We start from the raw sequence: 128,082 nt of genomic DNA, 5'->3' as shown, positions 1-128,082 counted from the left end.
ACAGTGTAATGTTGTCTTGTACAGCTAAAGGACCCTTTGATGGTTGTGTCAATGTCTTCCCAACCTGACAAGATATCCAGCTGGAAGAGGTTGGTTGTTACGTAGGCTGTCCTGTCGTCTCCAAAGTTCATTAGCGGTAACCTTAGTGTAATTTTTAGGTTGTGTCAAGGTCTTCCCAACCTGACCAGATAACCAGCTGGCAGAGGGTAGTTGTTTCGCGTCAGAGTTTTTATGTTGTGTCAAGGCCTTCACAATCTGAATAGATAAGCAGCTGGCAGAGGTTGATTGTTTCCACATCCCACAGACCATGCAGACAGAAAGATATTGGGATTTCACCAATCGCAATTGCCGTTGCCTGTACCATGACAGAAGACGGACAATAGTGCGATGGGCTTCATGATTTTGCTTGGGTTGGGGAGTTTCTGGGCTGATAAGGGCAGACATACATTGGGTCAGGTCAAGTATTGGGGTTGAGAAAGTGTTAGGTGTTGGTGTAGGGGGCCTACCCTAAGGATAAAATAATGTGTCTCAATTTCACCATGGCAATCTGACAGCACTTCACCATAGTGAATTGGGACGGTGAAATATTTTACCATGGTGAGCATGGTAAATTCTACATTCATGGTGAGCATGGTAAACTTTGAATTCACCATGGTGAACGCTGCTGCATTCACCATGGTGAGCATGGTCAACTCCGATTTTACCATGGTGAATCTGAGATTTTTTTCTTAAGGGTCATCTCCATCCAAACCAATTCACCGACTTAACGTTGCAAGGCAACAAAATAATGAAAACAGATGCAAAGACAGGAGACTAAAGAAGACGGAATACAATGTACAGAACACAGCCTTGTTATTCATGAAACATAGACTCTTGTCGACAACAAACAGTCAACAGAATTTTGGCAGGATTTTTCAAAATAACAATGATGTGAAGTGAAAAAAAAATAAAAAAATATAGCAATAAGGCCAGAGTCCTCTATTAAAACATGTGTACATTACGTGTACATTATTGTGCATAGGTTTTGGTAAAAAAAGTACTCATTGGACCAATCAATCTGCACAAAATTTTATATGTGTCAAGAAGAACCCTTTGCCAATAGCATAATAAAGTTTTAAAAAATTCCAATACCGATTGCCTGAGAAAAAGAGATTTCCGTACACCATATCAATCAAAACGTCACTGGCGCATTGATATGGCCCTGTCAAAGTACAAGTTCTAAACTGACCAGTGAGACCACATTTTCTTAAATATATTATCAAAAAGCATATTTCTGTGATGGCCTGACTCTGTAGATTAAGAATCAACCACAGATTGAGAATTAATTCCACTTTGGTCCATCCCAGCCATGTATTTACCACAACTTGACATTTTGATAAGCTCTATTTTGATAAGCTCTATGTGACTGTTCCACACTTCCGGTCGTGGATGAATACAGGTCTCTGCCCATAAAAGTAAGTCACTCTATTGCAAATTACTTCCCACTAACAAGTTGAGGTGTGCCCACAAGTTGCTCGGCAATCAAAATGGATTGATACGACGAACACCAGAGTTCAAAGGCGAGAAAGGATTCACTTTTTGCCCACATCAACGCATCATTCATTGAAATCGCTGTTGATCGAGGAGCGACACGTGGCCATCGGAGTGACTAGGGAGATGAGAGCTGGCGATTCAGTCCATGCCTGTTCGAACAGGCCACCATTCCTCTCCTACACTGCTTTGGAGTCTTTGGTAAACTTGGATGAGATCATCAGTGGGTGGCGACTTCTTCCTAGATTTTCTGAAGACAGAAAATAGAATTCAATTCAATACAGTACATGATTGTGGCAGAGCAAGGGACAAGGATGTGACGTGACAAGATCGAAGAGCAAGACCAGCGTGAATCTACACGACACACTATGGACTAGTGGCTCAGATTCTCAACTAGAGGTCAAGAGGTCCCTGGTTCGAATCCTACAGTCGGTGAGAGACTCAGGCAGGTCTCTTAGACACTTGCCTCACTACCCAGATGTATAAATGGGTTCTGGCGCTGGGCATATGGACAAATGGGACAGCATTTTTTCCTTCTTTTTTTGTTACTAACAGGATTGTGTGAAGCCCAGGCTTCAATCTCTTCATCTATCTGGGCCCTCGACGATGGCACCTTTGGTCCTTCCTTTTCCAACAAGCGTCTGAAACAGTGAAAACAAAAACACGGTGGAAATCATTGACGGCGTTGTAGGTTAGACACTGCTGCTCAAATGATTTGAAATATTCTCCTCACAACCCAAAGAAGAAAACCTAGGTGGCTTTTTCGTTATGCATTTCTTTGCAGTGAATTAACGAGTAAACATCGTCTCTCAGACACTTGGGAAACGCATCTGAGAGCATCTCAGTTTCAAAATTTTCCTGCTGGAGACCCCCAGACCTCCCTTCGTGGGTGAGCGCCTACTGCGCTTTCATGTGATTGTGAGGGCGAGCCCTCACCATATTCAGGCTTCGCCCTCAACGGGGCCCCCTCTATCCAGCTGTGCTGGATCCACTCCCTTATTTGATGGTGACCTACCATTGTGGTCCAGCCACCAGTCAGACAAGGATCCCCTTTTGCGATTTGTTGCTACTTCTGGCTGTACCAGGGCTACTTTTTGCTGGGTCACTGGATGTACCAAGTCATGCCCGCTGAAACGACGAGTGATCATATCAACATTGTTGTGGCGATACTCTACACCATCCCTTCGCAATTCCCACAGCCCGTGATCACTGTTCACTAAAAGATTTGAGAAACAGGTTGTCACAATTCCGTTGGCGTCATGCAATTTGAATTGCAGCAGACGTCGCGGTTTAACATAAGTTGTGTACCGGTGCTACCGAATACGCTGCATGACACAAGGGCCTTAACATCACAGTAGAAAAGAATCATATTGAATTTGGCTAAATCACAGGGCTCAGCCAGGCCTCTGAATCTGATATCATGATGGGGGGCGGGCGAGGGGGTTGGTCCAGCAGCGGCTGGCAGCGGACATTTGTCTTCATGACTCTTGCTTAGCGCTGCTACAGCTTAAAGTGCTGTGGTACAGTCTAGAAGCAGTGTCATCATTGGCGAAATGGACCAAAGTTTGTGAGGGGCTGAGTTTCGTCCAAAAATAGATCTGTTTACACACTACGGCAATGGCGTATTGCAGGTACACGTCAACGGGTCATTGATTGTCGGACGTCAGTTCGCCAAGAAAACCAAAGGAATCGAAGGATTCATTGAACTCATCAACACATCATTAGTTTTCAGTGAAGTGCAACTGTATTCCTAGGTAAATCACTTTGGTATATAGAGAGTAAGATTACAATTAACTCACGTTAAAGTTTGAGTTCCGGGGAGGTAGCGTTGTCAGTACGTTGGTTTAGGGGCGCAATAACCTAGCTTATAGCGAGCAATTAGTACACTAAGATTTCAGTGATTAACATAATAGTTGCAAGTATTTGGCATTTTAGACTCATAATTCGTGCTATAATAACTACGTTGTAAACATAATGCTCAAAATTGATTCATGAAAAAGTTGTTAGGGCAATATCAAGCAAGCAGTAATGGAAAAAAGTGTAATTCCATTAACTGAATATTGTTTTTAGACACTATAACATTTTAGGCCTACTTTTCCGTAAACCACGAGAACAATGTATGTGAAAAAAACAACACATATAAGTGAGGCGCCGAGTATACAGTAATTGTAAGGTAAAGAAAAGCTCGGTCTCTAAAGTCTGGAGGTCCGGAGTCCGTAAATGTGACGGTCACGAGAGTGATTTGTTCTTACGGATAGATCGAGAGGGCGGTTTGGGGTTCCGCCGACGGTGCTCGCATGCATTAGTCGTATCCCCGAAACCTTTACAACGCGAACAAAGCTCGTGGCATCCATGACGGTATAGGAATTGACGGTGAGGTAACAAAAAAACTCGTGGCATATCGGATGCGCATCCGATGACGGTAAAGAAATTGACGGTAAAGGATCTCGTGGCATATCGGATGCGCATCCGAAGACGGTAAGGGAATTGACGGTGAAGGATCTCGTGGCATATCGGATGCGCATCCGATGACGGTAAAGAAATTGACGGTAAAGGATCTCGTGGCATATCGGATGCGCATCCGAAGACGGTAAGGGAATTGACGGTGAAGGATCTCGTGGCGTATCGGATCCGAAGACGGTAAGGGAATTGACGGTGAAGGATCTCGTGGCATATCGGATGCGCATCCGAAGACGGTAAGGGAATTGACGGTAAAGGATCTCGTGGCATATCGGATGCGCATCCGATGACGGTTTTATATACATATATATTATATAAATTTTAGTTTTACACTATTATGTAAGTGCAAGCTCTAGTGAGCTCACACAACTGTTTGACAGTCCTGGCTCCTCCATCGTGCTGACAACATGATGAGAGAGATGAGACAGTCACAGCCATTGGCTGCTCTGCCAAGTTGTCAACATGGTGAGAGAGATGAGGAAGTCACAGCCAGGCCGAATCAGTCCTGGCTGCTCCACCGTGTTGACAACATGATGAGAGAGATGAGGAAGTCACAACCAGGCCGAATCAGTCCTGGCTGCTCCACCGCGTTGACAACATGATGCGAGTGATGAGACAGTCACAGCCAGGCCGCATCAATCTTCGCCGCACTGCCTAGTTGTTAATAAGGCGAGAGAGATGGGACAGTCAGAGCCAGGCCGAATCAGTTCTGGCTGCTCCACCGTGTTGACAATAATTATGGTGAGAGAGATGAGACAGTCACAGCCAGGCCAAATCAGTCTTGGCTGCTCTGCCAAGTTGTCAACATGGTGAAAGAGATGAGGCAGTCACAGCCAGGCCGAATCAGTCCTGGCTGCTCCACCGTGTTGACATAATGATGAGAGAGATGAAGAAGTCACAACCAGGCCGAATCAGTCCTGGCTGCTCCACCGTGTTGACAACATGATGAGAGTGATGAGACAGTCACAGCCAGGCCGCATCAATCTTCGCCGCACTGCCTAGTTGTTAATATGGTGAGAGAGATGAGAGACAGTCACAGCCAGGCCAAATCAGTCTTGGCTGCTCTGCCAAGTTGTCTATATGGTGAGAGAGATGAGACAGTCACAGCCAGGCGGCATCAGTCTTCGCCGCACTGCCTATTTGTTAATATGGTGAGAGAGATGAGACAGTCACAGCCAGGCGAAATTAGTCTTGGCTGCTCTGCCAAGTTGTCAACATGGTGAGAGAGATGAGGAAGTCACAGCCAGGCCGAATCAGTCCTGGCTGCTCCACCGTGTTGACAACATGATGCGAGTGATGAGACACAGCCAGGCCGCATCAATCTTCGCCGCACTGCCTAGTTGTTAATAAGGCGAGAGAGATGAGACAGTCAGAGCCAGGCCGAATCAGTTCTGGCTGCTCCACCGTGTTGACAATAATTATGGTGAGAGAGATGAGACAGTCACAGCCAGGCCAAATCAGTCTTGGCTGCTCTGCCAAGTTGTCAACATGGTGAAAGAGATGAGGCAGTCACAGCCAGGCCGAATCAGTCCTGGCTGCTCCACCGTGTTGACAACATGATGAGAGAGATGAGGAAGTCACAGCCAGGCTGAATCAGTCCTGGCTGCTCCACCGTGTTGACAACATGATGAGAGAGATGAGGAAGTCACAGCCAGGCCGAATCAATCCTGGCTGTCCACCGTGCTGACAACATGATGAGAGAGGCGAGGAAGTCACAGCCAGGCCGAATCAATCCTGGCTGCTCCACCGTACTGACAACGTGATGCGAGTGATGAGACAGTCACAGCCAGGCCACATCAATCTTCGCCGCACTGTCTAGTTGTTAATATGGCGAGAGAGATGAGACAATCACAGCCAGGCCAAATCAGTCTCGGCTGCTCTGCCAAGTTGTCTACATGGTGAGAGAGATGAGAGACAGTCACAGCCAGGCCAAATCAGTCTTGGCTGCTCTGCCAAGTTGTCTATATGGTGAGAGAGATGATACAGTCACAGCCAGGCGGCATCAGTCTTCGCCGCACTGCCTATTTGTTAATATGGTGAGAGAGATGAGACAGTCACAGCCAGGCGAAATTAGTCTTGGCTGCTCTGCCAAGTTGTCAACATGGTGAGAGAGATGAGGAAGTCACAGCCAGGCCGAATCAGTCCTGGCTGCTCCACCGTGTTGACAACATGATCAGAGAGATGAGATAGTCACAGCCACAGTACTTCGATCGTTTCTCCTCCGCACGTGCGAGGACGTGTCTGTCGGAGCTGACAGCTATCTTCATGAGTAGGACCTCCTTTTCCTTCTCATAGAAGACGAACATGTCGGGGTGCCGGTGTTTTATAGCCGGGCCCGTGGGGACTAGCGAGTCCCAGAGCAATCTCAGCTTCTTTCCAGAGTAGTACGAGTGGTCATTGGAACCGGCTTCTCAAGACCACATACCGATGGTATCCATCAATACAGGGTGCTCACACAACTGTTTGATGTGGGGAATTTTCTGCCTGAACTGGTTAGACAGATCGAACTTGAAGATGTGTCCCCCCTTGCTGATGAACGCCGTGGTAATCACCATCTATTAATAGACTTCTGTCCCAGTGACGTATTTACGACAAATCCCAAAACGAGGCAGTACCACAGAATTGGGACTCAAGCGGGTTCATCGACAACTGCTGCCAGATGATTGACAGTCATCCGCGGTATCGGATATGAGAGGATATGAGAGGACGTGAGAGGCTCGCTAGTTTGTAAATAATGGACTTCTTTAACCGTGGGATGGGGAATAGTATTGTGCTAAGACAACCAAATAGGATGTTTATTATCTGATGGTAAGGTAGTTCGTTTCTAGCTATATTCCTTCTTCTCGAAAACAGGTTAGTTTGTGGCGATACTTGTATGTCGGTCGGTATGCTGCACGGACTGTGTGTATACACTGTACACATGCGCCTATATGCCAAGCATGGCGAGTGGGTGTAGGGGTTTTCTCAGAAGTCAGTTTTGATAAGTGACTACTTTGTTGCATATTTTTTTACATAAAGAGGTACACCATTCGTAATTACTTGTGGTCCAGTTAAATAGATATCCGCTAATACACAATGCCGTAGTGCAGTTATTTTGAATGAATTTGCTGAAATTTTGTATTTATAAATCATAGTTTAACTATGGAGATCCAGATTTACGGTGAAAAATAGTGCATGTCACCATGAAACCGAGTGCTACGTCTGATTTAATCTATACATATTACATGTACTAAATTGCGCATGCAGGCAAACTGCCAACACTAAGCCGTGCATATTCTCTTGTCATCACTATGGAATACCAACCAGAGATTTTTGTAATTGAAATGAAAAATTCATGTTATCACTACATGCAGATATTACTTTTTAATTTATCAGTAATCAAGTGACGTTATTGATTTTTATAAATAATGGTGTGTCTGGATTCATTCTATGTCATTGTATGTGAGGTGCCATCCTCGAAAATCCAGAGTCAGTCGAAACGGCCCCAGGTCAAAACGGTCCTGGGTAGTTTAGTGGTAGTTCGGGGTGGCCAGGGCCTTGAGCAGAGGGTAGTTGAGCAGAGGGTAGTTGAGCAGAGGGTAGTTTCTGTTCCTTCCTGTCACTGGGAGTTAAAGGGGTAGTTGACAGATACCCCACACCCTTCTGACAAAAAAACATGTCGTGTTCAGAGCACTGTATTTTGAACTGTAATTTGAACTGTAATTTGAACTATACTTGCTCTTGCTCTATAGACACTGCCATCAAAGACTTTAAAAGTATCTCTTGAAAAGATTTCCTCAGGATGGAATACTATCAGCTGACACCCTCAACTACCCTCTGCTCAAGGCCTTGGCGACCCCTAACTACCACTAAACTACCCAGGGCCATTTTGACTCAGGGCCGTTTTGACTCTATTAAAGCAGGGCCGTTTTGACCCGGGGCCGTTTTGACTCTATTAAAGCAGGGCAGTTTTGACCAGGGGCCGTTCTAACTCGTAAGCGGTAGGTTCACCACTGCCATGACTGCAAGGACATACCCAGTTCCAACCATGTTTTAAAATATGTTTGAAATGATTTCTCTTTGTAGGCACCATCCATGGATTACCGGCTTACCACAATGTCACGGGGACGGAAGTGCACGTGGACAGACAAGGTTGCCACCTGGTGGTTACTTGTTGTCATCGCCAGCACTCTCCTCCTCCCTGGCAATGGCGCCTCCACATCGGTCACCAAGGAAACATTCAAATTCACCCAAGATACATACAATGTGACAATACATGAAAACTTCCTGGCAAAAACTTATACGATGCCGGAATCATCGCGGATGGGTATCGTGGCGTATGACCCTAACTTAGAAATTCGCTTCCGGGTTATTTATGGCAATGAACATGCATTTTTTAAGGCCGAAGAAAAGCAGATTGGCGATTTCTGTTTTTTGCAAATTCGAACGCGGACAAATATCAACGATGTCTTGAATCGCGAAAGTAAAGACAAATTTCATCTAACAGTGAAAGCGATTGGTCGATTAAACTCAGGTGATGTTGAGCCGTTTGAAACCCGCGCTCAAGTCATTGTTAAAGTTTTAGATCGGAATGACTTGATGCCGTTATTTTATCCCACAGAATATAGTACGGAGATTGGTGAGGATAAACAGCTGCATAGTACGATCGTGCAAGTGACGGCATCTGATGCCGACGAGGGCATCAATGGCGACATCTACTATAGCTTTCATAAGAAAACAAACATGTTTGCTATTCATCCAACAAGTGGCACAATCACTCTGACACGCCCCCTGGATTACTCCGAGCAAAACTATTATGAACTTGACGTGTTAGCGAGAGACCGAGGTGCTAAAGTCTTCACTAGTGGAATCTCCTCAATGAGCATGGCGAAAGTGAAAATCCGTATTGTGCGTGTTAATAAGTATGCTCCAGAAATAAACGTGAAGCGCATGACATTGATTCCAGATGACATAAAGCCGGGCACGGTGTGTGCCGTTGTGACGGTTATTGATCGGGACACCGGGCAAAATGGCGAATTGAATGTCGTCCATATCATGCATGGTGACCCTGATGGACATTTCAATCTCATCCAAGTTCAGAGAGATCAGTTTAGCCTGGAAGTTGCTCGACCTCTTGAGAGGGAGGTGACACCCGTTTACAATCTAACAATCCAAGCGATTGATAAGGGGATGCCTCCTCAGACGGCTACTGTCAGTTTATTTGTCAATTTGAAAGAATCTCACCACTCAGTTCCAAAGTTTGATAGGAAATACACGATGAGTGTTGATGAAATTATTCCTGTGAATACTCCATTATTATTTGTGAACGCCTCTGGTCCGAACATCTTGAAGGAAGACGTAACATATGAAATCACAGGTGGGAATGTAAACAATTACTTCAAGATGAATATGAACACAGGTTTGATCTCTTGCGCAAATCCTTTAGATTATGAGATGGTCAAAAACATGACTTTACAAGTTACCGCGTGGGATAGGAGTAATCTGTTGCTACCAAAACATGCCATGACCAACGTAAGCATTGCTATCAAGGATTATAACGATAATACTCCAATTTTCAACTCTTCCAATGCTGTGGTGAGTTTTGAGGAAAATCGCCCAGTTGGTTCATTCGTGCATCAAGTGGCTGCATTTGACCTTGACGAAGGTGACAATGGCTACATCACCTACAGCATTGCCAACCTCAATCCAGTTCCATTTGAAATTGACTACTTCTCTGGTAAAATAATGTCCAAACAAGTCCTCGATTATGAGGTTGGGAAGCGAACATTTCAACTTGTTATCCGTGCATCTGATTGGGGGAAGCCGTTCCGGCGAGAAGCAGAGACAACAGTGACAATCAAAGTTAAGGACGTCAATGACCACAAGCCTCAGTTTGAGAAAGTCGACTGTCATGGCTACCTGTCACGTGAAGCACCGATTGGAACGGAACTTGTTGTGGCATCGGCCATTGATTTTGATACCGGAAGCATCATCAGTTATCGCATTGTTTCTGGTAACAATGGCGATTGCTTCAAAGTCAACTCAGCCACTGGATCCTTAAAGCTGAACTGTGATCTAAAAGATAACAAGGAGGAGATGCTACACATTCAGATCACAGCGACAGATCAAGTGAATGAGGCAGACCCTATCTTTGTCAATGTTACTCTCGTCAACAACAACCGCAACCACCAGTTGTCAAACAATGATGTTAACATCCAGTGTACGGAGACTCACGTGACAGAGGAGCTGAGTAAGCTGCTACAAGAATCATCCACTGTGAATGGTGATATACTCAAGGAGGTGGAAGAGAGGAAACACATGGACACCTCTGATCATTACAATACAAACAACAATGCCCCAGAGTTCCGTGCAGGGCTGCCAAACCTTGTTCAGATATTGGAAAATATACCGATCGGTGCATCAATCCTGACCCTGGAAGCTCATGACAAGGACCCAGGTTACAACGGCAAACTCATTTACGTCATTAACGCGGGAAACATCGATGGCTGTTTCAAAATTGACACATACACTGGCGAATTGAAAGTTTTTGCGAAAATTGACCGAGAAATTCAGGACAAGTATCACCTGAATGTGACTGTGTCTGATCTCGGTGAACCACAGCTGTCAACTGATAAAATGATCACGATTGAGATCGAGGATGTGAATGATTGCGCGCCGCAATTTACCATGAAGGAATATGAGGTGATTATTTCGGAGAACTCAGTGATTGGAACGACAGTTGTTCAGGTTTCAGCAGAGGACCAAGATCTTGGTGAGAACTCGATGATAATGTACATGTCGATGAATGATATGTCACAGTTCACCATCAGCACCATCAGCGGTATCATCACTGTGGCAGGGCCGCTTGATCGTGAACGCCAGGCTGTTCACGTCTTGCATATCAAAGCGTCCGATGGAGCACATGACAACCCACTCACAGCTATTGCTAAGGTCACTGTTACCTTGACGGATGTAAATGATAATGCACCGAAATTCACCCCGCCGAACTATCTTATCAAAGTTCGGGAAGATCTGCCCATTGGTGCTGTTGTAACGATCCTCAGCGCCCATGATCCGGATATGAATGAGGGCGGGTTACTCACCTACAAACTGCTCCGTGGTACGTTTGATAAGTTTGACATCGATCGCCAAACAGGAGTGATACGCATTGCTGACAAACTGGATTACGAAACGCAACAATTATACAACATCACTGGATTAGCCCGAGATCACGGCAAGCCATCGATGTCTGTCACGTGTCAGATCATTATTGAGGTGATTGATGTAAACGAGAACATGTATGCACCCAAGTTTCCGTACCAGGTGACCGAAGGCTCTGTCAAGGAGAACCTGCCCATCGGGAGCAGTGTGATGAAGGTGACCGCCAAGGATTACGACAAGGCCAAGCAAGACGGAGAGGTTGTCTACTCCATCCGTGATGGCACAGGTCTTGGTGTGTTCACCATCGATAACGAGGGTAAGTTCACGCTGAGCAACTGGCTTGTTGATCCTAGAAGTTACCCTAAAATGATGCCAGTACTAGCTTGGTACATGTCCTCTCACTCAGGGCAGAGTATGGAAGTTCACTCTGAGCAACTGGCTTGTTGATCCTAGAAGTTACCCTAAAATGATGCTAGTACTAGCTTGGTACATGTCCTCTAACTCAGGGCAGAGTATGGAAGTTCACTCTGAGCAACTGGCTTGTTGATCCTAGAAGTTACCCTAAAATGATGCTAGTACTAGCTTGGTACATGTCCTCTCACTCAGGGCAGAGTATGGAAGTTCACTCTGAGCAACTGGCTTGTTGATCCTAGAAGTTACCCTAAAATGATGCTAGTACTAGCTTGGTACATGTCCTCTCACTCAGGGCAGAGTATGGACATTAGTTTTGTAAATTGGTAAGTTTTGAAGAATTGTCATATGTCAGTGTTGACTCTCACACCAAATCAGAAGCAGCTACTCAGCATGCAATTGTCGGATCTTTTGCCACAGTCTTATTTTCTATCATTGCAGGCTACATAAAAACCAATGAAATCCTCGATCGCGAAACCACACCTTTCTATTGGCTGACGGTGTATGCACAAGATCGGGCCGCAGTGCCACAATCATCCTCAATCCAGGTTTATGTTGAAGTTGAGGATGAAAACGATAACATCCCACAAGCAGAACAGCCTGTCTACTACCCCTCAGTGTTCGAAAATAGTGACCCTGGGAGCACGGTTGTTCAAGTCCGGGCATACGATATGGATTATAACCCAAGTCAACGTCTCACCTACGAGATTACTGGTGGGAATCCACAGAGTTTCTTCAGTATCAATGGGAATACTGGTGAGTATTGTTTTTCTTCACTTGTTCTTGATGATGAAGTTGTCAATTGATGTAACATTATGCTCAATAAGTCAATATTTGTCACATACCCTCTTGCAATGGTTAATGGTTTTGAGCTAATCTTCCAACTCAGATAAGTCTGTGTCATATGTTTGTAATCCAAGGACATGGTAAGTTCTTACCCTGTGGGCAAAACATTAGCCAGAAGTCAAAACAGACCAAGGCAGTACAAGGAATTCACATGAATTCCTATTTCATTGTGGGACCGAAGACAATGAGAAGATGATTCAAAGGGAGACAATTGGCCTGGCAGTGGTGCCAGGGGTCTGGGGTATTAACCACAGGTTGTAATCTTACCCAATTTGGGTTTAAAGTTTAGCTTGGGTGATTCATGAACTTGATGAAGGGGGATTTGTCATGAAAAAAACACAGAATTGTTGCCCCCAGTTCATACCAGTTTACAAGGGCAAAGCTTCACCCATCTATAATTCCTTCTTGGTTTTTGGAGAGAGTAGGTCGGTTTTCTGTTAGATCATTTCCGCCTAGTACATTGGTCACCGGCTGTTATGATAATCATGAACTATTTGATCAAATTTGTCATATTGGTTTCGATCTGGCACAACTGAATTCCTAACAGCAATCACTATGCTTTGATCTCTTAGCGACCGGATCTTCATTGAGATTGATACCCCATCCCGACGTATCCCACAGCCCAGTTCATTCATCTCATCGAGTGTCCTCTCATTCCCGATCCATTCACAGAGAATTGACATAAGAATTCTCCCCATGTCCCAAGAAAGTAGTTCCACGATTTTCAATGAGTCATTGAAGTGCCTGTGGAAAATGAAATTTCACCCAAAGTATGACCAATTCTGCTGTACAGTCTACTATACATCAATTTACATGTCGTGGTGGACTTGTCAGGTTGAGCCAGATTATTCTGTGTAGGCCTCAATATGTAAATGAGGTACATGACATGAATGAGATTTTTTATGACTTTTGCAGCAGGCCTACCTGCACACTTCAGACATGTTGAGACCTTTTATAATTTTGAAGAGTGGACAACTCAGGTTTTCATGATCTTTTTTTGGCCATGAATCAATTCAAACTTCAAACTGTGCATATTGAGACTGCAGCATGAACGGCCAAGTTTCATCTTTCATTTTGTAAAGTTGGGGAGGGAACTTCCTTGGCAGCGTCACTAACAAAGGAGTTTATTGATCCAATGACCAAGTTTTATGAATGGGCAAACATTTCTTATGAGAAGGGTGTGATATATTGAGTATTTTAGCACTTACTGTGCAGGATATCAGTTTCAAATCTCGGCTAAGGGTTCCCTTCTGTTGAGGTTTGTTTGCCTACTACATGAACTAAGTGGGTTTGAAAACATAAAACTTGAAGTAGGCTCTTTCTCTCTATTCATGTCTGGGTGTATTTTGTGAATGAAGACATGTTGGATCATATCAGTATACGAGTTGTTCAGCAAATCAAAATGTTTGGGGTGTTGAAAGCGATTTTGTTTTTGTTTGGTTATGGGTCTCTCAACATCACTGATTCAACCAATCATGGAATCAGATCCCCTTCCCTGTTGAAGCTAAGCACTTCGGGCAACTTTTTTTCCTACGATACGCTGTGACTAAGAGGATTGTGATTGGAAGGTGGTCGCCAGCATTCCCTTGTCAAATTGACTGTGTTGCAGGTGGGAACGGGACAAATATCACTAGTTTGTGGAGTGCTTTTGGCTGCCTTTGTTGACAATATCATTAGGGAGAGGAAGCATTTAGGGTCCAAGATCAAAGTTCGACGAGATCTACTGGCATTGACTTTGCCAATGTCATCAAAATGTCCTTGTTTGTAGCCCAAGTTGTTGACAGCATACATTTCATAAGCTAGATGTACAGGTATATGTATCACATCCAGGAATCGCTTTATCTGTGCAATCGACCAGCTGGAGCAGTTCTATCCTGTCATAATCTGGACAGACCTGGCCAGTAGTAATCAACGCCAGTCATGCCTGATCTGGGTAAACTTTTCATTTTGATTGACCATGCACCAAATCAATCAACACTGACAACAGTGGCCTGATTCTTTGAAAGGAAACATGCAAGTAATATGCATGACATTATTTATTGCTGTCTTATTCAAAAAGGGACATGGGACATATTGTCCTGACCAGTCAGAGCATAGCCTGCGGTCACTATGAGTGAAAACATTTGGCTATGAAGTAACCAATTAATCAGAGGCAACCTGATTGGTAATTGGGCTAAACATGAGACCTTTAGAATTGTGCTGCCGTCGTCTGTGGCAGGAACATTGTCTAACCCATGAAACATATGAAAGGGACCGATGTCAATTTATTGGAGATATTCAATGATATTGGCCAAACATAGGTTGTAATCAAATCAATCAAGCCCAGCAGAATATCCTGTGTTGACATACTGATCGATGCACATTCCAGCAGAATAACATTTTCTCAATAAAGTGTGCTTTATACTTTGTAATATTTCTTTTTGATATATATTGAAAGGAACCGACCTCAGTGCGAGAAGTGTGTCAATGATTGTATGAAGGCATTGTGAATACCAATGTGACAATAAGACAAGGCATAATTGTATGAGATAACTGGTTTGTTCAAACTCTGCTGGAAGCGTGTTCAGTGTAAATCACCCATGATTTCATTCACACACAGTGCGCAATAACGCTTCATCGTAATGTTGATAAGTACATGAAGTATGGACAAATATCTGATGTTTGCTCTGACGAACCTTTTCCTTTGCACAAACAGTTTGAATTCCTGCTCTTGCCCATTGCTGAGAGCTGTTGGTGACAGTTGACCGTGTGTGATGAACTTTTCCCGAGGCACTCGGAATAGCTGATCATGGGATCAGTCTAATGTGTGGAAGGCTCAATACAAATATTTCACTTTCAGATCTAGTACTGTCAATCCGGTGCTAAATTTTTGGGGCATACTTGCGAGAAAAAAATTCAAGAAAAAAATATTGTATTATTGGAAGAAATATGTAGTCCTCCAAAATCATGTGAAGATCGAGATTGCACCTATTTGGGCTGAACAAAGTTGTCAGTGGCAGACAAACCTTCAAAAACCGACTGAGTTTTTGGTCGACTAATAAGACTTCATTCAACCCTCTGTGACCCAACCCTGGCCAGTAATTGCCTTGAATTATAGCTATTTTCACCTAATGATCGTCCACAAATCAATAAGGACACTGCATCCTTTGATTCCAGAGTATCTTAAACGTGCCCTATCATTTGGTATTGAGCAAAGTTCCTGGGCTAGGCAACTCAAAATAACCCCTCACCCCTCCTGCCCTTTTTTGTTTGGTAAAAATAACATGTTGGACATTGTGACTAACTTGGCTCACAGTAGGAACTCAAACAGCCCCCTCAAATTTGTTTTGTCGGAGGATTTCAGTTTTTCTGTAACATTACAGAAATCCAGGGCTGCTTTGCCGATTTAGACACCCAATACTTTGTGCAAAGATGACCATTAGAGGGTCAACATTATCTCAAGTGTAAGCAGTGGAAAATATGGTCAAATGTTGCCTTAGGCCAAGTCTGGTGACAGCCAGGTCCGTGTAAAGATCACCACTTGATTTGGCTTGACTGAAAGTGGTTTTCCATGTCAGGTCGAATCTCACCCAGTTCCTTCAAAGATTTATTTCACTAATTGTATGCTTTATGCAAAGTGGGTTGGGTTTGGGATGCACATGAGCTTGTTGAAATCCTCCCTGGTTAGATTTGAACAGGCTTGATTTATGAACATAACACTCTTAATTTTGAAAATATCAGATTTTAATAAACTTTTGAAAGATTACATATGTAGCTCTCGAGACAGCCTTGGATGACAATGTTGACAAAGTATGAATTTGGTATTGTCTGATGAACAGATATTCTCTGTACTTGTGTCTGCAACCTTTTTGTCTGGTTGTGTGTGAGTGTGCATAAATTCAGCTTATTATGACTCAGATGGACTACACACCCAAATGAGGAAAGCGCAGTGCATTCTCGTTAACGCGGGCCATGCTTAGAATTGGATGCTGGGTGCGGGATAGACTCACTGTACGATTGTGGTGCTAGACATTGTCAGAAACACAATCAGAATGTACCATCGTCTTTCAAACGGGCAAGTTGTCTTCACCATTGATATTAGGATGGGTGGTTTATGAATGAAGGGCTATAAAGTGGCCGCATTAAACCCCCCAGAGAGTACAAAATGTACACACTGAGTGAAGAGTTCATGACCTGTGCCAAGTCTGTGTGTAGATTTGGAGAAGATTTTAAAAGGTTTCTGATAAGTCTGGTTAGCCTTTGAGGTGTTACAATGATGGGTTCTTGAGACATTAGATCATAGGCACTTTAGCATTATTGCAATGTGCAGGAATGACTAAAGCCTTATTGACAGCTACCTTTTGGCTGTTTGAACCTCAATTGCTTGGCATAAATTTTCCTTTGAACTGTTAGTGACTGAGCATGTTGATAACTGGACATAAAAACTATTCCAAAAAAACCTAAAAAAGTCAGAAGTGAGGTTCTTGAAATAAGTTCTTGTCATGGTCGGTGATGTTTCTAATTGCTTCAATTAGAGTTATTGTTCCATTTCCTCTTTGTCTCCACTCATTCCTTCAACCTGGAGACCAACAAGACACCTGATTATAGTACCATGACTAGCACCATGTGTGAAGTCATTTTCTGGTTGGCTTGTTTTAAAAGGATTTTATGAGATGTCTGTCATTTCTGCCTGGAGTGTACAATGAGTGTACTTGGATAGACTTGACTAAGGTCCCTAATTAGTGTCCCAGCGGCAATTGGTAACCCTCTTTTGTTCAAACCCCATCTTTGATCATTGAAAAAGTGACATGGGACAAAGGAAATAGTTTGCTTGTCAGTGAGGCCTACATGTACATTGTACATGTACATTGTACATGTGGGCAATATGTACAGCACCAATGATAAGGAAAAGTCAATGTTATTCAAAAGTCTTTGGCAAGTGTTCAGAAGGGCTGTCATTGCACTGCTGTAGGCTTTTTAGAAGTCAATATGGAACCAAGGCAATGTATACGTTCTCACCTCAGGCTGTATGCCTGGGGATCATACACAAATTACTTGTTCATGTTATTTTGTGCATCAAGGAACAAGATTTGTTTGTGATTTTTCTGCAAAAGAGCAGCTAGGGTCATTTGTGGCCTTCTGCTCATTGAGCTAAGGAAATATAGGACTTTGGTGCTAAAGAAATTCAATATTGGTGTTTGCACCTGTGAGGGCTCGTGCCTGGAACTTAGTCCTCTCAAGCTTTTAGAAAATGTCTGAAGGCTAAAAGCTGACAGACCAGCGATATGATTGGCTACTAATGGCCAACAAGTCATGAGAAGTAGCTTTGTGGTCATTTTCAAAGTGGTTGCAGTAAATGAGATCCTGTTGATGATCAGGGCTGAAGAAAGTTACCCCAATGGCAATGCTTTTAGTTGGAGCGTTCTACAAAAGAGTAGAAACAAATCAAACTTCATTTTAGAGTCAGACACCTTGAAGGCTTGGCCGATTGATGGATGCCATTCTTTCCTTCATGAAGGATACTTTCATGTAGCATGCAGCTGGAATGTTTCGCTTGCATCTCTTGCATGCTCATCATCTTCTTGGAGTGCCTTACTTTCCTTGACTTGTGTTCAGGTTTCTTTTGACCTTGGTGATCAGAGTTTGTGAGTCAGGAGCAGCTCGAAACTTGAGGTGCTTTCATTTAGTTCACCTGGTGGCTACTCTCTCAAGTTCTGCTCTCATATTAGAGAAATAAGCCTGCCCAGTGGGGAGATATCAGTGGTCTTGAAGTTTGTCTTCCTGCTTCCCCAAGGCTAAGCAATCTGCTTCGCATGCTGGTAGCAAACTATGGCTCAGATGAGAGTATAGGGAGGCTCTTGGAATCTCATATTCTGAGCAGAAAGTTTTCGACTGGATGCCTATTAGCAAAGGTTTGAATACTATGTTGATTAAAGAAGCAGTTCCTCACTTGTGTCCAGACCTGGTGCGACCCTGTTGCTGCAAATTGGCGTTCACTGGGTTTAGCATAGGATTACCTCGTTGGTGGTCTACCCTCTGTGGGCTAACATGTATGGTCTACTGTCCAGTTCTTATCCCCTGTAAAGAAACGGGTCATTTGTCACCAAAGGAGCTTATTGTGTTGAAGAGTTAGTCTAATAAGGCACTCTGAGAGGATTACTAGTTTTACAGAGTAATTTGTTTCTTTGGTTTGTGTATTGTTATTTTGCCATTAAACCATATTTGCTATTAAACGTCCTGTGGAGGATAAACTTTAGCTTTGTTAGTGTGCGTTGAAACACTGGGTCCAGGATGTTGATAAATGGCTGTTTAAAAAGTGTTTCTTATAACCTTATTACTTGTAGTCATATCTCAGAACAAATAAGGGAATTACATGTCAACATGAAAAAATAACCCTTTTCAGTCCGCAAAGGCGACACGCACAGTTTCCTTTGATGGTACTCTGGTGGGATGTGATATCTGCTGACATACCATGTATAAAGTGGTGCTGTAATCACGATGGAGACACTTTGACATGACTTGGGTTGCTTACTCAAAGCTTCAAACTGATTGAACAGCTTGGATGCCTAATTCACTCTGAGGGATATGTGATTTTTGAAGATGATTTTGACAGATGTTGGTTGTGAGTTGAGTGAGCACTTTGACTCTTGGCTTAGTTTGGCCTATTCAGTCATGACAATGTAAGAATTTACTGGACAGGCAAAGTGTACCTTCCCATGGTACAGTGTATATGTTAAAAGGATTATAAAAGGTGTGCCAGCTGGTAATTAGCAAGTATACACAAAGTTCCCACACCAATTGACCCCTTTCTCTGCTACACACCTGAGCGCCTACAACAAAGAACCTGAACCACCACTTTGGGAGGTGTTATTGACTAACTATTGGAAAAACAATGGCATAGGTAATAGATCATATAAAAACAAGCTGATAAAGGCACAAATTACTCATAGTAAGAGAATAATCTATAATCCTTATTTTATTTACCTGGCCCACTTTTACACGGATGTAAATATATCAAGCAAAGTCATTATGGTTCAACATAGTAATAACGGCCATTAGAATTTCTGAATCATCCCACCAATCTCTATGAAACTTCAATTTGAGTTGGTAAATTTGCACTGAAAGTAAACACTGTTAGATTGTGGGGTCTGTGGGGCTGTGGAACTCAACCTTATCCCTCTCTCTCAATTACAAGCAACAGATAGCCAGGCAACGAGTTCATTATCGTGCCATTCTCCTGACAAAAACCCTATCACTGATTTGCTGCCAATGCTCGGCTTAGGAACTGCATCGCTTTCCCAAGATGTTCATGTTGTTGATTACTTTGGAATCGTAATGCTTGGCCTTGAGTGAATACTGAGGATGAATGAAGACTTGGTATGTCCGTTGATGTTGATGAGAGTTGCAAGCGATTGTACAACATTATTGACATGCCTCCGAAGCCAAGGTAGAGCAAGTTCATCTGCCCAGACATTCATATCATACGTTCTCAGTGTCAGTTGCATGGCTTGGGAACTGAATGCAGTATAGTCTTGGTATGTCGGTGCATGTTGATGGAGTTGCAAGCAATTGTACAAGATTGGTAGTTTGATTCCGAGGCCTAATGGCTTCACCTCCTTTGCCTTGATGAGAAAAGGAAGGTCCTCTGGACGGAGCTGATCCAGTGAAATAGCCACTGAGGGACGGGCAGGTGTTGGTTTGTATTGATTTGGCTGCAACCTTATTGGCTTTACAGTAGTTCATTAGGCTACCTTGTGTATACAAGAGAATAGGGGTATCAATTTATTACTGTGTTGCCAGCATGAATTCCCACCAATAGAAGAATGTCCACCTGGAATGTCACATTTCATCTCCACTACTCAACTGTATAACACATATGTAGAGTTCCATGAATAGTGTTTATGAGGTATTGGCATTCACTGTCACCAATTATAATCAATTACATACATGGGGGCACACATTCCACCACAATGATCTTCCATGTACATAATGTACAACTAATTGCTACCTGTACCTCATTGAACCATAAACCCTCATTATGATCATCTAATTGTTTGTGATAGTTCTGGAAAAACTTGTCATTTGTGTTAACAAAGTAACAACATTATAAAATTGATGCGGCTCTATTGTTTGTTCGATCACAGCAATTGCCAAAAATTGCAGTTTTGTTCGTTGTAAATAGAAAGAGGAAAGTGGTCGACGACATGATTGTGGAATACTGTCATGGTATGACTAAGTACATATTGAAACATCATTTGATTGTTTGAGTGCCCATCCTCAAAAAAAGTCGAAACGGCAAGGATATGGGGAGAAAGTGCCCAAAATATCATTTTTAGGGTTCAATATTGCCATACTACTAACATAACGCAATTACTCCACCCACACTAGTCAGTCATTCCTCCTGCAAAGCACACTTCCTTTGACTGTGGTCCAACTAAATTGCAGATATCTTCTTTGAGACACCAATTTTTGATTTTATTTTCGAGTAACCAAACAAACTTGACCATGTTTGGGTCAATACGCCCACACCAGCTTAAGTCAATACGGCCATGACAGCCTAATTTGGCGAAAAGGGGTCATCGATTTTGGCTGAAGCGGAAAACTGAAAGACCAGTCATGCTTTCTTTACACGCACCCTGGTATGACAATATAGTTCTGGTGATTAATTAGATGTCAGGAGATACCAGCGGAGCTGAACTTGTACGCCCTACAGTTTGTGGGCAGATGATAGCGTCAGATTGAACAAATTGATGACTTTCATCTTTCCGGCATACAAAAGCTGTGAAAGGCCACTCACTATAGATCAGGTTTATATGTTTCTTACTGGCAGCATAGAAACTGTCCGGGTAAGATAACTGAAAGGGTGAATGACAGTCTTATGCAGATATGATGGCATGATGATGTGAATCTGATGTGAATCTGAATAGAATCACAAAACTGCTCATTCAAAATGTAAATCTATTCTTCTTGACAGAAATAATTCGTAGCAATTATCATTGATAAAAAGTGAAAATGTCAAAAGGTGCTTTTCCTTGACATTTCATTGTTGGTCGAGTGGTTGAGAGATGGAGTCAAGGACCAATGGGAAGGGTGACTTCGTGTGAAGTGAAACCAGGTCACAACCACTTGCCATTCCAATCCTGATATTATTTTGGAGATGAAAATGGCATATCATGATATGGTGTCCCTCTAGCTAAATGGCGGCTCCACTCTTCCTGCAGTTCAAGTGCCATTAGTGAAGGTAACTTCAGTTGAAGGAAGAGAAAGTAAGTCATGAAATACTTGTATACAACACCAGATTTAAACCAGGCGCAATAGCTTTTTAGCATAGCATGACTTGTGTCATGAAAACATGTAACTGAGTGTTGAAGGAGCTGTAACAACATGATCAGGATTGTAATGGTTGCTTTCTTCTAGACCATAAACCACACGGGTGAAGTCTCCAGACAATGCCAGATGTTTTACCTGCAATGAAGGGTAAAAAGTTGTGCACTTGTCTTTATCTTTCCATACATCTCTCGCTAGAAGCAGTGGCTCTTTCCAGTATATCGTATAACCAATGGTTAGATACAAATAGCATCTTTCTGCAGGTCACATCTTCCTTTGCATGCTCCTGATAGGCCAATCTGAAAAATACATCACTCTCTCCAGTAGCGTGTTTGAGAATACTCCAGCCAAAACCAGCAGTTACTGCTGCTAAACTATTCCCATTCCGAAAACCACCAAACAAGCTTGCAGAGTCAAAGCCCACCACCAGCCAACGGCCATGTTTTGTGGCCTTGGTAAGCTGAGCTCCTGCCTCCATGGTAAGCTGATTCCGCTGCCTTTCCTATTCATTCTTGGCTACAGTTTTCAGGCAGTTTACCATTTACCCTGGCTTCTGGTGGTCATGAATGGCTGTTTATGGCAGAGCTTGCTCTCACACAAATGGAAGACGAGCTGTTCTCCTCTTATCTGAAATATTTGGAGGTTGCTTAAACCATTAGTCTTCTCTTCTAATGGAAGCATCACTGAAATTCCGTGGAAGATAACCATCGTGTTTCAGGTAACTGCTTTTTCTGCCGCATCATGATCTCTTGGCATAAATATCACAAAAAACTCATCTTAGATCACAATGTTGATGTTGGCCAGGCTGCTCTGCATTCGTTACAGTTTTTTCCCACTACAAATTCCTCACTTGCTTGCACGGTCATGGCGAGCTGGCTTTATCTTGATTAATCAGGACTCAAATGAAATTTCACTGGAGATTTGGTGATGGCATTTAGAGCTCCATATCTAAACTACATGATGTGCATTTGGTTACATTCGTTTGGAATAAGAATCTAGATATCAGTATACTATAAAAACGTCTGCTCACTGAACAGCAGTTGGTGGAAGTCTGGCTGCCTCGTCTAAATATTATGTTGAAAGTTGGCGCACAGGTGGGATATTGAAGTTCAATGAGTACACCTCCAGTTGGAAGCCATCCTTCTACTTGTGTGCACACACCAATCATTTCCATAATGTGTTGCTTTAATAGGCTTTCTAAATAGGCCCTAGACAAGCGGGCATAACTGGGCGCCTCTGCATTATTTGGTTACGCTCATTGGAACTAATGTTCAACTTGTGCCCCGAAACAAACTTTTTAGACTATTTCTTAGAAAATTTGATGCAATTTTGTGCAGGATTAAGATATTTTGTGACATTTATGGTGGTTTTTCCATGTTCAACTTGATGTCACGGGTTCAGATGTCTCCTGTTCATGTAACTTTGTGATGGGTGAATTTACATCAGATGTTGGTCATGAACTGATCATATGCTAGATAAACAACTTGCAAAATGAAAACATGGTGGTGTACAGGGATTCAGTTTGAGGTTCAGTCAACCGGCAGAGATCAAGTGACGTGAATGAAAAAGAAAAACTGTTTGAATGCCAGTTAAGCCGACAAAATATGATAACCTAGGTTTGAATAATATGATGTGAATGGATTTTTGAGAAATGTTGCTGACTTTGACAGCTTTTCTTCTGAGTGTACACTTTGTAACAATATTTTCATACGAAATTTGAAGTAGGCCTACTTATTGGATCGATTTATCATTGTTTGGTCATGTTGAAGTCACTGACAGAAAGTTTGTTGACATGCAGCCTGGTTAACTTGATGTTCTACCTCAGTGTTATCTCATATATCGAGGATTCCAATAGACATTTACAGTTCTAAACGTTTTGTTCTACTTGCTTAGGTTCGTTTGTTGTTGACAATGTGACTGGTAAGTTATATGCAAAGGTGTCTGTTAATCTTATAGTTAACCAGTTTAATATTTGATTGTTATAACTGAATTCAAATAACCATACATCATATTTGTTGTCTGTTCTGCTAAATCAGTTATTACATCAACACTTTCAAGATTTCGTTATCTTTATTTATTTGTTTCATTGTCTCATTGTGTTCTTGACAAATAAGTGACATTACATCGGTAGATGCATTATCATGAGTGATAATAACATGCCAGACTGGTGGTTCAGTTTTAAAATGTCATAATACTCAATCCTAACTGAAAAGTCCCAGGGACACGTAGCATGCATTTCGTTGAAACTCTTTTGGGCAACTTCTCCCATCATAATGCTCCCTTCCCTTGGGTGGTTTCCTCTGGGTGATCATGTCATCGGTGCAAGGTGGTGCAGTGTATAGTATGATAACATTATGAGCAATTTCATTATATCAGGGGGCATGGTGATACAGTGATTCAAACCTTTCGAGTCAAAAACCAGCCATGATGATAAGCTGCCAGAGCTCTTTTTGTATTTTCATCCCCTCAAATAAAACCATGGCCAGTGCTCCAGTATCCCAGGCGTCTTGTGATGCTCTCACGCTTATAGTCTATTATGAATTCAAATTGGACAAGATGGATTTGATCTATGTCGTTCATACTATTAGATGTGCCGCCATAATTGAATGAACATCTCCCAGTTCCATTGCTGGAAGCAGTTGGTGGAGATGGGGATTACCTGTTCTAGAAGTCACATTAACTGTATCAGGACTGATGCTCTTGAGAAGAAGCCTGATATATGTGACCCGCTCTACCAAAACTAGGCGCTTGTCGCATCTGAACTTGCCAGGTTGATACGGACTTGTTGTTCATTTCCCTATTGTAGACCTTTTGTTCTACCAAAACTAGGCGCTTGTCGCATCTGAACTTGCCAGGTTGATACGGACTTGTTGTTCATTTCCCTATTGTAGACCTTTTGTGAAATGTGACCAAATCAGTTTGTAATAGATTTCACAAAAGGTCTACAATAGGGAAATGAACAACAAGTCCGTATCAACCTGTCAAGTTCAGATGCGACAAGCGCCTGGTTTTGGTAGAGCGAGTCACATATACCATTTATCATAGAATAAGGTCATTACATGTATTTCCAAATGTTTAGCTTTCATTGGCATTGGTATGGACACCCAGTCAAGCCCCAATACTTGGAAAGCCATTCCCGATACCATTCCATGACAAATCTCTATTTGTAAGCGTGTGCACAGTGGAATGCTTGGCAATTTTGCAAATGAGTGGGTCTAGACCTATTATGTTCACCAGTGACCTTCTTCAAATAAAAAACTATGAAAAAAGTGTCCCCAATTAGATCATCTGTGTCAAGTATACGAGTAATGTGCTTTCCAAATGAAAATATTCTATAAATTGTTTTCTGTATGTATCGCAGACCTGGTATGTATAATGAGAGTAAATTGAAGGAGTTAACCCTCGCTTCTAGAACTCTCATCTAGATCTAGACACACAGTGGCTTGAACTGCTTGCAATGAAGGAACATTTCTTCTCATTTATGATGAGAGAGTATTCTAACACCAAAAGAAGACTATGTTAGAACAATTTTCAGCATTAATTAACCACCTGATACCACTACTTTAAGTGTAGTTGACATTCAAGTCAAAAGTTCACTTTAAATTACTTGAGGAGTTAGATATTTGGCTGTTACAAACGAACTGATTATACATGTAATTTGGCCCCTTGACCACTACCTGACCTGGAGGGCCAATTCAGCAGTAAAAAACTGTGCCATTGTGAAAAAATCCTGGGGGGATTCATGTCAATTTGAGATAGCTGTGATAAACTTATTGGCACTTGCTTTGATGTTGGGATGATTTGGCAGGTCATGTAGGGTCTGGTAAAAAGGGTGTGGTGATGTTTGTCAAACAAGTTGGTCATTAGTGTGGGTGGTCAATGTGAATGGGAAGGGATGTTACTACCACTTCGACTCACCTTTGGTTGCCATGCTTTACTGTCAATGCAGGCTAAGAGTGATAATAGCTATCTTGACGGAATTGTAGAATGACCAAAATTACAACTTTTCAGGGAAACTCTGAATGTAATAATCTAAAATTTAGTTAAATGAAACTGGATTGGACAAATTTCTTTTGGATAGCAAGATGTAAAAAATACTTTTACATCTTGCTATCCATAAAAAAAAATTTTGATGCGAAAAAAAAAATTAGCAAAATTTCTCCATTCCTTCCTCTACTGAAGTTGGTCCTCACTGCTCAGACCTTGTGCATTGTCAGCCCTCTGCTCTACCACTAGACCACAAGGGACTGCTTGTCAGGGCCCTGTCTTTTAGGGAATATAAGCTGAGAACACTGGCTCAGGGATTAGCTGTCTTTTGTCAGTCTCTACCATTGTTCTGAATGTTCAGTTAATCTGGCAGTGGTTCGTAGATACTGACAAACAATGCTGACAGTTTCGCATGGCAGCATCCAATTCAGGGCTGGTCCAAGGCCTTTCCCTTCTTCCCAATCTTTATTCCTAATTCCTATCTTTCCAGGAGTCGTATCAACTTTTACATCTTGCTATCCATAAAAAAAAATTTTGATGCGAAAAAAAAATTACCAAAATTTCTCCATTCCTTCCTCTACTGAAGTTGGTCCTGACTGCTCAGACCTTGTGCATTGTCAGCCCTCTGCTCTACCACTAGACCACGAGGGACTGCTTGTCAGGGCCCTGTCTTTTAGGGAATATAAGCTGAGAACAATGGCTCAGGGATTAGCTGTCTTTTGTCAGTCTCTACCATTGTTCTCAATGTTCAGTTAATCTGGCAGTGGTGCGTAGATACTGACAAACAATGCTGACAGTTTCGCATGGCAGCATCCAATTCAGGGCTGGTCCAAGGCCTTTCCCTTCTTCCCAATCTTTATTCCTAATTCTTATCTTTCCAGGAGTCGTATCAACAACAAGAAGGAGGTTGAACAGAGAAAGGCAGCAGGAGCACATTCTTGAGGTAGGTCAGTTCTAATATCAGTTATTGAGAAGAGCTTCTCTTCTGCAACTCTGGCTGTGAAGCCAGAATCATTACAGGTCCTCCCGATGATGTAACACTCATTTTGCCCAGCAGCACCCCTGGCCATGGAACATGGATCATACCTCCATCTCGATTATCCATAGGATCTCCTCTGGCAAACCAATCAACAGTCCCTGCACTGTAGCATCTCTAGGACCTATCTGGTGAGGGTTGTATGAAATAGCTCATCAGTCTTGTCACTCTTGTTGGCGTCAGATTAAAGTGTGGCCAGCGGCACCCCTGGCCATGGAGTAAGCGTCATTACACGGCCATCCTTAATTATCCATCATCTACCATCAGGAAAACGATCAACAATCTGACACGGCTCTCAATCTGTGTCTACTTGAGGCTGATATTGATGTGGATGGGGAGTGGACATTATCATGCTTGGGGTACACTAACTCAATGCTCTTATAGATAGTTGCTGGTTGGAAACATTAGAGGAAGAGGTAATGGGAATGGCTTTGCTTGTGTTCAGAATATCAGCTTGCTTCTCCCCATGGACATGGTTGCTTGTCCCATTCATTTGGTTGCAGAACACGAGCATTTGTATGCTTAGTGTATTAATCATCTCAAGGTGGTCAGGGTTAGAAACATTGGAGAGAGAGGAGGGCCTAGTTGTTGGAGATGTAGGAAGGAGAAGAGGAAATGATGAATCAGTAATGGCTTTGCTTATGTTAATAACACCAGATTACTTTACCCCATTGACTTTGCCACACTTCCAATTGAGTTTCTTCATGAACTCAGTAACTCTAGACATTGATCTGACTGTTTATGGTGTGTATGGTTACTGGCCTGCTATTGGTATAGACCTGGGCTATTGGATTGATGCAATGCAGAAACTTTCTCTTGGATACTGTTCAGACACTGCTGATACAATGGTTAGATATCTAGCGACAGAATTGATACTCCTTAACTTCTGCTGCTTCTAACCATCACAAGACGTGAATTGCTGCAGAGTTGCACCGCTTTGCCTGACTTTGCTCAATCTTCAGGTTGCTGCCAAACAACTTGTACGGTGTTATGGCAAGTTGGCCGGGAGCTATGTGAATAGAGGAAATACTTTTTCTAACCTTAAACAATCTGACGTGAAGAAAAGTAACATTATCATGATGCTCATCATCACGTTATCTTGGTTAATGAATGATTAGTTAGTGGAGTGCATTGGGAGATTCATCAAAGGATATCGTAGTGGTCTATCTCGGGGATGTCTTCAATCACTTTACCAGGTTGCAGTGCTCTATGTCTACAGCAATAAAAAACCTAAAGAACCTTCTAAGAATCTGACAGAAAGAAACAAACGTATTATCATGTCAGTTAGTTAGGGAGAAAGTTGGCTGGATCATCCACCCACAGCGAGCCTTTGTATCATGTTTGGTAGTGATATTAGCCCACATCAGTGCAGTCCAAAGCTTCATGTAATCACCATACTTATATATATTCTGTACATACACATGTGTGTAATAGCAGCAGTTGACCTAGATGTTGTTAAGAGAATAATCAGGTCATTGTCACTGCCCCTTGTGTAAAATGACCAGCAATTTCTAGGAAGTGGACCACTTTGTAATTTTTGTCAAGAGAGTGTGTATTTCGTACAAGCACACTGGGCACTCTGTAGAAGGCTAAAGCAGATATTTAACTTCCTTCAAAGAATCAATGTATGATCATGATGGAGATATTGAAGTACCAACTCATCCATTGATCCCACCTTGGTCAATCAGGGACTGACAGACTGGATGGAATGTCAGGAGACCACATCGATCTTAGAAAAAAGATTGGTCTTCTGATGGGTGAACGACATGAAGGCTTCACTGATAAACTCCTTCAGATCAATGATTGGCACAATTCCCAGTCACATATTGTGTGGACCTGGACCACAGACATTTACTATCATACCAGGAACGATTTAGGAAATGACCACTTCCATTGTCCCCGTAATCAGCTAATTAATGACCAGCTATAAATGATGCACTTGATGAGGCCCTTCACTTGATATTTCCTGTTTCTCATTGCCACTTCAGCTGACAAAGCCATCATGTTCAAGTCTATAAACTGACCTGAAACTGATCTGATGTCTACTTGGAAGCAATTGCGGAACTGTTCAGCCTATCTCTACCTATCCAGAAAAACCTAACAGACGAGTGATTTATTTCTCTTATCAGCTATGGAAGCAATATTTTGCCACAGTCGGCCTCCTATGAATTGACTGTGAAACATGCTCAATTCTGACCGTACTAAATCATGAGTTTGAAAAAACAAGTGTTGATTTGAATGCCATACTTTGGTTGCTGCTGTTACCGGAAATCTGGTAAGCTTGCTGCAGACCTCAGGCTGTCTGGTTCAACATGGTGCTCGAGCAATCTAATAGAGTTAGGGCGTGGTTGGACACATGAGAACAGAAGCATTAAATGGATTGATAAAAATTTCTCCACAATTTTCATATCTGTTTTTGCGATGATGCAAGATCTGTAAAGAAGTGGGAGATGCACTCAATCCATTATCAAGGCACAACCTACTGCTTCCCGAGGCTCCACAAGTATTGTGACCAGATTATTGATTGTGGGAAACAGGTAAGCGTGGGCAGGTGGCAAAGCGTGGGGAGTGTTTTTGTCAATCCCGCATTGGCTCATCAACATGAGCTGACTCTTGATGTACACAACATGATGGTATTGTACAGTCTGTCCACTTTGATATCACTACACCCTTTCATCTCTGTGTCTGCGATGTTGAAGGTGTCAGCCAACCATGTTAGGAGCATCTGCATCTCCACTGCCAATTTGATATCACGTGACAAAAAAGCTCCCTGATAGAGCTAAGTTAGAAGCAGCGAACTACCGTGAGAGCCAGGATGGGTGTCACAGGTGGTTGTTGCGTTCAACATCGTTCCATGATCCCTTGGAAACTGGCTTGAAGCAGAACAGCCAATACACGCACTGAATATAGATCCCGGTACCAATCCATTCACTGATTAAATCTTCCCACATCAAGAGCAGCAGTGTAGCACCTGTATAGGAAATAGATACCTCTGAAGGGAGAGGTGGATGCAATGCACTTTTATGCCATCATGGGGGCTTCTTCTTGTCAATTTCTACTCGGTAGTTTCCCTATGATATCAACACGAAGCACTCTGTTGATGGCATATAAAGCTTTCATGTATTCAGGTGCAGATCCAGGTGGTGGGCGGGGTTAGCATTCCCTACTTTGAGGTCAATCTTTAAAATTAGCTGTAAGATTTTGTAGAAAAGTCATTGGAATTGATTGTAAGTGTGGCTTCGTAGTGCCTTGCACTCCTGTAGAAACTCTAGATCCCGACACCAGCTTCAGGAAGCTTGGTGCTATGACTAACATTGCAAAGTCTGTTCTAAATGTCTGCAGGCTATTCAAGTTCCTTTGAAAGAAGCGATCGAGAAAAGGATGTGGATAGAAAAGAACAAAGCGCTGTATTCATGTAACAATCATGCTACAGGAACCAGCCGGCTCTATTGATTTTCCTTTACCCTGGGGATGGGGGCTCTGTAATAGCCAAACTTCCTTAATGTAGTACTGGTAACAGAAAACTTGACATTATGATATGAAGATGATCTGTAAATGATATATTGTCAGGATCTGAATATGCCAAACTAATCCCTCCATTTGATATTTTACACTGGATATGATAGAACAGGATTACTGGGAGTATTTGAAGGTGCATTGTCTGTTTCTGTTTTTGAGAAACCCGATATGTTCATAGAGTTGATTGTATTGTAAAACATTCTGTGAATATGTTACCTTTAAAGTCTCTTTCCTGAGACAACTGCTGCCACAGAAACATTCCAGACTGATTGGGATATGGAGTGCCTGTCTGTAACAAGCCTAGTTGATCCCAGACATTCAGGGAACAGTTCTGCATCAAAGGCAACCATCACTAATCTGAACATTCTAAATGTCAAGTCTTTGACATCGTGGTTTCTCTGGTTACAATAGTCAGTAATTGTCCTAACAAAGACTTGTATCCGCCAGACACCGCCTACGCATACAATGGCCACAAGGCACAGACAATCATGTGATAAGGAAAAGACGACACCAAGTCATTCACCCGTATTCGGGATTGCAGTTCCCTCCGACATTACAAATTGTTCATTCGTGCAGCATTTCACTGATCCTCGTTAATGTAGCAGTCGATATCTTGTCAATACTATCGTGTTTGTGTGGGTGCTGTCATCACTGTGGACATGACACCCTTGCAAAAGTTGTTTCATCAAAGGAATGTTGATAAATCTGGCCTCTTCTTTCTTTTCCCAGAGGGAGCAGTCCATCTAGAAATGGGATATCTTATATGCCTAACCTTTTGAAGCTGCCAGGGAGGAATTCGAATATGTGTGCCTGCCTACTGCGACATTGGCTGCCTAGCTTCTGTAGGCAATGTTTTAACAGGAACACTGGAGCAACACCCTGGGGGTGGGGATGTGCCACTGCATGGTTGGGACACTTGCCAGACTTACCACCTCAGAATCCACAACAGATCTCCTCTAATTTTCTGCCTCATGTGCCTTGTTAGCTCTGAGATCAGGTGTTTGGAGGCTGAGAGCTCATTGATAACGCTTAGTGGGAATTTAACAGAAAAACAGTCAAGAACATAAAATGAACAAAAAGTGGCCGAGAAAAACTGCCTTGCTTGCTATGTTTAACCTTTTTGCCGCTACCTATGTGAGTATTGTCAGGTTCTTTCTTGTTGATAACGTCATGGTGTGGGAGTATAAATAGCCATCGGGTCTTGCCTAACATTAAAATGAAAGTTTTTCTCAATTTCTAATAGTCGAGGCACGAGTTAGATTTCAAATGCGGAATTGTTCTGCAATTGAAGCAGAAAGAACATGTGTTTTGTTCATTGAATTGAAAACGAGTGTCATTCAGTTTATTGGCTGACTGGCTGATGAAGTAGGTAGAATGTGGAGCTAAAACCTATTCAATTTATCCTTCATTCATCTTCAGCAATTCCATCTAAACGACTGCCTATGCAACTAATGGATCAATTCATTTCACTTAATAAATCTCTTTAATCTTGCGATTTGACCCAACATGCAACAGTAGATGACTGCAAATCAAGCCAAACCCATGTTAGTCATCACAAGCTGGTCACAGTCTACACACCACTGTCGTCGTCTCTCTATATACTATTCCCCAAAGCTACCCAAGGGAGACCTGGCTTGCTTAGTCATGCTTTGGTTGTCATCCACGGCAAGGGTTCCGTTGTGAAGGAGGCTTCCTTCCTCATTGTTGGAAGTGCCCTCCAGTCTTACTCTAATGGGAAGAGGTCAAAACAGATAATGATTGGTATTGAAGAAGTGGATACTGTCTCTCCTGGAGGCGATGACTTTGAGGCGATGGCTTCCTACTGCTGTTTCTCTTCATCATTGTTGAACAGGTTTCATGTGGCTACCAAGGCAAGCCTTCAAAGCAAGGTCAGAATGAGATTGACTCCATGCCTAGTTTGACTCCATGCCTTGTTTGACTTGTGAAGATGTCACACACCCCATTTCAAGTACATTTGTCCTAAAAACGGTAACCTTTATGGACATGATGCAGTTATGACCCCAAGGCTTAGTCATCCATGATTAATAGCGGGTCCCCTTTCTAAACGACTGCAGACCCTTTCTTGGCAGAATTTGATTTAGTGATTTATTGATGTATTCTTGGTGATTATGTGTGGCATGTGATATGATTAGGGTGGTCCCTCAAGCAGCTATCATCTGAAACATGCTTCTATACAAACGTGCATCTCTGAGTGATCACTTAGAGCCATCAAAGAGTAAATGGAATCTAGCATCTGTGAAGAAATTGCTGTTAACCCTTTTATTGCAGAATCCTAGTCATCGGGATGGGTAAGATCAATTCCTTGAATTCAAATAAAAAGACAAAAAGAAGGCTCTGGTCTGGGGGTTACGTGGGAATGGCTTGAGTGTGATGCCATACACTATCAGGTAACCACTGGACAGGCCTCAGTGGACTCGACCAGAGTTTCCTGTGGCTAAATTGGTGCCCTGGTCACCTCTCAGTAATTTCAACAGCCAGCTTGACATCAATTGCTTGAATTTGTTTGTTAATTCTTTCCTTTCTTGGGAAATTTCATCAGATTGACCAATATAATTGCCAAAGTCTTCTCCCCATTGTTAGCTCTAATAGCCAATTTCAGAATGATTGGAGCTGATAGGACACGGTCAAGTGGCCCTTTGACCAATTCCCTCATGTTTGCTTGTATTATTGGCAGTACGATGCATGACCACCAACACGCCCCTGCCCTCTTCACCCCGTGAAGATTCATCGCAGATCAATCGAATTAGAACTGATGAATGATGGGAAATAATAAGAGTAGTATCGTATCTTGTTACAGTACAGCCAAGGTGGATGTTGTTGCACAAAAGTGATTGGTGTCAACTGCTCTTCTGCAAGGAGTCCAAATGGCCAATTCCTGTGTCTTGTCATCAGACTAAGTGGCCACTGCTGAAAAATGGCTTCTGCATGATCACTTTGGCAGAGAACTGCTGATAGTGACGAACTTGTTTACTAGCTGATTCTTTTTATTTTCTCTTGGATAGCAAGATGTGAAAAATACTTTTACATCTTGCTGTCCATTAAAAAAAAATTGATTTTGAAAAAAAAATTCAAAATGTTCTCCATGCGTTCCCCCACCCAAGTTGGTCCTCACTGCTCTGACCTTGTGCATTATCAGCCCCCTGCTCTGCCACTAGACCAGGAAGGACTGCTTGTCAGGGCCCTGTCTTTTAGGGAATATATACTGAGAACAATAGGTCAGGGATTAGTTGCCTATTGTCAGTCCATACCATTGTTCACTGTGGTGACTGATAGCTCCTGATTGAAGTTGCAAGAGGGTGGTTGTGTTTACCTTCATGGCTTTAGTTGTCTCTTTGCATCATCTCCAATCCTCTTCACAATGCTTTGCTCTACTTGTAAAGTCTAGTATTATTACTATATGAATGCATTCACTTCTTGAACTTGTTGTAATAGAAACCTGAAGGCTTTGTGTACCTTCTGCATCTGCCACATGTTCCTTGGAAGTGATACCATTATGATATACTGAAGAACAGACCTGATCAACTCTATAGAACACTGCTCTGTTGCTTCAAGATTCTTGAGAACGTATCGAAGCCAAGTCTAAAGGTTTACTAGTATTGGATAAGTACTCAGCCGCAGCTGATGATGTTGATTATAGTTTTTAACCAGTGAACATACCTTTGTTCTCTAGTTTACTGATGAGAAACCAGTCAAGATAACCAAGTCTGGCTTGGGAGATCATCAACTACAGGTACCTGACAGGTTGGCTATGTGTACTATCTTGAGAATTGATCAGGTGAGATGATAGGAGCATGAAATATATGAAAAATAAACAATGTTACAGGATCAGTCAAACTTCTTTTGGATAGCAAAATGTAAAAAGTAAAAGTACTTTTACATCTTGCTGTCCATTAAAAAAAAAATTGATTTTGAAAAAAAAAATTCAGAATTTTCTCCATTCCTTCCCCCACCCAAGTTGGTCCCCCCTGCTCAGACCTTGTGCATTGTCAGCCCCTGCTCTGCCACTAGACCAAGAGGGACTGCTTGTCAGGGCCCTGTCTTCTTGGCAATATATACTGAGAACAATAGCTCAGGGATTAGCTGCCTATTGTCAGTCCATACCATTGTTCTCTATCTTTTGTTAATCTGGCTTTGGTGCACAGTGTTTGGCAGTTACTTTAAAGCCAATAAGTTGCTCTCTTCATCAATATGTTGGCCAGGTACCATCATCACTCACAGCTACAGCTTTCACTGCTCAAAAGGATCTTTGACTGCAGTGCCAGTAGATAACAAGTGATCTGCTGTAGATATTTTGAGCTATTCAAACTATGGGAAAGAGGAAAATGCTGCTCATCAGTTAGAGCTGTGCCTATCTCAGTCTGATTATGTTTCATTATTGCTGAGACCATTGAGGCAGACAAATTGATCATAGACTACATACTATCACTATGAAATATTGAAGATACCCTATGCTAGAATTAGATAGGGGAAGGTTAGCCTGAGGGGTTTATGACATGGCCAGGAAGCTAACTGCACTTACAGGGACCTGTTGATGAAGATGAAATATGAAATATGAAATATAAATTAGCCAATTTCATATTACCACTAATGTAATTCTGAAGTGTGTACGACCTTTGACAAAATACTCCATGTTCATATAACAGCTGAATATAATTCTCAAGTGTGTACAACATTTGACAAAAATCCAACTTTGAGCTAACTATCAAGGGGGCTCTTTATCAGAATAATGTCATTTTGTATCCATGTATATACAGTTCTGTATGTGTTTTATTGATTTTAAAATGTTAAACCTGACCCATTATCCCGGCAGCGAAATGCTGTCGAGAATTGTCAATGATTGGTACAAGTTGGTGGTGTGGGTATCCTCAACCCACTGTGTCTATGGGCATCATACCTGCTCTCATGTTGATGGGAAGGAATTGCACTATGAATAATGCGTCACATTCTTTGCTTTAGGTTGTTGGGAAGGCTGAATCAAATCTGATGACCAAATCGAAAGATTGTGTTTTGTCATTTTCCTTGCCTTCTCATTTGCTCTGTTTGAGGGTTACTCCAGTGGCTCATATGGCCAGCAGGGAATCATTGCTGCCCAGTGCTATGTTATGAGACCTGCTAGTAATGGACCAGTAATGAAAGATGCATTTCTTGCCATTGCTGAGACAAAATGGCTGAAAGCTTGTTGGCATGGTAAACCACTGGTGTGTTGAGCCCAGTATCCTGTACTGAGAGCTGCTGGTAATGTTGTAAGCTTGGCGTTCCTCGATGAAAGCGGCCATTGATCGATAATTGTAGTCTAGACATGGCCGGGACTATGAACGCCTTAGCCATGTTCTATCATAGCGGTATGTGATAAACGCTTCTCAGAGGTGACACTGATGAGAAGATGAATTGGAATCCTTTCTTTGGGGCCCATTGCCTGGATTATATTGATGAGTTTGCAGAGAGCTATAAAGGTATTAGCTGTGTGAATTTTAGCTGTCTCAGTTGGTACTTCTGCTATATTGTGAGGAAAGAGCTGGTTTGCTTGACAACATCTTTGAATTTGATGCTTTGAAATAAGAGCTTATCTTATAATACCATGACTCGTGATGTCTCATGCCTTCTTTAGAAGCAGTTGGTAAAACTGTCAGCTCAGAAATGGCTCTGTTCATTCCAAATACTTATCTTGTTGGAACTATCTCAGTGTTGCTGATTGGTATTGTGTCCAGCACTGCCTTGTCAATACAAACCCTATCATGACTCAAAACACGATCATGAATCTATACACAGTGTCACCAAAACCTGTTGTATGGCTGCATGGCCCCCAATAAGGATCTGAGATGATGATGATGTAGTCAGGGTCAAGGTCACCTGGTACTGTGCCTGACGTTCAGCTTCAATAACACCAATGTTCTTGGCGACTTGAACCAGTAGCATAAATGTTCATATCGAATTGAGACAGGGCAACAGCATGTCATCTACTGTTATTTGTACAGGTTTATTGGTTTCTTCAGAAGGAAATTGCCAGGTCAATATCGCTGTTGCTTACATGGATTAAGTAGGCAGGTTATTGGGGTTGGTGCTATAAGGAGTGAGAGACGACTGTGATTATTGTTATAGGGAAATAGTATCATGTCAGAAGTTGTGTGAGAAGAGGTTGCTCATCCTGCTCTACATGGTTGCTGATCCCTCCTCAAGCACACAAAGAGCTACGTGGTTTATAGGCATAGTCTGCTATCATATTCTACACCAACTCTTCCATGTGTGAACAAGTGCATTGTTAGATGGTAAGAGACTGATTAAACATAACCCATCAGTGAAACTGTTATGGTTTCTCTCTGAGCTGATTCAGTGGTCAGGAACTCGAAATGTACCAATGCCATGCACACACCAGCTACTAGGAGTAGTCCATCAGTGTCAGTACAGGATGAACATCAACCAATCAATCAGTATAGCATGCAGACCTGTCAATCAAACAAATCATTGATCTGTGATCTCCCATGCAGTTGACCTTTGATTGACATCCTCTGATCATTCAACCCCCAACTACGCATGGATCTGTCAGTTTCCCTCAAAGTGCTCAATGTCAAGCTTTTTCCTTCAGCAGGATGGATGAGCTTGTGCTGTCCGTCTCTTTGTCTGTATGCAGTCACAAATACCTCACCTTAGCTCACACATTGCTTTCAAGCGTTACGTACGTGATTCACCTGCTCTTTGCAAAAATCTATTTCAACACATCAAAAAATCCATTTGACATTCGTTGATATTGATACCAACGAGTATCGGATATTGGTCAATTGATTCCCTACAATCGGTGGCAAAAACGTGATGTGGAGGAGTAATCACATGGTCGATGATGGTGTTTAATGACACACTTGGAATCCACTCTCAAAGTGCTGTCAGGAAAAACTCTTCAATGCTTCATTGATCATCAGTCGTGATATTTGCACCAATGGCGTGTAATCATTAGACGAGTTCGATACAATGGGTGTTTGATTCCAGCTTGGTTCATTGATGCTGGAATCTGTGTAGGATGTCTACTTCCTAGCAAGATGAACTCCTCTCTGCCAGATATGTTTTCTATATTGGAGGCTCGATATAAGATTTACATTGATTTTATGTGGGTATTAATTTTATGTTGGAAAGTGAGACTTTCAAAATTTATTTTTTTTCATTTTTGACCACCCAATTTTTTTTAAAGATTTTTTTTGAATTCAAAACATTTTTGTCAAAAATTAAAAAATTAAAAAATTAAAATTTTTAAAGATTTTTTCAAAAATTTTTTTTAACCCAAAATGTTACTTTGGAAGATTAAGACAAAAATTAATAAAACACTTTTTGCCAATTTTTATATTTTTTTAAAAGATGGAATTTTTTGGCATTCTTGAGGACAATATTTCACCGGGGATAGAATCTATTTTGTCCAACGTCATTATTGGCAATTTGTTGGTTACCTTGCTGAATCAACTTACAAAATAACTAGTTTTTCAAAATATCGGATAAGATTTTGTAAAAACCTATCATCAGCGTAGGCGTAACAGCTATAATGAGGTGAACTATTTTCATCTAAAGCCAATATCAAGTTATTTTATCGGTAATTTTTGCTTTGGGTTAAGGGTGTGTCTAGGGTGGCTTGCTTGGTTACATGGAATTGATCAATTATACCAAGAAGTAGATAAGTTGCAAATAAGTCATTTGTCAGTTGGAAGTTTCTTCAAGAAATTGCTCTTTCCTTTATAATAAAGGCCATCATGTGAAGACCAAAAGGTTCTTAGCTGTGTTTCCAAACGCCATGCACTCAACACCTAGCTAACCTGTCTGTGGAACAGCTGTGTTATGGCTCATAATCAAAGCCAGGTTCTATGAGTTGAGAATCCAGGATTTGTCAGCTTGTTTCACCTCCTCTGCACCAATGTTTCTCAACCTCTCCCCATTGATTGCAACCAGAAGCCAACATGTTGCATCTCTTACTGTATCCACCTGGTACTGAGGTTGAGATGCCAAGAGAGATTCCACTGTACAACAAGTTAGAATCTCTCATTCAGTCATTGACAAGTGTTATAATGCGTGTTCTTTATCTTTTTAGGTAAGTTCAAGTGTCAGTGAAGTACAAGGTGGTAAGTCAGAGCTGCTCGATCTTATGAGTGATTTATCTCATTTTACTATAATCCTTTGTCTGATGATTTGCCTCCCGAAATTACTTGTCCTGTTGGCGGGCATGCAAATATTGCAAGTAATGATACAAAAATGATAAATTGTTGCCATGAGTATTGTCTGCTTCACCCAATTACTAGTCATAACAAAAAAGTGAAACATTCCATCCATCATGTGCTATTGCATATAATCTTTGGTGATGTGGTATGACATTCTCGGAATACTGACTACATAGCCTACGTAACCGCTGCCAATTATGAATATGAAAAAACTCTTATTGTGTAATATTTCATCTTTTATGGCTACATCTCATCCACTCCTCCATACATTTATGATATCGCAGCCTCTAAATATCCCGCAGAACACGCCAATATATGAAATGGCAGCCATGACAAAAAATCGATTGGTATTCTGTTTACATCGGGGTGAATAATGGTATGAGGAGATGACATTCTTGTACGACTCCCTGCTGAGCTTTAGCCAACTTTGGCTGTCAATGGCCCATACTATCGGTGTGATCACAAATACCTAAGGGATGGTTAAGCTTTATTCCTGAAGGCTTCATGGCATTTCCAACTATTTTATTACATGTGATGTGGAAATTTAGACACATCATGTGGGTGTCCACAGAAATAGGCTGTCATCAGCAGAAACGTTTTGATTGTGTGATGTTTTTTATGACTTGTTGCTTAGTATATTTGTGTAAGAAATAAATTGAATGTAGTTCTTTGTTAGTTGGTTTGATTCTGATGGCCTTTTGTAAGAATAACAGTGTAATTTATGACATCAACATCGTTAACATCAAAGCTTTTGTCTTTTTGCACTTCAACTTGTATCAGAAAAAGATGGTGAAAGTTCCAACTGGAAGTAGAATGCTTTCATCATCAGAAAGTGCAAAATCCAATTTGAATTCAAAGGTTAATTAAGATGCATGGAACCTCGGAGATCAAATACGTCAATGTCATGTGGTGCAATCGACTATTACTTGGTTGTTGAAAGAGTTTATGAAAGATATATAGCCTGGGAAGAACAGGTAGAAAAATCGATAATTGCTTTCTGTGCTAGCTGATACAAACAATACTGTTATGTTATTGACAATCCTCTTGGTCCTATAAAGAACAAAATGGACCCAGTGAATGGTCATTTGTCCTTACCACTGCCGGATCAAAAGAAACCAAGCAATTATTGCTGAAAATACACAAAATCTATCCATGATGTGTTTCTGAAAATACCTTCACAGAACCTACATGAAGAAGCCCGCCTCTGGCATCATCTTGATGCATGTACCTCATCTTTATTCCTTTCCTTATTAAGATAAACTAGATGTGAAAATCATCGCCTATGACACGCAAACCTTGCCTAATGATAGCCACACAGAAACTGTAACTGAATGTGCTTCAAGCAAGATTCCCGCTATCTCAATGTATCCAGTAGTATATTAGCAGCATATCTTTGTTAACTCCTTCGCTAATTAGCCCAATGATAATCTTGTGAATGTATGTTGGCTTAGGCGATTACTAATGGTAATCGTTAATGCTGATGATAAGTATGCGGTAAAAGATTTGCTCAGGTGAGATACTGAAATCAACTCTATGCTTAATTGATGTTGCGAAATTCTCTTCTGCCCCAATTTGCGGCTGACTTTGCCTAACACACTGCAAACAATCCATGTCAAGTGTTTGTGGTGCATTGATGATTGAACCTACTTCATCCTGACTTCACGAGCTGAAGGCCACTGGTGATTGTTGCATCTTGGAAAAAGTAGGCCTATTTCCCAGTCTGAAATGGTTTATTGATGGCTTTGCTGGAATGATTGACACTTGCAAGAATTCAAGATGACACAAGTTTGCATTACAAGCCTAAAAAGTTGGCATTGGGCGGTACAGTAAACATTGGGTGCAGAGGCTTACATACAATATTATCATAATTCATACTAGTCTAACTTAATAATAGCACAATTAATGTTTTTCTGACCTTGTTTAATGATAATTGTGTGACCCCGCTCACTAGTTGTGGTACAAAAACAGTATCAATAGTGCTTATGCTGCCACTGAAAGTACTTGTAGAGATGCAGATCAGAACTTGATTGAGTCCTTCCATATCAACCACAAAAAGCATGGCCTATCTTCATCAAACTTTGATCCCAACGATCCTGGTTATTGTCTAACGCCTACTCTACTAGGATCTTGAAATTCACATGACCCTTAAAGCCCTTGGAGACTCTCTCAACACTATGAATGCAAAACAGACCAAGTCTCAAAAGCATCTTTAATTATACCGATTAGAACTTGCTATTAGTACATGAAATAACTGTAAAAGTGTACATGCTAGAATGATCATGAGAATCAAATGTTCACATGGGAGACGAGAAGCTGCTCAATTTGCCCCAATTTGCCCCATAGCAAATTGTGGGCAATTGTCTGCAAAGAATTCACAACGTAATGACTTTCTTATGTAATGTGGCGATGACAATTTCCTTTCACAACGACTGTGTGATAATGTCATTTACCCTTGGCTGCTGGTGCAAGCACATTGTGGCCAGTCTGGGTGTTGAAATAACATGCTAACCTTGAAGAAGTGGTCTAAGCACATTACACTCTCACCATCCAGCTTTTATAGATTTTGATACCAGAAACCCTGTACTACATGGAGGAGATTCTGAGAACATCAATACACTCCTTCATGGAGCCCTTGATTCATCAGGATTTCTTAGAATTTATAGATTGGTGTGGAGTAGGTTTCACACGGCATCCTTCGAACCCATGCATAGCTATCAGCTCGTGTGAGGGAGAATATACATTCATGTTCGCAGATGCGATGGGCATTAGTTATTGGCTGAACAACAATCGGGGTAGGAGGGAAGGCTTCGAAGCAGATGATGTTGATATTGTAGATACATTCTGCCATGGGCAGCATGCTTGTTTCCATGTCTGGATCATGTAGATCTGTATATCATGCTCTGATTTGCAGGTATATGCAGATCAAAATAGATTGTAGATCTTGTGACTTGAGGGACAATAATGTTCTATTTCCATGCCTTCATCCATTAGCCTCATCATTGGTATGCTACAACCACAATGTAGTGTGCCGTTATGGAGGAGAAGACTTCTATACTCAACACTAATCACCTTCATTATATCATAAACCTACGCTGGGTGTTGCCACTTGGAGTTGGTGCCTCTATGTATTTTCCAGTGTAAAGTATCATTATTCGTTCATAGAATAACGTAAAATAAAAAATTTGTTTGCCCATGTTGGTCTAACTTTAGGTGAATAAACAGTGTTAGCCACCGCAGCACAATGTACTTCAGAACATCAATTATTAATGGACCAAACTTGAGGGTGATAGTTATAAATAAATCAGTAAGTATAAATATGTTGGATGCAGTCCATCATGTCAATGGGGTAGAACAGTGGCTTATTCACGTCCAGCTGTCGGCTCACAGGATGGGGACAATGTATTCACAAGTCTCATCCACACAGATGATCAGGCATTCTCATAAGTCAACTCCACCTCAACTACAAGTTATACTGGTCTTTTTAGCCTGACTTCAACAGTTTAGGAATGAGGAAATGTTGATTTGATGTTAGTACTGGAATGCCTGCTGATGGATTACACTGGAAGTGGCTGTACATGGTATTCTGCTTCATTGATGTTTTCCCCTGATGAAGAATCTCCAACCCATGAAGAGCATGTCAACTGTTGCTACGCCCTCTGGGACATCTCTGCAGCAGCACCAGATATTACCTTCTGCAATACCTTCAGCAGCCCATTGTGTATCCTTATCCTTGAAAGAGGGTCTGTGTAAGGGAATGAGGAAATGTTGATTTGATGTTAGTACTGGAATGCCTGCTGATGGATTACACTGGAAGTGGCTGTACATGGTATTCTGCTTCATTGGATGTTTTCTCCTGATGAAGAATCTCCAACCCATGAAGAGCATGTCAACTGTGGCTACGCCCTCTGGGACATCTCTGCAGCAGCACCAGATATTACCTTCTGCAATACCTTCAGCAGCACATTGTGTATCATTATCCTTGAAAGAGGGTCTGTGTAAGGTACTCTGTTAACGGATGGTGTTGTACTGCCTGCTTCCTCCTCCAGGACGTCCCTTGTGTGTTTCATCACATATTGGTTTAATGAAGGGCTGAAGTCACTCAGTCTGCCTGTCACAAACAATAAGGGATGCTAATGATTGACAGGAATTGTCAAAGACTTGGAACTCATTGTTACAAAGCTTGGCTAATTAGTTAAAGTGCCCTGATGAACTCTTAACTCTGCCCGTGGTCATCAAGTGCAAAGTTTGCCGTGAGTCAATGCCATGTGTTGTCACAGTGTGGCGTCCATGGACCTGATGACCAGGCTGGTCAGTCCACCTTGAAGGACTGTGGCCCCAGGGAATTCATCCAGTTCTGCAGGGTTGCTGGGTTTCACATCAAAAGTTGTGTGATGGTAGTTCATGGTATACGGTGCCCCTCCCCTTGTTATTTTGGATGACAGTATGTGCCAAACAGGAAAAATGAAGCTAAGGGGACTTGCATTGCCCTTCAAAAAACATTGGTCAGTGACTCTTCACCCATTGAACTCTGAAGGGGTTTAGTTCATCCCGCATGTGGGCCATATTGATTTGTCCACGATCAATCAGGACCGTTGCATATACCTTCGGGTCACAATTGATGAGGTATCCCTTCATAATCAGCTGCCATCACACTTCATTTCCTAGGATTCATGGCTGAGAGGCAAAATGATTTTAGTCTCATGTTTGACAATGGTTTCATACTAGATCATGAGTATTCGAGTGAGTCTTTTTCCTCTGCAAGTGAGAATTTATGTGCCAAGGGTTGTTCGACAGCTTTGGAGTGAATAGGTTGGGATCCCTTTGTTTTCACAAGGGTTCAATGGCAATGACTGGCATATGCTTGAGGCAGAAGGGAAGTGTCAGTTTCTCCAAGCAAAAGCCTCAGGGTTTTCAACGAGTCATGAGATCCGAACACACACTCACAGATCCAGAAAAACCATAATGTTTTCATTGGATGAGCATGCGTCCATATGAATTTAAAACCACCCATAGAGGAAGATGATGATGATGAATCAATTGACCTCTGTCTGTGATTTTGGTCATAAACCAATCAAGAATTTGGAATGCCAGTTTATCGGTTCAAGTTCCACAGGCACTGTTCTGGACTTTGCTCCTAAGCTTTGGTGACAAATCCTGTGCCAAATGTAGAATTCCTGGACATCAAACAGCAGGCTGAATTCCAAGTCATGCTTGGTGAAATGATGTGGTATGGTCTGAGAAGTGATGTTCCATAACCGGCTGAACCACTCACTTTTAGATATAAGATCTGGGTCCTTCTGGGCTACTACCTCTGTCTGACTGGAAAACAAAAGCTGCAGGAGAAAAATAGAAGTGTGAACTCAATATATCTCATCATGATGTTCAGGTGATGGTGGATTAAGTCTGAAGCTGAAATGTTGATGTCGAGGTGCGAGCATAATTACCGCTACTGGCAAAATCATGAATAAATGGCATAAAAATCTCCTGTCTGATGGATGAGGCATTTATTTAAAACTGTGTGCTTTCATCCCAACGCATCCCATGGGTCTCGTTTGAATGATTTACCGCAGATGTTTGAGCTCGCTCAGATAGCAGAACAATTTCTGTGCCAGCCGAGTCTGGATTTTTTCCCCTGGTTATTGATTGGTTGAGAATTGTAAGGTTCAGTCTGGTTATTAGACGGCACAGTGCCAGAGATGGGGGAATAGGTTGTGTTCCGAAATTTCATCAACCCTCAACAGGGGTAGGGTTAGTAGAAAAAAAATCAACCTTGGTCCCTTGAGTGGTCGTGTTACCGGGGTTCCACTGTACTTGATAGACTTGAAAACAGGCTGCTGATGATATGGGGCAGTCCCACTACACGATGAGTGGGAGGTCCCACTACCATCATGAACACTGAGATGTTGCTTTCATCACTAAAATAGGATGAATACAAACACTGATAAAGACTATTGACTGTGGTCACACTAGTCTTGGTATGCCATGTCTGTTATTCTAACCGTCATTCATATTTGATTTATGCAGTAATTGTATTGACATACCGAGAATACAGCGGGGTGAACCATGGACCAGGACAAGTGACCATCCCAATGACATGCGACTGTCATCAAGCTGTGGTTGATCACCATTGTGTCTGGCGGCTGTAGTCTCTCCCTAGCCCTTACACTCACCCTCACCTTAACCTTTAAACTTTCCCTAATAATTACCCTCCCTTGATGTGGTAAAACATATATCTAGTGATGTCCAACAGCATAAACCAGCTTGATCAGATGATAAACATACTCCAGTTTCAATGATAAAAGAGCTCAATTAATCAATATCTATCGATCAAAAGCACAATTCACTGTAACATCTTTGACCTACTTATATCAGCAATGCTTCATGCAGTGTAACAAGGTTTCAGTGTTTTGTGTTGGAAGTTCTCTGTGTCCTTCCTTGGTGTTGCTGGAGCTCTCATGTCTACCTGTGAGTTGTGATGTGGGAGGTGTTTGGAACCCTCACAAACAACAAACATAACTGGCACTATGACCAGCACTTTCTGATGTCACATTACGATAGTCATCAGATCACAGGAATGCTGGGGTTGGCGGCATTTCCAGACACACCACACTGATCCATGGAGACAGACATCCATCCATACTATGGTAAATACTAGACCATCAGAAAGGAGACACAGCTAATGCCAATCGTTAGTCCTTAGGTCATTAAGGGGCAGAATGTGGCCATTGAAGCTTGTTCATGAGGCGGTTGACGAGCTATCCTGCAATACGATGAGAGCTTCATGGTCAATTTGTTTGGCGATTTCCTCAGACGGTTTTGGTTGTAGGTTGACTGTGGCATGTTCCTCCATGTGATGGCTCACAGCCTCAGTTCCTACCTTTGCTGTACAATGTATGTAAACCCTTCTGTGAAAGTCCACTTCAGTCAAGGAGGTGATGATCGCATGAGCTTGTATGTACATCAGTGTATAGGAAACGTCTTGTCAGTAGTTCGAGCTTCTTGTGGTGTTAGATTGCTTTGAGTATCTTTAGAATGCATACTCAGACATGATAGTGTTACTTTATCACTCTGTTGTATTGAGGAAACAATATCTGAAGATAATTTGTTTGTTTGCGGATCAGGCTTCTTGTTTTTTGTCAGTCTGACTTCTTCTGGGTTATGTATGACTGTGAGAAGCAAATCTGACTTCTTGGTAGTTCTATGTTCTCTAGTGTCCCAAAGATTCAAGTGTTTCATTAAGTTGAGTACACCCACACATATGACTATATTAGGCATACACACAACCTTATATGAAACTGCCTTGTTTAGAATACCAAACACTTTCAGCATCCTGATGTCACCAAATCCAATTTCCCCTTGGGAATCTCAAGGGAAATCAGAGTCTAACAGTGGTTATCTCTGTCGATTAACCATCATTACACCCCTGGTACAGAAATATAAGATGACCGAATCAAGTTTGACATTTTTACTTTATGATTGCTTCTGGGGAAAGTGCTATCAAATCAATCTTTATAGACTGCAGAGCTTGGAGAAGCTTTCATACACAGATAAGCCATGTTTAGAAAGTCAGCTGCAGCTTGATCAGTGTTTTGCTGTCGTTTCCAAGTCTTCTGGCCAGATGCGTAATATGTTTGCGAATGAAAATTGCTGTGAAAACCTCCAAACTCTTTTGTACACCCCAAGTTTCCAATTTTCATCAGGAATTTGTCAGGTAAGTGGCCTAAATTGCTAGGGATTCTTTCAAAACTATTTGCATGTTTGGTAGGCTTACTCTTAAAAATATGTGTGTGTATGTTAGGCTCCTCTGGACAGAATGGAATAGGGCAACAGACTACTTTCCTACTTCTTTTCAGAAGGTGTATAACATAAGACAAGCAGTTTTGGTGAATGAACTGTCTTCTCTGCTGAATTCTGGTCTCACGAGTGCCTCCGTCTTCTTCTTTCAGGTCACAATCAAGGACAATGGAACACCCCTCCTTACCTCAACCGCTCGCGTCGTTGTCAAGGTAGGCGATGTCAACGACAATGCACCAGAGTTCAATGAACCCGTCTACAGGTTCCGTGTACCTGAAATCGACAGCACACAGTTTGGAACTCCGCTAGGCCGGGTGATCGCCTTCGACAAGGATGCAGATAACAATGCCGAGATCGACTACATTGTGAGGGCCGGCCGCGGAAAGTTTACAGTTGGCACGAAGACAGGGATTATCTATGCAAAGAGAGAGCTGCGTGCTGGCAAGCCATTCAGTATCAATGTAAGGAGACAGTTTTTGACACCATCTTGCTAAAAAGTAGGATTATAATCTTACCTGGACACCTTTGGATGTTTCATTACATGATTTTAGACTAATAGTTTTGCCAGATGTGAAATCTTCAGCAGCCACGGTTGACATCATTCCATCTAAGCCACTTGCTATTCATTACTTTTGGAACTTGGGGATTCCTGCCCTGATGTCTACTTCCTATATCATCATACAAAGAGGTTATTTCATATTTCTTTCTATCTTTGATACTCATGCCTAACTATTGTCCTTAAGGTTCGCGCAAGTGACAATGGTCGTCCCCAGCGTAAGAGCTCAGTCACGGTCCTCATCGAGGTCCTGGAGCGCCCGTCGCAATCAGCAAGCCCGCCACTGTTTAAGACGAGAGCATTATCCTTCACCGTGATGGAGAATGACCCTGTTGGTCACCTGATCTGCATCTTGTCAGCGGAAGATAAGGATAGCAACCAGCTTTGGTTTGATATCACTGGTATGTTGATAAGTCTGTTTCAGTTCTTCCCCAGAGTTTCATATTTAGCCTCTTTCTTTACAAAGGACGGATAATCCCTTACATATGCTAGAAATACAGTTCTCATGACTTTATGACGCTGGCACTATGATACATGGCATTATCTCAAATTGTGCTTTAAAGGTAAATGTGTTGATAATGCACTGAACATTTCCTCTTTCTTTGCAGCTGGGAATGAGGATGACCATTTTGCTATCGACATGAACCGTGGGAACATCCTTGTTGCCAAACAACTTGACTGGGAAAAGAAGAACAAGTACAACCTGACGGTATCAGTGACTGATGGAGTCCATACAGCATACACTTGGGTGAGTTATCATCACTTATTGAAGATTTATCATTTGATTTAGCTACTGCTTATTTGCAAATCAGTAACATGTTGTTTTAAGTGTCAAAATCCAATTGAAACAATATCAGTATAGAGGCATTTTTACCCAGAGTAGCACTCTGATCAAAACTGATTTTGCCTCCGAATCTCATCCGCCCTCAAGAAGTCATATAGGTTGATGGCGTTACTGTACACATGAAGCTGACAGGTTCCAACATCACCACCCTAACATTATTAGGAGTCAGGTTATGATGGGCCAGAGGCTGGTTGCTGAGATGGGCCCCCTGGACTGTGCAGGCTTGAGCTCAAGCATCCAGGGCATGTAATAGCTGTAATTATTCACATAAGAATCAATATTAGGCTTTATAAAAGTGATACATATCTAATATTCATTTCGTCTGAGGCCCAGCGGAGGTCCAGATATGAAGTGCCACAGCTTGTCTCTTTTGTGAACTCACTTAGTTGCCTATCAAACTTCATTTGGGGAGATCCATCTGCCCATGCTTGAGCCGGGCCACTCAAAAAGGGTCTTGATGTCAAAAGGGCCACCTGACTGGAAATGGCTATTGTCCTGGGGTTTTTTTATTGTCGCACAAAAACAAGCCATATGAGTCATGGATAGCTAGGTTTTCTCGACAAGTACTTTTCTGGTCTGTATCAATCCTTAATGAGCTGCTTGAGACCTCGATAATGGATATAGTACCTTATAGAACCTCTTCAAACCTTTTGGGCCTAGAAGTTCTCATTGATGCACAGGCTTGGGACAATGATGATGTTCTTTTGGCCATGTTCTGCTTCAGGCGTTTGCGATGAGGATTACCTTTATTCTGTGTCACACGTCTGCTGTTGGGTAAAGAGTGTACACCTAAAGACCATGTTTGTTTGCTTTGGTGATCAAAGGGACAGCCTAATGACAGGGCAAACCTAAAGATCCGCTTGAAATGTTTGTCTGGAGTACTTCCTACAAATTGTAGAGATAATTATGGCTATTTTACAATCAATCTGAGTTTTTCCTGGTATAGTCTAGTCGTAAACCACAGCGGGTTTTAAGTGCTTTTAGGACTGATTGACATCCTAGTCTAAGTCAGGCCCAGACAACTTGGAGATATCTCATACCCACATCTGCTGCCAAGCACGCAGCACAGAATTAGGGCCTAAAGTATCTAGACATTTCTGAATGTATTGACAAGACCATTTGTGACCCGCTCTACCAAAACTAGGCGCTTGTCGCATCTGAACTTGACAGGTTGATACGGACTTGTTGTTCATTTCCCTATTGTTGACCTTTTGTGAAATCTATTACAAACTGATTTGGTCACATTCAACAAAAGGTCTACAATAGGGAAATGAACAACAAGTCCGTATCAACCTGTCAAGTTCAGATGCGACAAGCGCCTAGTTTTGGTAGAGCGGGTCACATTTGTCGAAAGCAGTTGATCAGCACTTTCTGATGATACCATTTGTGTGATTTATGTCCGTTTATCGTTGCCTGTTTCTCATCAGACTATACCCGCTTATTTTGGTTATGCAGGCCTTCATTTCAATTTCAGCCAAATTACCTCTATGTAAGTGGCATGGTGTTCTGTATGCTCAGCAGCATCCCTTTGTTTAAGTTGTGGATGATAAACTTACAAGCTCGATTCAGTCATGTTTCATTTTGCCTGATGAATTTCTGTTGTGATCTTTTCACTCTCGTGGTTGTCAAAGCAGCCAAGTATCAAACATTGCTCTTGCAACTCCAGGGCCTTTTCATGTGGCTCTCAAACCTTCTACTTCTTATTTGTCTGCATATATTGTTTTCCTTTTGATTATAGAAACTACTAATTTCCTGATGGCAGTCTTTTGATACCATTACTTACCTAGTGATTGTGTCTTTCAGTTTCAATAAGTTAACCTATTGGGCGTATCTCATTGAAACAACCAGAAACCTTTGAAGATGCTTCTTATGTATCAGTTTATTTTCACAGTGGTGATATTTTATGTATTTTTGGCTTTGACCTTTTGTTGGCATCTTGGCAGTTGCTTATATATATATTGAAGTAAATACAAAGTAGCTTTTTGGCTGGCTCTTTGATAATTGGCTGGGTTTGTAACAAATAAGATGCTATATGGTGCAACCCTTGCTGTTACGATCTGTTTGGCTTTCTTGACCTGAAACCTCCCTTCCTCGGTCGTTTCCCTTTAGCTAATGGGTGGCTAGCTTAAGTGTCTCCAATATGGTGCATTTATAACTTGGACATAATAATCAAGTAATGTGACTCCTCTTATCCCCAGATAAGGTCCTGTGCGAAAGTAATATTCAGAATAAAACCCATAAATATTGCTTAGTTCTGATGGTTTGCTTGTCCAAAACAATATCTGTTGCTAAAGCATATCCAATTACGCAGAGCACTCTTTGCTTCTGGAGTCCTCTATAGTCATATTTCATGGTCGTGTACAGCAACAAAATCATGCTCTTCAGAGATACCAATGCTTATGGTCACTACTTGTGTCATGCTGGCCAATGATAGATATGATCAAAATGTCTATTCCAAGCCATTATTGATGCCTGTAGCTTTTATCATGACCAAGCAGCTTACTACATAGGCTAGCATGCTAATGAACTAATGGTAAAATCTACAGCCCATGGCTAGCATGTAAGCAAGCTACTCGCCTTGCCATGTTTTGCTTCACGGTTTAAAAGCGATTGAGCTATTCTGATTTTCATTCAAAGTTTTTGTTTTGTATGACTTTGTTGAGAGCGTGGTCAGAAATCATTAGAAATCAGTTGAGAAAAGGCCAACTGAACTCACAACTGGAATCAGCTAGTTAATGCATACTGTATCTAGACACACTCACACAAATGCTTGTGAAGAAAAAAGAAAGAAGTATTTGATTTGAAGCCATGACTTCATGATCAGCATTGTGCTAATTTTGGGTCTGAACTTGTGGTGGTTAGCGATGGCCCAGAACACCCTTTGTTAAATGATGGGTGCATGCAGGCCTATTTACAGTAAGTCCTAATGCTAGTCAATCAAGGATCAACATAAGACTTTTAACTACCATGAAATGACCATTTAGTGAAACACCCTCATGTATGGAATGGATGCATTTGCCACTTTATTGCATTCAAATTACCATTAATGAGATATCAGTAGTAATCATAGTCTCCATTTTACAAGGTTGTTGGGTGCAGAGTTGTATTATTCATAATGAGATACATGACCTTCTGACCCGAGATGAAGAAAAGTGATGTTTCCTCTTTGCTTAGTTATCCCTGATGAATTTCAATACAGGCTGTTATTCTTAGCGGATGAAATGAACCAAAATTAAGATTCATCCCTGGGAAGTTTGTGACAAGTATAGAAAATATGTTTGTTTACCAGAATTACAATAGTTTTCTTTCAAACGTGATGCCTTAGGCATTACTTCAACTATTGATCGCAATTGGCAAATAAACAAGTAATTATCAAAAATAATAATGGATGGCAAACTGGTGAAAATATGAAAGGGAATATGATGAAAACACAGTCTTGTGTATGACAGGTTATTTATTAGTTGGAACAAAGTGTCATTTGAAGAATAAAATGACTAAAAATGCAATGAAATGTATTCATTTGAATTCTTTCCAAGGTTGGAAAGTTTTCTAAAGTAGTTATTCTTGGAGGCACTGTGTCAATACAATGGAGAGAAGACAAAATAGGATTATAGTAATACGATGGCCAAGCTCAGTGTTTATCTTGAGATGAGACCATTGTGCCAAAGATTGCTCTATGTCTCATCTTGTTGTCTCTAGGTGAAGAAACTCTTTGTGAGTATTGAAATGATACTTTCCTGTAGGCGGTTTGCGAGTAGGACCACTTATCTGTTTGCCCAACATGACCTTGGTGATGACCTCCCACTCAGCGAGTTATAGTTATACCAGTGGACAGTGTTAGGGCGCGGTGTTTTAGTCGTATGTTACCTTTCCCGACACTACTCACTTTGGATGGCTCAACCTCAAGGTACTCTGGTCCATTTTCCTTTATGATTTAACCTTGGTGGGTGTCATCCCATAGGGTGAGATGAGTCTAGAAAGCTTCCTGTTCTTTTGCATTCTAAACCACTAAAGGACCTGGTTACTTACTTCCCTTATCCCCTTGCGATCTGCTTCAGAAAGGTCAACCTTATGTCACTGGTCACACCATTTCATTGGAATGATTACTCATCCAGCCAAAAAACAATCTGATTCCCGGTTTCTTGCGCAGCTGAACCTGTGGTTGTGAGGGGTACATTTGACTTACCTCCTGGTTCAGAAATCTCAAGCATGATGTTCCCAACCCACTTATAAGGCGATCCTTTCCCTTGGTTGTGGTGCAAGTCTTAAGTTGTTTTGAATTACCCCATTTGGATCATGATTATTTTGTGTTAATTTTCAATTGCAAACTTTCTGCTGAATGCAAATTTCACACCGTTGAAATGGTTTAAAAAGAAGGAAATGAAATATCATTGGCTTTCCTATCTTGTGCCAATCTTAAATAGTTCTCAAGATGACTTGACGTATATCAACTCTGCTGCAATCTTTCATACAGTAGGAAGCAATCCATTAAACTATTGACCCAGAACTTCAGATAGCTACTTGGCTTTCCCTACAGAGTAATTAGGGCTGACATTGCTGCCATCATCTAATAAGAACGCATCAGAGTTCATTTTGTAATCAGATTTTTGAAATTATCGCAAGGAATTCAGTGCAGATTTCTATGACAAAGGAGCTGATAGACGGCACAGACCATTGTGATTATTTGTGGATGGGGGACCCTCTCAACTATCCAACTATAGAAGGGTGTAAAAATGACAGATATGATGACATGGTTTTGCTTTTTCAAGAGTGTTTACTGAGATTGAAGTATACCAAAAGCATCTGCATCCAAGTCAATGTCTGACGCTTGCTCCCCTAGCTCCGCCGGTGCAGTTAACCGAAGTATGACCCCACCAGAAACAGTAAATCAATGATCACGCTGTTAAGCATGATATATGGCTATATCGAGCTGGAATCTCAAATGGTGGTGATATTATTGTTTGACTAATTAAGTTTTTCACAAAACCATGTCTCTTGTGGGAGTCAGTTTGATTGAAAAGACGAATGCTGCCGTGATTTTTGTCTTTGGGGAGAATAGATAGGATTGAGGTCTGACTGAGATGCAGGGCATAGCTCAGGAGTCTGGCCTGTACAGTCCATGTGGCTTAATTCTCTCCGCAAGGAAAGAACTGGACTTTTCTCTTCTTGATTGAGTAGTTTAGTAAGACAATTTCGATGCAGTACCCTTATCATTTTCCTTTCCAATCATAGGTGGCAGTCACAGTCCTTGACATAAACGACAACCGTCCCGAGTTCGCACAGCAGTCCTACAAGGCTGAGATATCGGAGAACAGCAAGATTGGGACAAGTGTTCTTGTTGTATCTGCCATTGACCGTGATGAAGACAAGCGACTATTCTACACAATCCACACAGCGACTAATACAGCAAGTTTGAAGAAATTTGTCATCGACTCTGATACAGGTCAGTAACACCGCCTAGTGGAAATAATCAGAACCTCAGTGTTAAAACAACCCTCTTAATAGGCAGGCATCCTGTTTTTAAAGTTTTTTTGCTCAAATATTTTCCTTCTCTGATCATATTCCCTTCACTTCAATATTAACTATAAGCATATAGACCCTATACATGTCTTATCATCAGCCTCGTTTAAAGCAGCCCTTTTGGTGTTTCTCCTTTTTTTTCTGTAGCCAAAACCAACTTGTTCTTGCTCGCGTATTGATCCAATTTCAATGTCGTGGTATGGAATGTGAATTGGAATGGGTAGTGGTTGATATTCTCTGTTGAGTTTGGTTGGGAGCCTGCTACAGCATTAGAGACATTTCCATCAACATCTATTATCAGTGATCACTGTCATGGTCATTCTCATAACTGCATGGCGGTTACATTTTGCAAGTATTCAGTCAGTACCAATGCTTTTCCTACATGGACCTTTCATATCAACAAGTAAAGCAGAACATTTGAAACAAGACGTGGATTTTTTCCCCTTTTTGGTCAGAATATTTTTTGCATATTTTTTTTACAAACCATTTTCCCCTTTGTTCTGTTGCGTCTCCACAACTGGACTTGCTCTTTCAAATGTTACAGGAAACTAAAACCTACTGTTATCTCTATTCTTAGTTTACCAATATTAATTTCTTGCCGTTGTTTTCATTTGTAGCCAGTCCAACCGCAGGTAATGGAAAGTAGAAGATAACGTTTTAAATTTTACGCCGTCAGAGCTCATGATCATAATACGCCACAACTCTCTGCGCGTAAAGCTGACACTAGTAGTCTATGTCACCATTTAAGACTGAGGGTACATGTGCATTTCACATACTGTTTGGTTGATAATGTGCATGGAGAAATGTCTAGTAATACAACTTAGACAATGCTCTGTGTATGCATTGAACTGTACAGCATAGTAATGCTCGGTGAACCCAGTCTTCTAATGGTGGCACAGACTATAAAGAGAGTATCGATATCGCTTTTATCCTCCTTCTGCCATTTCCTCACTTTCTTTGGAAAATAATGTCTTTACGCAACACCATCTACCCCTATTAATGACCGTGAAAATACGAAATCTTAGTCTCAACTGGGTTGATTGCCATTGCTACCTTAGAGCTGGTTGGATAAACTATCATCCCACACTTTGCCAAATTGTCTCAATATTATAGTTTCATAAGAACTCTGACATGATGTGAAATCTTGCTGAAATTCTCATCCAGACTCATCTATTCACTACATGGTGTCAATCAGGTCTCCCCTCCCCCAAAAGAGACAAGATGGCACCTTCCGTGGTGTTGCGTAATCACGTTGTATTCCTCGTCCTTTCTCACTGTCAGCTGCTTGCATTGATTCATTCAGTTCAATTCAGTCGTCACCAGTAGTGTCAAATGGTCCTTTTTAAGTTGAAAGATGCATCCACCTCGAAACTTTGACATTGCCTTAAAATGCTTAAAATCTTGCTCTTAAACTTTTGAATAGAAATTCTTGCCAAAAAACCAATACCGGGTGTGATTGTCTGCTAGCAAAGGTTGATTACACACTTGCAGAGAACTGGGCTTGCTTAGTTAAGGTGAACTCTAACTCATGCTTGTACTCTGGATTGAGGATAAAGTCTAGTTCATCCTGATCTAACCTGGTAGACAGGTGCTGGTAATGCTTTGCTATAACACATTAAAGAAGCTTTTGCACTTGATTGATGTGCCGCCGGTGTGAATCCAATGGAGAATGATGTTCAGTTTCAGGAGAGACACATAGACTTAAGAAGTAAGGAGAGTGACATGCTGCGAACTCTGTCTGATTGAGATTCCTTCATTAAAGATCAGATCCACAACCATATCATTCATACTGCTTATCCCCCACTCTTGTCCCATTCAAACTCTCCTCCATGAACAACAAGTCCTTGGGCAAGGTCCTTAACTTCTATCATTGATGTAAATAAACCGTCAAATGTCTGAAAGAAACTGCTGATTGTTATCACATTTGCCTCAAGTGTTCTGTTGTGGGTGATTTTATCTTTCATTTGAAATTTTAGTTCAGCAGTTCAGTGTTTTTCATTCACTGTTGTCTGGTCATTCATTTAGTTCACATTTTCATTAATAAGATGGTAAATTTTGTTATCATTGATGATATTTGGTTCTGTGAATCGAATTCAGGGAGTACCAAATAACATAATGGAATGGAGTTGACGTCTCCACAACCCGAGTAAACTCACCAAACTCATTTCTGCTCCATGCCAGAGGTGATGAAGTCTCTAATACCCCCTGATTTTAGCCACAGTTCCTCTCAGCTTGCTGATGCTACATATTGCAAACACATGTTTTTAGCTTCATTTCTTTTCATTATATTGTCACAAAGTTGTCCACTTCCTGGCAGAGGAGGTTTTACTTTCTACAGTGTGTTTTACTATTGTGTCCAGTGACAAGTGCTCTGCTATTTCATCAGTTTAGCGATCGTCATTTCTATTTTAGTGTTGTGTGGTGAAAATTGACAATTAAATTTTTTAGACTGTTTTGTCATAACACATAAAAATGGTTCTAATTATGAATGACATAACAATTTGTTTGACACCCCCATAATCATAACCAACTCGTAATTGTAAGAAGAGTAGCCATATGACGTTAGAATTGATATACAGCGGAACCCCTGTCGGTGACCACCCCTGACTGAAAGTGGAAAAAATTTCTAAGTCCAAATTTTTTTTTTTCACTGGTTTTTTTTTCTGCTCAAAATGAACCAAAATCATCAGTCCCAAAACTTTTTTGACTTTGAAAATTTTTCAAAATTTTGAACTGATGAAAAATTCAAGTCTGAAGGATCGAAAAAATTTCTGAGTCAAAATATTTTTTTCACATTTTTTTTTCCTGCTCAAAATGAAGAAACATCATCAGTCCCAAAACTTTTTTGACTCTGAAAATTTTTCAAAAAAATTCTAGTCTTAAGGATTGGAAAAATTTCTGAGTACAAATATTTTTTTCACTTGTGAATAAGTTCGCAACAGTTTTGGTGGGAAAACCTAATCATGCATTTTGTCCCCGAACTTTCAACTTCACTAACGCGACCATTCAACCTCGGTCCCATAAGTGTTCGTGTCACTGGGGTTCCACTGTATACTAGTAAAGAAAGCCAACAAGCGATGAATGTCATAGGTTCCAATGTTACTTACTATCTAGCTAGAGTTATAGAAGACTATGTGTGTAGATTCCTTCTTAGAATATAGGACCCTCAGACAAAGGTCACTTCTCTATGTTAGCTAGATCTAAAAGTCTGGTCAGTAACAGAATATACCTTAGGGAATAGTGATTCCCCTTCCTCACAATGTTGAAGGGAATTAGCTTTGCAAATATCTATCATATCTGCCGGTGCATTCGACAACTTGGTCCTCCTTCATCTTTTAGCCGAGGAGCATGCAGCCGAGGCCTACGGACAAAAAGAGGCTAGCATGGAACTTTGATCGATGCACTTGTTATAAAAATATGCACCAGAATATGGCACTCTCACAAACTGTTATAGATATTTTCATGCACAATTTGTTCCATTAAGTATCAACAGTTCTTTTGATAATAAAGGAGTCATGTTTCAATGTCATATTTCACAGTTTTATTCATGAGTTTGCTTAGCGTCTTTCATTCATTATCATCGCTTTCTCAACGGACAATCACCATGTCACGTGTGTGTGTGTGTCTAATTGGGATGAATAAACTGATGTTGAAGAAGCTGGCAGCAATGACATGGATCTTCTCAGCAGCGGGATGTCCTGCCAATCAGACTTTCGTGAATTAACTTGGTATGTTGGTACATTAGCCATGAACAACAAATGTGTTTTGATGGACACAGAAATCTCCTTCAATGATATCCAGGTGATGGTAAAGCAGTAGAAGGTGGCTACCTCATCTGTCAAAAAGTAACTCAGGTCATTTGTTCCAGGTTTGATCACCACACGAGAGTTGCTCGACCGTGAGGCCATCCACCACCATGAGTTGGTCATCATGGCACGCGATCAGGGCACACCCAGCAAGCGCAACTTTGTACGCATCGTCATCAACGTTGTTGACCACAACGACCATGCGCCAGTGTTCCAGTCAGAGGAGTTTAAGGGAAGCATCTTTGAGACAGCGGCAATTGGTACTTCTGTTGTACAACTACAAGCGATTGATCGTGACAAGGGAAAGAATGCGGAGATTACATTCAGCATCATATCAGGTGAGTTGTGAAGTGTGGTGTTGTCACTTCTTGGGTATGGTGGTGATGGTCTTAGAGGACTAACCCTAGTTGGTAGCTGTCATTATCATGATATCCCAATCCAATAATCCAATAACTTTATTCAGTCATAGTTGAAAATTCAAAAAGTGACTCCTCCCACTATAGGATTCTTAACACTGGTCCACAGACAAGTCAGTTTTGTTTTGAAGATCTGTGCATTGAGACCAATTTGAACTCTGAGTTGATTAAGAAAATGAACATTTCCGTCCCATAACTAGCATTGTGAAAAGCTCCTTACATTCATATCATATTTTTCTTTTTGTCCAGCCAAATCTGAAGCTGATTTGCTTATTACACAACTCTTCAATTCAAGCTGGCCAGGTTTCGCAAAATATTATGAAAATAAGATATTTTTCCCTGTGAAAGTTTGACTTGGAGCTACGAGACTCAGCTCCAAGGTCATGGAGAAGCAAAAAGGGCCTTTGTGAAAGTTTGGTAATGGGCTTTTTTCTGCGAGACTGGCCATTGCACAAGCTTGTGGTCATTAAGTTATCTAACAACTGCTCCTGTCGTTGAGGTTGCCATGGTTACACCATAAATACAAGGCTTTTCATACATTTTTTGCACAGCCCCACCCTGGATCGACACAAGTAAAAACCTTATATTTTTTCGTCTGCACACCTAATCACCTCTTAGCTGCAGTGACCCATGATTTTTGTGACCTTTTTGGTGGTTTTTTTTAAACAGTTTTCTCTAACTTTATGTAATTGACAACTTGTTTGATAACAATTAAAGAGAGACGAGAAAAAGTGCTGGAAATAGAATATATGAACGTTGACATTACAAATAAATCATCCCAAGTTTTTTTCGCAGTTGAAAAACGACCGATTGGTCCAACTAGATTACAATTTGTATGAATGAAAGTAGAAATAGCATTGGAAATGTACAACTTGCTCTTAGAGTGTGCAAGATGGTCCCGCACTTAATGTGGTGATGCTTAGCCATTGGTTGCATTCGGCTGTCCTAGAAAAGGATGATAAAGCTTTTTGTGCGTTTAGCGAGTAGATCCATTTTATCAATATCTCAGTGGGCCTTTACAATAGATGCTGCTTTATTGCCAGTAAGCTTAACTTGCCTTAACAGTCATAGAAGTACAGCTTCAGTTGAGTTTTAGGATTGATCATTCATTGCCATTTCAATAATCTAATGAAACCAGCATTGGCACATTGAACTTAGGGCTTGAAATGGAATGGGGGGGAACAGTACAGAGTAACAGTGTGAAATTTATCGTGTCATTATTGTTTTCTAACATGTGTGGTTTGAAATTCTGTTTGATGAAACACTTTTGATTATTTTGGATTGATAATTTGAATTTAATGATGTTTGTGGATTGTTCGGCTAATAAGTTGATGAAAATGTTGTAAACTGCTCTATCATTTTTTTCTAACTTCCTAAATATAAAACCAGGGTAAGAAATTCACGATGGTGAGAAACTTGAAGCCTCCTGAAGTCATGTCCATGATAATTGGAGGAGCAGATATAAAATCATTAACCGTCAACGGAAATCCATATAAAGACAGTGAATTTCTGGCCCTGTACTTGTCCTGTTACTCCATGTGATAAGTCAATGAATCTGTTTGTCCACACTTCACAAGATACACATTGTTGCTGATAGTGAGTTTCAATAAAGAGTGTCTATGTGTAAATGTACATGTGTAATATCATTAAAGTCCACTTTAAGACTTCTTCTCCATTCAACATGATTCAAAAGAAAGCTCCATCTCCATTCTGTCTCCCGACTTCGACATCTTACCCCAAACATCTATTATGTTTTTGGCCTTATTCACCCCTCAAGCTTTTTCTGACCGCCTCAACTTCCCCCACCCCCCTTCTGTCATTTATGTGAGTTTCAAGGGTCGGAGTCATTACTCCATCTGACTTTCTATTTCCCTTCACAAGAACTGACTGTGCCAACTTCTTCCAACTCATCTCTGCATGAACACCCTTCTTGTCGACAGGGGACAACAGTATCAGAAACAGGGACAAAATCACACCCTTCTGATCGAGTTGAGTCACTGAAGTTGTCCTTACATCAGCAAATTCATTGCATCTTGTTCCTTCTTCAGTAGGAGTGAAAGTTTATGGCCTTCTATTCTGGCTACAAGAACATGTTGACAGTGTTTCAAACCTGTCTGTGTGGTTGGTCATTGGGGCGTGGTGGTATTTGCACTTTTACCAAATTGATGTCATCAACCATTATTGTGACTTCCTACCAGTGAAATACCACAAATATTGCACATGACTTTTGGTAACTGCTAATTGTTATCTTGCCACTGGTTTATAGCCGCTTCAAGAGACAATAGCAATCCAAAAAGCCACTCTCATGGAAAATTGCACTTGAATTAAGAGACCCAATGTTCTCAGGAGTGAAAAAGACCATTAGCCTATAAGTGGGTTTTCTGTATGACTTTGAAATAGGCGTTATAACTTAGTTGTTTTGTTCACACCTAAAGAGGTTAATATTCTTTCATAGTCACTAACACCTCAATGAGATTTATGAAGGATTTGTTTATGATTCGTCTCAAATCTTTCCAACTAAACTGGACATCAAAGCTATGTTACCTCTTCAAAATTTATGGGCTGGGATGATTTGGTCAATATTTACACTTGTCATAAAATGAATGAAAACAGGGTGACTAATCAAAGCCATTTCATGGAAGACGGTTTAAAGACATCTTGATGCTAGCATAGGTAGATAAAGCTTCATGAAGTTGAAAGGGCCTACTTATGATAACCCAGATGATAGTGGAGATGGTCCCCAAACCCACTTGGCCACAAAAGGGTAAACCTTGTTGCACTGACAATAAAGTAGTCCCTCGGTACCATTGCTCCACTGCACTGATCTGTCATCCTGAGATGGCTTAGTCATTGTGTTCAGAGCAAATTATTCCAATGACCACACAAAGAGCAGACCAAAATACCAAACTTTGTTAGAATGGGATCTGGTGGTCAAGTAGGGCTCTAATTGGCTCTTTACTGTGTCCCTTTGGCTCACATAAATATTTTGGTTTGGTCCGGCTTAGTGACCAAGTGTGTCCTCCTTTCATCCGGTCATTGGTGACATAACTTGTCAGTATTGCACAAGAAAAATGTCCATCTGGATTAAGTTGTTACATTTTCATCTCCCTGGAGACCCTTATCCTTTAATTTGGTAGATTGGATTTCGATGATAAAGAATTCTAGATTGGAACCAAATACTACCAATAACTAAATGTAAAAGGGATCTTCCAACTCTTCTGAGAAAGAAAGAAGATTATCAACTGCAATTAGGTAGCCTCTATTAGGTCACCAGAACCCCATGAAAACCTACACAGTTAAAGAGAATCTCTTCCCCTCTCTGATCCAACACCAGAGTACCTTCATTCCAACACAGAGTGAAAGGGTTAGGTTGAACTAGAGCCATACCGCATATAGCATTCGCCTTGAAGGCAAGGGTGGTCTACTATTCACCCAGCTGGCCCTTTTGAAGATGACATCTGAATGAAAGGGCAACATCCCTGGGGACTCTATGATTGGTTGGGCCAAGAAAGTTAACTTCTGTGTTTAACTGACATGTTCTGGTGCCAATCGCCCACTGATGCGTTTGGCCAAACTTTATAGAACAGATGGTTCAACCCTATGAATCTGACATTACTAACATCTAACTTGAGTCTGGTAGGAATTCACTGACAATCTTGAGATATTTGAGATTTCTTATGGGTTGGACATGTGGAGACATTGGATGCTTAACACACAAATCTCCTGACTCTCCCTGGCACCCCAAGGCTGTAGTGGTTAGAATTTGATCACGGGGACAATACCACAAGACAGATATAGATTGAACTCTTGATGGAGATTCTTTCATTGCCTTGTTTCTCATTTCCTGGGTTTTGGTAGTCTGAGTCCTACTTCCTGACAGATTGTTGACATGATTGTCTTTGAGATGGTTCTGGTTTCCTGGCTTTAACTTCCTTGGGTCCTGCTTCAAAATCAGTGACAATTGGTCCATCTTGAAGGAAGAGAACTATCTGTATCAAACTGAACCCTTTCCCTACAAATCTCACCGTCTCTGACATCGGTCCTATAATGCTGTGAATCAGCATCTACCAGTGCATGATGAAAGTCTCTAAGATTCCTTGTTATCAAACTTACAAGTTCTGAGGTTTATTCCCAGCTAAAGTCCTGTGTTGATAGACATGATTTTAAATTCTGCTCTAAATTTGCATGTTTTCATAAGGAAAGCGAGAGAAATTAGAAGCATAATAGTGTTACTTGCTGTTGTAATATTGTTGTCAGCTAGAGGTGCAGGGAAGATTGTAGACCTTCATAATTGACATTTAACCTTCCTGATTTGAAACTTGGCTCTCCATGTAATTCTGGAGGGTTTGAAATAAGATTCATAAGATAAGACTAGCGATGTTGTATGATAATCATTATGATATTGTATAAAGCATGATGTCAAGAAGGTATTATGTTGAGTACCACAGTTGTTTCAGGTAGTAGTGGAATGTCCAAAATGTCTTGTAGTTTCATGTTGTTGAATCATCGATTGTTGAGAAAACTGTTTGTTTGAACTCTTTACCAATGTAAACAGATGCTGGAAATAAATCTGAAATGAGTTATGAAATTACTTTCAATTTCTCCATAACTGTTCCCGGCCTTGGTCCATTGAAAACAAATTGGGTTATATTTGTGTTGGCATTTCATCTCTGCCTCGTGAAACTGACCTGTTCTTTCTCACTTCAGGTAATGTTGGTGGCATGTTCAAGATTGACTCCAAATCTGGTATCATCACAATTGCCAAGGAGCTCGACCGTGACGTCCAGGATCTCTACACTCTACAGGTGAAGGCTGTTGATGGGGGTGACCCGGCCTTGAGCTCAACTGGGAAGGTCAAGGTCATGGTCACTGTCTCTAACAACGCACCACCCAAGTTTGAGCATGACGAATATGCCACGGAACTGAAGGAGAATCTCCCAGTGAACACGCACGTTATTCAAGTCTCTGCAGACAGCATGTCATCTGTTATCTACGAGATCGTCGGTGGAACGTGCAAGGACAATTTCATGATTAATCCCAACTCTGGAGTTCTATCTACAAATGTTGAGTTTGATTATGAACAGACACTGTATTGTAACATGAGTGTCCAAGCCATGAATATGGTCGGTACGAAAGCCAACACGTCTGTTATCGTCCATATCCTGGACGTAAATGATAATCACCCAGAGTTCATCAAGAAGGTCTACATTGGAAATATCAGTGAAGCTGCCGGACCTAATTCTGTTATCCTAGATGAGGAGAATACACCTCTAGTAGTCCGTGCACTTGATAATGACACAAATCTCAATGCGTTACTCAATTATGAAATCATTGAGAAGGAATACCGACTTCTGTTTGACATCGGCTCCAGTACTGGTGCATTGCGTAATAAAGTTCAACTTGATCGTGAAGTTAGGCAGCAGTATGAGTTCACTGTGCAAGTCAAGGACATGGGCACACCAAGTCTGAGCTCAACGATCCCTGCAAAGGTCATCATCAAGATTCTCGATATCAATGACTCTCCGCCACAGTTTACTCAAGATGTTTACATGTCACAGCTCCGTCTGCCGACATACCATGGAGTTACCGTGGCAGAACTAGAAACGGAAGATGCGGACAGCCCTCCAAATGCTCAGGTCACATATCGTATCAGTGCTGGCGATCCCTATAATATTTTCAAGGTCGGCGAGAAGACGGGTATTGTGACAGTTCAGCAGGAGAAAAATATAACGGGTGACATGAGTCTGACAGTGGAGGCATCAGATGGCAAGTACAAAGCAAGCGCATTGGTCCATGTCGGGGTCCTACGCAGCTTAGACACACACCTCAGCTTCACGAAAGATGTCTACCAAGGTGAAGTTAAGGAGGAAACACCAGAAGTCCAAAATATTGCTGTTATCAATGTTGCAGGATCGGCATTGAATCGCCAATTCAGATATCGTATTATCAATCCTAACAACCTGTTCCAAGTTGGTGAGACGTCCGGCGTTGTTCAGACAACAGCTGTAGCCTGTGACCGTGAAGAGAAGGATTTGTATCAGATCATCGTAGAGGTAACAGATGAGACAGTGAAAGCGCAGGTGGCTCATGCGATTGTTGAGGTGAAGATATTGGATGTGAACGACAATGCCCCGAAGTTCGTGAACCAGCCGTACTATGCTGTGGTGTCAGTGGATGCCAAGAAGGGCGAACTAGTCAAGCAGGTATGTCTGAACCTTCAAAGGAGCTTGTCGTTTAGGCATCCAAAGCTTTTGTCCAGATTTAAGACATCTTAAACCTCTGACATCCCGGCTTTTTTTCTATTGAAGATACTTCCATTTCAGGTAACTGCCATTGACCGAGACATTGGCATGAATGGGGATGTGAAGTACCGGCTCCTCTACCAGAACCAGACATCAGGAAAGTTCAAAATAAACGAGCGAACAGGTGCAATAATGGTTGAAAATGGCTTATCCTCTGAGGATGAGAGGAGCGGTTTAGTCTTGATAGTGGAGGCCGAGGATAAAGGTAACGGTTCAGATGATGGTGTGAAGCTGTTCTTTGTTAGGCTATTTCCTACATATTGACAATGGCTAGCTGCTCTTGCTTGTCCACAAAAGGTTTCTTATGGACATTGCTACAGTTCCATCACCAAATTAACATGCTCATTAACGTTACAATACTTTTGGTCCCAATTTGAAAAGTTACCTACTTGTATTTACTCGAAGATAGTCTTGTGTTTGATTCTATACTCTTGTTAATTAATCTTCCAGGCATTCCACCAATGAAGACCAATGTTTCTGTACCACTTCAAGTCATCAATAAAGCAACACCTATATTCGACAAGGCATTCTACACTGCCTCGATTCCCGAGAACAGCCCGACACACACTGCTGTCATAAACATTGAAGCGAGGAGTCCATACCAGAGAAAACTCATCTACTCCATCTCGAATGGAGACAAATATAATGAGTTTGCTGTTGATTTTGACACAGGTAAGCTGTGAACTGTTGATGAATTCCCTAGTTATAAAACGGACACTAGATAACCATTCAGTAGAGTTTAGTGCTAGTCCTAATATGAGGATGAAATCTGGGACAAGAATGCTCTCTTGAATAAAATTGGATAGAAATATAGCTGCAATTGACATGCACACAGATATGGTGTCCTTTTCAGTAGGTACATGCAATGGCAAAAGTAATGTTGTTTTTCCTGAAGAATCTCCTTAAACAGCCCACTGCAATAATTGTGTCGCCTTACTTTCTAGCTTATAGTACAGGTTTCATAGGTAACAAGTTTTACAGTGTGTCCTGGTTTTGTTTGCTGTTTCATGCTTGGTGTCTATTCTCCCGCTGTTTCCCTCAACTAGCCCCATTGATGTTTTGCCGAGTTTTGGCTTTAACCAAAACAAGAGCCCAACATAAACTACACAGTTTTCCATTATTTGAACTCGAAGTATCATATCAGAGTGAGCCTTCATAAACTGTATTGATAAACCCGTGAAGGTGTCGGAGTAATAAGACTCTCCTCCCTTGGCCTAATAGTCACATTGTCAAAAATCTCGGTGTTTTTGAAAGTTGGTTTGGGTCTCTTGCATCACATATTGGTGTGACGCGTCCATCTACTAACTAACTCAATCCACACCTATGCTGTCTTCTTTACTTGGGAAAATAGAACATTCCCATCAGTCCTTCTGTTGCTGCAGTTTGAAGTTAGATTTATAGACCGATATAGATTTAACAGTAGGACTTCTTTCTGTTGGGTGTCGTTGATAATCTATAGAGTGGCCGTAGCATACCATTGTGAGTCGCACAAGGAAATAAGATTGACATAGTGGTGACAAAAAAATTTGGACTCAGAAATTTTTCCCATCCTTCAGACTAGAATTTTTTTGAAAAATTTTAAGAGTAAAAAAAATGTTTGGGACTGAGGATGTTTCTTCATTTTGAGCAGAAAAAAAAACAAGTGAAAAAAATATTTGGACTCAGAAATTTTTTTCATCGCTCAGACTTGAATTTTTTCAAAAGTTCAAAATTTTGAAATTTTTTCGAAGTCAAAAAATGTTTGGGACTGATGATGTTTCTTCATTTTTGGCAGAAGTGGTCGCGCAGCAGGGTTTGTCACTGACCGGAGTTCCACTGTATTTGTTTTGAAATGTGTGTTTTGGATAAATCTGATTTTGACATATCCTGTAGAAGGATGTTCTGTCATAGTCAGAGTGCTGGCATAATCAGTACTCCAGACACCAAACTTTAACAAAATCTTTAGCAAATAAATCTCTTCAATCCTTTCGGTGTTGTAGGCCTTCTTTTGCTTGTAAATACCATTAATAACACTGTACATACAAAAGCGTTAGGAAAACTTCTAGGATTATCACAATCACTGCCATTACACACAAGTTTTGCGTCTAACAAGAGCTTCTGAAAATATGATATTTGCAACTAATTATAATATTTGTTTGCAGGTTTGCTGTGATGATAATGGCATGTGGAGTTAATCACACATTTTGATGACAAATGTTTTGTTTTGGTTGTCCTTTTGTTGCCTAATAACCGCAACTTGAATTTGCTCCCAAATTTGCTTTGAAAAGTACCCATCTTTTTAAGTAGCCCTGTTCGAGCTCTGATCCAATTCTTTTGGACAGGGCATGACTCGATTGAAACAACCACCAAACATTTCCACATGCTGCCCTGAATCTGTTTGCAGCCTGTTTCTCTTCTCTAATCTGTTTCTATTGTTGTCTCCCCTCCTCCCAGACATGGGTAAATTAGGGCCATGTGAGTATTTCAACGTTGTATTCCTCCGTCAAAGAGATACCTTCTATATATTGCTTAAGCTGTTCAAGTTGGCGCGCACGGCTACTAAGTTGAGAATGACAGTGAATTAGCCTCTTTGTCGATCAACGTCTTGGATGGTGGAGCTCCACCAGGGCTGCTGATCTGCAAAGAGTCAAATTGGCCAATGACAGTCTGAATGATAGATAATCAGCATCTGAAGACAGTTTCTGTTGCTTTTGATTAAGTCGTACGTGTGCGCCATACCCAGGGGCAATTCACAAGGTGGGAAAGCACGGCAGAAATGAAAACCCAACCCAGCCAGCCTATGAGCAGATAATGCATGCTAAAATGTACCCCAGCTTCTGCCTGAAACTCACACCTTGGCAATACATTCATGTAGCATCTGTTTGGAACTGAAGTAGAATGCAGCTGTAAGCCTCATGCACTGACGACTGTGCCTCTCTGCATTCTTGGATGAAATCAATGCTTTAGCAAGGCGACTTAGTTTCGGAAATTGGTTATTGGAGTTTGCTTATGCCTTCTCAGGAAGGTGCTGTCAAACATTTTGTGGTGCTTATGCTAACCCAATAGGTTGCCTCTTGCTATAACCTCCTGTGTAGATGTTGGAGTGAAGCATGCATCTAGTGCAGGTCAGTGGTAACTTCTCAACTGACTGGGGATTTGCAGTGGATACTGGACTAGACACTGACTAGCATTGTCCAGGCTGAGGAAATTGGCGAGAATATTTATTTCCGTCTGCTCTAACTCTTGTGGATTGCCTGTGTTTACCATTGCATGTCTAATTTGGTTCTATGAAATACGTTACTTTCATTTAAATTGTTAAAAGCATGGTGATCATCAACCCACTTGTTTTTTGCACGATTTAATATTTTAGTTCGTCTCTTGTCATATCTGCTCGCATAATCAATCGCTGTGATCAACTGAGGCATGTGACATTGTCTCGTCTAGGGCAGGGCGGGACAGTGTCTCACCCTGAAGTGTGTGTGACAATGTCTCAACATAGACTGGATGAGACAGTGTCTCACCCTGAAGTGGGTGTGACAATGTCTCACCATGGATTGGATGCGACAGTTCCTCACCCTGAAGTGGGTGTGACAATGTCTCAACATAGACTGGATGAGACAGTGTCTCACCCTGGACTGGGTGTGACAATGTCTCAACATAGACTGGATGAGACAGTGTCTCACCCTGAAGTGGGTGTGACAATGTCTCAACATAGACTGGATGAGACAGTGTCTCACCCTGAAGTGGGTGTGACAATGTCTCAACATAGACTGGATGAGACAGTGTCTCACCCTGAAGTGGGTGTGACAATGTATAATTGATACTTGTGTGCTTTGCCCCACCCATGTGTGTATCTCACTCCTGTGTGCCTACATGAAGACAAGGACCACCACTTTCAACTGAAAGCTATATGGTTATGTCCAGTTTAACTTGTCTGCATATTGATATTGATTTGCATGAAATGACATATTGTGTCAGTGTAGGGAAGGGTCAATGTGCCAGCTTAAGAATGCAGAATACCTGGTTCGGAACGTGTGCATGCTTACTTAGGAGAAATGTGAATCCTACAAAATGGGTTGCTGTAGTCTGTCTATCTCCATCATCAATTATAAACTGGCCAAATGTAGCTTTGGTCAGGCGATGTCAATCATTGCTTCGTCAATGAAAGACTGTGAAAGACTGTGAATGACTGCTTCATAATGATATTTTGCACTCACTGTAATTCACCTTGCATGTTTGTTAATGTCATTCACGAATGCTTCTAACAATGCTCTAAGAGATTTAAAATATTCCAAGCTTAAGAAGAAACTCACACTCTTGGATGAGATTTTCAGTGGTTTTGTAACCATGGTATGGGATTTACTTCAGTTGAGTTCAAACAGAATGATAAGTTGAAAATGGCAATTTACTTTAAAGCACGATGTCTTTATACTTGTCTCCTATTATCAAGTTTGAAAAAGATAACAATTTACATGTTTGGTTTTCAACATCTAACTTTTTTCATTTGCAAAACACTAATATTTGAAGAGTTCATAGGAAATAGTCATTTGCAGCTGGTTTTAGACATATCTTTATTGTCCTTTGCAGGTGCAATTACTGTTGCTGAGAAACTTGACTATGAAACGACCAGCAAGTATGAGTTGACTCTCAGAGCAACCGACACATTCACAGGGATCCATGCTGAAGTCCCTGTCACTGTCAGCCTTGAGGTAAGTCCTGACGGTCCTCATGTAAGCCTCAGCAATTAGAAAATGCTCAGAAACTTGACTCGAACAATGGCAGTGCAGTATCATGTTTCATAGATATTGATGAGTTTTGAACACTTGACTTTTCAGGACATCAATGACAATGCTCCCTCCTTCTCAAGCCAGTATTACACCCAGACAATCAGCGAAGCGACAACTGTTGGTTCATCGGTGATGAAGGTATCAGCCCAAGACCATGACTCTGGTGTCAACGCGAAAATACGCTTTGAAATTATGCCATCAGCAAGTTTGAATGACAGTTTGTACTTCATGATTGATGAGGATGATGGCACGATTAGGACCAAGGAAATCTTAGACCATGAACAGAAGGAACAGCTTCATTTCATCGTGAGAGCACTTGATGGTGGAGAACCAACGCTATTTGCAACCGTTAAAGTGACCATCATTGTGACAGATTTGAACGATAATGCACCTGAATTCGATAAGCCGAGTTATGAAACTATCATCACTGATCAGGCTAAAAGAGGACAGTTCGTTACCATGGTGACTGCCTCTGATGCAGACAGCACTGATGATGGTAACTTGGTGTATTCTGTTGTGGAGGGCAACCAGAAACAGACCTTTAGTATCGAGAGTAACACAGGGATTATTACGTTATCGAAACTCCGTAAGCCAGACCTGGAACCGGTTTATACTCTGAATATTTCTGTGACTGATGGCGTCTTCACAAGTTTCACTCGTGTCCGTATCGTTGTGCAAAGCTCCAATCATTATGCCCCACAGTTCAGCAACGATATCTACAACATTGATGTAGCTGAGAATACTGTGATTGGTCAGAAGATTGCCGTGGTAACAGCATTGGACCGGGATCGCGGTAACTTTGGCCTCGTGACATACAGCATCAATAGTGAGGAGAGTCGAGATATATTTACTATTGATCCCAGCTCTGGTAAGTGGGAGAATGACCTCGAGAATAGATGACCATTTGCAAGTGTGTATCGAACATCACCGGTTATTCCTGCCAAACAGTATGATAGCTTAATCATTGAAACAACCTTTGACAACTTCAATCACTAAATTAGCCCTGAGAGTAGTAGGGGACAAGGTCTGATGAGTGAGAGATGACCATTGCCTTCAAAATCGACCCCTCCACCCCATCTTTTGACCCCCCTCTTCATATTTGCCATTTCTTTGCAGGTGAAATGTTCACAAAGACAACTATCGACCGTGAGTTGAGGGATGTCTATGAGATCCCTGTAGTCGGGGTTGACCAGGGTGGTAGGACAGGGTTTGCTACGGTGAAGGTCACAGTTACCGATATCAATGATAACAAACCAGAGTTTGTGATGAAGCAGTACAGGAATAACGTACATGTTGATGCAGAGATCGGGAAACTTGTCCTCCAGGTGGGTAGTTACTTCACGCCAGCATTCTTATGCATCGGTGGTTACCAATAAGATAAAGAGTTATCCCCAGTTGGAACATTCCATGTCAATCGCCTTAAAACCAAAGTGTGATGAATGAATGATTTGAAGCTTATTTCATTGCCACCTTCAACGAGAAAACGTTGCATTTCAGGTGAAAGCGACTGATGCCGATCTTGGTGACAATGCCAAACTGGAGTACAGTATCTACAGCACTCCCAACACGTCATTGGTGGCCGGCGAACTGTTCAAGATAGAAGAATACTCGGGCAGGATCAGGGTGAAGAATAACCTGTCAGACTTTGGTAAGTTCATGGTGTGATCTGGAACTTCTCTGGCCAAAAACGTTATGCTCGGTGCCTATTCTGTAAGATTCTCTTCACCTCTACAACCTGATGTAGAGTTCCAAGTATGAATTTCTTGTTGGCGGTCGCAATTGTATGATGCCTTAGACCAGTTGGGCATTACAGTCCAAAAATTCTTTGGACTTTTTGAAAAAATTTCAGAGTCCAAATATTTTTTCACTTGTTTTTGTTTTCTGCTCAAAATGAAGAAACATCATCAGTCCCAAACATTTTTTGACTCTGAAAACTTTTCAAAAAAATTCTAGTCTGAAGGATGAAAAAAATTTCTGAGTCCAAATATTATTTTCACTTGTTTTTTTTTCTGCTCAAAATGAAGAAACATCATCAGTCCCAAACATTTTTTGACTCTGAAAATTTTTCAAAAAAATTCTAGTCTGAAGGATGAAAAGAATTTCTGAGTCCAAATATATTTTTTCACTTGTTTTTTTTTTCTGCTCAAAATGAAGAAACATCATCAGTCCCAAACATTTTTTGACTCTGAAAATTTTTCAAAAAATTTCAAGTCTGAAGGATGAAAAAAATTTCTGAGTCCAAATATTTTTTTCACTTGTTTTTTTTCTGCTGAAAATGTAGAAACATCATCAGTCCCAAACATTTTTTGACTCTGAAAATTTTTCAAAAAAATTCTAATCTGAAGGATGAAAAAAATTTTTGAGTCCAAAACCAAAGCGGAAATAATCGAACCCTGGGAAAATTTGGCTTTGGCTTGCCATATATAACTGCTAATGTCTTGATTCTTCTCTACTTCAGAGAGCGAACTGATACCGTTCTTCATCAAGGTCATAGACAAGGGTAAACCACCAAAGGAAAACTTTGTCCCTGTAGAAATCTTCATCATGGCCACTGATTTGTCACCACCGGAATTCGAACAACGGCAGTATGAGTACTTCCTCCCAGAAGACACTGCATTGGGAACCATCATTAATACGATAACAGCACAGAGCAATGTTACCATTGAGTACCATATCGTGGCTGGAAATGTGGGCACCACGAACAACCCAGCAAAGTTCACCATGAACCAGGATGGGAAGTTGACTCTTATTGAGCCACTTGATCATGAGGACATCACCATCTACATTCTTACCATCCAAGCAAAGACAAAGTCCAAACCTCCGCTGGTCGATTACACCGAGGTGACCATCCATGTCATGGACAACAACGACAACAGTCCCAAGTTCGAGGTCAACCCATATTCTGTCAGCATTGCAGAAAACTCGGATATTGGCACCAGGGTCATACAGGTTAAAGCCAGTGACAAGGACTCTGGACCGAATGCTGACATAACTTATTCCTTTGCTGATGATGTTGCAAACATTGCCAACGTCTTCCACCTGAATACACAGACAGGGTGGCTGACGACGTTAGTGGAGTTGGATCGCGAAACCCGGGAAAAGTATTCATTCACAGTGATTGCAAGAGATAATGGCTCTCCCAAGAGGTTGTCTGACACAACTGTTATTGATATTGATATCTCAGATCATAATGATGAGCCTCCAGTCTTCAGCCAGAAGCAGTATACAGGTAATTCAAGAATATGTTTAAGTCCTCGAAAGTTTGGTCTTGACATCCAGATCTAGAGAGCCAGGTGTTTTTTGTTCTGATATGTTCCAGTTACCAAGTTTGTTTGGCTGGCCAGGTTGTGTTAGAAGTCTTTGTCTGTTGATTGAGAAAGGGCAACTTATCAGTTGATCAGGTAAACTTAATGTCTTAAGATCGTGATTGGTTCTATAGTGCCTTTGTTGATGTCTCTGACCTCTAACTGATCAGTGCCATTTCTCATCTGCAGGTGCCGTGAATGAGGATGCTCTCCCTGGTACTGTCATCGTGACCATCTCGTCCACGGACCGCGATCTCGGCCAGAACGCTCTCGTCAGTTACCACATCACTGCCGGCGACAAGCTTGGACAATTCAACGTGAGGCGCACTGGAGAAATCTTCGTGAATAAGCATCTTGATCGAGAAGTCACGCCGACCTATGAGTTAACTATCGAGGCATCAGATGGCGCTTTTGTCACTAGTGTGAATGTAGTGATTCATATTCTGGACGATAATGATAATGACCCCCATTGTGATAAGGTGAGTGAGGGCAGGGAATTGAATGCTTGGTGTATAGATGCGATGCATTGGAAAGTGTACAGATCTGATACTGGAGATAAGATACTAGGCCAAATGTCAAGAAGAAGTAGAAGAGAAGTCTTTCTACTTGATTGATTGAACATGTGTGGACACCATTTCATATGGCAGTAATAATCTCAGACGTAAAGGGATCATCATCAGACATGTATCTGCGGTTATAAAACTCATTCACATTAAAGTTAAGTTGAGCTAAAAGTAAGAAAAATCACTATTCTAGTAAATTGCTTCAGTAAAGTAAACTTTTTGACAACTTTGATTTGAAAGTTTCACCTTTTTGATAATTTGTACTGTACTTTATTGAACAAAACGACCATAACTGACCACACGCTCACAGCTGACATAATGCTCGCTTGACTACATATCCTATCTGAAGAGAGAATATTTAACAATGGGACCGGATAATACTGGTGAAATGTAAACTGCTATACCCCAAAGTTGATGACCAGGTCGTTGTCAGACAACACTAAAACATAACATTGGCTTGTTCTGCGGGAGTAATTCAACAACTTTGATGGTGGGTGTCAGCAAGACCATAACATCTCTTACCAGCATGCATTTCCAGGGATAATAGCCATAACAGAATTTCAGGCTTTGAAGAACAACGTCAAACAATTAGGCTGGAATATGGAAGATGGCTTTGTTCATTTCAAGGATTGAAATAACAAACCACAGTCCTGAAGGCAGTCCTCACCTAAAATACTTAGTCAGTATGTGCCGGAGCAAATAAACCAAATTAAGTTTTGATGATTCTTAATCTATTAAAGTGATAAGAAGAGCTCTAGATGACCAAATCATTAAAAAGACTGAATGAACTTATGCTGATTGCACATGTTGCAGGTTACTTCTCCAAATTTTCATATCCTGACTGTTTTGGTTGATGACAATAAGGTAGGGGTCACTCTCTCATGGGAAATAATCTCTCAGTCGGTGTGGCGCCCTCTATTCTGACAATCACTCATCATGGTCACCCACGGGTCAGTCTGCTCGACCGCGGTTGCCTCACCACTCGTTGGTGGGTCTAGGTTCAGCAGCTGTGAACCGACAAGGTTCAGGAGATTTTGAACCACGTGTAGTAACACCATTCATGACACAGATCATTCACTTGGGTCCTAAACATGTTGGCACCATCATTAAATCCCTCTATTCTGACCATCCCTCCTCATTGTAGTTGCCTCTCCACGGGTGTGTGGGGCTAGGCTCTGCAGATGAGCCTTCTCAAACAGCAGGCACCTTCCATTCATTGTACACAGATCCTTCGGCCAGAAGTAGAAATGTCTCTGCACAATCATCAATTTCCCAGAGTCTCTTCATTACTCTTGAGGCATTAACTGCTGTCAGTCGTCATTTGAGGTTAGAATGAAGTTATTGGCAGCCCCTTCATTGTTTGAGGGTCTATGGGACAAAGAATCTTGTAAAGTTTAGATAATGAATAATAAGTTAACAGGCAAATTGCTTCAGAGAGTCTGTCAGTAACTTGCTTATGTGGAAATAAACTGTGCTAGCTTTTGGCTGGAGTAAGACTGTTATTCTAGTATGGCACATCTTCATTTTGCCGCAAGAAACTTGTCTCATTCTCAAATCGCTTCAACAGCCAATCTCTCATTATAACTCCATAACTCCCCTGGTCAAGGTGAAACAGATTATTACGCCTCCTATCTTTAACTCTGTACACTATCTAATGCATTTCAACCTCGTAATTGTCAAGGTATGTCAGTTATTTACCGGTAGCAGTTTTCACTACTCTAACATGCACTTTTAATTCATCACGTGACATAAAGAGGTGGTGCTGGTGGCATCATTTGTTGCAGTTGAAATTTGCCATCACCCTACTAGTCCAGTATCTTGATGTTCAGTAGGACCATCTGCTAAGAATCAGAGCCGAGCTCTTTTACCCAACCAGTGTACAATTTGCACCATCATTAAGACTAGATTTCAACTACATTCATGATGTCACTACCGCAAGCCTCTTTTGGCACTGTATGTGATGTTACGCCCCCTTTTGTCTTCACTAATTACTATGCATTCCGATATACAGGCGGCTTGGACCGATACGGACACAAACGATACGTTAACTACCAGTATTGAATTTTCTGGATATAGCGATGTTTTCTCTGTGAGTACGCCCGTCTCGTCACCCAACACTTGTATTGTAAACTTTATCACAAACCAAACTTTGAGTAGATCACTAACCAGTTCACATCGGGTGTACATTGTAGTGTAATAGAGAGGTTGTGCAGTATGTAAACTCACCCAACCTTATAGTAGGAGTGGGAGTGCACAGCCTGTCTAATACACCCTGGCCTACTCTAAACATGGTTTGTGACTAAGTGTAGGCATTTTATCATAGTTGCTAATAGTTTACATGTCAGTCAGTCGAACGATGTTGCACGATTTTTGCAATTTTTGGCAATTTTTCAGAATTTTGGATTCTCATATCCCGTGTTTTGTTGCAGTGTACGATCACACAGTTATCTACATGTCCATGTTTGCATACTATCCACACAACACCGCTCACAAGACTAAGGCCAGGGCACACATTGCCAGAACCACAGGTGGACAACAGCAGTGGTGATGAGTTCAAACTGGTCTTTGAATGTTGACCATTGGAACAATTGCCAATGCTGTTGACAAATATCCACGCTCAGTTTTTGGTTGTGTGTGATCACGTCCTGTAGCTGCGGCTTTCAGGGAATTACACTCATGCATTTCACATCCAAACACACTTACTTCATGTCCCTTTCCCCAAAACCTCTTCAGTCTGGGAGTATATTTTGACCCTGCCATATTAATTTTGATTGAAATTAGGTTTAATCCGTTCATGTTTTGTGATTTACATTTCTTATTTGAAATTCGTACTATTAAAGTTTGCATGCAGACTAGATGTGTGGTGAAGTCGTAGCATTGTGCCTTAAGTTATGCTTTAAAGTACTTCTGGAATACCTGATGTTGAGGAATTGTTGGTGTTGCAGTAACAGGTTGCCCAGTCATCTGATCAAGTGCTAAAATCTTGGGTGGGGGTCAACTTGAGTAGGGACCGACCTTTCTAATGTGCTAACTGGGGAGAAAGAGGAGTCATAGAAGATTCCATACAATAAGTTTGGCCTTGGCCATTCCAACTCAGTGAGCTAGCAAGATTCATACAGTACTCCATCAATTAAAACATACACCAAGCTTTTCCTCTTTTCTTGCTCCAAACCAATCATATTTGACAACACTATTGATGATAAAAAAGAAGGAAAAGACGATTTATCTATTTTCATTCCTTCCGCCAGTCAAGTCAGATATCATTCGAATGTGTCAAAGAGACAGCTTTGTGATCATCTTCAAATCTACATTCCTCCATCTTGTAACCCTTTCCCTCGACATGTTTTTTTTGTACAGGTACACTACTCACTACTGACATGCAATTACTGCAACGATTGAGTGAAATACTCTCACACAAACCATGCGATACTTAACGTTTTGGAGTAACAGCTGCAAAACGAAAAGCTCAAGAGCATTTGGCCTGTTTCAATGACTGTCCTACCAAGCATGTTACATTTGTATGTGCATGGTTGGGAAATCTGGCAAAACTTGATGAGCTCGTTCGTTGTAACAGTCAACATTTTAAATCATCTCCATTATTTTTGTTGGAAACTTGATGCATCAGTAATTCAAGTCTTGTCTGTATCATTATGGTGAAGGTTGGTTTCAAATCTTGTTCGTTTAAAGACTTGTTTCTTGGAAGCCTTTGTCATTGGCTAGTTTCTGACTGCTCAGACACTCAATAAAATATCTGAAAGGTCAGCTAGTGACTACTTCATTATCATTTTAGAATACATCCAGTGGCAGGATTTTTGAAGGTTAACATCACACACATCATCCATGTCTATTATTGCCATTCTCAGGAACACCTTTGTCGGTACAAAAATTTGTAGTGTTCAGCACTGCTGGATGGGACCCCTATCCATAACTTAAATCCCCAAAATCATTGGCAAAAACTGACTTGTGTTCCTTGACTTTGTAGCCAATCTACCAGAGTATGATCCCAGAGGACATTGCAATGAATTCTTACATTGCACGTGTCCAGGCCACAGACAGGGATGAGAAGGGAACAAGGAATGCTAGGATTGAGTACCTACTGGATGGAAAGGGCTCCGACTCATTCCTGCTCGAAAGGAAGTCTGGTACGTACAGTGCAACTGGAATTTTTCAGAATTTTGAATTTGTGAAAAAATTCAAGGATGAAAAAATTTCTAAGTCCAAAAATGTTTTTCACTTGTTTTTTTCTGCTCAAAATGAAGAAACAACATCAGTCCCAAACATTTTTGACTTTGAAAAAAAAATTTCAAATTTTTGAACTTGTGAAAAAATTCAAGTCTGAAGGATGAAAAAATTTCTGAGTCCAAAAGTTTTTTTCACTTGTTTTTTTTTTCTTCTCAAAATGAAGAAACAACATCAGTCCCAAACATTTTTTTGACTTTGAAAAAAAATTTCAAATTTTTGAACTGGTGAAAAAATTCAATCCTGGAGGATGAAAAAATTTCTGAGTCCAAAAATGTTTTTCACTTGTTTTTTTTTTCTGCTCAAAATGAAGAAACATCATCAGTCCCAAACATTTTTTGACTCTGAAAAAAAATTTCAAATTTTGAAATTTATGAAAAAGTTCAACAATTTTAGCGGGAAAACTTAATCATGCATTTTCTCCCTGGATCTTTGTCTTCAGGCATCCTGACCACCAAGAAACAACTGGACAGAGAGACGATCTCTGAATTCCACCTGGTGGTGCATGCTGTGGATGGCGGAGGCAGATCCTGTACAACGGACATGTATATCAGTGTGACAGACATCAATGACAACCCGCCGCTATTCACAATGAAGAAATACTCTGTGGCAATTCTAGAAGACGCTGAGGTGAACACGTTGCTGACGCGGGTAGCCGCAACTGACTTGGATGTTGGTAAGTTTCCAGTGATTCCAAGCTTTAGGGTCGAGACGTGAAAGGTCAGTTGGTTTTGAACCAAAGCATGAGGACAGTTTGAATTTGCAGTCACCAGCTTTGAGTTAATCTCTGTGTTTTCCTCTTTCAGGTATCAATCGTAAGGTCAAATACAGCTTAGTTGGACGATATAGCGACACCTTCCACATTGACGAGACCAGTGGTATTGTAAGCGTCAACACAAATCTGGACAGAGAATCCCGATCAGCATACAACATCACTCTGATGGCAAAGGATCAGGGAACGCCCTCTTTGTCCTCGACAGCCAGGCTAGAGGTTGTATTACTTGATGTCAATGACAACCCACCTGAGTTTGAACGATCTATCTACTATGCCAGCATCCGTGAGGATCTAAAGATTGGGAATCGTGTGACGACTGTTTATGCCATGAGTAAAGACATCGGTATCAACGCTGAGATCTCTTACTCTATCATGGGCGGGAATGAACAGAGCATGTTCAGGGTCGATACAACCACTGGTAAGTCTTGATTGATGCTCTGATGTCCCACTACCTCAGTCTGTATCTGCCAATTAGACACAGATGTATGACACTGACTTATTTTTCCTCGTCTTTCCAGGAGTTATCTACTTGGTGCGGAGCCTCGACTTTGAAACTGCCCGTGAATATTTCCTGACCATCCAGGCCAACGATGGCGGTACCCCCTCGCTGTCTGCTTCTACCAAAGTCAACATCAATGTCACAGACTTCAACGATAATGCACCAAAGTTTGTGAAACCATTCTACATGAAGAAAGTTGTTGAGAATGTGCGGAGAGGGACGGAGGTCATAAAGGTCAGTTGCTAGAGGCCGTCACAGCTCTCACTGGATTTGTTTGTGAAAAGTGTCAATAGGTTTCAAAATCCAGAGAATGTGCTCTAAGACTAAAATGGATTCAGCCCCTCTGATGCGCTTTGGCAGCTGTAGTTAATAGAGCAAGGCCTTGAATGGTAGTTACATGTTGTATACTTACACTCCATTCTGTCACTTTCAAGGTTGAGGCTTCGGATGCGGACAGCAAAGAAAACGGCCAGCTCTCCTACGCAATCATTGCTGGAAATGATGAGAAACTCTTCTCTGTGATGGAGAAGGATGGAACCGTCAAAACGACCGGAATTCTTGACCGAGAAAAGGTATGACTGTTGTCACATTGGATTTCGTAGTGATCCATCAGGAAACCATAGGTTGTATAATATGTTGCTATTTCATGATTTGACCCCCAATTTGTAAAAAATCTTGAAATAAAGGAGTCAGAAGAATTGTAGGCAATTTAAGTGACTGATATATATTTTCACTTTCCAGAATGACAAGTACATCCTGAAGATCGTAGCTGTCGACAGTGGTCTTAAGCGGCTCACCTCTACGGTCCAGCTAACAGTCCATGTGCTCGACTTCAATGACAACCCACCTATATTTGAGTTGGACAACTACACAGCCATAGTCCAGGTCAGTAGAGAGGACATGAAAGGCCGCATCTTACACATTTGACACCATAATGATGATCTTACCTGCATCATGGTGCAAAATGTCAATGCACCTTTAGACCTGATACAGCGTGACTTCAATGAATATTACATGTACATTTATACAGTCCCTCTTCATCAGTTACAAATCTTTAAATATTTAGATACCTGCAATGATTCCACGATATGATATATCTCCTATCTTTCTGTCCACGACATGAATACATTTGGTCCTATCCTAGTTACTCCAGGCGCATGGTTCCTTTGCGAGAATGCGATAGCTAGTGCGCTGCTGCGACTCTATTATGTGAATACTTTAGGAATAGATAATATTGGTAATAGGGGAATGAATAGAATGTACGTTAGGCTGGTGCCTAGCGGGTTGTTTCTCCTAGGAACTGGCAGTGGTTTGGTTGGATTCGACTGGTAGAGGAGTATATGGGGCATGGCCTACCATGGTTTCTGCTGGGTATATGGTTGTTCTTGGTGGGAAATGGGCCAGTCTTTTGGCACTTTAGCAAGGGTAGTGAACTTGTTCACTGACTTGCAGGTATAGGAGTGAGTGGGCTGACCTCCAGGTTCTTAGGCCAACGTCAACACTGCAAAAGTAGACGTCCATAAAAGTCGAAGTTTTCTTTCTTAGTGCATGTTGATGTTGATCAACAAAGATAGGCTAGTACCTGTTAGCAGACTATTTCCTCATCAATTAGTAGTCATGAATAATCAGTAGTCATTGTTAGGACAAAAATCTATATGGCTGGATCGTTGATGGATTAATTTGAGTTAAATAGTTTGAGTTTCTCCAAAAGTTAAGAAATGAGCTTGCACAGTGGCATCGAGATGTGAATAGTAGGTGCAGCTCAAGCACCAAGCGCGCACTGGCCTAAATCCCCGTACTAATTCGCATGCAATTTATTTGAAGAGTTGGTGGGAGTGTATCTGGCAGGGGTTGCATACGCCTGATATCATCAATGTCATTATTGAGATATAGAAAGGCATTGCATTGAAGATTTGAAATTAACAGTTTCCCATTGGAATTGGTGTAGATATATGCAGTAGACAATCCCTATTTAGAATGTTGAACCTGATGTATCTGCGTGGTGCAGCCTGAGCCTGAAATACACCACTGACATCACACCTTCTTAAGCTCCCTTCAAGCATAAACATGCCGCCTCCCATCAAACGTGAACAGATATTTGATGGTTAGGTCTTATTCACTAGTTATTGCACAGTTGTAATCAGTGCGCCTGCGCAATCTGTTCCCTGCTATCCCTATTCACCCTAGTCCTGTTTCTATGTAATTATCATTAGCTACCATTACAACCTTGGTCGCAGGGCCCTCCACAGCGACGGGTGTTGTTACCATTTGCACATATTTGTTCTGGTGACTTCTTTAGTTACCATTCACATTGTGGATACTGCTGGTGATGACCATGCTATGTGGCAATGAATTGAGCAACATTTGTGTTCACTTTGAACCAGGAGGATTGTATATTGTCCAAAGATTTGAAGAATCATGAGTTGATGTTTCTCTTTGGTTTGTTGTTGCTGAGACTCATTGCCTGCGTAGCCAAGGGGTTGCTCGTATTATCGTTGTAAATCACTAAAACTCAAGCTGCATTGCTGGCTTCATTCATCACATGCTTTCAATAATTGTTCAGTGTGCAGCTCAACAATCATAATGCATGTGATTCATGTTGTTGGCAATGTTATTTCTCCAAGAACACATTGGGAACAAACAAAAACTCAGCGACTCCTTGAGCCCTCCACGCTTGGTCCACACCCAAAGTAGCTATTTACTCAAATAGGAGTCCCACAGCTATGTCATGCTTCATGTGTAACATCACTGTATGGACACCTATTCAAGTGTAAAGTGGGCCGAAAACTCCACCAGCGGTTTATCTTGAGTTTGAATGTCCAGTCGTTCTCATTTTATTCATGATTTCCATTTATTTCATCATATTATTAACCAGTCTAACTTTTTCGATCCCCACTTTCACTGTCTGTTACTAAAGGTGGATGAGGAAGGAAATATCAAAGGCCCGATGTTTTTTGTAAGTGCTGGACCTGCAAGGCCTGGTCCTGGTTTGCATGCCTTATACTATTGCCTGTCCTCTGGAGTCCTTCTGCATTTTGGGATTGATCAAAGTACAAAGTCAAAATGTCATGGAACGGAGAGTCAAAGATTCCCACTCGTGTATAGTTGCCTTCATCTGGTTGGTTCTATGGTTGCTAGGTGCAGTGAGTTGCCATAGTTGCCATTTAGGTTATCCTAGCAACCTGTGTATAACAACTTGAGAGTATGTCATAAATAAGTGAGACTGCATTAGACCCTGAAAAATGAAACCCATGCTAATGTGCATCCCATGATTCTATGATATTTTGACCTTGACCTTTGACCTGTCTGTGACCTTGACACTATGTACCATGGATTGGAATCCCTCACTTATCGTAATACCTCACCAATCAATATGTTGTCATTGGATCTGTGCAAGCAGATGTCCATTGTTGTGATCCTGTGACCTTCTGTTGTCATCCCATCATCCAATCACAACACGATAAGCTAACTTACAAAACATAACAAAATACAAACAACAAAATTGTTGAATACAAACAAAAAAGTTCCACATAATACAAACGTTCACATTTATTTTTGTTCCTAAAAGTTTTTTTGTCAGTACAAACATACAAAATGTCTTCATTTCCAATGTAAAGTCTTGTAAATTTTATTTTTGGATGTTTGTCCAGTTAAAGCAAAACAAAACATACAGTTGTCACTATTTCTACTGTTAGACTAGCCTTTTAGCTGCATCTTACAATAGTGTATGCTTCTGGCAAAGTCTTATTCTAGCTTTTTTATCATTTAGCAAAATAGTTGTAGATAAAGCAACCTGACTGAACAAGTTACCTTGCATTTTATTTTTCGAAATGAAAGCAATGAAAATGTCAGATGTAGCATCCTGGAATGACCTTTTCCTAATTTTGTAGTTAGCCTTATCCAAGTAGTTGGCATTGATTTGTTGTACCTGTGTTGTCTCGGTGTTGGGGTATTCTAGTTAGATGTCATTGTCGTGGCTTTATCTAAGGAATTCACATCAAGCTGTTGGTCCTTGGTCTACCCAAGTGGTCTTGATTAGAAAACCAACAACCAATATTCATTTTTCATTCTAAAAGGCCTAAAAGTGAACACCTATCTGTTCTAGTGACATCATGGACCACTGTGATCAAAACATACGTATCCTGTGACCAAGGCCTTTTAGAATGACAAATCAAATATCAGACCAAGAGCAGGTCCCAAATAGCATGTATTGCCTGATGGAGTAGGTGAGACCTGTATCAAGTGTTCGGTGCAGCTCAATACGCACTTGTCCCATCTCGAAGTAACATGATGGACATATGTTTATGGAATAAAGCACCTTGCCTTGAGCTGCTTCAAGATGGAGAGACAGAATGTTGTAAATGACATGAAGCCCTATCTCCATAGCAAGATGGTCATTAGTTAGTACAACATATTTTGGTGGCTGGGTTCTCTCTTTCTTATTGTAAGTCTTGTGTAAGTCTCAAATTTCTTTCATTAAAGTAGTATTTCCTCCTTTGGAACATAATTGCATGCAATGTAAATTGTAACTCTGTTGAGCAGACTTATGTTGTGGTGGCAGTTTCTTGTTGAAAGAGCATCATTTCTTTGCTGTATGAAGTCTCCTCAGAACTGGTACCTTTCGATTTGTATGTTTTTGATTAAGATGAGAAAGGTTCTTTCCGTAACTGAAGACTTTGCATGTGACAGAAACAAAATCATCGAGTTTTGCCGTATTTTAGGTTGTGCTGTTAAATAGCCCATAGCAGAGACGTTGAGAATGATATGTCTTTGAGTCCAGTTTGAAGTTTATGTGCTGGTTCCACTGGTAATAATAACAATGGTAGAAATCGGTTGGCGTTAGACTCTCATGCCTTTCTATCATTCCTTGTTGAGCTTCATTACAAGATAGTATTGACATCTCAGCCCAACACATCCTCTAACTCATTCTCTCAACGGTTGTGATGCTCATCTAAAAGTAACAGACAATTGCTTGCACTAGCCAAACATTTCACTTAAACGCTAATGCTTTGGATTGGATTTAATGCAGGTTTTAACATCAGTGTTCAACGATTCAATGGATTGCTGTTCTTCTAATTAGATTTGAAAGAGGTAGCTGACATGAAACTTTGCCGATGAAACTTTGCCCTGACATGTTACCTAAAAAAAACTTGTTGAGAGAAAAATCTGTTGGGAGTATGTCTTAAAAGTTTCATTGTAGCAAGTGTTGCTTAGCTTGATTGATACAGTGGAACCCCGGCCGGCGACCACCCCGGTAATGCGACCATCCCGGTAATGCGACCATCCCATTATGACGACCAAGAATTGCCAGTCCCGAATGGTTTCCTTTCTAATTTGTCAAAATTTTGAACGTATGAAAAAATTCGAATCTGATGGATGAAAAAATTTCCGAGTCCAAATATATTTTTCACTTGTTTTTTTTTTCTGTTCAAAATGAATAAACATCATCAGTCCCAAAAATATTTTGACTGAAAATTTTTCAGAATTTTGAAATTATGAAAAAGTTCAAAAATTTTGCGGGAAAACCTAATCATGCATTTTGTCTCCAGATTTTCAACTTCACTAACGCGACCACTCCGGTAACGCAACCATCCAACCTCGGTCCCATGAGTGGTCGTGTTACTGGGGTTCCACTGTACATGGATATTTAGATAAAGGGCGTAGATTTGTTACAATCAGTTGATTCAGTTGATTCACTTATCAATTAGGTCATTAGAGCTTTAATGTTTATTTCTGTCCTTTCATTAATGTGTCCCTAATTATTTCAAATCATGGTATAAGTGTCATCTTGCTTAGCTTAGTGAAAGCTTGGACCTGGGCTGCCCGTGCTTTAGAATATCAGCTTACGTTCTTGCCAATCGTAACCTCACTCTAGCTTACAATGCTGGCTTGTCACTCTAGGTTTTTTTCTAAATTTAATGTTGTTGTAATTGCTGGAAGTCCTCGCTAAGATTATTTATAAGTAGTACCTGTCTTGTCCAGTTAAAAAACGTGTCTTCTTGAAAGAAGACTGAATGCAATGATTCCTTGGTTATTTTGTTGGTGAACAAGGTCGGATTATTTAGTACATGTTGCAGGGAAGCAAGAACTACGCACTGGTGCTTGGAGCTTTAGCAGGGCATGTAACTTTTACAAGGAAAGGTGCAGAGTCATGTCCTTCTTGTAGAGGCTTTTGCCCTTGCATGGGTCAACTATTGGTTTAGGTAGAATGAACTGTAGTGGTTTGGTATTGCCTGTTCAAGCCTGGTACTGGGTAGAAGAAAGTCTATGCTTTGTGTGACTTTGGTAGATTTAGTAGCCATGCATATGACTTAGAATTGCTTCTTTTCTACAGCCATGCACACACCATGCACACAAACATTTCTTGTTTCAGCTTAAGCTTTAGAACGGTTCTTCCATCATAGTGATTCAGAAATGTTACTATCTACTGTGTGTCTGCAAACAAAAGGTTGTTCCATCTTTAGATACATGCCCTGCCAAATCTTGTATGTATCACGTCATCACAGAATAAGTATCCTTTGGTGACTCTTAATATGTTTAGGCTTGCAGATATTGTGCATGAAGCCAAATAATCACTCTGGGCACTTATTCTATGAGGTGTGTAATACTCTGCAGCCATTTCACTGAAAAAGTACTCAAGTCATCCCTCTCAATGATACTGTAAAGTCAGTTAGGAGTGATCTCAATCAAATGGCAGCACTGCATATGCAGTCATGTAACCCGTTACATCGCAGGTGTTGCCACCTTGGCAGTGGGAATGGCTCCTGAAAGGATAACACGTGATGGCGAGAGACCTGTTGATTATGCCGTCTAACTTCAATTGCACGTTTGCTGTAGTCTCTCACATGTTTAACACACTGATCAACTACTCTCTACTCCTATTCTAAACTCATCCTCACTAGAGCTTCTTTCTACAATACACATATTTCATAGAATTGACTTACATACTCACTCCATATCTAGAGTTACATACACACACAAGAGAAACTATAGGCCTGATTAGCCATCGTTGAAGCTGACGTATCAAATTACAAAAACAAAACACTAATCCAGGAACAGATACAGGTTGTTTAGAGCAGCACATGACCTAGTATTTTGTGTGCCTTAGCCCCCTTACATGTGGCGCCCTCTAATCATGCCTCGCTCCGTAACCGTGCTCAATGTTGTAAATACGTTGGACACCCCAGTATGGTGTGCCTTTGAAACACTTCGAGTACACTCTGGTGTTTCCTGTGTTTCCCCACGGCACACTCTCTCTATAACTCATATGTCTCTACATGATATTCTTTCTTTGGAAGGGGCTTGAAATATATCTGTGCTCTTTCATATATCTCTTAAATCTCCTCATCAACTCTTTACTCTAAACTTGAAAATCCATATCATTTCCTCTGTTCCCAGAGCTCTTCTCTTCTCTTCTCTGCACTGAACTCTTTTTCCGCACTTTGCTATTTCCAACTGCACTCAACTCTTTTCCCTTTTCTCACAGCCATAATCATCACTGATAACATCATATCCACATCAGTGCTTTCCCTAGCGACTCATGTTGCAGTCGCCACTGCACAGTGAACACACCTTAAGTGTTCAGAGTGTCCTGTATTCAGAGCTTTCCCCAACCGATATGATGTGATGCACATTTTCACTTCACCTGTGTTGATGTGGGTTTCGCACTCTGCTCTAGCACCATCTATCTCCTGTAGTGGGTTGAATGCCACATTGTCTGAACAGTGTAACGCAACTGTGTCATCAAAGCCTTTAAATTCTCCTTGGACACCTGACAACCTTTCGGAAGTCATATTCTTATATGCATGGCCTACTCAAAAAAATCTCTGTGATTCCACAGCAAATGTTAATGTCGGGTTCTGTTCAAAAACATTCAGGATTCATATTTGATTATGAGTTGTAGCAAAGTTATCTTTTACTTTACATAATCAGTTATCAGTTATATAAGAATCAACATTCCATTTCTGTTTTTGATATATACATGCTAAGAATAGTTGACCTGATTTGTTTAACTTCACACTGTTCTTAAAAGGACTTTACTCTATGGCACCCATTGCAATTCGGCTTACATTATTGACACACAAAATGACTACACTCCTCATCTCCCCACCCAGTAACTCATATTGTATAGCAATTTCACCAAAAGAACCAAACTTGGTGCACAAGAGTTTCAGGCAATGTACACAGTCTTGGTTCTTGTTCAAGGAAATTGCTATTAACATTTCTTAAATCATGCTAACTTTACGATTTGGATGTTCTTCAGGAGGGTGCTGACTATGGACATGCAGTCACCCGGTTCAACTTGACCGACAAGGACCTTGACCCTAATGGCCCTCCGTACATCTTCGACATCAATGCTGGGAATGAGGATCGGGCCTTTAGAATCACTCCAGAAGGGGTGCTGAGCAGCATCAAGAAGTTCAACAAAGCTTTGAAGGAGACTTATGAGTTGTCGATCAGAGCGTTTGACAATGGCACACCACCATTGTATTCCGATACGAACGTTTATGTTCGCATCGTTGACGAGAGTATGTACGCTCCAGAACTTTTACCACTCTCCTTGTCAGTTAATTCTTACGAGGATAAGTTCCCTGGTGGCTTTATTGGGCAGCTGAAGGCCCGGGATCGTGATCTTTATGATGAGTTGACCTTCGGCCTTCCAAATGCTTCCTTTACTCTTTTCGAAGTAGTCGCAGACAGTGGTTTGATTATTGCAAACAGTGGTATTGATGGTGGAAAGTACAAGTTAAACGTGAGTGTGACTGATGGAAAGTTCACAACTTACGGCAACGTCAATGTAGAAATCCAAACCATCACAGATGAAATGGTTGCTAATGCAGTCATAATGCGTCTTTCGTCAGTCTCACCAAAACATTTCGTGGCCAGGCTCAAGACTCCTTTTGTCACGACTTTAGCAAAGCAGTTGCAAGTTGAAATGAATCAGGTGTTCATCCTGGGTATTCAACCGGCCCCGAGGAATATCGATGGTGCAGTTAGGTATCGCCGAGATGTGAATGAGGACTTGGACATTCTGTTGGCGGTGGAGAAATCTGTGGATAACTTCTATCGGAAGAACCCGCTGAAGCGTCAACTGGAACGAGCAGCACCTCTGATAGAGAAAGCCATAGGGGTACCAGTCGGGAAGGTTTTCAATGATGTGTGTACGAGCGAGTTGTGCAAAAATGGAAGATGTGTCAGCGTTGTCGAGTTTGACAAATCACAGATGGTACAAGTGAAGACAGACGATGGTGCCACCTACTCCAGCTTGAAGCATGAGCTCACTCACAAATGTGAATGCAAGGATCACTTTGGAGGTGAGACGAAGACTAGCTAGATTGAGTTTCTGTTATGTGACAGACACCATCCACTTCTTCTCCAAATACTGATGGGTGAATGCGACATTATTTAAAGAAGATCCACCATCCGAACAATGGTGCTTGAGTTTGTTCCAAATACTTGGTGTGGTTCATCAGACACTTGACCCAAGCTTGCGATGTTGGGGTTGCGTGACTTGATCCCTGATACATAACACATTTCCCACATTTGCAGGTACTCGATGTGAGATTGCCCTCAACAAGTGTGCAGGCGACCCATGTCCTCACTTCAAGGTGTGCGAGCCGGATGAGCTGCAGGGTTTCCAGTGCTTGTGTCCACCGGGCAAGACAGGACCAAGGTGTGACAAGGATATCTTCAGATGTAGTGATAATGATCCAGAGTGTAAGAAGCCACAACGTAAGTCTCCTTCACGATTGAGTTCAGGGGTGGTTTAAGTCTGATATCATCAGTGGTCTCATGCAGTCAGCATTTCTCACCACTGATTGTGGTACCATGTCACCTTTTCAACTATCTTTTGTCGTATTTCAGAAATGGTACCCAATGCAATGAGTTTCCGTGGCAAAGGTTACGTGCTATGGAGCATCCTCCAGCCGATTGAGAGGCAACTGACAATATCCCTCTACATCAGGACGCTGCAGAAGAACTCCATCATTCTATTCGCTGGCAAGCTTGACAGATTTATCTTGGAGGTAAGCATAGTAACTTGAAAACACCTTGGAGCTGAGCATTCTCATATCTGTCTAAAGAACCTGGTCAAATTGGCATGGACTGGTATGGGTTTGAGTATTATCTTACTTGATTTGAATAATAATGTATGTTTCAGATGATCGATGGTCTGATCCAGTACCGCTTCGACCTCGGCAGTGGTGAGGGAATTGCACAGGTCAACTACTACATCAATGATGGTCACTGGCACCACATCAAAATCATGCGGAGCCGCAACACAGCCGAGCTAACAGTCGATAAGAAGTACACCGCCCAGGCAATCGCGCCGGGTTACAGTGCCAGCATGAATATAGAGAACAACGCTGTTTATTTTGGCGCTCAGGTCACAGCTCTGAATCATGGATACTCAAATGCTATCAAAGGATTTGAAGGCTGCATGAAGGATGTTTTGATTAACAATGAGAGCCCACCGATGGGCGGGAAGAACAACATTGCCATCTTGCAGCAGATGAATAAAGTCAAACTGCAGTGTGACGAAGAGATGATAGGTCCATGTGTTAGCTCCCCGTGTCGAAACCGTGGCACGTGTGAGAATAGGGGGGCTGATTTCATCTGCCACTGTACAAGTCGGTTTGTTGGACAGCGATGCGAGATTGACTTAAACCCTTGTGCATCTAAACCTTGTATGAATAATGGTGAGTGCTTGTCTACCTTTGGGTTTCTTTACCACAATGGTGCTAACAGAGATTGTATATTTAGAGTGGTAATGCTAATATCGAACCTCGTCTTGAGTATGCTGTGGACTTGAAAGACATGGTTATTAGTAAAATCCAATACTCCAAATTGCTTAAAAAGCAAGAGGAGCTCTATATCTGTTACATACCAACCGTTTCTTGAAATCTATATTGACTTAATTATGTTCATTTTCAAGAAACTGACACTATAAAATGTAAGTTCTTGAATAGTCTGGTGTTTCTTATTGTTAAAGACCTATCAGACAGCTTCAGCTTCATTATAAGCTCAAGGGCATACCTGCTGAACTGAATTCATACTTAGACAATCTGGTGTTGGAATTTTAAATCTTTCGAGTTTTTCGACTCCGTATTGCAGAAGATGTAGAAGAGACCATATGTCTTACGACTGATTTCTTGTGTCATCTTTACACACCTTTTTCCAGCCTGAAAGTGTCATTTATTATTATTGCTTTGCTTCTGAAATTGTCTTTTGCATTTAGTTTCATCTTGCTGCTTTCCACAAGACACGGCCAGCTTGATGGCAGAACCATATCGATTAACTATAGTACTGCCTCAGTGGGTTTTGTTAGGGGATATGGCAACCACAATGTGCATGCTCTGAGCTGAGCTGAACCTTTGATTACTGCTGAGTGTAACATTATCATCTTGACTTGCAAAGGTGTCGGCAGTAGGCCTATAACAAGGGTCCCAGATGGCTTATGACATCAATCCAATTCAGGATGTTTGCAGACAATAGCGTATTCTTGTCTCACATGCGGAACTGGCTCAGAAGTTTCCCACCTATCATATGCCTCTTTCCAGGTGACTGTGAGAATCTCTACAACGACTACCTGTGCCACTGCAAGAGCCAGTTCTCTGGCAAGAACTGTGACTATGGCTACTACTGCAACCCTAACCCATGCCACAATTTTGGAATATGTCACGAGGGTAAAGCGGGACCTTTCTGTACCTGTCGAGGGTTCACTGGTGAGTTAAGTTTTCATGTACTTATACAATGTCTATGCTAAAGGTTTCTCCCACTTTGGGCATGTTGAGTCTTACTATCACATACGTTTCTGGCCTCAGTCATGAAATCTTGGGCGAAAATGTCCTCCTCAAGATGACTTCAGACTCAAGCTGATTGGTTTGTACTCATTCTATCCCTCTTACTCCAATCCATCATGATCATCCACCCTCTTTTCTTGGGTTCCAAAAGACCATGCTTCATCTTGTTGCTGTACTGTAAGCTTCCTTAAAGGGCACACCAAGTAGACTGTAGAATGTATACTTGTCTAGATACATGTACTGAGAGTTATTGTGTATTGAATGTCTTTGCTTCATTGTGTTCCAATATATCATCTCTTCTCTCCAGGTAAATTCTGTGATCTGGACATTGATGAATGCCTTGAGGCCCCTTGTAAGAATGGGGGCACCTGTAAGAATACCCCAGGAGCTTTCAACTGTAGCTGTCCACCAGAGGCCAAAGGACATCGGTGTGAGGAGGTCAACCTCTCATCGATTACGTCAACAGGGATCAACATCTCGATGGATGAATTATATGGCATTATTGGTAAGAAGGAACAAATGCCTAACATTAAAAAACCAGTGAAAATTTTTTTTTGTACTTAGAAGTTTTTTCAGGGTTAGGGTAAGGGTTAGAAGAAAAAAGTCAACATTTTGAAAAATTTTCAAAGTAAAAAAGTTTTGCAACTGATGATGTTGGTTCATTTTGAGCAGAAAAAAAAACCAGTGAAAAAAAATTTTGGACTTGAAAAATTTTCAGTCAGTTCAAAATTTTGAAAAATTTTCAAAGTCAAAAAAGTTTTGGGACTGATGATTTTGGTTCATTTTGAGCAGAAAAAAAAAAACCAGTGAAAAATTTTTTTGTACTTAGAAATTTTTTCAGGGTTCGGGTAAGGTAAGGGTTTTGAGACTGATGATGTTTCTTCATTTTGAGCAGAAAAAAAACAAGTGAAAAAATTTTTTTCATCCTTCAAACACTGTATCTTAATTTCAGGTGTTTGTGTTGGGCTACTGATCATTGTGATAATCATTGTAGTCGTCTGTCGATGGAAGCGGCGGAGATATGCCAGACATCGCCATTTGGATGGTGAGGGTTCACACGCGAGATCCAATGACATCATCCTCAACCACACGTCTGATTTTAAATCAGGGAAGATGAGTAACTTGGACGTCGCCACGTCAAAGAATAATCCTAACATTCCACCGAGTCCAAAACCACCACCGATTCCGAATCGACCTGCCTCCTACTGCCCAAGTGGTCAAGACTCGATGCATACGCTTAATAACTTCGACACAATAAGGAATTATGGTAGTGCAGCCGATGAGTTGGAAAGCATCCATAATCAACCAATTTATACCGAGTTCTTACAGAACCTGAATTTGAATCAGAATCTGCAGAAGCATTTGCAGCGGGCTCCTTACAATACGGATGGCTCTGATTCTGACTCGTTATGTAAACCACAGTGGGAGCTGGACTATCCAAACATCGTGGAAAACCTTGACAGTAAGTACACTTTTCTCTCATGTAATTTCTTTGGAAATATCAGTCTGTGAACTTTGTATAGCATTGTGCATTTTGTGTGTTGTCAGTGTGTGTTCTTCACACACACGTGTGGCACTGCTTCTCGTCCACAGGCCCTCGAAGCCTTCACGGTGGAGAGGACCTGCAGCAATCTCTTCTGTTGCTTTAAAAGGTTAAAGATTTCTAGTCCAAGTTATAACAATATGGCCATGGTACCCCGGAACTGACAAGTCACCTTGAACCATCTTTCATACCCTCTGGTCTCCTTCATTGTGAATGTAAGTGTTGTACAGTTGAGTTGTGTGTTTATGTTGTCTCACTGATGCATTCCTTTACAGGAGGTAAATGGCATTTACCAGACAAGTACCTGAAAGCCTCCCCGGCCTACAGACAGGCTACTGTCGCCAGTACGTTCACATACAATATAAAGAATGAGACATGTCTTGCTTCTTTTCATGCTTCTCACATGAAACATGTTTCAGCTTATCCAAGGTTCAAGTCCAACGGCCACTTTTGAAGTCAAATTTGTCTTCTGACATCTGCAGGTGGTACCACAGCCCCCATTCAAGAATAACAAAGCGATTTTATTTGTGTGGATCGTTTATGCCTGACTTGTCATGTTGGTGACTGGTTAATATCGATACTGCTATGACCACTGTATGGCCAGCAGACTATAAGAACTTGGCTGACCTGAACATGTTATCTTTGTTGATTTGTTTTGCTGACTGTTCTCCTGGATGCAAAGATAGATAATGAGGGACAAACTGCCTTAAATACTTCTTATTTGACTGCATTTCGAAGTATGATTTGCACAATGGAAGACATTTTTACAAGTTTGCAAAATGCTGCAACACGTTTGTGTTGAAATCTGTAGCAGTCCCTTGTTAGTGTTAGGCTAGATGGAAGCTGGCTTTCTTCACTTATATGTAGCAATTCATGTTTTCCTTCTTAACCAAAAAATGTCTTTAGTTTCTGGAATCATTATGCATACAGTTTGATATATTTGGATTCTATTTTCACTCTACAGAACTTTTTGATGATTTTACTAAATCTTTCAGTCCAGGTAGTCATGAATTTAGTTTCAAATATCATGTTGTCTTAGGAAACGGTTTTCAACCTCTGCTCATTAACAGATCAACAATTTGCATTCAGGCTTGCAGAATTTATCTTATTTTGCATGGAGTTTCATGTTGAACTAAAAGTCGGGGCTTATATCCATCCAGGTGTGAACTATGTGCATCCCCCATTTGCTGTGATTTACTTGCCACCTGCTCTTAGACAGATTGAAAACATCTGTAAGGTGAAGAGAGCAGAGTTGTTTCAGTGTTCAACTTACTCATCTAGGTGATCAGCCGTGCATGACGAATTACCATTTTGTGTCCTGTATTGAATATTTATCAGTCATACGTTTCTAACAGCATGAAAAATATGAAATTTTCAGTGTGAACTTTCTTGAGTGTGAATCACCTTGCAGCCTATAAAGCCTTTGTTCAGTTGATACTGTTTCCTCAGAGGAATCCTCCCTTATTATAAAGCTTAACTGGTAACAATGATACCACCACAAACTGCTTATGAAGAGCTTTCCAGGGTACGGCCATCAGTATAAATTTTGACCAATTTTAAAATTTCTGCGTTTTCAGCTTGGAAACCTGCATCGTCATCAGTCCTAGAAATGTTAACCATTTTCTTGCAGATTTGAAGAATCCCAAGGAGACACCCACTAAACAGATCAACAACGGTTCTATAAGCAGCCTGCCGGTCTCCGAGAATGAAGAGGATTTACCAGGTAAGCAGTCGAGGGAGTCTGAGGGCATCCTGAGGGGATTATTTGGTAATGGAATATGTGATTTGGTGATGGGCATAAATGGACCACATTGTGATATCTGGTCTGATAATGGCAAGTAGAGTTTGGTAATGAGTAATGGGTAGTTGAAATTGTGCTTTGGTGTATCAGGCAATGGGCAGTTGAAGAGGGGTAGTGGAACTTTGAAGTTGTATATGATAATAAATTCTTGTCGGACAGAAATATTTCATTCAAATCAATGAATGAAATATGTCAGGAATCTGATCTTTGAAAACCAAATTTGAAAGATTTCTGCCAGAATCCCTTTGTTGTTTGTTTTTAATCGCATAACAGCATTTACAACGTTGAGTTCTCTCAAATAATCACGTTTTGTTTGTGATTTCACTTATTTGCCTCATGTGTTGATAACTTATATTTTTGATGATATGCTGTGGAATATTTCCCTCACGAAAAGCTGAACAGCCCTGGTCACAAAACCATAATGTCTTTGGCATGCTCTACGAGGTGAAGGTGCATGAGTTCAGTTGAGATTTCTATTCTCTATCTTCAGATATACTTACTAACCCGATCCTTAGATTACCTTCAGTTCTGTCTTAATTTGATATTTCCCAAGCTTAGGTCTGGTCCTTTATGTAATAGCTGTCAATTATAGTCTTAATTGGATGAATTTGATACATTGTAAGAGAGCTGTTACATACTTCGGAAATGGAAATTCTGAGAAATTCTGCCACCTCTGTGTTTTTGATGCCAATATCGACTAGAATATATTGGATTGATGTGTTTGTCAATAAAGTTCTCTCTTAAACTTATTCACACAAGCAGCACCTCCTTGTTCAGGTAAATTGTGTTCTTGAATTTGTTGTGAAAGTTATGTGTCTCTGGTGTGTGTTAATCAGCTGTGAATGAACCACTGTAGAGTACTTTGGTTGCACTTTACAGGTCGTGTTTAGAACACGATGTAGCCAATGAACGCAGCATTCAGAAATACTGCAATTGCATAGATTTTAATGTTACCTTGACATTCGTGTGGAGTTGTGATATGAGATCTTATCACAATTAAGTAAACATTTCGTTCAAATGCCAAATGATACTTTTAATTGCTCCCAATACTAAGATGTGGTATTCTTGGTTCAGCAGCTGGAATATTGTATTGAGAAAGCTCTCTGTCAGGCAAAGTTGCAGACTGTCTGAATATATGGTCTTAGTGTTTCAGCCTGTGGCACTCCAAAGTCTGCTCAAGTGTTCTGTAATGCAAAAGTGTAGACTGTATGAAGAATTGGTCTCAGTGTTTCACCTTGTGGCACTCTAGAGTTGCTAGCAAAGGAGCAGATTGCAGAAAGAACTGATCCAAGTAATTCACATTGTAGCACTGCAGTTATTTATCTTGCTTTGCTTGCATTATCACCTGCGTAACTAGTCGATGAAAACGGAAACTCTTAAAGGTCGGTAGTAATGTCATGACCTCGATATATGGGAACCTTTTATTTTGAAGATGTTATGTGCTTTTGATGTCTCAGCAAGGGTCTGTGCGGACGGAACCAAATCATCCGCTCACCGTCGAGTGTCCGCTTTGTTTTCGTTTTACTAGAAGAATCAATGTTTATTTCTGTTCCCAAGGGCCTGTCGGGTCCTTCAGTGGCTTCAGTCATAAGGTGCCCCTGCCTTCCTCTTTTGCATGATTCTTTTTTTGTGCCCCTCCTTTAAACAAGCATCTGGTAAAAAGTAACTCCTTTGTGATGTTTGTCTAATACATGGGAGAACCTTTTCGTTCAGTTGGTAGGCTGCATGCTATTGCAATGTTTTGTACCTTCTCTAGGCTTACCCAACCGTAGACTTGTCTTTTTCAACCCAATAAACTATTAGTCCTTCAGTTATTCAGTTATGAATGGTATCCATGTCTGAACTTAACTCTTCTCCCTTCTGAATGAAGTGGTGTTGGTGAAGCATGTGGTGGTGTTGTCTGGTGTAGCCATAGGATTGGCCTACACAAGGCAAGATATAGAGTGTATGATGATATGGTCCAAGTGTTTCACCTTGTAGTACTCCATGAAGCAAAGTGTGTGGTAGACACAGTGAGTTTTCAGTTTTATTGGTCTCAGGCCGAGTGAGCATATTGGATGCATAATGCATACTCGGTCTTAAGATCAATAAAATGATAGCTAACTGTACGTAATATGCAGAGGATACTTTAAAGGTAGTTGCTAGGTCTGTTTGAAGCTATGTGGATTGATCCCCTTGTTCTTTAAAGATAAGTGAATTCAACTTCATTAGATATTTTGAGTGTCCCCCTGAAGTCGTTGTCAGTGTGTCGCCTGTAATGTCATCCAAGTGTTACCAACTTCTGACAACTGTTTACATAGTCACATGTATAAAAATATCGTAAGAATACAGCATCACCGCTGAGACAAATGTGCGACTTGATAAATCGGCATTGTGATATAGTTTCCTCGTCTCGTATGCGACGTCTCTTCCTCCTCGTCTACCTTTCTTCCTGTCTCTTCTGTCCTGTCAGCCTATTGACCAATGATCAGAGGACGGTGTTGTCCACAAGCTTTCAAAAGAACTGCCTCATAAAACTAAACGAAGTTGAGAAATGAAATGGACTTTGCTTAATTTGTTTAATTAGCTACTTAAAAATGTCAAACAATATTTTGCTAATTGCTCGGTCAGCATGAACAACTCTTCTAATACAGTATTCTGTACTTATATCCATGTTCTTCTTCAATTACGATCTAAATACCTTTTTTTCGAGTCAATGGTGCATGAACCTTTCTTTCACAATTACCTATAATCTTAAGTATTGCATGCATTTTAATAAACTAAAAATCCTAAATTAATGATTTACCCCAAGTTGTAATTGTAATCCATTGTTTTGCTATTGCAGTGTAAACAACATTTATATTGCAACGAGGCTAAGATCAGATCAGCTAAATTTGTGAAATTGTTTAACAACCAATGTTGAAATACAGTTGCTTCTATTCTTAAGTAGATCAAAAGTATGTTATATTGAGCTAGATATCACAAATGAGGTCTCTTTCATTTGCTCTTGGTTTCAAGTCAACTGGACAACAAATAAGGGGACAAAACTAGCAAATTAAATCTTCTGTCTATTTCTTATTGCAATCTTTCAAACATCTTTCTCCTTGAGATGTCCATACCGAGTTGCTGAAATGATATCTGATGCCATTTTATCTTTTCTTCTAGTAAATGCTTGTTCTCTTCTCACATGCACCAATCTCCCATCTCATTTGACAGGAAAGAAAAAAGGTAGTGTAGCCATTCCGGGTAGTAAGTAATTCACATGTTGTCAACTCATCTCATTCCATGCTCATCTTGTGAGTTCCACAGCCATTGATGACTGAAAAAGTGGACAAAAATATATGAAAACAATGCCATTAGAAAGAGCATTTGAAGCTCTTCCAAATGAATACCCATGTTCAATGGTTTCGTTCAATTTTCAATTTCCTGTTCTGGGTAGAGAAAGAGCAAGGCACAGTGTCCTAGCCTCCATCAAGAAATGGCTTACTAACTTGAGCAAATTAGCCAGTACATCTGCTGTAGAATGTACTGCCAGATGTATGGGTTATTTTTCTCAAGTTATGGTGGAACTAACTTTATCCTTGCATGCATGATAACCGAGAGAAACATACCATTGTTGACATCTGTGGATGAAGGTACTCTCTTTGTACCTGTTCATGTAATGCATTTTGACAGCGGAAACGCAGGCAAAATGTGTCAGATGCTTTTGTTGATGGCTTAATATTCTGGTTATGGGGACATGTGCATGCGATGTTTGTGTCTATGGTTTTAACAATTCCATCAATGAAATACTTCCTCCAGTAGTAACCTGAGAGTAGGGATAAACAAGAAATAAAGAGGTTGCTAAAACTGAGTCTATGTCTCCCACAGATCCTTCCTTAACAGATGTGGCTACTTGGGTCCATGGTAAGAGATTACGTGAGGAGTTCTGGTTGCACTGTCTTGGCGTATGATCGAATGTTGGTTGTCTATTTGAATTGGGAGTGCATGGTCTGATGGGTTATCTTGGTTGATAAAAGATTGCATTCCCCAGGCCAGTATTTGACCATAGGGGTTTGTCATGTCATTTGGGTTTGCCCCACCAGTGTCATCGATGTTGAGCATGTTCCCTTATCTACAGAGGAGCACTTGCCTCAGTTTGCTCTTGCAACACTGTAAGATTCAGTCTTGGTTTCTGACCTCACGGCAGGTCAGTCCATGTAATCTTGTGTTGTTCTGGATTTCTCTATGCATGTGTCATGTTGCCTGTTGGGTCCTTTTCCCAGTTCTCTATCAGTTGGTTGTGTGTCTTATCAAAAGCTCGACTGGTTTTCGATCAAATGTTAGGGTAGATCCACTGGTCGGCAGTAAAGATGTTAACTTGCAAATGGATGTGAATAAATGTGCTTCTCTCTAAGTGAGATATAACCACGATTCCTCAAAGAAAGCACCATGACAGCACTTTTTGAAATTGCTGCTTACAATTCTTGCCCTGGTCTAAATTTTCAGCAATTCAAACCCACATCCTGATGGTCAATTAAGCATAATGAACATATCTTTGACTCTTGATTCCAGATGAAGAGTACATCGCTATCATGAGAAATATCAAGGGTATTTCACTTTATCAAATATTTTGTAATTTGTAGCTTTAATGAACACATTATCCAGCTTATCGTACCCGTAGACACGTATCGCTACACAATTTTCATTGCAATTTGTGTACAAGTAGACACTGCTTGTGGTTTCACCAGTTTGATGGCATAGAGACAGCTTTCCCTGGTGTTGTTAGGTAGCTGTGACAGGGCTACGGACCAGCTACGTGCTTTAGGCTATATGGTGTGATGTGTGTCTCGAACTCTTGGTGCTTGATTTAGGAAAAGGTTGCTGTGATGAAATCAGCAACTTGTTATGTTATGTTGGTGCTCAAGGTTATTGTAAAAGTCACACTGTCAGATTTACCAGTAGACACAATATTCAGTGCATTTCTCTCTGCATGTAGTCACATAAAATCATGCATCATCACATATCACATTGTCATGCAACTGTACCTTTCAGTAACAGAAGTGGTGGTGATTTTCTTAATAGACCTTTCAGTTCTAGATGCCCCATATGAAGACCCCTACCTCCCTCTCTCCTCACTCTCTCAACCCATGGTGTCTGAATCTTATGCACAGTATACAGTATGGCTTGTACACACATTCCTTCAATAGACGGCACACCAGTAATCGAGCACTCATCTGTGATCTGCAGGGTGCCCCCCGCCCCCCACCTGTACACCGCTTGAATGAGGTTGGGTCAACTATATTCATTCTAGGTTACCACGCTATTTGGGCAAAATGGGCCAGTAGGTCCAGTTGATCAACCTTTTCACTTTGCTTCCTCTTGATGTCGTACCTTGGTTCACAAGGAGAGCAATGTTGCCAACACAGTACAAACACTTGTTTGTTTCTACGCATAGACCACAGCGCTTGTCCACGTAAAAGAGCACGAAGGGAAAAAAGGCTCATGGTTGCATTTTTCATCCAAAATTGGGAAGGGTGTATTTCAGAAATATGCGGTATTTGCCTTAAATGGCCGTCCTGAACTAGACCTTGCTGTGGCTGTTGAGGCTACATCGTCTCCCCAGTGACTACAACCACCTCTTCCTTTCTTCTTCAGACATGAGCATTACTACGTCATCCTTTATACATGTCTACTTGTAGTCAACATGAACATACCATTCTTCTACACATCCTGAACTTCAATGAGTGTTGTACATTCTTCAGCATCTAGTTGTTGTTCTCTTTCAATCATACACATCCAAATTTCTATTCACTGTAGCTGTCTCTCTGCCATGCAGACTTAATCCTGATAGTCATGCCTGTAAACTGTTCACCCTTGACAACAAATATGAAAATGATTCTATGCTCTCCTCATTAAACGTCAACCATTTCTGCGACTTTTCAAATCATTCTGCTGAAGTACCATTCGATAACATCTTCATTTCATTCAGCTTTCCAATGTTTTGACTTCTCCTCGTCAGGCGCCGAAATGGCAAGTAGTTATTCTGACCTCGAGTCTCCCGATGCTTTCCTCGAGACTGAGGACATTGTGCATTACGTATAGGTAAAACATTTAACTAAAACTCAGCTGCCTAAATTGATCCTTTGTCTAACACCTTAAAGCTTTTACAAACATGTTAAGTGTTCATGAAGGCAGTTAAGCTAAACATAAGCTTCTGTTCCGTCAGCTCAGTTTATTCAGCAGATTTAACCCCTGCCAACTTTATCAGCAACTTCAAACCCCAATTCATGTTGCAAAACCTGATTAGCTTCAAACAAGTTTTGCTTCTGTTCAGACAGCTTTTGTCCCCTTCTCACCATTGCCCATTAAGTTATGAAACCTGTTCTGGTACATACTCTTTGAGCCTCTTTTCAACATGTTCCAGACTACACGTGTGGCTTGTATCCGAGTTCATGGTTTATAGCTTCTGTTACGAGAGTGTTTGAATGTCTTGTTCAACATGTTCTACTCACACCCCAATACTACGTTCACACGAAAGGCGAATTGAAACTGTTTTCCGAAGATCGCCCTCCGGAAAACAGTTTGGTTAAATCGCTTTCAAGCCGGTCGCATTACACTTCATGATCTTCATGATAGGAAGAAGAGGGAAGGTGTGTTCCAAACATCAAGATTTTGTACATAAACACGTTATTGAGAACCACCACCTGTTGTTGCAAGACCATCCTTCATAAAGTCTGACTGTGGCTTAGCTGTTACCACTGTGACTGACTTATGCCTCTCTCTTCCAGGTTATCATTGGGATACATCAGACTGGGCTCCCAACCCTGCCCTCCACAACATCACCGAACTCCCCGTAAGAGAAGTCTTAGATCACAGCGGCAGTGACACAACACGAAGCAGCAATAGCAATGCCACCGTTCATGAGGTCAAACTCCTCACTGACGTCAGTGACAACGAGTTCTTAGAAAATGGCTCGGAATACGTGGGAGATTCCGAATGTGCCGGAGATTCTGAATTTGCTGATAACTCTGACAATGAGGAGTCTGACTACCCCAATGGAATTGAGGACTATAATCAATTCTTAGGGACCCCCTCTGGTCTTAATTATGAAGACCTACGCAAGCATGACTATAATGCCCATTTGAATAACTATCTACCCACCTACAGTATCTCAAACGTGTCCATGTCGGATGTAATGGACGGACAGAGTGAGCTGAGTGATAATGTGCAATACACAGATGATGATCTGGATAACCGTGAGATGGATGGTAATCTCAGTGAGTTCACGGATCTTGAGAACAATGATGATGATGTGACTCAGCGATTGTTACAGCCGGAGACGACGGGGCCGGTCGCCGGTCGATCCTCGCCGACTATGTCTGATATATCTGGTTTATGTGATATAGACGATAGCGAGGCACCAAGTGAGGATGAGGACAATGAGGGGACGAGGATGGTCGGGTCACGTCTTCATACACAGGTGTGAGGTTGCTGTATAAGGTCAGGCAGAGCTGGGCCTATCATACTGCGTACCTCTTTTGAAGTACCAAAACCATAATGTGTACATTTACCCTCGTAACTACTTTAATACAGATAGTTGCCTCACCTTAAACTCGTCATACATTACTTATCAATAGATTGTAGTTATTTCTGGTCATCTATGATATTTCATGCATATTTGATGACTGTCAACTGTGATCTTGATGTTAGCATTGTTTCCAAGGTTACCGGTACCATTGTCTTTTATCACTGTATTTGGGAATATGTTTGATCATTCTGTTGGGCAACAAAGCTCTGAATAACTTTTTAATATTTTCGGGCGATTCTTACTTACTGCATGAATATCTCTCGGCAGTGGCCCAAATAGTGTTGAATACTGAAGTTAAACGTGTTGTGAGAGTTTTTATACAGTATGTTTATAGAAATTTACTCTTATCGTTCAAAGTTCAAAAACTCGGAAAAATAAGCATAATCAAGCTAAGGTAATTAGCCGCAGTCATTGTAGAGTGAAATGTTATAATGTATCAAGACCAACCATGTCATTGTGTGCTTATTTATAAATATTTGATCGGTATTAACCAAGAGGCTTTCTTCCCTTCTGAAGTTCTTTAATTTAACTCTAGCCTCTGGTTGTATGCAGAGGCTTAGTTTCGGAGGGGTTTCTTCTCGATGTGATTGAAGATCATGGGTAGCAATTGGATAATCGTCGACACTGCTTGCAAAGCTGATGATGTTGAAGTATTATTAAAAAGCTCTGAAGACAAATGTCTAATAGATTAGACTTTTTAAACTGCTGTATATAATAAATACAAAGGTGATATAAGAAGTGATGGATAAGTCCTTGAATGCTGCTGCAGTTAAGCTATTATACGATGTTATGTAAAGTTTCAGGAGGATATACTGTGACGTTCAGCTCAGGATTAGAAGGGATGCGTTGATTAGTTGCTCCAATCTAAAGATTAGATGTTTTCCATATGATCTGTTTCTACTGAAGTGGCCAACATTTCCTGTGCTAGGAGGTTAGGGTCAGCTTGCATGGTGACCTGTCATACAGATACACCACTCTACACAAGCGTTTCCTGACGGTTGGCACCAACAGTGGGTGGCTTGAAAAATTAAAGTTGTTGTCAAATTTTCTTTTCGATTTTTTGTGGTTGGTCAGATAAGATATGATTAAGGCCTGTTTGTGCTGTGCTTGTTAACTTGTCCACTGCCCTGTCAAGTCATTTAATGAACAAGTTGTTGGTCTTATTCTGATGATTTGAAGTATTGAAAATGTTAATAAAGTCAAACCGCCACATTGTCAGCATACTCATGACTCAATACTACACAAACTTATGTGATGTAAATATCTGTGTATATATATTTCCATACTACAGATAAGCCTTTGTGTGTTCTTGTTCTTTTTGTACCGTTTTTAAACTCAATGATATACATGTAATGTGCATGTGGTGTGAATGATAATGATGAGTTTATGTTCTTTCTTATTGAAGTATATGTTTGTTGGTTGTTGTTCGTAACAATTCTTTCAGAGACGAGCACCACGATATGAGTACTTGTAGCTTATCTGTAGTATTGAAAATGGAGGCAACTAGATGATAGAAGTGAAGTTTCTCTGTCCATATGAATTCTCTTGCACAGAAGGAAAGAATCTCTCAATGGTATGGCAAGCAAACGTGTTGTTTTCTCTTGAAATGGTTTTGAACCTGATATAGGCCTAACGTTGGCCTACTTTGCTTGATGATTCTGAATCTGCCAAGCAGTTGAGTGGTTCCATAAACCAAGCCATTAACTCAGCAGGTGTGAGTATGGCCTGTATGGCCCAAAACTACTCCAGGAAAACACTCCAGGAAGCCCATGTGGCCTTGTACCATTCTATCGCTTGTCGAAGTTTGCCTTGGAAATCTTTTCCTTCTGCGTGGGCTATAATTTACCTCATTTAGATAGTGTTTGTATATAGTTGCATACAGGTTCAGAACTGTTTTCATGCCATATTTAGGAGTATGTATGTACTTGAAATGGTGGAGGAGTGGGACCCAAAAAGGTAAACATGGTCCCACTCCTCCACCCAAAGGTCCCAATACTCCACCACCTGGTGGAGGAGTGCGACCAGGGTGGAGGAGTACGACCAGGGTGGAGGAGTACGACCAGGGTGGAAGAGTGGGACCTTTTGGTGGAGTTGTGCGACCAGGGTGGTGGAGTAGTGGGACCAGGCTGGTGGAGGCATTGACCAGGGGTTAACCAGACAAGATATCTAAAAATCAATCAATGAGAACATCATCAGTTTGGATTGCAACAAATCCTTGTTGACCATAAAATCGTTGCAATTTCCGGTTAACCCCCTGCGGTTACTAGGATTTCCGTTTTTTTTACCAAAACACTTTTTCCCTTCCTGTTGCTGAGTCTGAAGGCATTGGTTTTAGAAATCAGGTGAACTACCGCATAAAAATCCAATTGTTTTAGTTTCTTCCTGCAACGTCAAGTTGTTTGAGCCAATAGCTAGAATCATGTGGCATAGATGTGTGGTTGTGGTGTTATTTGTAACGTCCGACATTTGACATGTCAAACAACTAGTAAACAAACAAGGGTCAGCGTATGATAGTCGTAGGGTGGATCAAAAAGGTTTTCCATTAATACTTGTAAACAGTTTGTTGTTGTCAATTACAGCTACGTCTTTAACAAATGTTAACTTATATTACATGATGTTTCTACCTGAAAAGGGGTTGAGAACAGGTAGCAAAGGAGTCGATCATGTGCACCTTGATTTGTAAGACGTGATTGAATGTGCCTGTGTGGTGGCTCTGACTCGTGTCAGTCACCACCCTGGAGAGGCCGCTCCCCAACTTGTTGAGAATCCCATTTGTTAAGACTGGCCTCTCACCCTACCAAGCTAGCCTAACCTGGGAAGGACACACAAGAATGTGCCCATCACAATTAAAGCTTGCCAAAATGTGAGCGTGGTAATTACATGTATACTAGGGGGATATAATGTATACGTTTAAAGTAACCTGGTCAATTAAGGCCGACTGGCTTGGTAAGTTGGGAGGCCTGCCTGATTCTCTACAAGCTGGCCAACTCATGCTTCTGGGTGGTCATAGTTCATATAAGTAACGCCAGTCAGTTGACTTGGAGAAGAAGCATGTTTGAAATGTGCATTTTAATTTTCAAATTTACAAGGCCAGTTACATGTACTTGCATGTTAGGGTGGGTTAATTGTAAATAGTCACAATATAATATTTAGGACTTGTGATGGTTCTCGCCTGTTTTAACAATTAGTCAGAGCACCAGGCCAGTATCAGTGATGAGTCTTATCCAGGATCTAAGGTTAATCACATTTTATCAAACAATGCTGATGTGTGCATGTTTTCAGTCATAATCTAACAGACTAAATGTTGAAGTTGAGGTTAACTGCAGGTCTGTGACGTGGCTCTCTGTTGTCATGTCGTATTGTTGGAGGTTTGGAATAAGAGAAAGTAGTAATATTTGTATATTTTCTATGAGGTTCTATAAGATTCCAGTATTTGTACAATCAGGAGGAGAAACTTGGAGGGTTGAGAGATTGTGATTAGCATGTGACGCGTTACCATGGTTACATGCCATTGTCTCTTTGTTTTCTAATGAAATAAAGACGCCATAGATATAATGATAACCTGACTTTTGTTAGTTCTGTTTTTTCTGAGACCACTAGTACACAAATTCAAATTAAAATAAGTTTATTGTTGCCCTATAAAAGTTACATTTCATATCAGCAGAAGTTACATTAAACTGGTGCAAGGTGCAAATACGACAGGTTAGAAGGTATTGAAGCATGCTGAACATCAGACTGTATGAAGAGAAGAAGGTATTGAAGCATGCTGAACATCAGACTGTATGAAGAGAAGAATGTATTGAAGCATGCTGAACATCAGACTGTATGAAGAGAAGAAGGTATTGAAGCATGCTGAACATCAGACTGTATGAAGAGAAGAAGGTATTGAAGCATGCTGAACATCAGACTGTATGAAGAGAAGAAGAGGTGCAGGGGTGCAAGACATCAGTGGGGTACTTGCAATAGAATCTCCAAATATCTATCTGTCTCGGGGGTTAGGTCCTAAGCAACCTTCGGCCTTAGTTTCCTTTGACAATTTGAATATCGTCCTTTTTATTGCACATTCCTCTACTAAAATAAAGTGACGAGTTACAGCACCCCGAATAGGTAAAGAAGATATCCCTTCAGAGTAGCCCATCTCGTTTTATGTGCACCGGGCCCAGCGCCATGACAGTCCTGGGTGACATTCCAAAACTTTTCAAGATTTCTAACAACGCGTGGCTTAGACATCAGCGTTTTGTTATTAAGACCTCGACATATTGAACACAAGTCCGTGTTTTCTTGAGAATTTGACAGTCTGAAAACCTTCCTCCATTTCAGATAATTGTTGTAAAGTTTCGGGTCTGATCCGACGGTTCTTAAATGTCCCGCCAGTAGTTTTGGTGACGAGAAGTCGTCTGCGTAAATGAATGAATCTGGCGGGAGAAGCATCTCGTAATCCTTTCTGGTTTTCCCGCCAAGAACCACAGGAACTAGACCAACGGCTAAAGCGTTCATCCAAACTTTCTCGGTGACGTACTCCAAACATTTCGAATTCTCAAAGGCAAAATAGAATTTGTATTTCTTTTCAAACAAACCAAAGTCACAATTATTTGGGCACGGTTCGCCACATTTACCGAAGACATCCACGTCAATATCCTTTCGGAGCTCTTCGACCAGTTCCTCTCGCCTGCTGACAGTATGACAGTGACTTGCCACCATGAGCGCTGTTCGAGGTTTATTCAATACGGGAGTGAGATCACACTTTCTTGAGGAAACATTCTGTACCTTTTCGTAGACGTGATATTTGAGTGGGATGTCTGATGTGGACATGTACGTCATTGTCCAATTGAACAGGCCATTGAGTGCAGCCGGGAACCAGTTGGTCCGCGCCAAGGGCTCCAGTCCATAGTAAATCCACACTTGTTTCGCCCGATTCCGCCCCGACCTCGTATCTGAAAAAGGCATGTTGATATCCCAGTTATGGAATACAACAGCGTCTGCATCTGTGACATCTCTAGTCGGAATGCAGTTCTTATATTCACAATGTTGATACGCGTCCTCCTTCGTGTATGACTCCCGCCATGAGGCGAAGTAATACAACGTTCCGTAGGCGACCTTGAAGTAGTTCGAAGTTCGTGATGGAAGCTTGATGAGTGGTGGCCTGGCAACCAGCCATAGTAACAAGGGAACCAGGAGGAATACCGTGATTACCCTGACAACCACGCCCTTGAAGCGATCCACGCGACACAGGTAGCGAAACATATGGTGCTGAAAGGAAAGCCAGAAAACGACAATGAGACGAGTTGATTGACACAGGGGTCGTGGTGGGGTTCGCCTCTAATCATTGGCGGGAATCTGCAAATCATGCACGTCGCCCAAATAGAACGTGCTGGCACCACACTGAGCTGGAATTCGTCACCTATAGTAAGGCTGTACATCCGTGGTATATACGTGTCCTCAAAGGGCGCAATATACACGTTGATATCACGAAACTGGTGACAACATGGTATGAACAATCTTATTAATATTTACTGGTTAAATAGAGTTACTATGTGTATGGTGCCTCAATATCGCTTCTAGAATTTCGCTCGTCAGGATATTACCAACTCTCTACTCCATGTTAGCGCGGCGGTCATATCAGATAGCTACTCACCATATCCTCAATGGGAAAGAGACGTCGCCGAGTTCCAATGGCTGTCATGTCCGTTACCTGTACCAGTATCAGTCACTTGGAATCCCTCTCAACCTCTTAATCGGTATAGTTGACCCGTGTACGGCGATACAGTAGAAATTTGTCAACTGTGTAACGGCTTTCCCTGTTTGAATGCCGGGAGAGACGCCTTATTCGTGTTTGTAGGCCTAAAACACGCTCAACACATAGGCCCGATGTTGGCTTTCAACATGCTGTTATTGTTTTCCATATTTCCTGCTGACATTATAGTCAACGATAAAACCAATAGCAAGTTCGTTAATCTGGAATAGGATTTCAAAAACACACAATTAATCCCCAGCACGACTGGCTTACCTTCTTGGCCTGTTAGTGCACGCAGGACGGATTTGCTTGTGAGATTCCTGGCTTCAATGTGTCCTAGCTTGTACCATTATCGTGTTGACCACAGCCATTGTCCATTTGTTATTCTGCCCAGACCATGTTGATGTTTGTCACTAAACATACAATGTTAGCGGCTACAAGTTACGTAACCTTAGTCGCACTATTTGCATGCGAGTTGTCTCGTCAACAATTAGCACAGTTAACATGGTGAATATAAAATGCATGCGATATTTCGACAAGTCATAAACTGTCACTCGTAATCTGGTGGTGAGCTAAGCGGGCGCCTTCCTTATTGGGATGCTGACCTGGATTTTGGCTCACTTCAACATGGCTGCCATGATTCAAAATGGGTGCCAAATTACTAGTACACAAAATCATTCAGTGGCTTCCATCGTTTACCATATTTTACAAAACAACGACAAATGAATACATCGATTGCCATTTATTGAATATCAAACATCACAGCTAGATGGAAACATTACAACAACACACTCCATGAGGCCCCATACCTCAGATGTACATTTGCCACGTACATGGGAAACTCCAGTCTCTGAACCGGTGTAACATCTGTGGTTGTTCCCCATGTGTCAGTGTTTCCAAACAATAGGCAGCTAGAGAGACCACGACTTTTCAATAGGGGGGATACACAGAAAAACTTGTCAATCTATTTTTGAGCGTTCCCAAACAATGAGGGGAAACACTCACACACGGGAAACACTCACATATACTCTAGTCTCGGCTTTTTATGGTGGGTTCATTATCTCCACGGCCTACCGCCTACACAGTGGTGATTTGTAATGGAAGACCGCCTCCACCATATGAATGGCTGAACGTCTGTCATTCACATTTGAATCGTGTGACTGCTAGCATGGGACGCGGTCCTTGTGAAATTGATTGAGCCACAGGGAAAGTTATGGTTCATTACATCCAATCTTTTAATGTTCAATGTATGACCGAAATTGATGCAGTTTGTAATATTGAAAGTTTTACTTCACACTGTTATTACAATAAATAAAAGTAATGCTATAATGCAGGGTGTCGCAAAAGAAATGCGCGAATTTTACATTCTGAGTATGAACCATAAACTGCCTGGGTGTCTAAATTTTCCTTAAAATTGCAACGTTTGGTGCATTTTTCTCTAAACATAGGAAATGACTACAGTCTCAATTCAGAATTGAACTTTTTGCATCGAGGTAAACAAGAAATGAGATAGATAGATATATCCAGGGGGATGATTGGGGAACCTGTTTACACGTTTCAACACAGGTCATTTTTTTCTAAACACGTCAAACGTCGCTAAGGACAAAAGCCAACGTGAACCAACGTGAACCTTATTACCCATAGATTGCTAAGATGTGCAGTACGTCACTCGGTAATGTACACAGTAAGCACATGCAGCGACGATGTTGTATAACGGCCGAAAACAACAATGGTTTTTCCTCTTGCCAACGTGACTGACGTCATGACATAAGTCGACGTCATGGATCTGCTTAGATATTCAGGCTTCTGTCTGGGTCAAAATTAGTTACCCACCATAAATCGGCTTCATGGCGCTTATTTACCCATCAAATTCTTATCTAAAAACTTCCACAAAATCAAATTCAGATTTGGGAAACCTGCATTCAGTAGTATTTTTCTGCATTTCATTGCAGCAAAACATGGTAGTTCTGTTGAAATACCATTGAATGCAGGTTTAGAAATCAGAGATTATTATGGGGAAGTTTTTAGAGATTTGTTGGGTAAATAAGTGCCACGAAGGTGATTTATGGTGGACAACTAATGTTGACACAGACAGTACAAAGGCACAGTCCGTGTTCTCTCGCATCCTGCAGAGCACTATAGGCCTGATCCACTTCATCATCTAGCATGGCCATGAACTCAATTCCATCTGCATGTTCTTCGTCAAGTTGTGGAAGTGGTCCAGCCTCGACCTGGCCTTGGCGTAAAGCTGCCTCGAATCCATTTTCGATAACCTGGTGACTCACGGCACCACAGGCACAGGCATTGCTCACAATGTTGACAACAAACAATTCAAAAAACCACCCCGGACCCAATTTTGGAAATACCATTGACACTGGAACTTCGGAACTGCTCATAGGTCAGATCTCTTTCATAGGAGCGATTCAACAAACTGCCTGAGTGTTTAGCATAACCGCGAAATCGACCATAGCACACTTCGGAATTGCTCCGCCATCTGATTGGCCGTTTCATCACAAAAGCGGTGAGTAACCATGCTCTACGTAGTTTGTGAAGGGGAATGGCCTGCATATTGCAAACACACCATAAAAAGCCGAGACTAGAGTATTACACTGGGATCAAGTCAGGCCTAGATGCAAAATATACAGAGAGCATCTCCGCCGGTACTGTCCGTTTCTAATCCGAGATCGAACTCGGACCAAATTGACGTGGTAGCCATCAGTGTTAATCATCGGGTTTTATGGGGATCCACTTGAATTAACACCAGAGTTCACGAGCTAATGTATCGAGTAATGACTATGAGGCAGTTTCGTCGTCGGAATAGTCATCTTCTTCAGAGACTGGTCTCGGCACCAAAAGAAGGCAGTGACCGTGTGAAGGCAGGACAAGTTCACTGCATCGTCTCGCACTCCGGTTACTGGTCTCGAAGCGGAAGAAGGTCTCACTCTTCCTGCGACGTTGAAGCAATTCTGAAGAAGAAGAAAATTAGTATGGCTTTGTCGTTGCTGATTAAAATCAATCGAATTTTAATGTTCTACCAACAGAAGCACAGGTTTTTAGATACGTACATTGACAGCACTCATAGTTTCTAGGATTAGTGGACATTACGTACTGTTGAGTTGAACAAGTAGATTCCATAACTTGAAGACCTACCAAGTGGTATTTTCGGCGATTCTCTCACCGCCAACCCGTTCTTCAGCAATGCTTGCAGCCCGGGCCTGCTTCTCCGCGACAGGAAGTACGTCACAATTGGCACATTTTTCCCCTTGATGTTCATTGGTCCGCGTTCTTTGAATATAAACTGTTGATCGTGACATTCCGGAGACTGAAGACACCTGGAGGGAAAGCATCAATCATTGATTGAGAATGCATGTAACTTTATCAATAGCCCTACCGCTAGTCTGCACCAGTAATGGAAATTAAGATACAGCTAATTGAAATTGAGACCCACCTAAATGGAAATTAATGTATCACAAACGTGACAAAGGTCTGACGATCAACATGAATAAGGAGCCCACCTGTAGGTTGCCTCGGATACGTTGATCTTGTTGGGTTGACTCGTTGTCTCCATCCGACTGGCAATGTTGACCGTATCACCGAAGACACAGAATCGAGGCAGCTTCTGACCAATAACACCCGCTACCACGTCTCCAGAGTGAATGCCAATGCACAGCTGGAAAGGAATCAAGACAAGGTACCCTATACGTTAGCTAGATTAGAAGGGCGATTACGAATTTGGGCCTTCTTTACGTTCACCATTCACCATTTTCATCATCACCAACATGCGATATCAGCGTTCACTGTCAAGATCTCTGCTGCGATCAGCAACACTGACTGATGTCATCAACGATCTTAGGAGTGGCAAGATGAATATCAAAACTGTATTATAAGGTGATGTCACAGAGAACCGATGAATTATAACCTGAAATGAGCTGTCAAAAGCATTATTCCTAACTTACCATAACCGTCTCACCATTAATTTTGACATCTTTAGCGATATCCATTATTTGCAGGGAGAGTAGTGCTATGTGTTTAGCATGGCGAACGTTCTTCTCTGGGAGACCACTCGCAACTAGGTATTTATCACCTGCAGTCTCCACCTATAAAACCATGAGAGAATGTAAGTTCATATATGTAGACGGACGCGACGAGCAATCGGCGTTATCGCTTGCTTTAGAAAGACAAGCTTTAGGACACCACTGGTATTAATTTGAAGGTTTTAATACAGTATGAATATCACTCCCTCCCAAAATTTTGATACTAAAAGAATGTTTGATCGGATAGCTAATTGTCTCGCAGTACCACCATATGAGCTCTGCACTTTTTGACCTGGATACGGCCAACCAAACTTATGTGCCTACCTTGTAAACGTCATTTGAACTCCTGTCCAATAGCATGTCAAACTTGGTGTAAAGGTGGTTCAGAAGCTTTACCACTGCTAACGGAACATTGTGAGTGCATATCCGATCAAAGTCACAAAGACCACTGAACAAGATGGTGACTAAATTGTACTTGAGTGCCTGGACTGGCTTCCCGGCGCGGAGGGAATTAGCCACAGAATGCGGCAAGATAGAATAAATCAACTTATCCGTCAGTTGCTTCTCTATTTCCAACTCCTTGTAGGTATGACGGAGATTTTGTGTCATAACCTCCAATCGCTGAGTGAGTTCATATTCAGCCCGGAACTGTTCGCTAAGCAAGACGAGATCTCGCGTAGCATCATGGACGGGGATGTCGCTGAGAAACAAGCCATTGTCATGGAGATCGTCCAGATTTGAAACGTACGGCGAACATATGAACATCACTTGGTCACTTTCACTAATATAGACCATTTGACCTTTTAATCTCATTTTAGATCTATCCCAAGAAAACTCATTTTCGAGCAGATTTTCAGTAGAACTCGCCAGATTTTGTTTTCTCCTCGATTTGCTCGACAATCTTGAGGTGGGAGCCAGGTCTTGTCTGAATGACAACACGAATACAATGTTTGAATGGTGGCAGATCTGGTCGAAGTCAATGTGTATCTGCGGCTGGTTTAACCTGAATATATCATGGAGCCGACTGTTGGAATCAAGACACTTTGGCGCCAGTTTACTGATACAATCACCAACCTGAGTTATGACAAGATTACGATCAAACATCACATGGAAGGGAAAGATTTTACAGAAGGACATCGGACTGATGAGAGGCTCATAACTGATTAAGCCATCCGAGTCCGAATCGTCAGACATGGCCGAATCACTCTCCCCGTCATTCATGCCCGAAATGTGCTTAATCGAGAACTGTACATCCTTGCCTATTTCATCAGAATCACGTATGGTGACATCGACGTCTTTTCCATTTAATTCCTTCGCCACTGATTTCACCAACCCTACCACGATATGCTCCAAACCTGGCCTTTCTGAGTGATAGGAAAGATCAATGTCACCGGATGTAGATTCCATGCACCTGAAGCTTGGTGCGCGCATGCCCGGGTAGATGGTGGCAAGATGGTCGTGCATGGCGTCCAGATTCTGCAAGAATTCGACCAATGTTCCTCCCAAGACTTGCATGATCTTATCATAACCGGCTTCCTCGCAGAACTCGAAGAATCTTTCACCAAACATCTCCCATATCTCTCCTGTAGAAAGCCCTGGAAAAACAAGAAGAACAAAAATGTGCAGCGGCCACGTGCATATACTTTCTCATCCCCTTTCTCCAGCTTTGGGATCTTCTTCCTCTTCTGCCTTCTCAATTATTGTCATTCAGTTCTCAGTCTTAATTCTAGAAAAGATCCAATTGCTCACAGCTGAAGGGGCAAATATGCGAATTGGTCACCTTCGGCATTTAGTCTATAGTTTGTCGAGTGATAGATTTCAATTGACCGCAAAGTTTGCGAAACTTGCCATTGAAAAAAGTAACACTTACGCATTGAGCCATTTAAATTGTGGTCAAAAGGGTCCTATATTTAAGTTCATTTAAATGTAAAAGATTACCACCTTGTTACGAAATTAAGGTTACAATCGAAGTTTAGGTTTCGCCCAAAATAAGTTCATTGCGGCATGCCTCTTCTCACAGAGAACAGGATTTTCAGTCGTTGGTGGATATTGTGACTATAAAATGGATATTTTGACATTTCTAACATAAATCGTGTACAGAATAAAAGATGCTTTTTATTCATTGGGACTAGTGTAAGCTCAGGGGCACCCCTTCCTGGATTATAAGTAGCTCCTTAGACAATATCTCGTGACAGCCTTTAGGTGAATTCAATGTCACATGCTGCCCGCCACCAAGACCCGCCATGACCTTCGTGGAAACTTGCCGTTTGGTGAGTAAAATATCTTCTGTTTCAAAACTGCTTTGATTTGTCAAAAGTTCATTACATAACGGCCAATGATTTCAAAATGTTTCCTAATCGAAGCGCGATAGGTTCGCGCGCCACGTATAGACAAAGCTTACCCACGACCTTCGCAATGTCATTGACGAGAGTTGCGGTCAAATGTTCATCAGAAGTGCTACAGGGAATGATGCCGCTGTTTCGACGGTTCACATTTTCAGCCCTAAAAATACGTCAATATAGAACATAGTCAGAAGTGGGTCAAAGTGGGCTTCGCCGGAGATAGCTGAAATGGGTCAACATCACAATATGTTACCGCAAGTCGTATGATCACCGGATGCCAAGCGCTCAGAATTACTTACTTTGGACGCCAGTATCTTTTTGTCGATGCTTTATATATTATAATCAAAGTTTACTCTGTACAGTTTATTGATTTTTCAGTCAAATTTGCCTTGTTACCAATGAGGCGGGTGACCACTCAATCCGCTTACCTCACTTCGTCCCAAGTCTCATCACCATAATGTGCAATCACCATGTCCTCCAGAGCTTGCTTCACAAAGCTTGGCTGCAAATAGAATGACGAATGAAAGAGAATTCATCAACCCACATAACACGCTGTATACATATCTACTCAATGACATTTGTGTTTGTGACGCATGGTAAGCAAAATAGATTGATAGTTTGAATTTTTGATTGAGCATTGCCGATCGACTGGGATATTTATTCTTTGTGCAATAGCCCAAGGCATGATGACGATGTTTACCTGTGGGAATGTTCGCTTTAATGTCTTTTGTAACATACATCAAAGACACATGAGGCTAATTTAAGATTTCTTTGATTTACGCACATTTTAAGTTAAGTTCGGGGACGTGGTTGGTGTAAGGTGGATAGGGGGAATCCTGGACTAACATGCCATACCAGTCGCTACAATGAACAACTCGAAGTTTTAGTTCCAGCCTCACCCGAAATCCACCCCATTTTCCATCTATGTTCGTTTTAAAATGACAATGGCGGAAAATAACGCTCGGTTAGGTTAAGTATATATGCCACACAAGGGATTTTATCATTAGGTACACGTATCATTTGTCATCATTGAAGCCATTTATTAAAGCTGACATGTACTCGATTGTTTACATATATGGCAAGGGTCTCCGCACCTCGATCATGAGCTCTGACATCCCAGCTGTCGTGCACACGGATTGGCTGAGCAAACTGAATTTTCAACTTACCTCAATAAAGCATTGGCGTTTCTTATGGCTGTAGAAACAGAGGCTACCAGCCTGAGTTGAGTGCATCGTATCAGGATGCTTAGATCCACTCGAGATTTCCTCGTGTAACCTTGCAACGCACACACTTTTCCGCCTCCCAGGGTCATAGGTGGGCGTTTCGTCGTACGTGACGTCATCAAGGTCATCAAGTGACCTTGACCGGAAGTACGTCTGCCTGTCCTTCATGTTGCTCATCTCTTCCTGCAGGTCCCAAGCAGGCTTGCTGACGTCGTGAAAAGTCACTCTAACTGTAAGAAATAAGCGGAGATGATACTATATATGCACTCATCTTAAAAGTCATGTCGGATCTCTTCACTGAATCCACTTGAAATCTCCCACCACTTCGCTGGAGCCACTCGCACATCACGTTTACCCTGAATAGCGTTGGTAACGGATGCATGTTGTTATCAGATACATTCCAGTTGCCTCCGTGCGCCGTATAAAGAGAACGTTCTAAGATGTCATGCTTTATCCAAAAGGTTTCTGATGAATCGGACATTCGAACCACCTGTTACATTGAATTAAAGGACAACACCTATAGCCAGTTGGCAATGTGTCGTATCAAACGTCGTCTCATCTATCAGATGTATCCTGAATCGGTGTGTTATCTAACTGCAGCGGATACCGCGGTGTATTCCTGCATGACACACATGTATACCGTAACGAGTATCGCTGATGGCGTCTCCCATGATACTGACAAACATTATTGTATTGTAATCCGGTTTCGATCAGTATTCAACTCATCTATTCATCTTGTTTGATCATGTGGTGCGTTCGATCAACGCTAGCTCACGTGGGCGTTCATGAAGCTGGCTAAGTGCAAACCCGGAAATAGAGAGAGTCATTGTTAAAGCAGCGTGACAGAAAATAAAGCCAAACGTGCCATGGCACAGAATACGAAACCCCGCATAGCCATTCGGAATGCTTGAGAGACTGCGCGCCGGTAGGCTGTCCGGCAGCGAATGGGACAGACTCTTCAAGCAGATGGGGGACTTTCATCAGACCAATGGATCAGATCAAACTAATCCCATTACCAGTTACTGCGCTCGATTAATCAGTATATGAGATCAATAACCAATCAGCGATGATACGAACTGATCGATAGATCGTCCATCATCAAAGGTTAGGTCCAATCGATTGGTTAGCCTGTAGTTTGGCCCGGTTACATCCCATTGATTGGGTACTATCGGACACGAACAGATCGCTCAGCGCAGTGATTACAAGTCGTGCATGAAATCAAGTAGCCACACAAAATGCAACTCAGTCGGAAGAATCGCTGGTAATTGATTGGGAATTGCCCAAGGAACTGGCAAATAGTGTTGTAAGGGAATACGACAAGTCTAAATGAAATGCCAATTGCCGATACTCTGGATTTCTATGCATTTGGTACGTGCTCGTAACCATCCATTGCTATACCTTATTCCTGCTGCCAGGAAAATGGCCGAACATTTCTAGATTCCTGAGGCTATGATGAACTCTATTGCAGTCTATGATGGGAAACGCCTCACTTAGAACATTAGGTTTAGGCTACGGCATTCATGGCAATTTGAGTCTAAGGGAAAGGAGCAGTTTTGGACACGATTTGGGTGCTAACCACCCGTCATTTCTGCCAAGGTCTGACTAGAGCCTCGCCGCGTTGCAGAACGGTGTTGAATGGGCTACGTTTGACATGATTTCCCAGATGACTGACTGAGCCGCCATGTTATTTGGTCCTTGCTCAGGCATTAACTGGGTGACACCGTAATCGACTGCTTTCACATGGTATCCGAATACGCTGACAGAGCGATGTGCTGGGCCGGGCCATTGCCAGGCAAGCAGCGCCAAGACTGGCGTTGATATGATGAAGTGCTGTTCAAGTATCAAACGGCTTAACAGTATCATCATAAGATCATAACTACATCATTAGAATACGGCAAACTCTAGTCACGATTTTGCCATGAGCACTTTTCCGTCTTAAATACCCCATCAGCCATATAGTAATTAATGATAACGATAGCAAAAAGTAGGCTTGCGTGCATGCCTTGCTCAAGCACTAATTATTGGAGCTTCAATAAATGGAAAGGGCGTGCCTAGATAATTGTCTTAATGGAAGGTACATTGTGGTGCGTCTTACAAAGGCAACTGTAAGGGCCACACCGGAATTCATTCTCAAATGAGCAGTTTCCCCAGCGTCAGCCAGTATTCAACAAGATGCACCAGAGAATTAGCGATATCTTATGATCCACGATACGGCCTTTTAATCGGTCGTTATCCTCTAGGAGATTTGAAATAATCATGAAGGAGGGAACGAGGCTCCCTATATCAATCAGCCTCATTGAACACAATTGTGTAAAACTGGCAACAGTCCAGGGACTCGACCTCGGCGGATGTTAAACAATATGTCATGTTTATTCTAGTCTGGCTTGCAATTAACACACGTTCGGTTAGTAACGAGAATACTGATCACTCGTCGACACCGAAAGTACTATTGATACGTGTAATCTGGCTTGTTTCGCGATGAAGGGTATTTTATTGCGGGGAAGCTTCTTCTCTCGGTGTCAATGACATAAGTAGTGTAAACCAACTCACCTTCTATGTTAGCCATCGCCATACCGAGCTCCTGCAAATTTCAGAGGTCACAAGGTTCTAATCTCAGTTAACCTCCAAATTAAGAGGAGAGAACCTCCATCTACGAGCCATCTGGGACCCTGGCTGAAACGGTGTTTAAAAAACCTCTGCAGGCAAAATTACCACGTTTCTTTTCAATCCCGGAGACGAGTATGTCACTAAAATCGGCTGCTGAGACTAACGCTAATGGTAATCCAGTTTTAGAATCGAGAATCTGCTGACGCTCTTCCTACTTCGACGTTTCTTTCGTACTCAAAGCTATTGACATTTGAGAAAAGCAGCCTCAATTCCAATTCCATCCGATAAGTAAATATTCCAAAAGTGCACCAGTCAGACTATGTTTTATGGATCGCGCGACAGGGATCCATCGCTCCACATTGATCCAGGAAAATGTCACCAGTTGCTCGGCGCGTTTCTCTCACGCCGCATAGCCACTCTTACGTCCTACAAGAAATTTATCGATATTGGTCAGCGTTCATTTCCACCAAGAAGATTAATGCGATTATCGGCAAAGCAAAACCTCTCGACAGCATTCCTGAAAGCAATAATAGCTGCAAGTTTCCAATCGGCGGTAGTTCCAATAGTTAGTGCAGAATAGCATGCAATTCTGGGCTGGAAGCCTCCTTGACTGCTAACTCCGTGTGCAAACGGCGGGTGCCCTCTTACATATGTCACTGTATCTTCTTCTTCATCATAGTATTCGATTCATCTCATCATTTCCGACGGCCTAATCCATCTGCCAGTCTGCATGCTGATCGAAACAAGAGTGCCGACCCGCTGAGGCTTCGATCTCTACTGCCTTTCAGCACGCCAGTTCAGCAGTCAAAGAAAAAACGATGTGTCAGTCCCCGTCACCGAAACCCTTTGAACGAGAGTACCATTACCGAGGCATGACAACGCGACCTATCTCAACCACAAAAGCTCTTGCCTGCCCTAAGCACGGCGGCTCTTCTCTCAAAGCGAGTGCTGTCAACTCGACGGCTCAGACGCGAGTGCCCCGTCCCCACAGCACTTCGATCGTTAGCAACATCAGCCCTCCATTGCAGTGATCCCATCCACTTTCTCGTCCCAGACGAGTGACCAATCTGATTTCAAGGCAACAACCACAGTGCCACTTTGGTAGTGACAACTGTTGAATCTGCTCCATTGTTGCAATCAGTCCCATCGCAACTACTCATCAGATACACTCAGCATGCTCAAGTAGTATTGATTTCCTAAAACGGTCCAGACAACTTATCAAAATTCATTTCTTTCAATGTCATTCAAATTGGGAAGATCTGATTACGGTGTCCAAGACTATGTCAGACGTGTCTGTAATGGTGAGATTCTGCCACTCGTTGTCACTTAGCGTGGAGACTTGACAACAGCGTTCTGTTGTCTACGACTTGATTACTTTGTGATGAAGCTAAGCCTTAACACAAACTATCACTCTCGTAGTATATATACATACAATGTACATCCTGGGGCAAGAATCTTTATTCGTCAATATTGTCCCCATGAACGAGCCTGGCTGGTAATCTACTAATTAAGAATAATTTGGAACCGAAGGAAATCAGCCAATGTAACACCTAAACCTTTCGACCAAACATTCATGTCTTATCATACAGCGTCTCATGAAAATGCTTGACTCGTCAACGACCAAAGAAAATGTAATTACCTTAAAATCAGACAAAGACCCAATCAGAGTATGGGTTTCTTATCATGTATCGTCTCTTGATACGTACCGTAAACTGCCCCAATCAACAAGCGTGGCTAGTATTCTTCGAAGAAAAAGTCATCACCATTGTCAGATCAGCGAATAACAAGTAACTTATTGCTAGTCATGATCCATCGAATCCAGCGCCAATACAACCGCTTAGACTTGCAGATGTGGACCTCGAATAATTCTCAAGAAGATCCGGGTAATTACATTTGCATTTGCTTGTTGATATCTTGTCCAATCAGAGGGCTTGGAAGCATTTACTCCGTATCCTGGAGGCATCTTGTCAAGGGAGAGGCTAGATCATCAACAATCCGGGTCGATGTTATGGGGGAATTCTAGAAGCACGAGTAGTATTAGTCACATGACTACCGATTTACTCTGGTCACGTCATGAGCACATTGAACTGCTTGTTAACCGTGCTGAATATGTACCGGCTACCGCTCTCTCCATCATCAACGACGATATGTGCCGTACCCCTTTAACCATCCAGGCACCAGTGGTTTTCAATATCCCCCGAACCATCCTCGGTAGTACTCGAACGCCCGGAATCAGTATGTGCCAGTTTGAAAAGTTTGGGTGCGGAATATGATACTGATAATAATGAAAATGTTGACATCTGTACATGGATGATCAGATAAAAGATTAGGAAGAAGAAAAAAAAAGAGAACTGCGGCAGATTCATCGGGAGTCGAACCCGTGACCAGCCGGTCCACAGTCAAACACTCTCAGCTCTGAACCGTCAAGACTTTCATGCGGTAAGGGAGATTTTATTAGCCACTTATATGCGATATGCAAAGGAGCGCGCCGCAATTGTGACAAGGTCGCGCCGGTGGCAGTGATTCGCCGAAATAGTTCCAAGTAGTCGAATATTTTGATAGTTGTACAGATTTTTCTCAACATATCGTATCCATATACCTCAGTGATATAAAAGATTATGCTTGCAGTTGATTTAGCGTTTAAATGGCCTTTTTAAAAAGTTTTTATACATCGTGGTCAGCAGGGTCAGAGTCAATCAATGAATTGTTTTGAAAGACTCGGGCAGGGTCAAAAGAAATAATTGTTGGCGCCGATGATGTCAGCAATATGGCGGATTCCGCCCCACCCGTTAGATTTGCTCTCGTCACGTCATGAGCACATTGAACTGCTTGTTAACCGTGCTGAATATGTACCGGCTACCGCTCTCTCCATCATCACCGACGATATGTGCCGTACTCTTTGACCATCCAGGCACCAGTGGTTTTCAATATCCTCCGCCTCTCGATATGACAAAGGAGTATAAAAAGCCCGAAGTTCAGGATACTTTTTGACTGATTCTGATTGGGAAAGTCGCGGTCCGACACTAATACCTCTTTGCCGCAATGTAGCCTCGAAAATACTAGCTGCCGATTCCAACCATCCTCGGTAGTACTCGAACGCCCGGAATCAGTATGTGCTGCAGTTTGAAAAGTTTGGGTGCGGGATATGATACTGATAATAATGAAATTGTTGACATTCGTACATGGATGATCAGATAAAAGATTAGGAAGAAGAAAAAAAAAGAGAGAACTGCGGCAGATTCATCGGGAGTCGAACCCGTGACCAGCCGGTCCACAGTCAAACACTCTCAGCACTGAACCGTCAAGACTTTCATGCGGTGAGGGAGATTTTATTGGCCACTTATATGCGATATGCAAAAGAGCGCGCCGCAATTGTGACAAGGTCGCGCCGGTGGCAGAGTGATTCGCCGAAATAGTTCCAAGTAGTCGTATATTTCGATAGTTGTACATATTTTTCTCAACATATCGTATCCATATACCTCAGTGATATAAAAGATTATGCTTGCAGTTGATTTAGCGTTTAAATGGCCTTTTAAAAAAGTTTTTATACATCGTGGTCAGCAGGGTCAGAGTCAATCAATGAATTGTTTTGAAAGACTCGGGCAGGGTCAAAAGAAATAATTGTTGGCGCCGATGATGTCAGCAATATGGCGGATTCCGCCCCACCCGTAAGATTTGCTCCCATCACGTAATGAGCACATTGAACTGCTTGTTAACCGTGCTGAATATGTACCGGCTACCGCTCTCTCCATCATCACCGACGATATGTGCCGTACCCCTTTAACCATCCAGGCACCAGTGGTTTTCAATATCCTCCGCCTCTCGATGAGACGAAGGAGTATAAAAAGCCCGAAGCTCAGGATACCCTTTGACTAATTCTGATTGGAAAAGTCACCGTCCGACACTAATACTTCTTTGCCGCAATGTAGCCTCGAAAATACTAGCTGCCGATTCCAACCATCCTCGGAAGTACTCGAACGCCCGGAATCAGTATGCGCTGCAGTTTGAAAAGTTTGGTGCGGGATATGATACTGATAATTATGAAAATGTTGACATCTGTACATGGATGATCTGATAAAAGATTAGGAAAAAGAAAAAAAAAGAGAGAACTGCGGCAGATTCATCGGGAGTCGAACCCGTGACCAGCCGGTCCACAGTCCAACACTCTCAGCACTGAACCGTCAAGACTTTCATGCGGTGAGGGAGATTTTATTGGCCACTTATATGCGATATGCAAAGGAGCGCGCCGCAATTGTGACAAGGTCGCGCCGGTGGCAGAGTGATTCGCCGAAATAGTTCCAAGTAGTCGTATATTTCGATAGTTGTACAGATTTTTCTCAACATATCGTATCCATATACCTCAGTGATATAAAAGATTATGCTTGCAGTTGATTTAGCGTTTAAATGGCCTTTTTTAAAAAGTTTTCATACATCGTGGTCAGCAGGGTCAGAGTCAATCAATGAATCGTTTTGAAAAACTCGGACAGGGTCAAAATAAATAGTTGTTGGCGCCGATGATGTCAGCTATATGGCGTATTCCGCCCCACCCGTAAGATTTGCTCTCATCACGTAATGAGCACATTGAACTGCTTGTTAACCGTGCTGAATATGTACCGGCTACCGCTCTCTCCATCATCACCGACGATATGTGCCGTACTCTTTGACCATCCAGGCACCAGTGGTTTACAATATCCTCCGCCTCTCGATATGACAAAGGAGTATAAAAAGCCCGAAGTTCAGGATACTTTTTGACTAATTCTGATTGGAAAAGTCACGGTCCGACACTAATACCTCTTTGCCGCAATGTAGCCTCGAAAATACTAGCTGCCGATTCCAACCATCCTCGGTAGTACTCGAACGCCCGGAATCAGTATGTGCTGCAGTTTGAAAAGTTTGGGTGCGGGATATGATACTGATAATAATGAAAATGTTGACATCCGTACATGGATGATCAGATAAAAGATTAGGAAGAAGAAAAAAAAAGAGAGAACTGCGGCAGATTCATCGGGAGTCGAACCCGTGACCAGCCGGTCCACAGTCCAACACTCTCAGCACTGAACCGTCAAGACTTTCATGCGGTGAGGGAGATTTTATTGGCCACTTATATGCGATATGCAAAGGAGCGCGCCGCAATTGTGACAAGGTCGCGCCGGTGGCAGAGTGATTCGCCGAAATAGTTCCAAGTAGTCGTATATTTCGATAGTTGTACAGATTTTTCTCAACATATCGTATCCATATACCTCAGTGATATAAAAGATTATGCTTGCAGTTGATTTAGCGTTTAAATGGCCTTTTAAAAAAGTTTTCATACATCGTGGTCAGCAGGGTCAGAGTCAATCAATGAATCGTTTTGAAAAACTCGGACAGGGTCAAAATAAATAGTTGTTGGCGCCGATGATGTCAGCAATATGGCGTATTCCGCCCCACCCGTAAGATTTGCTCTCATCACGTAATGAGCACATTGAACTGCTTGTTAACCGTGCTGAATATGTACCGGCTACCGCTCTCTCCATCATCACCGACGATATGTGCCGTACTCTTTGACCATCCAGGCACCAGTAGTTTACAATATCCTCCGCCTCTCGATATGACAAAGGAGTATAAAAAGCCCGAAGTTCAGGATACTTTTTGACTAATTCTGATTGGAAAAGTCACGGTCCGACACTAATACCTCTTTGCCGCAATGTAGCCTCGAAAATACTAGCTGCCGATTCCAACCATCCTCGGTAGTACTCGAACGCCCGGAATCAGTATGTGCTGCAGTTTGAAAAGTTTGGGTGCGGGATATGATACTGATAATAATGAAAATGTTGACATCCGTACATGGATGATCAGATAAAAGATTAGGAAGAAGAAAAAAAAAGAGAGAACTGCGGCAGATTCATCGGGAGTCGAACCCGTGACCAGCCGGTCCACAGTCCAACACTCTCAGCACTGAACCATCCAGGCTTTCATACGGTAAGAGAGATTGTATTAGCCACTTATATGCGATATGCAAAAGAGCGCGCCGCAATTGTGACAAGGTCGCGCCGGTGGCAGAGTGATTCGCCGAAATAGTTCCAAGTAGTCGTATATTTCGATAGTTGTACATATTTTTCTCAACATATCGTATCCATATACCTCAGTGATATAAAAGATTATGCTTGCAGTTGATTTAGCGTTTAAATGGCCTTTTAAAAAAGTTTTTATACATCGTGGTCAGCAGGGTCAGAGTCAATCAATGAATTGTTTTGAAAGACTCGGGCAGGGTCAAAAGAAATAATTGTTGGCGCCGATGATGTCAGCAATATGGCGGATTCCGCCCCACCCGTAAGATTTGCTCCCATCACGTAATGAGCACATTGAACTGCTTGTTAACCGTGCTGAATATGTACCGGCTACCGCTCTCTCCATCATCACCGACGATATGTGCCGTACCCCTTTAACCATCCAGGCACCAGTGGTTTTCAATATCCTCCGCCTCTCGATGAGACGAAGGAGTATAAAAAGCCCGAAGCTCAGGATACCCTTTGACTAATTCTGATTGGAAAAGTCACCGTCCGACACTAATACTTCTTTGCCGCAATGTAGCCTCGAAAATACTAGCTGCCAATTCCAACCATACTCGGTAGTACTCGAACGCCCGGAATCAGTATGCGCTGCAGTTTGAAAAGTTTGGTGCGGGATATGATACTGATAATTATGAAAATGTTGACATCTGTACATGGATGATCAGATAAAAGATTAGGAAAAAGAAAAAAAAAGAGAGAACTGCGGCAGATTCATCGGGAGTCGAACCCGTGACCAGCCGGTCCACAGTCCAACACTCTCAGCACTGAACCGTCAAGACTTTCATGCGGTGAGGGAGATTTTATTGGCCACTTATATGCGATATGCAAAGGAGCGCGCCGCAATTGTGACAAGGTCGCGCCGGTGGCAGAGTGATTCGCCGAAATAGTTCCAAGTAGTCGTATATTTCGATAGTTGTACAGATTTTTCTCAACATATCGTATCCATATACCTCAGTGATATAAAAGATTATGCTTGCAGTTGATTTAGCGTTTAAATGGCCTTTTTTAAAAAGTTTTCATACATCGTGGTCAGCAGGGTCAGAGTCAATCAATGAATCGTTTTGAAAAACTCGGACAGGGTCAAAATAAATAGTTGTTGGCGCCGATGATGTCAGCAATATGGCGTATTCCGCCCCACCCGTAAGATTTGCTCTCATCACGTAATGAGCACATTGAACTGCTTGTTAACCGTGCTGAATATGTACCGGCTACCGCTCTCTCCATCATCACCGACGATATGTGCCGTACTCTTTGACCATCCAGGCACCAGTGGTTTACAATATCCTCCGCCTCTCGATATGACAAAGGAGTATAAAAAGCCCGAAGTTCAGGATACTTTTTGACTAATTCTGATTGGAAAAGTCACGGTCCGACACTAATACCTCTTTGCCGCAATGTAGCCTCGAAAATACTAGCTGCCGATTCCAACCATACTCGGTAGTACTCGAACGCCCGGAATCAGTATGTGCTGCAGTTTGAAAAGTTTGGGTGCGGGATATGATACTGATAATAATGAAAATGTTGACATCCGTACATGGATGATCAGATAAAAGATTAGGAAGAAGAAAAAAAAAGAGAGAACTGCGGCAGATTCATCGGGAGTCGAACCCGTGACCAGCCGGTCCACAGTCCAACACTCTCAGCACTGAACCGTCAAGACTTTCATGCGGTGAGGGAGATTTTATTGGCCACTTATATGCGATATGCAAAAGAGCGCGCCGCTATTGTGACAAGGTCGCGCCGGTGGCAGAGTGATTCGCCGAAATAGTTCCAAGTAGTCGTATATTTCGATAGTTGTACATATTTTTCTCAACATATCGTATCCATATACCTCAGTGATATAAAAGATTATGCTTGCAGTTGATTTAGCGTTTAAATGGCCTTTTAAAAAAGTTTTTATACATCGTGGTCAGCAGGGTCAGAGTCAATCAATGAATTGTTTTGAAAGACTCGGGCAGGGTCAAAAGAAATAATTGTTGGCGCCGATGATGTCAGCAATATGGCGGATTCCGCCCCACCCGTAAGATTTGCTCCCATCACGTAATGAGCACATTGAACTGCTTGTTAACCGTGCTGAATATGTACCGGCTACCGCTCTCTCCATCATCACCGACGATATGTGCCGTACCCCTTTAACCATCCAGGCACCAGTGGTTTTCAATATCCTCCGCCTCTCGATGAGACGAAGGAGTATAAAAAGCCCGAAGCTCAGGATACCCTTTGACTAATTCTGATTGGAAAAGTCACCGTCCGACACTAATACTTCTTTGCCGCAATGTAGCCTCGAAAATACTAGCTGCCGATTCCAACCATCCTCGGTAGTACTCGAACGCCCGGAATCAGTATGCGCTGCAGTTTGAAAAGTTTGGTGCGGGATATGATACTGATAATTATGAAAATGTTGACATCTGTACATGGATGATCAGATAAAAGATTAGGAAAAAGAAAAAAAAAGAGAGAACTGCGGCAGATTCATCGGGAGTCGAACCCGTGACCAGCCGGTCCACAGTCCAACACTCTCAGCACTGAACCGTCAAGACTTTCATGCGGTGAGGGAGATTTTATTGGCCACTTATATGCGATATGCAAAGGAGCGCGCCGCAATTGTGACAAGGTCGCGCCGGTGGCAGAGTGATTCGCCGAAATAGTTCCAAGTAGTCGTATATTTCGATAGTTGTACAGATTTTTCTCAACATATCGTATCCATATACCTCAGTGATATAAAAGATTATGCTTGCAGTTGATTTAGCGTTTAAATGGCCTTTTTTAAAAAGTTTTCATACATCGTGGTCAGCAGGGTCAGAGTCAATCAATGAATCGTTTTGAAAAACTCGGACAGGGTCAAAATAAATAGTTGTTGGCGCCGATGATGTCAGCAATATGGCGTATTCCGCCCCACCCGTAAGATTTGCTCTCATCACGTAATGAGCACATTGAACTGCTTGTTAACCGTGCTGAATATGTACCGGCTACCGCTCTCTCCATCATCACCGACGATATGTGCCGTACTCTTTGACCATCCAGGCACCAGTGGTTTACAATATCCTCCGCCTCTCGATATGACAAAGGAGTATAAAAAGCCCGAAGTTCAGGATACTTTTTGACTAATTCTGATTGGAAAAGTCACGGTCCGACACTAATACCTCTTTGCCGCAATGTAGCCTCGAAAATACTAGCTGCCGATTCCAACCATACTCGGTAGTACTCGAACGCCCGGAATCAGTATGTGCTGCAGTTTGAAAAGTTTGGGTGCGGGATATGATACTGATAATAATGAAAATGTTGACATCCGTACATGGATGATCAGATAAAAGATTAGGAAGAAGAAAAAAAAAGAGAGAACTGCGGCAGATTCATCGGGAGTCGAACCCGTGACCAGCCGGTCCACAGTCCAACACTCTCAGCACTGAACCGTCAAGACTTTCATGCGGTGAGGGAGATTTTATTGGCCACTTATATGCGATATGCAAAAGAGCGCGCCGCTATTGTGACAAGGTCGCGCCGGTGGCAGAGTGATTCGCCGAAATAGTTCCAAGTAGTCGTATATTTCGATAGTTGTACATATTTTTCTCAACATATCGTATCCATATACCTCAGTGATATAAAAGATTATGCTTGCAGTTGATTTAGCGTTTAAATGGCCTTTTAAAAAAGTTTTTATACATCGTGGTCAGCAGGGTCAGAGTCAATCAATGAATTGTTTTGAAAGACTCGGGCAGGGTCAAAAGAAATAATTGTTGGCGCCGATGATGTCAGCAATATGGCGGATTCCGCCCCACCCGTAAGATTTGCTCCCATCACGTAATGAGCACATTGAACTGCTTGTTAACCGTGCTGAATATGTACCGGCTACCGCTCTCTCCATCATCACCGACGATATGTGCCGTACCCCTTTAACCATCCAGGCACCAGTGGTTTTCAATATCCTCCGCCTCTCGATGAGACGAAGGAGTATAAAAAGCCCGAAGCTCAGGATACCCTTTGACTAATTCTGATTGGAAAAGTCACCGTCCGACACTAATACTTCTTTGCCGCAATGTAGCCTCGAAAATACTAGCTGCCGATTCCAACCATCCTCGGTAGTACTCGAACGCCCGGAATCAGTATGCGCTGCAGTTTGAAAAGTTTGGTGCGGGATATGATACTGATAATTATGAAAATGTTGACATCTGTACATGGATGATCAGATAAAAGATTAGGAAAAAGAAAAAAAAAGAGAGAACTGCGGCAGATTCATCGGGAGTCGAACCCGTGACCAGCCGGTCCACAGTCCAACACTCTCAGCACTGAACCGTCAAGACTTTCATGCGGTGAGGGAGATTTTATTGGCCACTTATATGCGATATGCAAAGGAGCGCGCCGCAATTGTGACAAGGTCGCGCCGGTGGCAGAGTGATTCGCCGAAATAGTTCCAAGTAGTCGTATATTTCGATAGTTGTACAGATTTTTCTCAACATATCGTATCCATATACCTCAGTGATATAAAAGATTATGCTTGCAGTTGATTTAGCGTTTAAATGGCCTTTTTTAAAAAGTTTTCATACATCGTGGTCAGCAGGGTCAGAGTCAATCAATGAATCGTTTTGAAAAACTCGGACAGGGTCAAAATAAATAGTTGTTGGCGCCGATGATGTCAGCAATATGGCGTATTCCGCCCCACCCGTAAGATTTGCTCTCATCACGTAATGAGCACATTGAACTGCTTGTTAACCGTGCTGAATATGTACCGGCTACCGCTCTCTCCATCATCACCGACGATATGTGCCGTACTCTTTGACCATCCAGGCACCAGTGGTTTACAATATCCTCCGCCTCTCGATATGACAAAGGAGTATAAAAAGCCCGAAGTTCAGGATACTTTTTGACTAATTCTGATTGGAAAAGTCACGGTCCGACACTAATACCTCTTTGCCGCAATGTAGCCTCGAAAATACTAGCTGCCGATTCCAACCATACTCGGTAGTACTCGAACGCCCGGAATCAGTATGTGCTGCAGTTTGAAAAGTTTGGGTGCGGGATATGATACTGATAATAATGAAAATGTTGACATCCGTACATGGATGATCAGATAAAAGATTAGGAAGAAGAAAAAAAAAGAGAGAACTGCGGCAGATTCATCGGGAGTCGAACCCGTGACCAGCCGGTCCACAGTCCAACACTCTCAGCACTGAACCGTCAAGACTTTCATGCGGTGAGGGAGATTTTATTGGCCACTTATATGCGATATGCAAAGGAGCGCGCCGCAATTGTGACAAGGTCGCGCCGGTGGCAGAGTGATTCGCCGAAATAGTTCCAAGTAGTCGTATATTTCGATAGTTGTACAGATTTTTCTCAACATATCGTATCCATATACCTCAGTGATATAAAAGATTATGCTTGCAGTTGATTTAGCGTTTAAATGGCCTTTTTAAAAAAGTTTTCATACATCGTGGTCAGCAGGGTCAGAGTCAATCAATGAATCGTTTTGAAAAACTCGGACAGGGTCAAAATAAATAGTTATTGGCGCCGATGATGTCAGCAATATGGCGTATTCCGCCCCACCCGTAAGATTTGCTCTCATCACGT

At 41.6% G+C, this 128,082-nt stretch overlaps 3 protein-coding genes and 1 long non-coding RNA gene across 16 annotated transcripts; 1 reads left to right on the top strand and 3 right to left on the bottom strand.

Moving 5' to 3' along the window:
* Nucleotides 1–828: 828 nt before the first annotated feature.
* Nucleotides 829–3,621, bottom strand: LOC135493435 (uncharacterized). 2 transcript variants are annotated; one of them, XR_010448238.1, is made up of 4 exons: nt 3,330–3,621; nt 2,546–2,658; nt 1,997–2,171; nt 829–1,780 (listed from the first exon to the last, which is right to left on the bottom strand). It is a non-coding gene; the product is annotated as an uncharacterized LOC135493435 (long non-coding RNA). The 2 variants fall into 2 exon arrangements; XR_010448239.1 differs by having other exon boundaries at nt 2,084–2,171; nt 3,330–3,613.
* A 3,025-nt stretch (nt 3,622–6,646) lies between these two features.
* On the top strand, nt 6,647–104,088 carry LOC135493151 (protocadherin Fat 1-like). 12 transcript variants are annotated; one of them, XM_064780123.1, is made up of 42 exons: nt 6,647–6,798; nt 8,056–11,446; nt 11,983–12,297; nt 26,562–26,623; nt 46,395–46,703; nt 46,986–47,199; nt 47,407–47,546; nt 49,117–49,131; nt 52,875–53,085; nt 53,780–53,794; nt 57,031–57,306; nt 57,936–57,956; nt 62,092–63,587; nt 63,708–63,891; nt 64,137–64,358; nt 66,120–66,140; nt 68,253–68,374; nt 68,501–69,320; nt 69,569–69,777; nt 69,950–70,100; nt 70,911–71,681; nt 71,947–72,236; nt 74,332–74,409; nt 76,303–76,462; nt 77,002–77,235; nt 77,366–77,752; nt 77,853–78,067; nt 78,268–78,405; nt 78,575–78,718; nt 80,751–80,789; nt 86,097–87,147; nt 87,383–87,565; nt 87,698–87,858; nt 87,993–88,530; nt 89,392–89,556; nt 89,942–90,139; nt 90,587–91,096; nt 91,453–91,521; nt 92,808–92,900; nt 93,741–93,755; nt 97,512–97,547; nt 99,728–104,088. In XM_064780123.1, exons 1-42 carry the CDS (start codon nt 6,796–6,798, stop codon nt 100,423–100,425), a joined length of 14,370 nt encoding a protein of 4,789 aa, XP_064636193.1. In that variant the 5' UTR covers nt 6,647–6,795; the 3' UTR covers nt 100,426–104,088. The 12 variants fall into 12 exon arrangements, with proteins under 12 accessions (XP_064636193.1, XP_064636196.1, XP_064636198.1 ...); XM_064780126.1 differs by lacking the exon at nt 93,741–93,755; XM_064780128.1 differs by lacking the exons at nt 93,741–93,755; nt 97,512–97,547 and adding an exon at nt 96,174–96,185.
* A 528-nt stretch (nt 104,089–104,616) lies between these two features.
* On the bottom strand, nt 104,617–106,210 carry LOC135494110 (3-galactosyl-N-acetylglucosaminide 4-alpha-L-fucosyltransferase FUT3-like). The gene is made up of 2 exons (XM_064781861.1): nt 106,163–106,210; nt 104,617–105,777 (listed from the first exon to the last, which is right to left on the bottom strand). Exons 1-2 carry the CDS (start codon nt 106,208–106,210, stop codon nt 104,617–104,619), a joined length of 1,209 nt encoding a protein of 402 aa, XP_064637931.1.
* Nucleotides 106,211–108,511: 2,301 nt separating this feature from the next.
* Nucleotides 108,512–117,327, bottom strand: LOC135493483 (guanylate cyclase soluble subunit beta-1-like). Its single transcript, XM_064780852.1, has 9 exons — nt 116,411–117,327; nt 113,804–114,090; nt 113,066–113,139; nt 112,697–112,797; nt 110,620–111,890; nt 110,218–110,358; nt 109,777–109,931; nt 109,412–109,593; nt 108,512–109,227 (listed from the first exon to the last, which is right to left on the bottom strand). The coding sequence occupies exons 1-9, from the start codon at nt 116,430–116,432 to the stop codon at nt 109,055–109,057; spliced, it is 2,406 nt and encodes an 801-aa protein (XP_064636922.1). The 5' UTR covers nt 116,433–117,327; the 3' UTR covers nt 108,512–109,054.
* Nucleotides 117,328–128,082: the final 10,755 nt, after the last annotated feature.

The sequence above is a fragment of the Lineus longissimus genome, chromosome 9 (assembly GCF_910592395.1).
Source record: "Lineus longissimus chromosome 9, tnLinLong1.2, whole genome shotgun sequence".
NCBI classification, from domain to species: Eukaryota; Metazoa; Nemertea; class Pilidiophora; order Heteronemertea; family Lineidae; genus Lineus; species Lineus longissimus.
This window is presented reverse-complemented; position numbering and strand designations above follow the sequence as displayed.

Bases quoted from the DNA above. Each gene is read 5' to 3' on its own strand.
- LOC135493151 (XM_064780123.1), top strand. The intron at 77,753-77,852 runs GTAAGTCTTGAT...TCGTCTTTCCAG, and splicing joins CAGGGTCGATACAACCACTG to GAGTTATCTACTTGGTGCGG. The intron at 87,566-87,697 runs GTAAGTCTCCTT...GTCGTATTTCAG, and splicing joins AGAGTGTAAGAAGCCACAAC to AAATGGTACCCAATGCAATG.
- LOC135494110 (XM_064781861.1), bottom strand. From the start codon at position 106,210: ATGACAGCCATTGGAACTCGGCGACGTCTCTTTCCCATTGAGGATATG. The intron at 105,778-106,162 runs GTGAGTAGCTAT...CTTTCCTTTCAG, and splicing joins TCTTTCCCATTGAGGATATG to CACCATATGTTTCGCTACCT.
- LOC135493483 (XM_064780852.1), bottom strand. From the start codon at position 116,432: ATGGCGATGGCTAACATAGAAG. The intron at 112,798-113,065 runs GTAAGCGGATTG...ACGTATTTTTAG, and splicing joins GAGACTTGGGACGAAGTGAG to GGCTGAAAATGTGAACCGTC. The intron at 111,891-112,696 runs GTAAGCTTTGTC...TTGTTTTTCCAG, and splicing joins TGACATTGCGAAGGTCGTGG to GGCTTTCTACAGGAGAGATA.